Source organism: Tamandua tetradactyla, assembly GCF_023851605.1.
Source record: "Tamandua tetradactyla isolate mTamTet1 chromosome 1 unlocalized genomic scaffold, mTamTet1.pri SUPER_1_unloc_1, whole genome shotgun sequence".
In the NCBI taxonomy this organism is placed as follows: domain Eukaryota; kingdom Metazoa; phylum Chordata; class Mammalia; order Pilosa; family Myrmecophagidae; genus Tamandua; species Tamandua tetradactyla.
The window spans coordinates 716,734-860,912 of NW_027518237.1; the positions used below are offsets into that span (position 1 = coordinate 716,734).

General features: G+C 36.6%; 1 long non-coding RNA gene and 1 pseudogene across 1 annotated transcript; both read right to left on the reverse strand.

Moving 5' to 3' along the window:
* Positions 1–58,970: 58,970 nt before the first annotated feature.
* LOC143672688 (uncharacterized) lies at positions 58,971–106,039 on the reverse strand. The gene is made up of 3 exons (XR_013169945.1): positions 105,952–106,039; positions 68,940–69,034; positions 58,971–59,072 (listed from the first exon to the last, which is right to left on the reverse strand). It is a non-coding gene; the product is annotated as an uncharacterized LOC143672688 (long non-coding RNA).
* Positions 106,040–140,764: 34,725 nt separating this feature from the next.
* Positions 140,765–141,461, reverse strand: LOC143672677 (diphosphoinositol polyphosphate phosphohydrolase 2 pseudogene; annotated as a pseudogene).
* Between the last annotated feature and the right edge of the window lie 2,718 nt (positions 141,462–144,179).

A 144,179-nucleotide genomic window follows, 5' to 3' on the forward strand; every position in this document is an offset into this window, starting at 1 on the left:
CCAGGACTAGAAAATTGGTCTCCCACATGGCAGGTGAAAATTCTACCACTGAACTACCCTTGCACCCCACTAATGACCATTTATTCTTCTTTCAATGCTCAGATCAAGTATTCCCCACCACTCCACTCTCAGCAAAATCATACTCTATGCTTTTAAAATCTTTCTAATGGTGAACAGAGCATATTTCATTGTAATTATTATTTCATATCTGTTTCCAAGGCCTACTTTGTTCATCTCTTTATGAACAAAACACAGAGTAAGTGCTCAATGGAGGTAACTGAATTGAATTTATAAATGAAGGCATGAAAAACCTCCTACAAATGAAATACACAACTCATCATACTTTATTTCTACTTTTACTGCTCAATATAGTTTGATGCTTTCTGGTTTTTGTCAAGAAATGAAACTATTTGTTACTCCTTAAACATCCACAGCACCTAATTGTTAACTTCCAAATTGTTCCTCAGTATGTTTATAGACTCTTGGTAGATTATAAATTTATTAACCAATAGACTGATAAGAAAGAACCAGATCCTTTAAAATTACCTGCCTACAATTTCTTTTCAATCTCTATTGACTTCATATAACTTAGAACCTCACTCAATATGTAAAGTTCTGAGCAACCTAGAACACTTATATTTCAGAAATGGACATTTTACTGCACTGAGTCAAATCCATATATGCAATTACAATTATTTTGCAATTGAGATATTTTTTCTACTTCATGGATTATTTTATAAGAGCTTGAGGAGGTACTTCCTCAAAACAATTACATTCTATGACAGACATTTTTTCTTCTCTGAATCGTCCTGTGTTAGTTGGAAATGAAATGTCCAATTCTTATTTAATGAAAAATTCATTACACACAAACACACATGCATAGATTATATCTGAGACATTACACTGAGAATGTTAGCATAGAGTTCCACATGATATCTATTTTAATAAAACAAACTAAAAATCCATTAGGAAAATGTAATTATACCACATGTTTTCTTGGGATCATAGTAAAGGGAAGGAGGGAATAAATTGTTGGGCAAGTGATTTACCTTTAATGGAATAAATATTACATGTGCACAAAGCTTAGAAATGGCTGAGGATAACAAAAAAAAGGTCACCTGGTTAGGCTCACTTTTAGTCACTCAAAGACAGGTTTAGAATTGACAGAGGGGTGAGAATTTATAGTCAGACCCAACTCTTAATTCTCCTATGAGCATATATGTTCTGGGGATCAGATTTTAAGTTTTTTGAATGAGATACAATTCATATTTGACATGGTTGTTGCAGAAATTAGATGTGAGGTAAAACACATAAAGCACTTAATGGGACTACCTCAAGAATAAGAAGTTTTCAATAAATGGCAGCAATTATTAGTCTGGACTTCCAAAAACTTTATTTTGGTACATTTCTGTCTGCTTTTCTTCACCCTTGCTTAGAATAGAGATGTAACTAATAAAGTACTTCCTCTTCCTTACAGGACCTCCCCAAATGAAATTTTACCAAATGATCATGGATTAAAGGTAACATAGGGTGAAAAAGTTAAGGTATGGAAAGACAATATCTATTCTAACTAGATACAAATTTATACTCTAACATAATTGGATAATTCTGACAAGCACAAAATAACAACATGGTAAAGAGCTGAATAGACCTATTAGTAAGAGTTCAAATCAAATTACAAGGGTCTCACACCTGCTGTGAGGTCCCAATGTCTCACTTGGCACCCCAGAGTGTGAGTGCTGGAAGATGCTTTAGGACACGACCTGGATAGTTCTCTCATTTTACATAGGCAGAAAATTCAGGTTTGGGGAAGGGAGTGACTTACCCTAGATCAATTGACAATTTGGAGCCTCTTGCTTACACTTAGTTAACCTGGAAAATCTTACCAACTATGAGATTACTTACCTTTAGATCTGTTGCTTGTTGGGGCACTATTCAGCAAGGAGCTGAACTTTAAGGCTCTTTTTCCTATATTCACAAAAGTGCTCTCCTCTTATAAGAGCTCAACATTCAGGGACTGTAGAGACTGAAGAAGGATGGCCTGGAGCATTGGAGCAAGTCGTCAGAAAAAAATACACCCAGGTCCTTCATCAGTATTAAAGGACTTCAGTGGGATAAGCCACTTCATCTCAGTAAGCCACAGGTTTAATCGAGGAAACTTTACAGTTGCAAGGAAAATTGGAAATTTTTAATCTAAACTTATAGTTTACAAATGAACCAACAAAAGGCCACAGTGTTTATGTGACTTCTCAAGCCAAACAGCCAGTTTTTGACTCATGCACAAATGTACTGAAACACAAACAGGAGTTCTTTTAATGATACTGGAATTCTGTTCTAGAACTCTGATTTACTGATTGTTATTGCCAATTAGCCACATAAGCCTTGTTGTGCACTACAAAATCCCATGGGTTCCTATGACCTTTAGAAAAACGAACAGCTTTGGTGCTATGGATAAATTGTAAAGGGAAAGTTTCCAAAAATCAGTTTTATGACTAATCTTTCAATATACTATTTAGAAACAGAATAAAACTAAAAGAAGCAGCAGATGAGAGAATTTTAGGTCTTGTTTTAGTTTAGAAATCCTACTCACTCACCTACTATACAATCAAGATTGTTTTGTCACTATTTAGATGTCTAAATACTTTAAAGCAAATTGAACCAAATGCTCTGAGCCAAGGAACCACATTCCCCATGGAATTTTTCATCTCTAGAGTAATTCTTTTCCAAGAAGCCATGAATTAGGAAAAGTGTTAAATGTTTTAATTGATTCAGTTTGAGAATTTGGAGAAGTTACAAATATACAGTAGTTGTGCCCTGAGAGAGCAAAGTTAAATATATGATACTAGGAGAGCTTTTTGCCCCACTTTTCTGAGTTATGATGAGAGTATAAAACTGTAAGTGTAAGAAAAAATAGGACTGGCATCTTGGTTGAGAACTGGGTGACTTTAATAAAATATCCTTTCCTTTAGTTTGTAGTTCCCAATCATAAGACAACATGATTGAACTAGATTTGCTTTCAAGAACTTTCTCATGCTAGCATTCTATATAACATGAAGACATATAACTAAAACTGTCAACACCCCCTATGATATTATGATTATAGTTATGATGATTATAATAAATTAACTACCATCTGTCAGATGCCTACTATGTGCTGGCACTGCACTACATCAGTATCTTGCATTCATTGTCTCTAAAATTCATATCAATCCTGCAAGGCAAGTTTTCTTAATGGCCATGGTTCTGTTATTTCTTCTCAGCATCCATTTTCCTCTTCTTCTGTCAAAAATTACCAAATTTCACTTGGGCAATTTGGACCATCCCATTTTTAGTTATCAGATTTTGCTCATGTTGGTCACCTAGAGACAAATTATTTGATAAGTGAAAAAGATCTGGGTGAGGATTTGTGCTGTTCCTGTAGTACAACTACTTTTGCCATCCATGTTGCATCACCAAGGAGGACTTTCTCTTGTGTCCTGCCATGACCCCAATATTATCTTGAGCACTTAATGAAGGTCCTCATAAGGAATAATCCACAGTAATCATGAGCTCCCCATGTCTCTGTTGTTGTCATGATAGCCCACATTTGGCCTTTAAGCAATTTATTTTTACAAATTTAGCTTTACTTTTCTAATGCATTTACATGACTAAGATTATTGATAATATCATAACTCTTACAGGGAGTCAGTGATTCTGTTCTATCTCACCCAAGTGGAAGAGTTTTACATTTTATTCCAGTCTATTTGGTGACTCAACAACCCCAGATCTCTGGTATGTTCAAGAAAAGTTATGAATTTGTAATTTACTTACTTTTTTTCTTTCTAAGTCCTAGACAAAACCAAAAAGAAATTTAGGAATAAACCTTCAACTTCCAGTGAGATGGCAGAGTAGAGAAAGCCAGTGCTACTCCATTTATGTGTAATGACTACAGACATGGTAGAAATATGAGTGGGATAGTGCATCTAGGGTGCAAGTGATTATGGGGGATCTTCTGCCCTGCATAGGGAGATCCTGGATGAAGTACCAAGAAATTGGGATGGAGAGAAGAGGGTGAATGTTCTCAGTCACAAGTCAACCTACCCAGGCAGCTGGCTTGGGATGATTTTCCCTTCAGCTTTGTAAATCGAAGTGCCCATGGTGAACTTGGAAGATAGAAGACAAGATTTACCTGTACATGGACTCCACTTGGTCAATGTAAAGTGCTTACTTCCCTCCCTAATGACACACTGCTGTGAGTGCTTGGTATTTGTGTGTTTTTTGGCAAGGGGTGTAGGGACCCTTTCCCAAGGAGGAAGGGGTGAGATAGAGTGTGACTGTCTGACATCCAACTGGCAAAAGAGACCTGTTTGGATCTTAGTGCTATTCACTTCCCCAATGGAGGCCTGAAGACCACAGGTGTGAGACACTGAAATGCCTGGTCCTGTGGCCTGCTGTGATCTGATGGGTCAGAATCTGGGGGTCACTGGATCCATCACTTGCACTGGATTCTCTGTTGGGATGAGTGTTGTTCATCTCCTAGTCCCATGTTGGTGGATTTTGGTGCATGCTATGGTCAGAGACTCAACTGGAGTCCTGATTTCAGGTCTTGGATGTGGGAGGGAAATACTTTTGTGAATTAGCCTTATTAAGACATTAAAATGTCCTGTCCACAAGACAGGGTTATAAAGCAAGTGAAGGTCCAGGCAGAAAAGGCTTAGCCATGTGAAAAATTAGATCACCTGAGGGGATACAGAAATTGGAACAGCTGTTTAGGATTGCTCAGAAAGAAATGAAGGACATCCTAAAGATACTGGGGAAGCATAAGGAAGAAAAACATATGGCTCAACCATATAACAAAGTTTAATGACCCAAAAGGAATCAGAATTCAGAACAACTAATTAAGGTTTTTCATACTGAGATTAATGCTATCAAGAGGTTACTAGAATAGCATAAAGAAGAATTTGAAAGAATAAATAGAAAAATATCAAAAATCATAGAAATGAAAGATACTGTATGTCAAATTAAAAACATATCAGAGAATCACAATAGTACATTTCAAGAGGCAGAAGAAAGAATCAGCTAATTAGAAAGCAGGACAAATGAACTTGAATGTTCAAAAAAGCAAATGGCAAGAAAGATGGAAAAATGCAACTTGATTTCACAGAAATGATAGACAATATGAAGTGTACAAATATAAGAATTGTTGGAGTCCCAGAGGAAGAGGAAAGGAGTAAAGGGATAGGAAAGCTAGTTGAATATATAATGGGGAAAATTTCCCAACCCTTATAAAAGACCTAAACATCCAAACCAAACAGGCCCAATGAATTCCAAATAGAATAAATCAAAATAGGCTTATTATAAGACATATACTTATCAGAATGCCAAATCTGGAAGAGAAGCAAAAAGTCATGAGAGCAGCAAGAGAAGACGTTTATTATATACAAGGGAAACTAGCAAGACTGAGCTCAGATTACTCAATAGGCACTATGGAGGCAATAAAGCAGTGGTCTGGAATATTTAAGATTATGAATGAGAAAGGCATCCAGCTGAGAATTCTTTATCCTGCCAAGTTGTCCTGCAGGATGGAGGGAGAGATTAAAATCTTCACTGATAAACAATGACTTCAAGAATTTGCCAAGAAGAAACCTGCCCTACAAGAAATGTTAAAAGAAGCTCTGTTAACTCAAAACAGAAGAGAGGGAGGTCTGGAGGAGGGTTAGAATTGAAGATTAATAGTAAGAGTAACTTGAAGAATAAAAAGCAAGAGAGGGAAAAGAATATATAGATTTGATTAATAAAAACTAAAGGATAAGATGCTAGACCCAAGAATCGCTTTTAAAGTAGTAAATTTGAATGTTAATGGACTAAACTGTAATTAAAAGTCACAGATTGACAGAATGGATTAAATAACATGATTTATCTACTTGCTACTAATAAGAGATTTATCTTTGATGCAAGGGTACAAACAGATTGAAAGTGTAAGGATGAAAATAGATGTTCTTTGCAAGTTGTAACCAAAAGAAAGCACAAGTAGCTATACTAATATCAGATAATGTAGATTTTAAATGTTATATCACAAGAGATGAGATTTTCATGGTAATTGTAGAAAATATTGTGTCTTTATATTTTGCCAAAATCAAGCACTTGAAAATATTCAGTACCATAGGTCACTACTATAGAATAGTTGATGTTTCTAATAACTTTCCACTTGATGTTTTGAGAATGTCTGCAATTTTGAGCTTATTCAAATGGTACTTAATGTTTAGTATTTAGAATTTAAGAGATGCTGACATGTGTATCTATAGATTTTTCCTTGTTTGCCTTAATTTTAGACTGGTTTATGCAAATTATGGTACAAACACAGACTTTATAATGATTATATTTTGTTTGAAATGCCAAAAATAAAGTGTACAATAAAAAGCCAAAAAAAACTTCAAAAAGTTGTGGACAGCGTGCAAGGGTAGTTCAGTAGAAGAATTCTCACCTGCCATGTGAGAGATCCAGATTTGATTTCTGGCCCATGCACTTCTCAAAAAATGAACAACAAACAAACAAACAAAAATTCAACAAAAGATCCTGCAATAATGGAATACTCACATGGAAAAAGAATGAAACGTGACTCCCACCATACAGCATACAAAAAAATAGTTGTGGAAGACCCCCAACACTGAAAATTAGAAGGTAACATTTAGATAAATTAAATAAGACTTAAAAATACTTCAAGACATTATTTTAAAATCCAACATTTTAAGAGAGATGCCACAAAAAGTAGAGTGAGATGCTCCAGGACTTCGTCCTACACAGTAGCTTTAAGCACCAAGAAAAGAACTGGTAGAAACATCTTTCTCAGAGCTCCAGAACACAGTTAAAGTTCACAAAAACAAAAAGTTCCAAAATAATATAAAGATAATTTATAAATGGTAGGAAAACTCACATTGCCCTTAATCCCCCTACCTTATCCCTCATTGGCTTGAAACAATCACCACATGCACCCAGTGTGTGTCTCTGGTCATGGTTCTGAAAGGAACAGAGAAAGTTTTCTGAACATACTAGGGTGCCTGTATGTTTATACCAATCTGTTGAATAGAACCCAGAAAGACTGAATACACACACTCATTCCAGGCTTGCTGTTACAAAACATGCCTTGCACTTGGAGGTTGCTCCCAAAATTTACTTACAGAATGCTGTAGAAGAACAATCAAATCACAGTTGTTTGGAGCAAAGGATTACTGCACACAATATGAACATACATGGTGGTACACAGGACCATGAGTAAACACTATTTCTGAGGGTAAAGGTAACATTTATATCCATGTAAAAGGATAAATATGTTGAATCAAGCATGCATGTCCAAGAACATATTCAGGCTCAGAAAAAGCTGAAAAGACCCTTTCATCACATGAGCTCTCTAAATCCTTTCTTAAAATTGTTTAGTTCTGGAAGTGAATATATTCACTGACCAATATACAAAGTCTTAAAAAAGATGTTTTCTTTTTTCAAGTTCTGAGCATTGAAGGGAAATTCTATAATAACCAAAGTTAGAAACAAACTTAAGGAACAGATGTCTCAGTGTCTAAATTCCAGAGATAACAAGTAAAAATGAAAAATGTCTAGATGCCACAAAAAATTGCAAAATGTACAAAGAAGCAAGAAAAAATGGCACATACAAAGGAGCAGTAACAAATATTACAAACCATCAACAAGGAATGCCAGAGGTTGGATATACAACAAAATGCCTTTTTCCTTTGTTTTGTTGTAACTTCAGTTTTCTGTTTTTAAAATTTTTCTGTTGTTAAATATAACATATATACAAAAAAGCAATACATTTTGAAGAACATTGTAACAAGTAGTTATAGAACAGGTTTCAAATTTTGGTATGAGATACAGTTTCACAGTCTCAGGTTTTTCATTCTATCTGCTCCAAGACACTGGAGACTAAATGAAATATCAATATAATGAATTATTCAGCAGTTCTATTCATTTGTTATATCCTACCTTCTCTGTTATAACTCCTCCTTTTCCTCTCATCCTTCTTCAGATCTTTAGGGATATTTTGGCTATGCTCACTCTAAATTTTTCATATTTGAAAGGATGTTGACAATATGAGATAAGGGGATGGAAATAGTTGATGTTCTTGAAGAGGCTGGCTCCTCTGGGTTTCAGGAATTATCTGGCCTAAGAACCATCTGAAGGTGGTTGGTTTATGGAATGTAATCTTAGTGCATGAAATTTTTGTAGAATCTCAGATAGCACTCTATATGTTCTTTTGGGTTAACTGGAATGTTAACCAGTTAACATTGGTAGATTTTGGCAAACCATAGCAATTAGCAATATCTCTAGCTGAAGCTAGCATAAGAGTAGTCTCCAGAATAGCTTCTTGATCTATTTGAACTCTCTCAGGAACTATTACCTTATTTTGCTGTATTTCCTTTTTCTCTTTTTGTCAGGAAGGCATTGTCAATTCATGGTGGCAGGGTCAGTCTCCTCACTGAGAGTCATGCCCCATACTGTCAGGAAGATTACCACCTCTGGGTATCATGTCCCACATAGGGGTGAGGGCAGTGAATTTTCTTGTGGATATGAGTTTAGAGAGAGAGAGGCTACAAGTGACCAACAGAGGTTTTCTGGAAGTAACTCTGAGGCATAACTATAGGTATGCTTAGCTTCTCCACTACAGAAATGTTTCATAAGAGCAAACCTCAGGTCTTGTATATCAAGATCATTCCATGGAAATTCCAGTATCAGTGTGACACCTGAGACATAAAAGATAGAGTTTTATGAAGCCATGAAAGTCAGCATTACCCCATGCAGAAACTGTTAAACACACTGAAAAATGGACCAAACTTCAATTAAGGTATGAATGAAACTGATCTTGGAAAGGACTAAGGTAAATCAGATTGCAAGGTAACAGATGTTATTGACTGTATTTTAAAGCTTCAACCACTGTGTGAGACCAAAGCAAGTGGTATTTATTTGGTGCAAAATTTATGCTTTGGATAGTGTAAAACTTAATATAATTTGTATAGTCAGTTTATTCAAATACCATAATTATACTGAACCATAAATAAGGAGTAAGCTCTTGTTGGTTTGGACAGGTTGTTGTGATGCCCCAAAACATCCCAGACTAAGCAGGGCAGAAGATTAAAAAAGTACTTGCAAAGTTCCCTTGAGGAACTAAGGAAAAAGGTGGAAATATTAAATATTCCCACTTTGGGAAGACCTGATATTTTCATAAGCATTTGGGACTGCCAATTTGATGGGATAGGCCCTCGGTCTTGGGGATTGATTTTATAAAACTTATTCCTTCAAAGAAGAAATCAAGCCTATTTATCATTATGCCTAAGGGTCACTCCCAGAAAACTTCTTTTGTTGCTCAGATGTGGCCTCTGCAGGTAAATCATTGCCCTACTCCCTGTATGGGACCTGACTCCTAGAGGTTTAAATCTCCCTGGCAATGTGGGACATGACTCTAGGGGACAAGCTGGCTCTGGTGTTATGGGAATGAAAAAGTTTTATTGAACAAGAGGGAAAGAGAAAAGAAACAAAATAAAATTCAGTGGCTGAGAGATCTGAAATAGAATTGAGATGTCTTTCTGGAGATTATTCTTATGCAGTATATAGATATTCCTTTTTAGTTTTTAGTGTATTAGAGTAGTTAGAGGGAAATACCTGAAGCTGTTGAATTGTGATCCTGTTAGCTGTTGTAGTTGTAAGCCTTTACTCTTGGAAATGTTTGAATAATTATAGAGTTTTTCTTTTTTATTATATTATATGTTTTTTTCCTGCATGGGCAGGCACCAGGAAACAAACCCGGGTCTCTGGCATGGCAGGTAAGAATTATGCCTGCTGAGACACTGTGGTCTGCCCAATTATAGAGCTTTTAAGTTTGTTCATATGATAGTGAAAATCATGTGACGACATTCCCATTATCCACTGTATGGACAGATGAGTAAGAAAAAAAGACAAATAAGTAAACAATAAGGAGTATGGGAGTTATGGGATGTTTTGCATGTTCTTTTTACTTTAAGTTTAATTTTTATTTTTATAGTTTTCAGAGCAATGAAAATAGTCACAAATCTATTTAATGATGAATGCACAGTTTTATGATCATAGTGTAAGCCACTAATGGTATATTTGAGATGATTATATCGCAATAAAAAATAATTGAAGAAAAAAAGAAGTCTCAAGATTAATAATGGTGGTCTTTAATGTTTGAGAAAGTGTCAGGGGCTTCCCCAGTGGGAAAGTTTAATTGTTCCATATTTTTTCTCCAGTCCCTCAAGAAACTTTGTCAATACTTTTAATAATCTGTTCAATTATACTCTGGGATGTAACCAGGTATAGTATTAAGCTATACAGAAGTAGAAGTTTTCATTCCCATTCTGGGTCCATGTATTTGGGTTGTTTAATGAGCTATTCAGACAGGTTAAGTTAGATGATGTGCTACAGAAAATATAGGTTTTTGGATAAAGTAAACCTCTCTTCCTTTGGTCTTATACAGTAGGTGAAGTTATAAAATAGGTAATATTATCTTTTACCCTGTATTTTGATTTATCTTAGTCCTAACCATATCAGCATCATTGATATTTCTAATGAAGTCTTATCTCTTATTCAATTTCTTTAACAGCAGTTATATGCAACAATGCTGACTTCCAGGACTGCAGAACTCCAACTCTGAGTCTTAGGTGTCGCAAAGGTACCCAGGGTTCCAGAAATACCAGATTATATGTATATACCACAGCATTTCAAGATCTAGAATGACATTTACAAATGCAGACTAAATGTGACTGCTATAAGAACTTACAATTTAGGGTCCAACTATCTTATAAGTATTTTCTAAAAGAGACCATACAATATTTGCAATTTTGTTTCTGGTTTATTTTGCACCATGTAATGTTCCCAAGTTTCATTAATCTCATTGCATGCCTCATGACTTTGTTCCTTTCCATTGCTACATGACATGTATTACACCAAAGTTCACCTTTCTGATTCTCAGTCAATGTATCTTTCACCACCTCCATCTATTGGGCATCATGGATAATACCCAAAGTAAACAATCTGTGATTTTATTATCCTTATCTTGTTGTACAATCAATAATCTTAATTTTAGACAGTTTTCATTGTTCCAAAGAGAAAAAAGCAGATAAACACACCCTTACCAAGTAGAAAATCCAAACCTCCTTTTAAATTTCATCCTTCACCACCCTAATTATTTACCCTTGGTAAATAATTGGTAAATAATTTTGTACTATTTGTACAAAATTCATAGTTCATGCAGGAAATTATGTGTATTTTTAGTGTTAATTGGTGGGATACATGTCTGTATACAACATCTTTCAGTACTATTTAGCTTCAATATTGTGATATCACTCATAAACCCACTAATGAAGTGCCTTAACTTCTATGTGTTCCCTTACATTTGAGTTCAATCTCATTAGTCAACCATTCATCCATCTTTACTTCTGTGTATCTCTGGTTCCCTTATAATCTACACTATAAACTTCTGAGTTTACCTTTAAGAGGGTCATAATAGTGAAATCATAGAGTATGTATCTCTGCTTCTGGCTTATTTCACTCAGCATTTCTCCTCACAGTTTATCCATGTTGTCTTATGCTTCAGTACCTCATTTCATCCTACTGTTGCACAATATTCCATCGTATGTATAGAAAACATTTTGGCTATCCACTTATCTTTTGATAGACATACAGATTGTTTCCATCTTTTGGCAATTTTTGGCAAGATTTTTGGCGTAGTGACATTGTGAATAATGTCACTATGAACATCAGGGTGCAAAAGTCTGTTTGTGTCACTGCTCTCAGCTCCTCTGGGTATATACCAAGTATTGGTATTGTTGGATAATAGGACAATTTGGTATTTAGTTTTCTAAGGAACTAACAAACTGTCTTTCACAGAAGCTGTACAATACACATCCCTACCCGATGTGAATAAGTGTCCAATTTCTCCTCATCCTCTAAAATATTTGTAGTTCCCTCTTTGCTTAATAGCACCCACAGACAAAGACTTTTTTAAAAAATAGTTCTAAATAAGCTCACAGAGCTAAAAGAAAGCACAAATAACTGAAGGAAATCAGGAAAATGATATCTGAATGCAAAGATAGTAACATTATAGTGATAGAATTCTTCAAAATGTACTAAACGGAGCTGAAGATCACAGTAACAGAAGTTAAAAATTCCCTGAAGAGGCTCAACAGAAAATAAGAGTCAGCAGAATAATCAATTCACTTGAGAATAAAGCAATTAAAATCATTCAGACTGAGAACAGATAGAAAGAATGCAGAAAAGTGAATATAGCCAGAGAGATCCATGGGACAGTGTCAATTGTATGATTATATACCTAGTGGAAGTGCTGGAAGAAGAAGAGAGAGATAAAGGAGCAGAAAGAACATTCAAAGAAATAATGGCAGAAAACTTCCAAAGTTTAATAAAAGACATAATTACACAATCCAAAAATCTCCACAAACTTCCTACATGTTATTCCATATAGAACCAAAGGGAGACATATTATCACACTGCTAAGCGCCAAAGATAAAAAGAGAATTTTGGGGTGGGCAATGGTGGCTCAGTGGCAGAGTTCTTGCCTGCTGAGCCAGAGAACTGGGTTCAATTTCCAGTGCCTGCCCATGCAAAAAAATTAAAACTAAAATTAAATTAAAAAGTGAAAAAGAGAATTGTGAAAGCAGCAAGAGAGACAAATGAGATTTAATGTTGACTTTTCATTAGAAATTATAAAGAAAAGAAGTCAGTGGGATAACATATTTAAAGGGATGAAATGAAAACAAATTTCCAATTAAAAATTCTGTATCTGGAAAAACTTCATTTCACAAATGAGGAGAGATAAAACATTCCCAGATAATCAAAAGCTGAGGGAGTTTGTCACCATAGCCCTAAAAGAGATGGTAAAGAGAGTTCTGCAGAGGGAAAGGAAAGGACACTAGATAATAGATAAAACCTATAAGCAAAAATAAAGATCTTTGGTTAGTGTAATGACATAAGTAAATATAAATTCCTGTACTCTTGGATTTTTGGTTTGTAGCTTCATTTTTACTTCCTACAGAATCTAAAAAGCAAATACATAAAATGTATTAATAAATGAGTGCTTTTAGACTTACAATGTATTAACATTTAATTTGTAATGAATAGTATATGAAGGTCAGGACAAGGAGGAGTATGGGAACATAATTTGTATATATAATTTAGGTTAATTTGGTTTCAAAGAAACAAGATTGCTCTAGGATTAGAATGTTAAAGTTAAACCCCATAGTAACTGCAAAATCTATCAGACAATTTGTAAGCTCTTAGAGACAGAAATCAGAGTACAATTTCTTCTTAAAATCATGGATGTGATAAAATGTTTGCTGTTTCTCACCATGAATTTTCTTGCTGACTTTTAATCAGGTGAGATTCTCCCATCTGAATTAATTTACAATTCTTTATACCTCTTGGGAATTGCAGTAGTAAAGCTTTGACAATACAAAAAGCAGAAAACTAAAAAACTTATGGGCCTCAATATAATTATAAGTGGTTATTCTACATTAAAAACAAGCAAGTAAATTCCAGATTCAATACTGGATTTTGGAACAGTAACATACTTGAAGATGCAAACCAGCCAACACAATATTCAGGAAATATTTTTCAATAAATAGAATAGGAGTTCAAATTTATAAGGAGGTGTTTTATTTTGAATACAGGTTGTAAGTTTTCTCTATGCATGCAAGGAAATAAAATATTCAGGGTTTCAGATTCTGAAAAATGCAAATTTAAGCCATTCTAGTTTCTGGCAGAAGAGATCGACAATCAATATGAAGGAGGGAGCTGATTTTTTTCTGAATTTCCCACTGGGATTTCATACCTTCAGTTAGGTATATCCAAAAATTACTGTCCTTGGCTTCAGATCATTCCAACTCTAGATTCAAAGTTTGAAAGAAAAAAACACAATAGGTGAAAGCAGAGGTACAGTACCTTCATGACAATAAGACTTGACTTTCCCAAGTTGCTTACAGTGTCTGATTCCTTCAATGACTACACATTTTCTTGACTTTCATTACCAGGCTTTTCTTTCTTACTCTTATATTTCTCAGTAAATGTCACATATCTATTTCTCAATTTAAAAGTATTTTAAGGCTTTGGAAAGTTGGAGGAGTGGTATTCCCGCAGGATAAAATAAAGTCATTTCATTCTGCTTTTCATCATTCAAGTATTTTTACACACTGAAGTATGAGAATCTCAGCTACAGGTCTAAGTTACCCCAAAATTGCAGTTTCTGCAACAGTACAGAGGAATCTGGTTAGTTGCAGATTTGATTTTGAATCATGAATGTTGTCTACTTTTCCAAATTTCAGAAGTGCTATATGGCTAATTTTGTACCTTAACACCACACAATAAAATTCAATTTATGTTTCATACCAACGTAACTTTTCAGATACTCATTTCCTTGGATACCATCACATTTTTCTATTATCATTTTTCCTCTAATTCCCCTAACTTAAATTATATTAACTTATAATGTTTAATTTAGAATGCTCTTTCACTACTTTCTGCCAGTGTTACCTTTCCCCTAAAGCAAAATATTTTATGGAGATGAACTAATCCATTAACTTAATGCTCAATTAAGTTATTCTTTCAAATATGAAGCTGCATATGGCATACACAATTGTAAGAATTTTTAATAACACATTTTATGTTCTTGAAAACATCACAATTTAGTGGGAATAACTTCAGTCTATACTGTGTTTTGTTACATGAGAGCAACACAGGAGATTAAAAAAATGAGAATTACTGAAGTTCTAGTTCTAGTTCTGGGGAGGGCTTATATGGAGATATCTGCTTTAAATTCTCCAGAAATGGTGACCAGAAATAATGCAGAGAATGTTTTGAAAACCTGAGAGAAATCAGTGCAGAGATAAGGATTTATGATGGATTACCATCATTCTTGAGAAACTGAAGTTTATTTACTTTAATAACAGAAGAATGTCTAAGCAGAGAATTAATGAATGATGATCAGGACAAAATATCTGATTCCACATCACAAAGCAACTAGATATTCTTTGTCAAGGAATTTGGTGTTTATCCTGAAGGAAACTAGATGCCATAAAAAATGTTAAATCATGAATACTATGTTCACACTTGTTTTTGGTTGTTGTTGTTTATTTTGGGGGGTGCATGGTCTGGAAATCAAACCTAGGTCTCCTGTATGGAAGGTGAGCATTCTACCACTGAACCACCTGTGCACCTCACCTTGTTTTTCAAATAAATGTCAGTATGTAAGGATTTTGGATGGTCATTGGTTGAAAATTTCAACAAGTAAAAATTAATTGAAATATTTCTGTGGAAAATTGTGTAGAATACAAGAAAATAATAGCCAACAGCTAGAAGCAATCTATTTGTCACCAACAGGAAAAGGGTTATACAAATTGTGGTATGCTCATACTCTGGATGGTTACCTACCAATCTTCAATTTTTAAATGAACTAATGATATATTACATCAAACAAATGGATCTCAAATGTTTCCTCTAAAATACATTGTTAAGTTAATCAAGCCAGACATAAACTATTACATGCAATATGTTTCATATTTTAGAATAGGTTCAATTCAACCTATGAATTTCAAAATCAAAGCAGTGGCTGCCACTTAAGAGTGTTCATTGAAAAACTGCAAGAGTGTTGCAATTGTCAAATGTGTAAAAATATAGAGGGTTTTCCACTTATTGAAAAAATCATATAAAAAGCCTCACAGAAGCAGAGATGGATTTGGAAATTTTCAGGAAATTTTGCCGAATTTTAGATATATGTAGGCCATCTTTTTTCAAATTTGTATTGTGTTATGTTGGCTAAATAGTTTAGGAGCAAAATTGAGCTTGAAAAAGATATTTGAAATTCATCAGTATATTTGTAACTTTTGAAGTCATGAGAGGAAATGTAATCAGTCAGGGAGTATAAGAGGAGTAAGAAGGGAAGCAAACCTAAGACAGATCTCTGGTTAAAACCAAATACAAACAACCAATGAAAGAGAGGGCCAGAAAATGCAAAAGTATGTTCATTGTTCTTGGAAATGTTTGCCCTATTTACAATGCATCTGTATACAGATATTTACCTTGAGATAATAATTTCAGAATTGTTTTTCTGTTTCTTAACATAATGTACATTTTCACAGGATGATGATCTCTTTGGAAAAATATAAATAATTTTAAGAAATAAAGTATTAATAATTGTAATGAATACATTTAATGTCTCCTTAGAATACATTCAATGTTTCATCAAGGATGACTTTACAGTTTTTGATTTGTAATGAAAGGCAAATTATTTGTCATAATATTGGTGCAAACACCATGTCAAAGGAGCATGGATGAATTATAATCAAATTTTACCTGAGGGAAAACTGCAGCATGTCTGGAGGGACATGACTCTTGAGTTAGACCATAATTTACTACTTTGATAGAAGGCAACATAATGGACCATGTAAGGGTAAGGGGGGTAAGGGACATATTCCAGACAAAGAAAACATTTGGACAAATTCATGAATTTTGATAGACACATCTATGGGGTGGATCAAGAGTAAGAGTTGCTGAGATTTTACATTCAGAACAGGGAAAACAGACAGGTGAAACCATGATTTTATGAAATTAAGGAGAAAAAGCAGAACCTGGAAAATATAGTGGAGGATTGCAAGAGTTCAAGTAAATAGGCCTGGATAGGAGAGAGCAGTGAAGGGAAGAATGTGATCAAGGTTGTCTGCAAGGAGCTGGGTAGCCAAATATGCCTGCTGGGGTATGAGGTATAATTCTATGAGGAGAAAGATGTATCCAAAATATTTGAATAATTGAATAGATTTTATTTTCAAGGTAGGGACCAAACATAAGAAATGGACTCATTCAGTCATTCAACAAATATTTACTCATATACGTCTTCCCAGGGATTGTAAGGCAGTTGAATTTTTTGTTTATATTTTCACATTGGGATTTGGGATATATGGAGATATTATGGATTTAAATATGTATGTGTATGTGCATATAAGTATAAATGACGTGGGATCTTATAGGTCTGATCTCAAATTATATATAAAGTCTTCTTAATAACATGTTATTAGCTTTTTTATTTATTTCCTGCATAACATTGCTTCCTGCTATAATTCCTATAACCTTTCCTCTACTTTGAGTGCTTTAAATGATAGCTATTTTCATCCAGTTTCATAATATATTGAACATAATATATTAAACTATTTCATTTCACTGTAATTCCATTGAATGATTTTCTATTTGTAAAATTCTTAATTATCCTAAAGTTGGTCATACATTTTCTAGGTATTTCCATATTTTCATGAAGTTTTTTTCTTGTTGTTTATAATTTTTGCTCTTTCCTCTGTCTGCATTTACTTCATGTACACTAAGAGATGAAGAAATAACCTCTTGAAGAGTTCTTGCCTACTTCACTGGTTGGTGATTGCATTTATTTCACATTTTTTGTCTATTAAAAATGATACTTATTGATAGTGTTATACATATATACCATCCTTGAACCAAAATCCGTGTTATTTTTATTATAACAAAATATTTAACATTTGGTAAAGATATACTCCTTTTTTTGGATATACTCCATTTTAAAAACTTTTTTTAATTTCAAATTTTTCTTATAAACTTTGGAGAATTGTAGTCATGTTCCAATTGTCCTTTTTGAATAATAATGATAATTTCATTACTATTATAAAATGATTTGTGAAAGTTTTTTGTTTATATCATATTGTTTGTCTTAAAATATTTTCTTCATTCATTCACCTCTTTTATATCCGCTCTTCATTATAATATTTATATGTTGCATATATAATATACTCAAGACAGAAATTGGGTAATTGTACAGTGTTGATTCTACATGAACTTGTAACTACAGCTCATAGAATATGCCAAAGTATTTATGAGAAAGAATCAGCAGGTCTAGCTAAGGATAAGCATGAGAGAGAGGATGGAGTGGCAGTGCTTGCTGCTAGGAAGTGAGAAGAGATGCAAGATGCAGTCAAGTTTCACAAAAGACATTGGGTCCTCATGTCACTACTTAGGTTCTATAACCATGCTACAATGTAGAGAATAAAATTCAGCAAATGTGTGATATATAAAAGCCTACAGAACAGTAAATGCTCTCCCCAAGGAAGACTGAAGCTCTGTTTACCACCTTAAATAAATTCACTGAAACACCTTTGGTGGGACAGACATCCACATGCAGAAAGGAAGCCCTTCTGTGTCCCATAGAGATGACATTTGTCCACAAAGAGGGTAATGATGGGCAGGACCCCAAATCATATATTGTCTTTGTGTAATTTTGTCTGAGACAGACTCTGTCCCTGATCCTATAAAAGGTTCCTATACCAATGATTTTAAGTCTAACACTGTTTTGTTTGCAGTTAATTAATTTTAGGAAAGCTAAAAAAGAGAGAAATATTTTTATGTATTGCCACAGTAAAGTTATAAATAGGGAGTTATAAGTAAATTATAAAGATGTTCATAGATAGCCAGGATTAAAAATTAAATTACCAAAATTTATAAAAAGTCCTTTTCCTCTTTCCCAACCTCACTTGACATCCAGGCAACTGGACATGAAGTCTCAGAATTGAAAATCTACTGATAAAATCAGTTTTAGATCTGGGATAATTCCTTGGAGATAAAATAGCTTCATTGAGAATACTAAACAATGCAACCATAGCCATGCCTATGTGATGGAAGATTTCTCAGGAAATATGTCATTAAATAATTCCACTCCAGATTATTTTATCTGTTGACCATGTATGGAGGAGCACCAGAAGGGAACTTTCTCCATCATTACCTATGTGAACTTGCTGGGGTTTCGGAAAATCAAAGAAGTTGGGATTGTCCTATTCATTTTATTCCTCAGTCTTTATGTAGTCACACTGGCACCTTGCTGCTCATACTTGCTGTGCAGACAAGTCCATGCCTTCATATGCCATTGTATTTTTTCCTGTGCCACTTAACCTGCATTGATGTTGAATACATGAGTGGAATTGTTCTCTAGTTTCTGTAGGAGGTCTTGGCTGGTAGTGACATTATCTCCTTTATTGCCTGTGTGGTGCAGTTTATGTCATTGGTTCCCTGCTCACTGTAGAGTGTTTCCTCCTGGCTGCATTGTCCAATGACTGCTATTTAAAGATCTGTTGGCCTCTGAAATGTGCATTCTTTATGGACAACAGGACCTCTATGTATTTAGCAGTTCGGTCTTGGATTGGAAGTTTTCTCTTTCTGAAAGCTGCAATGATTTTGCTTGCCATGCTGTCCTTCTGTGGTCCTGACATCATTGATCATTTCTGCTTTGATCTTTCCCACTGGTGAGGTTCTCCTGCACTGACCACAACGGTATAGAAGGTAGACTTTGCTTCACCATTTCTGTCATTTTCTCCCTACCTTTGGACTATCTAATCTGACTGCTTCATTATGTTCTATAAAGGATTTCTTCCTTTACAGGGAGGTACAGAGATTTTTCAACCTGCTTATCCCACTGATTCCCTGCTTTTGGTGTCCATGGCACCAGCATCAGAAACTACACTCATTCTGAACAAGATTATCTCACTTCTGTACACTGTGCCTCATGCCCCTTCTCAATCCCTTAGTTTATAGTCTGAGAAATAACGATGTACAAAATGCTCTGAATAGAGGAATAAAATACTTTTCAGGGGTTAATCAGGACTAGGAAAAAGTATTATGTGCAGAGTTTAGGAACTGTGAAAAAATACTTAAATAATCAAAAGTTCAAGGGCAGTCAAAATATCAGTAATAATAATTTGGAAAGTAATAGCTATAAGTAAAGCATTAAAACAATATTTAAGAATTTTAAATATAAGTGGAAGTTAACTACATCAGGTGGTATAAAATAATATAATTACAGTATAATTTTTTAACTATCAACCCATTTGCCATTTTGTTCTTACAAATATCAAAGAAGACAACAAGTATTCTATATTAGGTATAAATGGATGAATATTGTTAATATTTCAAGTGGCCCTTATTTTCATGGAAAAATTTGAACCCAAATTGTATTTTAATTCACTTGATATTCATTTTTTCTGTTTTCCTCATTAATTTATATTTTGAATAGCATAATTAGAAGTTACCCATGATGCATGATTATGGGTAATAGTGTACCCATATGATACTGGTTTACACAGTGTAATAATGCTTACTGTTTTAAGAATCCAGCTTGCATTTTATGCAAATGAGGGTGAGCAACTTATTTTCAAATTACTTTTACACTTGCTTTATTAATGTAAAATTATTTGGCAGTTAATTTTATTACCCTGATAAAGAAAAAGATCCCTCATATAGGTTAGAGAACACAATGAAGTTTGAGAGTTTACACTCAGGTTATCAAGCCAAATTAAAAAGCTAAAGTAATAATGAAAGTGTGCAGTTTAAATAAAGAAAACCATGATAATGAAATGACTGAGCATCCTGAAATTGATGTATATGTATGAGAAACTTAATAATGAGAGAGGTATAGCAAATCTGTGAGGAGACAATAAGCTTTTTAAGGAATGGCATTAAGACAATTTTATATCCATATTTTAAGGAAAAATTAAAATTAATCTGATATCCCTACATAACTCATATCATACAAGTAAATTCCAAGTGGATTGTTGTTATAAATGGGAAAGCTTCAAGATAACTTTGGAAATTTTCTGAATGATATTAGGATAGGTAATATTTACTTAAAAATAACATTATTTAAAGGGGAATATGAGAGGATTTGATTATATTAAAATGCAGAATTCCTGTTCCACACTCATTGATAAACAGTCTTGGTGAGAACGCAAACCAGAGAGAGAGAAAGAGAGACAGGAAGAGAGACAGAGGAAGGCCATATATGACATAAGGTTCATATCTAGTAAATAAAGAACTCCTGCAAATCATTAACAAGTTTACAGATGACTAAGAAAAGTATAGGCCACAATTAACAACATGCACTTCACAAGAGGAAAAAAAGTGATTAAAAACATATGAGGGTAATGTGATGGTGGCTCAGTGCCAGTGTTCTTGCCTTCCCTACTGGAGACCTGGGTTTGATTCCCAGTGCCTGTCTATGCAAAAAAGAAAATAATTTATGAAAAGAAATAAGCCAGAACAAAAGAATAGATAGTGTATGATTTCATTATGACCTTGGTAAAGGTAAGTTCAAAGATTATAATGTAGAGTAAAGGAGAACTTAAGACTCACAGAAGCTAGAGATGGGTGAATTTTAGCTAATGAGGTTGAACTTAAATGTAAGGGAACTGATAGAAGAGAAGGTCATTTATTAGTGGGTTTATAAGAAATATTGCCATATTGATGGTGAACATGGCTTAGAAGGGTGGTATAGAGCTATGTATTCTACTAATTAAAACTATAAATATAAATAAATTCTTACAGGATGTGCTGGTTTTAAAGGATGTATGTTCCCTAGAAAAGCCATGTTTTAATCAAAATCCCATTTTGTAAAGGCAGAATAATCCCTATTCAACACTGTATGTTTGAAACTGTAATCAGATCATCTCCCTGGAGAAGTAATCTAATCAAGAATGATTGTTAAGCTGGATTAGGTAATGACATGTCTCCACCCATTTGGGTGGGTCTTAATAAGTTTCTGAAGTCCTATAAAAGAGGGAACATTTTGGAGAATGAAGGAGATTTGGAGAGAACAGAGAATGCTGCAGTACCACAAAGCAGAGAGTCCATAAGCCAGTGACCTTTGGAGATGAAGAAGGAAAACACCTCCCAGGGATCTTCATGAAACAGGAAGCCAAGAGAGAAAGCTAGCAGATGATGCCATGTTCACCATGTGCCTTTCCAGATGAGAGAGGAACCTTGACTGTGTTTGCCATGTGCCTTCTGACTTGAGAGAGAAACCCTGAGCTTCATTAGCCTTCTTGAACCAAAGTATCTTTCCCTGGATGGATGTCTTTGATTGGACATTTATATACTTGTTGTAATGGGGACATTTTCTTGGCCTTAGAACTGTAAACTAGAAATTTATTAAATTCCCCTTTTAAAAAGCCATTCTGTTTCTGGTATACTGCATTCCGGCAGCTAGCAAACTAGAATGCATGAACTACTTCAAAGGTCTGAATCTTGTACAAAGAGTCAATAATGGATAGCTATAGGGGGAACTACTATTGCTTTTTATGGCCTACGTTTAACAGGAAGACATCAACAGTACCAAGAAATACCAGTGGTAAATAATTTGGGGGGAAGGACAAAAATTAATGGGGTTTGGGTTTTCTATTTGGTGAAAGTATGCTTATCTGTTAACTTTCTCTTTGGAACAATGAATAATGTCTAAAATTGAGAGTGTTGATTGTGCAACGAAGTGAGGATAATGGGAGTCACAGATTCTTTACTTTGGACATTATGCATGATGCCCAATCACTAGAGGTGTATGAAAGATACATTAACTGAATAGCAGAAGGTCAACATGTGGTAATATATATATATATATATATATATATATGATGGACTATTGTGCAGATATAGAAAGGAACAAAGTCAGGAGTCAGGCAACGAGGTGAATTAAACTTGGGTACATTATGTGGTGCAAGATAAGCCAGAAACAAAACAACAAATACTGTGTTGTTTCTTTTAGAAAACACTTACCAGAAAATTAGGGCCTAGATTTTAAAGTCTTATAGCAGTCATATTTTGTTTGGAACTGTAATTATTATTTCTAGATTTTATATACTGGTATTTCCCTTGAACTTTGGGTACCTGTGTGAAACTGAATTCTCATAGCTGCAGTTCTGCAGCTCTCTGTTTTTTGTGATTTTAATATTTTTATTGTGAAAATGTAACATACAAACATTCCATACATGGTGTAAAATCAATGGCTTACCCTTATCCATCTCTCTCATTGACCGCTAGTATTTCAATCTACTCAATTTATTTTAACCTTTTTCTTTCATATTCTTTTTTTATTTTTATCCATATTTTCTTCTCAACTCTCCATATCCTAGAATAAAAGGGGCATCAGACACAAGGTTTTCAGTAACACGGTCATATTATAAAAGCTATAGCATTATATAATCATTTTCAAGAATCAAGACTACTGGAACACAGCTCTACAGTTTGAGTTCATCCCCCTAACCACTCCAAAAATGGGAATATCTATATATGCATAAGAATAACCTCCAGGATAACCTCTCAACTCTGTTTGAAATTTCTCAGTCTCATTTCTCTCCTCCCTCTTTTGGTCAGGGTAGTTTTCTCAATCCCTTGATGCTGGGTCCTGGTTCATCCCTGGATTTCTGTCCCATGTTGCCAAGGAGATTTATACCTCTGGGAGTCTGCCCCATGTAGGGTGGGAGGGCAGTGTGTTCACTTGCCATGTCACCTTAGAGAAAGGGGCCACATCTGAACAACATAGGAAGTTCTCTGTGAATGATTGTTAGGCCTAACTTAAAGTAGGCTGAACCTATCTTTTCCAGGAATAAATTTCATGGGGATAAACCCCAAGATTGAGGGTCCAGCCTGTTGATTTAGTTGTCCCCACTGCTTGTGAAAATATCAGAAATTCTCCAAATGGGGAAGTTGAATGTTTCTCCTTTTCTCCCCATTCCCCCAAGGGGACTGTACCAGTTTGAAAAGATTTATGTACCCTAGAAAATCCATGAATCCTAACCCATTTTATGGGAGCAACCATTTCTCTTAATCCCTATTCAATAATGTAGGTTGAAAACTTCATTAGTTATCTCCACAGAGATATGACTCACCCTATTCTGAGTATTAACTTTGGATTAGAGGGAAATGTGACTGCACCCATTTCAGGTGAGTCTTGATTAGTTTACTGGAATCCTTTAAAAGAGAAAAAAAATTTTGGACAGAGTGAGAGAGTTACAAGAGAGAACAATGAGATAACTATGAGAAACACAGAGCCTACACAGCCAGAGACCTTTGGAGATGAAGAAGGAATACTTCCCCAGGGAGCTTCATGAAACGATAAGCCTTGAAAGAAAGATAGTGGAAATATCACCATGTTCACCATGTGCCTTTCCAGTTGATAGAGAAAACCTGAATGTTATCAGCCTTCTGGAACCAAGGTATCTTTCCCTGGATGCCTTAGATTGGACATTTCGAGTTTTGTTTTAATTTGGACATTTTCACAATCTTAGAACTGTAAACCAGATACTTACTAAATTCTCCTTTTTAAAAGCCAGTCCATTTCTGGTATATTGCATTCTGGCAGCAATCAAACTAGAACAGAGACTTTGCAAATACTTCTTTATTCGTTGCCCAAATCACTCTGGGATTTATCAGGGCATCACATTAACCTGGATAAACCAACAAAATATCATGCTCTATCCAAGGTTCCTGTACTTATGATGTTCATTTAAACTGACCATACAAATTAAATTAGGAAATGTACTACCCCAAATATAAATTTTGCACCAAATATACATCTCTCCCTTTAGGTTCACACAGAAGTTGAAGTTTCAAAATATGAAGGCTATCATCATGTACCAAGTCTTCTGATATATTGTAGTCCTATCCAGATCATCTTTATTCAAATCTCTATTTAATGTCTGACCACTTCTTCAACTTTTTGAACATTTCCTGTATGGTTACTGTTGGCTTTCGTAGTTTCAGAGCTCTATTTCTGAGTCTCAGGTGTCACATAAATACCCGGAATTTCTGGGAAAGACCATGTTATATACAAACAGCTCAATATCTAAGAATTTAGAATTGACTGTAACACCTCCTGTACACACACACACACACACACACACACACACACACAGCCCCTGTATATATATTTTATATATATATACAAAAGTGCTGTAAGAGCTTACAATCTAGGATCCTTTACATATGCCCCAACTTGATATATCAAGCTCTCAACTTTAGTTCACAGAATTTTTATACTATAGTTAGTCCATGTAACTGAGGCATGATAATATTTGTCTTTTTGTTCCAATATTTCATCCAACATACAACTCTTAAGACTCATTCATCTAGCTGCATGCCTCACAACTTCATTCCTTCTTTTGGCCACTCAGTAGTCCATTGTATGTATTCATCATAGTTTTCCCTTCCATTCCTCAGTCATTGTACACTCAAGCCCCCTCCATTTATTGTGGATCACAAACACTGCCACCAGGGACAGCACTGTGCCAATGTCTACTCCATGTCTCCACATTCAGCACCTCCAGGCATATATTGAGCAAAGGGGTTTCAGGATCATGTGGCAAACTTACCCCTAGCCTCCAGTGGACCACTATACTTCCCTCCAAGGGGCATGATCTCTCATTTCCCTATCAACAGTGAATAGATACATTTCTTTCTCCACATTTTCCCTAGTCCTTGTTTCTCTCTGTTCATTTTTAAATAGTTTTTTTCACACATACACTGTCCAGTCTAAGTGTATAGACATACCTTCACCACCACACTCAATCTGAAGACATTTCCTTTCCTCCCAAAAAGAAAAAAAAAAAAAGAGAAAAAGAAACCAGCTTTCAATTAGAGATCAGAACAAAGCCAATCTATTCTGGTCTATGGTGAATCATAATACAGGATAACAGAAGGCAGTGCATGTATTCCAGAACTTCATGTACTGCATGAGACCAAAGGAAGAGAAGTGTTTTGATTGAAAATCTAAATTATATGTAGCACATAATCTAACTAGACCTTTTTGGATAGCTAACTTAAACAAACCAAGCACATGGAGCCCAGAATGGGATTGAGGATGTACAATTCTGGATAGCTTAATGCAATACTCTGTTATATCCCAGGGTATGTTGAGCAAATAATTTTAAAGTATTGATAAAGTCCCTTGACTGATTGGAGAAAAAATATGGAAATATTTAACATTCCCATCAGGAAACCTCTGATACTGCTTCAAACATTAGGCACTATCAAGTCAATAGGCCAAGTACTTGATCTTGAGGCTTGAACTCATGAAGAATATTTCTGTAGTGGAGAAGCTAAGCCTACCTATAGTTATTCCTAAGAGTTACTTCTCAGAGGGCCTTTTCATTGCTCAGGTGTGGCTACCCTCTCTCTAAGCCCAATTCTGCAAGGAAAAGAACTTCCTTTCATCCTCTGTGAGACATGATATCCAGAAGTAAAAATTTCCCTTGCAGTGTGGGACATGACTCCCGGGGATGAGCCTGGATCTGCCACCATTGGATCAACAATGCATACCTGACAAAATGGGAGAAAAGAGTTGTAAAAAAAGATTATGGTTATCAGTTGCTGAAACAGTACAAATAGATTTGAGAGGCTATTCTGGAGGCTACTCTTACACAACCTGCAGTTAAATATTGTTAATTACCATGGTTTGTCAATGCCCAGACCACACCATTCCTATTAATCCTAAAGAATGCTTAGGGCTCTATATGAGGCTTTACAAATCTTTCACATGCTAATATTTCTTTCCAGAAACCTACAACCTCCAGGTGGTTCCTAGGTCAAATAAGTCTGGAAACCCAGAGGGGCCAGCCTCTCCAAGAATATCAACTATTTCCAACCCCCATTCCATAGTCTTAATGCCCATTTCCAAAATGAAAATGTTAGAAAATGGGTATAGTCCAAATGCCCCTAAAGATTAGGAGAAGAATCAAAAGAGAAGGAAGAGTCATAACAGTAAAGATAGGATTTAACAAGTGAATGTGTTCACTGAATCATTTTACTGATATTTCTTTTAGCCTCCAGTGTCTTGGAGCAGCTAAAAGGAAAAACCTGAAATTGTGGAACTTTAACCTATACCCAACTCTAAGATCTGTTTTATAACTACTTGTTAAAAGGTATTTTGAAAATTATTGCTTTTTTGTATATACATTATATTTCTCAATAAAAGTGTTTTAAAAATATGAAGTTAGGTTACTTATTTTTGGTTTCTGCAGAGGGAGACCCTAAGCTTAGGAAGTGGGTACATATGGTTTATGTGGAAGCTGATGTAAGGAAGCAGAGGTTGAAATTTGGAAATAAGATTATTGTTTGATAGAAGCCAAATTTGGGCATATTAATGAGAAAGATACCAACGGGTGCAACTGTAATTCAATCTTAATGGAGATTTCTGGGAAAGATTTAGAACAGATCTTGGAATTACCTTGTTCAGTTATCAAGAAATTGGGTATTTACTAACAATCATGTTTTTCATTGGTGGAAGTTTTCCTGGAGGAATTAAATCCTATGCTTCCCATTCTGAGCAGTTGATGGGTCAAGAATACCTGGGGCTGGATAAAGTTACAAGGAGTATGTAATTGACTTATAGCAAAATGGTTTGTGAATAAAGACGAACATGCACCAACAGCATCTATTATATTATTAAAATTAATTATCCATCAAATAATTGATGATTAAAACCACAATGCCAAACCGCTGCAATTATATCCTGAAAAGAATGGCTGAAATTCAATACTAGCTATGATCAAGATTTGAAGCAAGCTGAACTCTCATATAACAGAGGTAAAGAGAATGCTTGTCAGAGTATAGTGAGTTTGAACATACACATACTCCTAAACAAACAATTCAATTGTCCTCCCAGTTATTCATGCAAGAGAAATGCATGTGAATGCATAAATTCTAAAATCTTTAGAAAGAATACTATTAAAAGGGGCAAATTTTGGAAATAACTAAAATGCTCATTAACATTAGTGAGGATAAATATATTATGAATTATTCATGCAGTGCATGCCTTAAAACAATTAATATGGTAAACTTAGGGCTATACAAAATGATACAGTAAATATTAGAAATTCAGGTTCCTTTATTTCTGGAACTATATGATTACTAATTTATACATAAGTGCCTATTTATATTTAAGCAATTTTAATAGAAATCTCTTTTTAAGTCTTTTTATTTGTCATTTGGTACTTCCTTCCAGAGGAACATATCATACATCTGACAGACAGACCTAAATAGAGAGCTTATAGCCTCAAATAAAAAATTTTCAGCCATGAGTCAGATATACAAACCCAGAAACAGAGAAATACAAAACACACTATTTTCTACAGAAGGGCTGTTTCTCTCTCCTTGCTTCACTCTTTTATTTTTTCAGAATTTCTGTCCTTGGAAGTTGGGACAAATTAAGGTTATATATTTTATACAAGAGTTAACCCTTTCCCACCATAACTTGTGAAGACTCAAGATTTTCTTTGTCATGATGTGTAATCTTACATGAAATTTGCCCCATATCTCAGATCCATTTACTCTTTCATTGTGGGAAGAGTAATCTTTTATGTCACTTTCCAGGTTAGCTCAACCAGGATTTGCCATGCAGCATTTAGCATCTGAGGTTTTGACCAAAATGTGTACAAACTATAAGCCTGGTTGCCCTGGATTATATAAATTGTGCTACTTTGAAAGTATTATGTACCCCAGAAAAACCATGATTTAATCCTGATCCAATCTTGTGGGAACAGCCATTTCGCTCAATCCTGATTCAATATTGTAAGATGGAAACTTTGATTAGATAATTTCTACAGAGACATGACACACCCAGTTGTGGATCCGCCCCCATTCAAGGTTGGTGTTGATTAGTTTACTGTAGTCCTATAAAAGGGAAAACATTTTGGGGAACCTCAGATGCTGTTGAGTGAAGCACAGTTTCCTCAGAGCTGACAGAGACACAGATGTTTTGAGATGTATGGATGCTGATAGAGAGAGGAGATGTCTTGACACAAGGCAGAGCCCAGAAGATATTGCCATGTACCTTCCTACGAGATGTTAAGCAAGACAGAACCCAGAATTGTGTACCAGGGGAAGTAAGTAAAGGCACATAGATGCTTAGAGAGAAAAGCATTGGTATCAACAGCTGGAAGAAACAGAACCAGGAAGAAAGAGCAGCAGATCCCAGACACAAGCTTTCCCAGATGACAGAGGTGTTTTGGATGGTATCAGCCTTTCTTGAGTGTAGGTAACCTCTTAGTGCCATTATTTGGACATGTTCACAGCCTCTTAACAACAAATTTGTAGCTTGTTAAATTCTGTTTTGAAAACATTTGCTCTTTTTCTGATATATTGCTTTCTTGCAGCCTCGGCAAACTAGTATAGATTTTGGTACTGTAGAGGTAGGATTTTGCTGTGGTTTGCACATACCAAACATGTTGAAATAGCTTTTTAAATGGATAAGGGGAAAATTTTAGAAGAGTTGTGAGGAGGGAGGAGCTTGATAGAGAAAGCCTAGAATGCTTTGAAGAAACTGTTGGTAGAAATGTTGACTCTAAGTTTACTTCTGTTAAGGCTTTAGGCAGAAATGATGAATATGTTTTGCAAACTGGAAGGAAGGAATTCTTTTTGGATGGAAGGAAGAATTTGAAAGTGAAGAGCTTAGATATTTAGCACAAGAAATTTCCACACTAAATGTGGAAAAATGCAGTCTGACTGCTCCTTGCTGCATATACTAAAATGTGAGAGGAATGAGATAAGTTGAGAATTGAACTGTTGTGTACAGAAGAAAGAGATTTGATGGCCTGGATAATTCTGTGCTTTCAGAAAGTGAGATCCCAGTGAATAGGGCCCTATGTGAGAACATAACAAATCATGGAACCAGTCAACCACTTCAGGAAAATCCAGGATTGGCAATGGAGTTATCCAGAAAGTGTTTGTGGAAATTTCTATTGTCTGATGTTGATGAATGCTGCATTGTACACAGAAAACAAAAAAGAGTATTTTGGGATCTATATAAACAGAACCACTGCAAATCTGGACTAAATGGACAGAAAAGGAACAAATTGAAGGGGAAAAAATCACTTCACAGACAGAACCATGGCAACTAAGGTCTGAAGCCAAGAAACTTTGGGCCAGGAGAGCATACTCACCCATGCACTTGGAGAGGGTAAATTTGCCCCAAAGGCAGAAGGTGGGCCTTCTGCCTTGATACACTGGAAGATTTTTTCTGTCCCCAGCCTCAGAAAGAGTGGATCACATAAATGAGATTGATGGGAGCCTGGCTGCCTTACCATTGTCCTGGAGTGGTTAAGCATGTATCCCAGAGATAGTAGAGATCCCAGGTGCTGTCTTGAAATATGGAATGGGTGGAGTCAAGAGAAAGGTGTTACCCGAAATGAACCCTAGTGTTGCAACTCACTCCAGAATTTGGAAAGAGCAAAAATAGGGTGGTACTGCTGCATTCTAAAGCCCAAAGGATTCATGCCTATCACACTTTGAAATCTAATGGAATTTGCTGTGCAGGTTTTCAGAACTCTTTGTGCCCAGTGACCAGTCTTTACCTTTAAATTTTTGTCTATGGCAAAGGAAGTATGTATTCTATGGCTGTTCCTCCAATGCATATTTGCACCAGATAACATGTCCAAAACTGGGCTTAGTAACATTAAACTCAAAAACATTAAACCCCTATAGAAACAATTGGGGTTGGGTGTGATAGGGAGAAATTTCTTTCTTTTTAAAATGACAAAACCAGAAGAATATACACCCAGAGCTACTGTTAATATTTTTGCAACCACTAGAACAGAATTAAGAATTTGGGAGCCATGCTCTAAAACATTGCAAAATTCTATGGCATAGACCCTGGTTTGATTCCTGTGCCTGCCCATGCCAAAAAAAAATCCTATAGTATAGCCATTGTCTAGCTCTTTTTTAACTATTAGCAAACTGGGACTCTGAGAAAGAAGCATCTAACAATGAAATAGATTGAGTCCTAACCTAGCCAAGCTTTTGAATGTAGTATGAAGACACAAAACTCTAAAAGTGAAGATCCATTACAATTTTAGATAGTGTCCATCTGACAATGTTATCAATGTTTAACCCTGATGTCAGGATTAAAAGTGATATTTCTTCTTCTTCTACACTACCATTTTTTTCTATTTTCTAAATTGCATATATATTACATTAATTTCAATAGAAATTAAGTTTTGGTTCAATGAATTATTCCTCAAATAATTCAGGTATCTTTATCCTTAAAATAAGAGAAAATCTACCTGATGAAGGATAGAAAAATACTTGAATACTCTTCTATAAAGAAGAAAAAAATGGGGAAGATGGCGGCTTAGTAAGACACGCGGATCTTAGTTTCTTCTCCAGGACACCTACTAGGGGAGTAGAAACGATACAGAAAGCGCCCAAAGCCACAACAGAGATAAAAAAGACAGCGTACCCCGTCCTGGAACGGCTGGCTGGCTGAGAGAAGCAGCTTGGGTGAGATCGCCGAGGCGCGCGGGCCTTACCGGGCGGGGTGGCAAGCGGCCGGAGTTACTCCCTTCCCCCTTCCCGGGCCGGCTGGGAGAATTGGAGAGGCGGTCCCCTGAAACAAAGACGGCTGGCGCCCACACCACGCGCAGCCCCCGGACCAACTGAGAGAATTGGATCGGAAACCCCCAGGCCGCGGAGAACGGTGACGGGTGGGGGAGGCCCCTTCCAAACCCGTGACTCCCGGGGAACGTGCACTCTCTCGGGCGGGCCTCTGCCGCTGGCCCCCTCCCGCCACGCGTGTTGCCCAGGGCCGACTAGGAAATTCGGACGGGCTCTTTCCCTGGCTGAGGCGACCAGCAACCCTCCCTGCGTTCGGACCCCGGGACAGCTCAAGCCGTTTCAGCTAGCGAACACCCAGGACGGCGAGAGTTTTCCAAAGTTTAAGGTCCCACAGCACCTTTTACTGGTGGGACCCGCAGACAAACGGGTGCCACGAGCGCCACCTACTGGGCAGGATAAGAAAAACAGAACCCAGAGATTTCACAGAAAAATATTACAACCTTGCTGGGTCCAACACCAAGAGAAATCTGAATAAATGCCCAGACGCCAGCAGCAGAAGATAACTGTCCACGCTCAAAAGATTGAGAATATGGCTCAGTCAAAGGAACAAACCAATAGCTCAAATGAGTCACAAGAGCTGAGACAACTAATGCTGAATATACGAACAGAAATGGAAAACCTCTTCAAAAATGAAATCGATAAATTGAGGGAGGACATGAAGAGGACATGGGCTGAACATAAAGAAGAAATATAAAAACTGAAAAAACAAATCGCAGAACTTATGGAAGTGAAGGATAAAGTAGCAAACATAGAAAAAATAATGGATAGCTACAATGATAGATTTAAAGAGACAGAAGATAGAATTAGTGATTTGGAGGATGGAACATCTGAATTCCAAAAAGAAACAGAAACTATAGGGAAAAGAATGGAAAAATTTGAACAGGGTATCAGGGAACTCAAGGACAATATGAATCGCACAAATATACGTGTTGTGGGTGTCCCAGAAGGAGAAGAGAAGGGAAAAGGAGGAGAAAAACTAATGGAAGAAATTATCACTGAAAATTTCCCAACTCTTATGAAAGACCTAAAATTACAGATCCAAGAAGTGCAGCGCACCCCAAAGAGATTAGACCCAAATAGGCGTTCTCCAAGACACTTACTAGTTAGAATGTCAGAGGTCAAAGAGAAAGAGAAGATCTTGAAAGCAGCAAGAGAAAAACAATCCATTACATACAAGGGAAACCCAATAAGACTTTGTGTAGATTTCTCAGCAGAAACCATGGAAGCTAGAAGACAGTGGGATGATATATTTAAAATGCTAAAAGAGAAAAACTGCCAACCAAGACTCCTATATCCAGCAAAATTATCCTTCAAAAATGAGGGAGAAATTAAAACATTCTCAGACAAAAAGTCACTGAAAGAATTTGTGACCAAGAGACCAGCTCTGCAAGAAATACTAAAGGGAGCACTAGAGTCAGATACAAAAAGACAGATGAGAGAGATATGGAAAAGAGTGTAGAAAGAAGGAAAATCAGATATGATATATATAATACAAAAGGCAAAATGTTAGAGGAAAATATTATCCAAACAGTAATAACACTAAATGTCAATGGACTGAATTCCCCAATCAAAAGACATAGATTGGCAGAATGGATTAAAAAACAGGATCCTTCTATATGCTGTCTACAGGAAACACATCTTAGACCCAAAGATAAACATAGGTTGAAAGTGAAAGGTTGGGAAAAGATATTTCATGCAAATAACAACCAGAAAAGAGCAGGAGTGGCTATACTAATATCCAACAAGTTAGACTTCAAATGTAAAACAGTTAAAAGAGACAAAGAGGACACTATATACTAATAAAAGGAACAGTTAAACAAGAAGACATAACAATCATAAATATTTACGCACCGAATCAGAATGCCCCAAAATACGTGAGGAATATACTGCAAACATTGAAAAGGGAAATAGACTCATATACCATAATAGTTGGAGACTTCAACTCACCACTCTCATCAAGGGACAGAACATCTAGACAGAGGATCAACAAAGAAATAGAGAATCTGAATATAACTATAAATGAACTAGACTTAATAGACATTTATAGGACATTACATCCCACAACAGCAGGATACACCTTTTTCTCAAGTGCTCATGGATCATTCTCAAAGATAGACCATATGCTGGGTCACAAAGCAAGTCTTAACAAATTTAAAAAGATTGAAATCTTACACAACACTTTCTCGGACCATAAAGGAATGATGTTGGAAATCAATAATAGGCAGAGTGCCAGAAAATTCACAAATACGTGGAGGCTCAACAACACACTCCTAAACAACGACTGGGTCAAAGAAGAAATTGCAGGGAAATTAGCAAATACCTCGAGGCGAATGAAAATGAAAACACAACATATCAAAACTTATGGGACGCAGCAAAGGCAGTGCTAAGAGGGAAATTTATTGCCCTAAATGCCTATATCAGAAAAGAAGAAAAGGCAAAAATTCAGGAATTAACTATCCATTTGGAAGAACTGGAGAAAGAACAGCAAGCTAACCCCAAAGCAAGCAAAAGGAAAGAAATAACAAAGATTAGAGCACAAATAAATGAAATGGAAAACATGAAAACAATAGAGAATATCAATAAGGCCAGAAGTTGGTTCTATGAGAAAATCAATAAGATTGATGGGCCCTTAGCAAGATTGACAAAAAGAGAGAGAGAGGATGCAAATAAATAAGATCAGAAATGGAAGAGGAGACATAACTACTGACCTCACAGAAATAAAGGAGGTAATAACAGGATACTATGAACAACTTTACGCTAATAAATACAACAATTTAGAGGAAATGGACGGGTTCCTGGAAAGACATGAACAACCAACTTTGACTCAAGAAGACATAGATGACCTCAACAAACCAATCACAAGTAAAGAAATTGAATTAGTCATTCAAAAGCTTCCTAAAAAGAAAAGTCCAGGACCAGATGGCTTCACATGTGAATTCTACCAAACGTTCCAGAAAGAATTAGTACCAATTCTCTCAAACTCTTCAAAAAAATCGAAGTGGAGGGAAAACTACCCATTCATTTATGAAGCCAACATCACCCTCATGCCAAAACCAGGCAAAGATATTACAAAAAAAGAAAACTACAGACCAATCTCTCTAATGAATACAGATGCAAAAATCCTCAATAAAATTCTAGCAAATCGTATCCAACAGCACATTAAAAGAATTATACATCATGACCAAGTAGGATTCATCCCAGGTATGCAAGGATGGTTCAACATAAGAAATCAATTAATGTAATACACCATATCAACAAATCAAAGCAGAAAAATCACATGATCATCTCAATTGATGCAGAGAAGGCATTCGACAAGATTCAACATCCTTTCCTGTTGAAAACACTTCAAAAGATAGGAATACAAGGGAACTTCCTTAAAATGATAGAGGGAATATATGAAAAACCCACAGCTAATATCATCCTCAATGGGGAAAAATTGAAAACTTTCCCCCTAAGATCAGGAACAAGACAAGGATGTCCACTATCACCACTATTATTCAACATTGTGTTGGAGGTTCTAGCCAGAGCAATTAGACAAGAAAAAGAAATACAAGGCATCAAAATTGGAAAGGAAGAAGTAAAACTATCACTGTTTGCAGACGATATGATACTATACGTCGAAAACCCGGAAAAATCCACAACAAAACTACTAGAGCTAATAAATGAGTACAGCAAAGTAGCAGGTTACAAGATCAACATTCAAAAATCTGTAGCATTTCTATACACTAGTAATGAACAAGCTGAGGGGGAAATCAAGAAACGAATCCCATTTACAATTGCAACTAAAAGAATAAAATACCTAGGAATAAATTTAACTAAAGAGACAAAAAACCTATATAAAGAAAACTACAAAAAACTGCTAAAAGAAATCACAGAAGACCTAAATAGATGGAAGGGCATACCGTGTTCATGGATTGGAAGACTAAATATAGTTAAGATGTCAATCCTACCTAAATTGATTTACAGATTCAATGCAATACCAATCAAAATCCCAACAACTTATTTTTCAGAAATAGAAAAACCAATAAGCAAATTTATCTGGAAGGGCAGGGTGCCCCGAATTGCTAAAAACATCTTGAGGAAAAAAAACGAAGCTGGAGGTCTCGCGCTGCCTGACTTTAAGGCATATTATGAAGCCACAGTGGTCAAAACAGCATGGTATTGGCATAAAGATAGATATATCGACCAATGGAATCGAATAGAGTGCTCAGATATAGACCCTCTCATCTATGGACATTTGATCTTTGATAAGGCAGTCAAGCCAACTCACCTGGGACAGAGCAGTCTCTTCAATAAATGGTGCCTAGAGAACTGGATATCCATATGCAAAAGAATGAAAGAAGACCCATCTCTCACACCCTATACAAAAGTTAACTCAAAATGGATCAAAGATCTAAACATTAGGTCTAAGACCATAAAACAGTTAGGAAAATGTTGGGAGATATCTTATGGATCTTACAGCTGGAGGCGGTTTTATGGACCTTAAACCTAAAGCAAGAGCACAGAAGAAGGAAATAAATAAATGGGAACTCCTCAAAATTAAACACTTTTGTGCATCAAAGAACTTCATCAAGAAAGTAGAAAGACAGCCTTCACAATGGGAGACAATATTTGGAAATGATATATCAGATAAAGGTCTAGTATCCAGAATTTATAAAGAGATTGTTCATCTCAACAACAAAAAGACAGCCAACCCAATTACAAAATGGGAAAAAGACTTGAACAGACACCTCTCAGAAGAGGAAATACGGATGGCCAAGAAGCACATGAAGAGATGCTCAATGTCCCTGGCCATTAGAGAAATGCAAATCAAAACCACAATGAGATATCATCTCACACCCACCAGAATGGCCATTATCAACAAAACAGAAAATGACAAGTGCTGGAGAGGATGCGGAGAAAGAGGCACACTTATCCACTGTTGGTGGGAATGTCAAAGGGTGCAACCACTGTGGAAGGCAGTTTGGCGGTTCCTCAAAAAGCTGAATATAGAACTGCCATACGACCCAGCAATACCATTGCTAGGTATCTACTCAAAGGACTTAAGGGCAAGACACAAACGGACATTTGCACACCAATGTTTATAGCAGCATTATTTACAATTGCAAAGAGATGGAAACAGCCAAAATCTCCATCAACAGAAGAGTGGCTAAACAAACTGTGGTATATACATACGATGGAATATTATGCAGCTTTAAGACAAGTAAACTTATGAACCATGTAATAACATGGATGGACCTAGAGAATATTATGCTGAGTGAATCCAGCCAAAAACTAAAGGACAAATACTGTATGGTCCCACTGATGTGAACGGACATTCGAGAATAAACTTGAAATATGTCATTGGTAACAGAGTTCAGCAGGAGTTAGAAACAGGGTAAGACAATGGGTAATTGAAGCTGAAGGGATACAGACTGTGCAACAGGACTAGATACAAAAACTCAAAAATGGACAGCACAATAATACCTAATTGTAAAGTAATCATGTTAAAACACTGAATGAAGCTGCATCTGAGCTATAGGTTTTTGTTTTGTTTTGTGTTGTTTTGTTTTGATTTTACTATTATTACTTTTATTTTTTTCTCTATATTAACATTCTATATCTTTTTCGGTTATGTTGCTAGTTCTTCTAAACCAATGCAAATGTACTAAGAAATGATGATCATGCATCTATGTGATGATGTTAAGAATTAATGATTGCATGTGTAGAATGGTATGATCTCTAAATGTTGGGTTAATTTCTTTTTTCCGTTAATTAAAAAAAAAAAAAAAAAAGAGAAGGGATAATTGGAGATGAAGGGATACAGACTGTACAACGGGACTGGATATAAAAACTCAGAAATGGACAGCACAATACTACCCAATTGTAATGCAATTATGTTAAAACACTGAATGAAGCTGCATGTGAGGTATAGGTTTTTTGTTTTTGTTTTTTTTGTTTTTTTCTTTCTATTATTGTTTTAATTCTTATTCTGTTGTCTTTTTATTTCTTTTTCTAAATCGATGCAAATGTACTAAGAAATGATGAATATGCAACTATGTGATGTTATTAAGAATTACTGATTGTACATGTAGATTGGAATGATTTCTAATTGTTTTGTTAATTCTTTTTTTAATTAATTAAAAAAAAGAAAAAAAAAAAGAAGAAAAAAATGAGTTGTCAATGAATTGCGGGGATGATAATATCATAAACCAAAATATATCAGCAGTTCTCAATATGGAAAGACAAGGATCAAAGAACAACACTGTGTTTTAATCTAAAAATCATAATTTCCTTTTTGCCAAGTCACATCAATTAAAGGCTTCCCACAACCACATTGGATAGGTATAATTACTTGACAAAAAACAAAAACAATAATTTCAAGAATTCTCTGAACAATATATTCTTTTGGCATTAATTTTTTTTTATTTTTGATAATACCCAGATGAGCAGATATTAGTTCTTGAGGGAAGTTTGAAAAATGAAATAGAGTGAGTTTTGTAGCAATAATTAAAGATTAATCTTTATAAGAACTGCAAAAAAAAGGGCTATTTTATTTTACTACGTTCTCATCCCACATATCTCATCCAGGCCAAGTGACTTGAAATTCCACGTGATGATTCTCAGATTTACATATCTAGAACCTCCTTCTCCCTGGGCCTCCTAACTCTTTTATTGACTGCATATATGCTCTCTGGAGTTGGTGTCTTATAAACACCTAACCAATAACGCACTTAAAACAGAACTCCTCATTTTCTCCCCAAAATTCACCCCTGTATTCTCCCCTGTATTCTCCACCTCTGTAAATAACTTCACAAACACATGTATGTCCCACCAAAAATTTAGAAATCATCCTAAATTCCTCCCATACCTCATTCCCTATCAGTATATTATATGAGTTTGCCCTCAAAAACCTATTTTTACAAAACCCACTGAGATCTGTCATCTTGGTATTATATTCATTGCTCAGATGCTAAAAAAATGCCTTAAACAATGGGAATTTATTGGTTCATGGTTTTGAGGCTAAGAGCAGTCCAAAATTGAGACATCAACATGATGATGCTTTCTCCATGAGGTATTTAGGGCTGGTCCTTGACTTTTATGTCACATAACAATGTCCATGCTGTTACTTTATACTTTCTCTTCCAGATTCCTTTGACATCAGCTTCTGGCTGCTCCCTGTGGCTTTCCTTTCTGTATCTTATTTCCTTTGTTTATAAGGACCTCAGACATATTGGAAAGGCTTAGCCCACATTCAGTATGGGCATGCCTTAATGAATAACATTTTCAGAGATCACATTCAACTTTATCAAAGGTTCCAGCTTGTGGCCTACTCTACAGAATTCAGTCATGCCAGCCCAACTGTCATGTGAAACAATTCTTATTACCTATCTGTCTAGCTAGCTATTGATCTATCTAACCACTGTCAGATCTCCTTCTCTAGAGAACATTGATGAATACAGATTTTGGTACAGAGTATGAAGTCTTCAGAAACAAAACTTTAGGGATCAGATTCCTGAATTTGTTTTAGAGTTTTTGGAATAACTCCTCTAATCTATTTAGATTTAAAGTCATTAATATCTCTATTTCCAATGATCAAGGGACACTAATAGTCCAAACCATGTATATTTGATGAAAAGCAGAAACATGCAAAATATCACCATTGGATACTCCTCTTCAAATGCTTATAAGAGGAAAGAATGAGGGTGATCATCTAGTTGAGATCTTAGAATATTTTTGAAGCTAAATACTATAATGAATTTAGCTGTTTTTTCCTACATGTGCTGTAGAAATTGGTTAAAAAATATCCCAGAACTTCAAATTCCCTGCTTGTTTACCACATGAATGACAGTATGTTTATATTTGTGCCCTGAAAGAAGCTCTTATTTCTCATACCTGCAGAGTTAGCATTTCTGACAGCCAAATTCAGGATCACATTTGAATGTCAGCATACAATCTGATCATGATAACAGTGGGCACATTCCACCCATAGAGTCGGCTAAGGCTTCTTTGCCAGAAGAATCTGTAACAGCCTTACTTGAAAGGCAAGATAGAAAATGTAGCATCTGCAGAGGTGTGCCACACTATAAACTAATGGCATGATTTTCCCAATTTATACAGACATTAATCTGGAGAATATATGTGGAAATGGATATTAAGGGTATGAGATGATGGTAGAAGGAACATAAAATGAATCAAGTTGAATTTACTGATATGGGCCTACTAAGTGGAGAATCTGTGTTCAGTGTTGTAGCTGAAGCAGTTGGAAAGGGCTCTAACAGATTATTCATTTGGTTGGTTGAAAAATAGCCCAGAAGTTGGTCTACATAAATGAAACTGAAATGTCAACACTGCCCTGGTCTAATGTGGATAAATGTATCCAAAGTCTTAAAGAGATTGTAATGTTTGAGTGGATTTATCATGTAATACCTGTTAACCCACCCTGGATTGTCTGGAGAATCACCTTTGATTACAATTATGAAGAAGAAATTTGTGAGAGAAACCAGTCATCACCAAAGAGTTTTTTGACCTCTCTTCTCTGTAAGTAATATATTACCATAGGAACTTCTGACATTGAATTGGAATTCTTAAGTGCAATGGGGATGTTTATATCCCAGGATGACAGGAGCTATGTAGAAGTATTTAATTGCCAAAGTGGTTTCCAAAATGGACAGCAGAGTCAAGGGAGTAATCAGAATAGTCAGACTAACAAAGACCTACAGTGTTGATTGGTGGATCATGGGGTACCTAGAAGTGAAATAATTGAGTAGCCTACTAAATTACTGCTTAAACTGTATAAGCAGAAGCGTTCCACCTCAGGAGAATAATGTCTTACTTGCATCAAAACAACTTGAGTCATAATTTGAGTCATGACCCATCAATCAATTCCAAGACTTGAGACAGTTTTCAGACCCAGAAAGCATAGAATGAAAGGAAAGACATGTCTGTTCGGGGAAGGACACTGCTACATTGCCAAAAATTTATACTGTTACTCTTCCTCCCATCCTTCCTCAAAAAGATCTAAAGCATTGGGAAAAGAAAATGATCAGACATGTTAAGGATTATTGGACACTGATTTTAAATGATATTTTTTCCCAGGAAACACAAAATGTCCCTGTGATACAAAATTCAGAGTAGGAATTTATTGATGTCAAGAATCAGTGGAAATTTACTCCCAGTTCCCTGGATGCAATGCATAATTAGAATTGACAATCAGCAACTGGCACAATCCCCACATTATTTCCCCGATATGTGAAATTAGGACTCTTTCAGTAAAAAAATAACAATTGCAAGCCTGTTTAACTGCTCCTGCATAGGAAACTAGTAAACTAAAAGCAATACCACATTCCTGAATGTGGAGTGTAGAAATTAACACCATAATCAAGGTCTTGAAGCATGCAGGGATGGTGATTACTTTCACATCTCCACTCAACAATTCTATTCAATTTGTTCAGGAAAAAGAGGTGTCTTAGAAGAAGACAGTGGATTATTGCATGTTTAACTAGATGATGACTCCAATTGCAGCTGGTGTTCTAGATATGGTAACATTATTTAAGCAAGTGGGCAGCTAATGCTTGATGGGCAGCTATTGACCTTACACATTTTTTCTCCTCAATCGTGGTTAGTAAAACCATGTGAAACAGATTGCATTCAGTTGGTAATGCTAACAATACAAATTTACTGTCCTCTTTCAGGAGCATATGAAATTTCCAAACCTTTGCATTAATAGTTTACATGATTTTGATCTTCTTTCATTCTGAAATAAATCACCTTGGTCCATTACACTGAGGACATTATGCTGACTGACCCCAGTGAACATGAAATAACAACTGCTCTAGGCTTATTGGCAAAATATTTACATGTCAGAGGGTAGGGAAAACCCAACCAAAATTAAGGCTCTGAAAGTGGGCATATCAGTACTGACCTTAAGGAAATAAAAGTGTGACAAGAGAATGTTATGAATAATTGCATGCCAACAAATTAGATAATCTGGGTAAATGGAAAAATTCCTGGGAATACAAACTACATATATCAACTCAAGAATACATAGAAAATTTCAACAAACTATAATAAATACAGAGATTGAAAGAATAATTGAAATGTTTTGCTAAAGAGAAATACTAGACCAGATTTCTTCATTGGTGAATTCTACTACATATGTGAAAAGGAAATGACAACAATTTCTGTCATACTCTTTCAAAGAAGTCAAGTGGTATCAATTTTTAATTCACTGTTTGAACTTAGGATTACACAGATACCAAACCTGACCAAGACAGCAAAGAAATGAATTTATAGAGAAATGCCTTGTGTGACAATAGAAGCAAAAGTATTAAGAAAATATCAATCCTTTATTCAACTGCATTATCAAAAATTACTCTCTATGACCAAATGTGTTTAATGCCAAGGATCCAAAGGTAGTTCAACATAAGAAAACCAATCAAGGTTAATAAAGCATATAATTATAACAAAGGAAAGAAAAACTTAATTACCTCAATATATGTGGTAAAAGTATTTGACCAATTATACTATTGCTGATGAAAACACTTAGAAAATAAAGAATACAAAGAAACTTTATCAACACAACAAAAGACATTTAAAAAAACCCAATGAGTAATATACTCTTTGGTGATTAACTTTATGGTGATAGACTTAGTGTCATTGATTTAATATCAGTAACAAAACAGGGATGTCAGCCTTCATCATTGTTATTGACTACTATACAGAAAGCAAATAGGCAAGAACAAATAGGCCAGAAAAATTAATGAAAGATATAGAAGTTGGAAAGAGAGAAATAAAGTGATCTGATTTTTCAGACATGGTTGTATATATACATAAATGCTTAAATTATTTGAGCCTCCATTTAGGGCTCTTAGGAGAAGAGTCACTTACTCTGGATATGGATTTACCCTCTTGGGAATATATTCCAAAATAATCCACAAGAAAATTACAGAGCTAATAAAACATTTCAGCAAATGGTGGAGTGCAAATTCAACATAAAAAGGAATTGTGTTTCTGTACACAAGCAATGAATGATCTATAGAAGATATTCAGCAAACAATTCCACTTGGAATAGCATCTAGAAGAATAAAAAATCTAGGAAATATCTAGGACCTCATTAAACAAGTATATAGAAGACTTGCACAATAAAAATTATAAACAATCACTCCTGATAAAAGTTAAAGAAGAGAAATAAATGGAAGACATCCATATTCATGGACTGGAAACTTAATAACTATATGTAAATATTACTCAGGGTAATCTAATTATTCAATGCTCTCCCTATAATAATTGCAGTAAGTGTTTTGCAGAAGTGGAAAATTTGATCTTCAGATCCATACTAAATTGTAATATGCTCTGAATAGTCAAAAACTTTTGAAAAGAACAAACCCAGAGGACCCACACTTCCTGATTTCAAGTTATACCACAAAACTACGGTAATCAGAACAGTGTGGTCCTGATATAAAAATAGATAAATACAAAAATAGAACATATTTGAAAGTCTAGAAATAGACCCACACATTTATGGCCAATTTATTTTTAATGAGGGTTATAAGTACATGCAATGGGAAAAGAATAGTCTTTTCCACAAAGGATGCAATAGAAATTGGATATATACATGCCTAAGAATGAAGTTAGAAACTATTTCAGGATGCATGGATAGTTCAGTAGTAGAATGCTCTCCCTTCATGCGGGAGACCCGGGTTCAATTCCCGGACTATTACCCCTCCCCAAAAAAACAAAAACAAAAAACAGAAATCTACTTGACGCTGAATACAAAAATTTACCAAAATTATGAGTGACATGGGATTCAGTTATTGATTCTTTGGCATGATGCTAACAGCATGAGGAATGAATAAAAATAACAAACTTTGTCATCATGAAAGTGGAGAAGATTTGTGCATCAAAGGATATTTTCAATAAAGTGATAAAGGCAACACACAGAATGGGATAAAACAGTTGCAAACCTTTTATCACATATAGTTTAATATCTAGAATACATAAAATCCTTTTATGATGAAACAACTAAAAGTCAACCCAATACAAAATTAGGCAGAGTTCAAGTACATAATTTTATGAAGAAGAAATGCTAATGGTCAATAAGCATATGAGAAGATGTTTAATAATTTTAACCATTAGGAAAATACAAATCTATACCCCATTGAGATGCCTCCTCACATCCACAAGAATGACTATTACTTTTTAAAAAATGAAAATGTCAATTGTTGGCTAGGATGTAGATAAATGGGGAAATTTATTGTGCTATTGGTGGTAATGTAAAATGGTGTAGCCACTGTGCAAGGGAACATGGAAGTTGCACAAAAAGTTACATATATAGTTGCCACATGATCTGGCAATTCCACTTCTATGTATCCTAAAAAAGTAAGAACAGGATCTCAAAAATATACTCTACATCATTCTTATAGAAACAAATAGGCAAAAAGGTGGAACAACAGATGTGTCTATTAGAAAACCGAATGAATATGCATATGGTATATGCACCATGGACTATCATTTCGGCGATGAAATTTTGAGACATGTTGCAACGTGGAAGGAACTTGAAAACATGCTCTGTGAAATAAGCAAGTTATATAAGGTCAAACATTGCATTATCAGATGATAATGATGAGATGATGAGGAGTAGCAAATTCATAGTGACAAAAAATAGATTAGAGTTTACCAGGGGATGAAAGGAGTTGGGAGAGAGAGCATATGAAAATTGCTAAAAAAAAATTCAGGGGCCTTCCACCAAGTAAAATTTCTAGGTGTCCAGGAGTGTGGGCCATGTTAAGTTATCCCTTCTAAGATAAAGGATAAGCTGTTGAATCAGGCCCCTCCTGCCACCAAAAAAGAGAAATAGTGCCTAGTGGGCCTCTAAATTTGAGGCAACTAATGTGTCATTTGGGTGTGCCACAACAGCTCATTTAAATTAGTGACTCCCACATCTGCTGGTTTTGAGTGGGGATTGGAAAATAGGAAGTTCTGCATTAGGTCCAGTCTGCTATGAAAATTGCTCTACAATATAATCCAGCAGATCCAGTGGTTTTGAAGGGCCAGCATCAAATAGACATGTTGTTTGGAGCCTTTTGCAAGTGCCTAGAGGAAAATCAAGGCAGCCCTACTATCCCTGGAAGATAAATACTGCCCATCATGAACTGAGTGTTGTCTCACATATGAAGCCATTAAATTGTGAGTGAAATACAGCACTCCATCACCCAAAGGAGGTGTTATCTTCTAATCTGTGAGACATGAGATCAAGCCCAAGCAGGCCCATAAATTATATAAGAAAGTAGTCAAAATGCCCATGGCCCCCATCATGCCACATTACCAATTCTCTGCCAGTCTGCAGCTATGGCCTCTCAGAGTTCCCTATGATCAACCGAGTAAGGAAGAGAAAGCAGGAGAATGATTTACTGGCACTTTTGCACCATATGCAATCAGCTCCTGAAAATGAATAGCTGCATATGATTTCCCCTAACTGGGATTTGCTGAATGACAATTCTTGAGGAAAATCTACCCAATGGACAGAATTTCAAGCAGTTCATGTGAATGTTCACTTAGTTTGGAGGAAGACATGATGAGAGATGTGATTGTAAACCATCTCTTGGGTTATAACCAAAGGTTTGGCTGAGTGGTCAGGGATCTGGAAGGAAAGTGATTAGAAAATTGGTGGCACTGAAGTCAAGGGAGAGGCATATGGCTTGAACATTCTGCTTTAGCAAAATGTGTGAAGATATCTGGGACCCATGTGAATGCTCAACAATGCATTACCTCAGCAGAAAAGGAATTGAATTATCAAGTGTCCCATTCTTTGGATATCAGTGAACCTCTTTCCCTAGATTTTTCTCACTGTTCAGTGGGCTCATAAATAAATGGCTGGCTGTAGTGGCAGGGATGGAGCTTATGCCTGGGTCTTAACCACATAGTCATCCATCCACCAAAGCCAGCTTGACAAAAATTGCTACTGAGTGCCCCTTCCTCCAGCAACAAGCATGTGCACTGTGTCCCGGATATGGCCCTATTTCCCAAGGTTATCAGGCCACCTGGTGGCAACTGGCTTACATTGAATCATTTACATCAGAATGTGGTTTTTTTTCATGTTAAGGGAATAGACACTTACTCTGGATATGGATTTTTGTTCTCTGTGTGCAATGTTTCTGCAAAGACTACCACTTCTGGATTTATTGAATATACCTTAAGGTATTCTATACAGCATTGCTTGTGGTCAAGGAACTCAGCTGTGAATTGTGGCAATAGGCCCAGCTCATAAATTACACTGGTCTATTAAGTTTCACTTCATTCTGAAGCAGCTGGTTTGAAATAATGGCAGACTGACTTCAACATGTATGATTCATGTGCTCATAGGCTTATATTTTCACCAAGTAATCTCACAATACAGGTGATGACACTGTATTACATAAGGATATTTCTGATGTATGGCATATAAGCTATCAATCCACTGGGTTAATAAAGAATGTTATAGACCTTTTCCTGCTCAATGTATTATTTAAGAAAATATCATTCTTATTTTTCTGACATGGAAAAATATTGGAATGTATTATGTTTGCTTCAAAAGAGGGGTTGTGTTAATATGCATTTATTTCCTCTCCACATGAACAAATTCTGAATTTTATATGCCAAAAACAAAGGTTTTACTTAAGAAATTTAAGCACCCTTGGCAAAATTTAGAAGAAATGTATTATCATTTCTTCATCATACACATTAGTCATTTAGCCTGATATAGAATTCATAATGTAATATATGACTATGATATAGGTAAATATATGACATAGGTAAATAAATGACTTATTCACCATGATTATTGTTCTTAGTACAGAATTTTCTTTTAAAAATTTCATTATTTAGAAAGTATCACTGATAAGAGATTATTTTCTCTCTAGGAGGGCACAGAGCTGGTGCTTAAGGAAAAGGTTGAAAAGAAATAGGCATTTTGTTTTAAAGGAAAGAATAATAACATCTTTCAATTAATCTAAAAAATTCTTAGGTAAATTGTTCCAGGTAAAATAAATTGGAAGAGAACAATAGTTCCATTTGTTTAAAGAAACCATTATATGTATACTTTGCATTATTTATGCTAAACATTTTATCTGAGCCAAGAAATCATTAACAATTTCTCAGAGATAAAGGAGATAAGGGTGAGGGTGGGGAGTCATGTGATTTTTGCATTGTATTTTCTGAACATATTTTCTGTTTAAGTTCTCTTTCATACACATTTTATGTTTATAGAAAAAGAAGAAATTAGAATTTAAAGTGATAGAAAACAACTACATATCGAGTTGCAGAACTTCAATAAATTAGGGTATTTTTTTAAATAATCATAAACTTTGTGATGATTTGGGCAATTATGCTACACTAAAATGTAATTTGAAAATTATAAAAGGGCAAGTAAAAGTCATATATTTAAATTTTAAGTGGAAAGGGAATTGATAATACATGCAAATATATGTTTCTTGTTGAGGTAAAATGCAGACACTAACAACCAGTTTCATTATATTGTAAAGGATAAACTTAATTTATATTAAGTTATATTTTTAGGGAGATAAAATATTGATGTTTATATTTAAATGATTATGGTTTTGAATTTAGAGAAACATTGTTATATTCTTTTCCTCAAGAAACACTGTCAAGTCAAGTTATGCTCCATTCATTCTTTCCCTAAAAATTATTTATCAGTCTTTCTTTATGTGCCTGCCAGTTGCCAACATCATTAAAACGAACATGTTAAGGAATAATCACAGCTTCCATCTTCAAAGTACTTCATATTGAGACTGTACGTTAAACCATAAACCCTGAATAATAAAATGCAAAAACTGTCAAGTGCCAAAGGACACGTAGACATTACACAATTAGCTTTCACTGAATTCTGAAATCCCCAAAACTCCGCAAGGATCAACAGTGGTCTCACATTTTAAACTTCACCTTCTAGTTAAAAATTGAGCATGAATATTCCAAGAAATACCATAACTGCATGATATGTTTTTATTAGAAACTTTTTAAAATTCAATTTTACTGAGATACATTCACACATCATACACTGCATCCAAAGTATACAATCAATGGCTCACAGTATCATCATATATTTGTACATTTATCACCACAATCAATTTTAGAACATTTTCACTACTCCGCAAAAAGAGATAAAAATTAAAGCAAATGCCCCAAATATCCTGCACTCCTTATCTCCCCCCACATTATTTTGGTTTTTATTTTAATACCCATCTATCCATACACAGATAAAGAGAGTGTGAATCACAAGGTTTTTACAATCACAGAGTCACACAATAAGGGCATATAAATCATTATCAGTGATCAAGGCTACTGATTTACAGTTCAACAATTTCAACTTTTTTCTTCTCACTATTCAATTATTAGAAATTTTAATAATTGGAATTTATAATTGCATATTGCTAACAATTAATTAATTGCACTAGAACTATTTTCCTCTCATCACTAGGCTCCTGGTAATTGGACACTAACAGTTGTATGTTCACTTAATTTTCTGCAAAAAGATCCTTGTAGAGAGAGAAAATGATCTCTATAATCTCACCAATGTGAATGAGTTTGCTCTCATTAAGCTCTCTGATCTCCCCTAGGTGAATTATCCTCTCTGTGGCTTTTGCTGTCACTTATCAGGTCACCTTGGTGGAAAATGGTGTCATTGTCCTTGACATCAGGACTCCCAAAAAGCTGCACTACTTCTTGACAAATTTGTCCCTCTTAGACCTATTCTGCCCATCAGCTACCATTCCCAAGATGCTTAAGAACCTCCTGAATGAGAAGCAAAGCATTCTCATTCTTTTTTGGATGGGCTTTGCAACTTTATTTTTTGGTGGCCCTGACAGGGACTGAGTTCTTCCTTCTCATCGTCATGACTCATAACCACTATGTAGCCATCTGCTTTCCTCTTCATTACCCTCTCATTGTGACCAAGGCATGCTATACCATGCTAATGGCTGGGTCCTGGGCAGAGGGCTTCTCAATTCCCTTTTGCATCTGGTGCTCATTTTCTGCTTGCCATTCTTTAAGTCCAGTTGGGTTAACTGGTACTGTTGTGACATCCTGCCACTGGTGGCCCTCTCTTGTTCTTCTACATATGTGGCAGATATGCTCATTAAACGGTAAAAGATATCTTATGGATCAGTGCCTTTCTGACCAACTTTGTCTCATATCTATATCATATCCACCATCATAAAGATCTCATTAGCTGAAGGGAAGTGCAAAGCCTTCTCACATGTGCTTTCCACCTCCTGTAGTCTATTTGTTTTATGGAACAGTAATATATAGCCATATGTACCCCTCCTCTAATAAACACTTCCCAGTCAGAGACAATCTCATCTCAATGTTGTGTGGTGTTTTCACCCCAATGTTAAACTCCATCATCTACAGCCTGAGAAACATAGAGGCTAAAAGAGCACTAAGAAAGGTTTTATGTTCTAAACAATTTTTACAGATCACATAATAGTGACAAAATTTACTTAGGTGGCATTCCACTGTGATTAAATTCAAAGAAAACTTTGGAAAATTAACAGAAAAAATGTATATCTAGATATCTATCTTTATAGAATACACATACTATGAATATATAGAAATATACACATGTGCACACACATATGTGTAGAGCTATGTCTATGCATACATTTATATCCCTTTCTATCCATAGGGAACATAAAAATTATCTTACAAAATAGGTATTTTTAAGAGAAAAACATAATGGAACTTGTTGATATGTGTGTCATAATGCTACATTAGCGGTAGTAATATTATCACAAGCATAGCACTTCTCATTAGATAGGCCCACCTGACCTGGCACTACAAAGGAGAAACATGTCTCTCTGTGTGAAGGTGATTTATTCCAATTGCACTTTGCAAGGAACTGGAGGAATGTTTCCAAAACCAGTTCAAATTAAGGATGTGGGTTAGAGTTTTTACAGGTAAATGAAAAGGGGTAGAAGTCAAAACTTAAACAATGTCCACTTGATTCATTATTACCAAGTCAGTGATGACATTGGATCTTCATGGAGAAGTCATGAGCAAATGTTTAATCTGTGTTGTCTCAAGCATGTTTCATTGTTCCAGTGTCAGTGGTTAAATGCAGAGTCATCATGATGCATTTCTTAGCTGATCCTCAAGAATGTCAAATTTTTGTCTTTTGAGGAAGAAATCACTGATTCACCTGGGCCAAGGGGTGTTCCTGATGCTATTGTTATCTTATTTTATCTTATTCCTGTAAGCAGATCTGAGAATGCCTAGTTAATGTTCTGGGAAGCAAGTACAAAGAGTACATTGCCAAGCTCAGCTAAGTCAGGTATATTTTGCAGCTATCAATAAATGAACTGCTATGAACTACATAATCTGTTTTAAGCAAATTTCATTCTATAGTCACTGTACTTATATGTCCATATGCACATACATAGCCATACTTATATCTATCTATACCTTTAACCATCTATAGCTATAGCTATATATAGTATATATGATATATAGCTATATCATCTGTATTACCTATAACCTTCTTATTTCTACCCAATGTTATTTGCATTTCTATATCAATTAAACTACATATGGATGTTACTCTTCCTTTATATAAATTGCCTATCAGCTGATCTTCATATGACTCTTTAACTTTATCATTTCAATCTTCCTCTTCTTCCTCTTTCATATGCACTTACTCTGTTTCTCCACTTTTCTACTTTCCCTGTGATCACATCCACATTCATTTCCATTTTTTCCTTTCAAGTAGGGCACTTAAATTTTCTGTATCTTTGATTTTAGATATTGCATTCAAATGACTATATTACTAATATTTTGATATCATCATCATCATGTTCAAAAGTGAAAGTTTCTTCTGCCATACACTCCACACCCCACACCATACACATGTTCTTATTGGATATTCTCTATTTTTTTGTTTCAATTTTTTAAGCTATGCAGATCATTGATGGGCATTTTTTTTTCTTGAAGCTCAGCACTTGCATTCAGCATGAATAGACAGTTATTTCTTCCTGTGGAAAACTAGTGCTCTTATTTGATTTCCTAGTCTTGTCATCTCTAGAAAGTCACTGGTTATATAATTGACAACTTTAAGTCAGTGAAAATGTATAATTTTTCCCAAATATCCCCCAATTTTTTGCATTTCTATTGCTTCCTAAAACTAGTTTGCAATCTGATGATCACATTTATTTGTGTTCTAACAGATGTATTAGTTTTCTAAATGCTGCCAGAATGCAATATATGAGAAATGAAATGGTTTTTATAAAGGGAAAGTAATAATTACAAGTTTACATTTCTAAGCCTATGGAAATTTCCTAAGGCATCCAGGGAAATTTGCCTTAATTCAAGAATGACTGATGCAACTGGAATGCTACTTTTAGCTGGCTAGGCACACTGATCCCTTGCTGGTTGCTTGCTCCTGGGATCCATTGCTTTCAACCTCTCATCCTGTGGGAGTTCTTCATTTTGCTTCTTTGGGCTGACTTTCATCTCTTCACTTCCCTTGGCTCTCTCTGGCTTGGTTAACATCTCATGTCATGTCTGTTGGGCTCTAAGCATCTACAAATATCTGTGCCTCTATTCTCCATGTGTTGATATCTGTGTCAGCTCTCTCTCTCTGTGGGCTGTCATTTCTGATTCTCTCCAAAATGTTTCCTTTTGTATAACTCCAGTGAACTAATCAAAACCCACCTGGAATGGGTGGAGTCACATCTCCATCTAATCAAAGGTCACTTCCACAACTGGGTGTGTCACATCTCCATGGAAATAATCTAATCAAGTTTCCAATTTACAGTGCTGAATCAGGATTAAAAGAAAATCTGTTCCGACAAGATTGAGTCCAGAGTAAAACATGGCTTTTGAGGGGTACAGAATAGATTCAAACTGTCACCACAAGCAATATCCATTATACATTTCCCTAATTTCTATTGATACTTTAGTACCCATTATCTTCTTTCTTCCTTTTAACCACATTCTGTCCTTTCTTTACAACTAACTGCAGTAAACCCAACATTAGTGGAGTGTTCTAAAGTTATTAAAAGATGTACTGTGCTCTCCTCCTCTGATTTTTAGTCATTTTGAAAGTTTTGTGACATAATGGCCTCATCATATGTAGGTCTGCTTCAAAAGCCAGAGGCTCTATGGACTTTCAGATGCCATGCTATGCGATCAAGTATATTTACCAAATCTTAGAAATGTCCCAAGATGTACCTTTAAAAACTTTCCAGAGCTACTCATAGCAGTTGTTTATCAAATATCTGTTATTTAGATTTAAATAGAATGGTAAAATCTGTGTAGACTTGAAGAACTAAATAAAGTAACAATTGTACTTGTTTAATATTTGCTTTAAGCCTTCATTTTATTCCCTATAGGAGAGTTTCTGTATGATATGAAAGAATTAAGTAAAATTCTCACTGTATAAAAAAATCATGGACTTTCTTAAATGAAGTAGAAAATATTTCAAGTATTTGTTTAATAATTCATCAGCAGTTTAAATGATTTTACTACACAAAATAACTGTGATATTGGAGTTATATTTGTATTACATTTACCACTATGAAATCTAAATTCTTTCTTGCCAGAACTGTATGTTTTTCATTAAATCTGATGTAAATTGGGTCTTAATTTGATAAAGATTGGAAGAGATAGTTTCAAAATATTTCTTTAAAAAGGTGTATACTTTGACATGCATATTAAACTAGTTTCCTGTAGAATAATAAAATTGATGAAATTATGGTAATTTCAGTTTCTTTTATTAACAAGAAAAATGTCCTTGAAATAAATAAAAGGGAGGGTATTCTCTCTGGTTCTATGCTGAAATGTTTGGGAAGAACGGTTCAAATTTAATGTCTTAAAATCATCACATATTAATCTGAATGAGATTGGTGGACAGGCTTTCACTGGTCTTGGGTAAAGGGACAATCTAAATCTAGTGATAATAAAACTTTGATGATGGTATTATTTTTCTTAAGGACACCCTGGTTTGCTGTCTTTGAAAAATGTAAGTGATAAATATATCTCTACCTCTCATTTTCCTAAAAGAAGCATTTATTTGAGAGAAACTGTTTAATTGCTTAACAGTTGTGTTCTGAGAAATTTCTGATGAGGTGTGGCTGAGACTTCAGCATCAATGTAAGTGTATGGATTTTCTATCTTAAAATAGGTACCCCATAAAGTTGAAGACATGCCAGTGAGGGTGGATGATTTTGTTGGGTTTGGATAACTAGTACTTGTGTAAATAATTTGGCAACTTACACTAACTACTTTAAAACCAGACTGATAGCAGTCATGGATGAACTAGAAATGACTGGAAACACTGAAGAATTTCTTTTTGTTGGAAGGAAACACAAGGTATTTCCTATTTTAAGAAAAAAATTAAAACTTCTAAGAGGATAGTACTCAGTTATATATTTGAATGTGATTAAAAGAGGACATTTTAGCTTGTATATGTGTTACTAGAATAAACTTTGAAATAATCCATGGAATTGCACAACACAGACAGTGAATCTTATGTTAAACCCATGGACTATAGTCAATAGTACAATTGTAAAAATGTGCTTACATCAACTGTAACAAATGTACCACACTGATGCAAAGTGTTAATAGTAAGTTGGTATATGAGAACTCTGTATTTTATACATAATTTTTATGTAAACTGACAACTCCTTTAATAATTGAAAATATTTGCTGGCAGGGAGATAGGGAATATCAATGACAAAGTGGTATAATTCATTTTTATGCAAAGTTCATATATAAATTCAGTGGCTGCCATGGCTGTTTGGTACATCCTCCCACCCGAATTCCAAGTAAGTATTTAGTATAGGTAAGGGATACTAAAATAAAGACATACATAATTTGGTCAGATGAATTCTTCTGGCCTATCCTATTAAATATATGCATCCCAGGGTCTTGTAATAAATTAGCAATGAAAAAGAGTATAACCAGTATGTTATAGTGTCAATGCTGCTTCTTCATGTTTAATTGGTGTCATTGGGATTTATATGCCAAAAACATAGTAAATTGGCCATAAAAATCTGCCTATATATTTCACAAGTCCAAGTGAGTGATCCAATAGGGAATTATTTAAAACAAAAGGACAGTGGCTTTTTTACTAAGCATATACCTATTGATACATGGGGATACTTTTTTCTATTCCTCTCCACAGGTATTTGTCCCAATGATGAATCAATTGGAGGCCAACCAAGCAATAGACCCTCCAAAAGCTGATGACATATGTCAATAAGTGTAGAGATTTTACTTATCCTATATTTTTATTGGAGTCTGAATTGCTCACACTCTAGGTGGCAAGTAATTTTGGGTTTCTGGCTGACTGCACAGATCTCCCACCAGAGGACATGTATTCAGAGTTATGGTATCTGTTTTTTATTATATCCATGAGTAAACCAGGACACAGATTGAACTAAATGTGAAAAACCTTAAAATAAGGTTGTGCAAGAGACAAGAACTTAGGCAAAAACCTGGATCATGTGAAATGGTTCCCTTGTTACAAATGTCTCATGCATATGTAATGCACTCAGGTAAACTATGATTTGGCCTTGCCTTGGGAGTCTCTGAGTTGAATCTGAAGTTTTATTTATTAATGAAAATGATTTTTACATTCAGAAATATTTGTGATTACTTCTTAGAAGACTTCAGAAAGAGAGTGTCCTTGACAATTGACTAATGGGCATTGTGAATGCTGCTGAGTCTCCCCTATTTAGCTATTTACCATCTTTTCATAAACCAAAAAGATGACAACCCACAAGTGCTAGCCAGTAGTCTGCTTTGACAAATGAGGTAGGAGCAATAAGGTTGTCATGTCTCTGCTCTCATTGCAATTCACTAATCTTGCTTTTCTCAAAAATAATATTCTCTGTACACAAAAGGTCCACATTGTAATATAGGGTGTCGTGTTTCAAATTTACAGATCAAAACCACAGAATCATGTTTACTTCTTTGTTTCACAACCCTCATCTGTGCAATGGTTCCCCAATTGTCCCTATGACCACTCTGGCTCAAGACACCATCATCATATTTGCATTATTGGAATAGCCTCCTTACTCTGTTCCTACCTGGTCATTAACTATTCATTCTTTTTTTATGTGTCAATAGAGTAGCTGACATACCACTACTCCTTTCAGGACAGAACTTCCAATCACAGTCAGAGAAATGACTTATATATTTATCATGAATTACAAGACTTCCATGACCTGGCTTATTTAAAGTCATTCTCTATACCGCATCAACTTTCCCAAACTACTATACTGCCACTGGTCATCTTGCTGTTTTTATTAGTTTCCTAATGCTTCTACTCAAATTATAATTGAGCACTTTGAAATAGCAGGGACTTATTATCCCACAGTTTTGAAGATTATATGTCTGAACTCAAGGTCCCAACAAGGATGTGCTTACTCTGAACGCTTTAAGAGAGGCTCCTTTCCTGTCTCTTCCTAGATTCTGGTGGTTACTGGCAGTCCTGAGTGTTCACTGGCTTGTGGTAGCATAAATTCAGTCTCTGTCTGTGTCTTCATAAAATCTTTTCCACATTTCCCTCTTAAGAAGACACCAGTCATTTTGAATCAAGTTCCTCTGTTATCCAGGTTTGCTTTACCTTGATTAATTCCATCTTCCATGACCTTATTTCCAAATAAGGTCATGTTCATGGGACTCTCTATGTTGGGATTTAAATATATATTTTTTGGGGACACAATTCAACCCATATCACTAATTTTCAAGCATGCTAAGTGACCTTCTCCCTGAGCTCTTTGACAATGAACAGTTCTTCATCCTGGGATACTTTTTCCCACAATCTCCCATAGATCACTTCCTTCCTCCAGATCTCATTTCCAATATCATCTTCTCAGTGATCCAATCTTGGTCAATATTTTAATTCCATACTTTCTGTCCCTTTTCCTAATCTTATTTATTTTTTTATCCTTGGCATTTACCTTTATCCAAAACACTTTCTACTTCCCTTAACTACTGTGTTGGTTTGAGAGTTGTATGTGCCCCAGAAAAGTCATGCTTTAATCCTGATTCAATCTTGTAAGAGCAGTATTTCTAGTAATTCTGAATCAATACTGTTGGTTGGAAAACTTTGATTATATTATCTCCATAGAGATGCAGTATGTCCAATTGTGGGTGTAACATTTTATTAGATGGAGATGTGACTCCACACATTCCAGGAAGGTATTGATTGGTTTACTGGAATACATTAAAAGGGAAACATTTTGGAGACAATCAGAAATGACAGAAATGCAGAAACTTCAGAAATGACAGAAGCCTCAGGACTGACAGAAACTTTACAGCAGAACAGACACAGTTGCGAACACATGGAGAACAAAGACATGGATATTTGGAGATGCTTGGAGGGAGCCCAGCATATATTGTCATGGGATTTTAAACAAACCAGAACATGGAAAAATCCAAGGAAAGACAAGAGAGTAAAACCAGCCCTGGAAAAGCAAAGTGAGAAACCCCAAAGTAATAGAGATTGAAAGCAATAGAACCCAGGAGCAAGGGCTCAGCAGATACCAGCCACAGGACTACCCAGATGATAGTGGAGTTCTTGGATCATTGGCCTTTCATGAGTGAAGGTAACCTCTTGTTTGGACACTTTTACTTCCTTAGAACTGTAAACCTGTAATGTATTAAATTCCCCTTTTCAAAAAACCATTTCAATTCTGGAATACTACATTCTGACAGTTTGCAAACTAATAAAGTTACTATATATATCATCTATTCCACTAGACTATAAATTCGTAGAACAGGAATTTTGTTTTTATCCTGCAGTCATATCTGTAAAAATTAACACATTTCCCCACACACATTTGACCCTCAGTAAATATCTGTAAACTCAATAAAATAATGGATGAAGTCATAATTTGAGGGTATGAGTCTTTTGGGCAGATCATAAAACTTCCACTGTGACCACTTCAACAGCAACAAGTACACATGTAGCCAGGGTCTAGGCAGTGGAGGCAGCAATGGCTGCAACAGCAAATGTGTCAGCCATCAAGACAAAGAACAGGTTAGAAAGGTTGCGGGGCCAAGTGAAAAGGTTTGCACTGAGTAGGCAGGAATGGCGCTTTCAAGGGAAAGACTGACTATCAAGGATTTGGGAATGCTGAGTGACAAGAGATATGATGCTCTCTCCTGGGCATTAGCTATCATAGTAGAGGTCATTAAGTGAAGGAGTTGACACTTGGCATGTGACAAAAGGGAAGAGGAAGTGATTTCCAACATCTCTGGCTCCATAGCACAAAAAATGAGGTTTTTTGGTAGCAGGAAGCCAGAAGAATGGAACTATCTTCCATTCTCTGTAAAGGGAGAAAGGGGCAAGATAACTTTATCTGACTATTACAATCAACCTCAAACAGGACCTCTTTCTTTATTAGTAAGCCTTCTGTCTTTTCCTCACCACCTGGACCTGAGAACACTAGGAATCAGCTCCACAGTCCCAAGAACATTCCATCTTAGTAGTCATTAAATTCATTGACTGTTTATTGGCTTAGTGGGTAATTCTAATGAGTGAACTTTGAGTTGTTCAGTACCCCCTTAGGTGTCCTGTTTGTGAGGGAACTTTGTTCAGTGTACTTAGCTAAATTGGGTTTCATCTACCTACACAATGTCTGTACCACCATTTCTGATACAATCAAAATTCCTCTCGATTAAGGAAATCTTTCCTCATGAAGTTTTTTTGAAATGACTTCACAGAATATTAATTTGATAGATATGGCACTCCAGAGTACTGCTATCCCACAGAATATTTGATAAAACAGTATACAAATGCAAAACCATCTCCTCCCAAATTAAAAAAACTGTTGAATGGTTGCAGTAACTGAGAAAAATCTGAACAAAATTAGGGTAGGAAAATCTCATGACGTCCTTGCCTGCCTTTCCCTCTCACCAACACCAAATCAACCTGCACTACACTGTGGGTCCCTGCTCCAGCTATGCAGGGAGCACAGGAATGCCTATGTGCATAATGGGATGCCTGTTTATCCCTGCCAATATATTTATCTAGTAGCAATATGAAAGATTATACCAGGAAAGTCCTCTCAGGCTAACCTTCCTAGAATTCACCATAATCAGAAACAGCTTGCTCAGAGTTTAAGCAGTATAAGTAATGGCTAAGTCAAGATAGCCTGGAGCAAAATGCTACCTCTTTAGTTCAAACAACAGAGCACAGAGGAGGAGATTTAATTTGTATCATAGGGAGAAGAGGGGGCACTCAAATTCTTATAAATGCAGGAATTCATAAAAGCATAGTAAAGTACAAGCTTAGGAAAGGATGTAAGCTCAATAAAGACAGAGAAGACCCTGCCCTTCTCATTCATCTCAAGTTTATCTTGATAGGAGTGCTAAACTTTGAAAGAGGGAAAAAGCAAGGCAAAACAAGTTTGCAAAGACTGTGAAATGTATTTTTGGCTTTTGTTCATTTGTTTTTCATAGCTCCTAGCACTTAAGGAAATCTCTGTCATATCACTTGTTGGATGCAAACCTAAGAAACAGACAACTCATGTACTAAATCTGAATTAATACAATAAAATATTCACATGTACAGTAGGAAGCAAAATATTGCAAACCAAAAAATGAAAGAGAAAGTGATAGCCCATCTAAAAGAAAAAGGCAAAAATCCAGAAACTATCAATAAAGAATATAAGCTTTATGACATTGCAGACAAAGACTTGAAAAAAGTAATCCTCAATGTGCTCAAGTAGATAAAAGATAGCAGAGAGAAATCACTAAAGAATATCAAGAAAGTGATGAATGAAAAGTATGAGAATCTCAGAAAAGAGAAGGTAATTTTAACAAGCAGACAAAGAGAAATTTAGGGTCACAATAACTGAAATGAAAAATTCCTTAGAGGTTACTTAATTTTTCTACTCTAATGACAATTGTAATTTACAAACAATTTAATTATTCATAACAAAACATTTTATGTTTCTGCATAAAGGGTACAATTTTAGGAATGAGCTTCCTGTGAGTAACAATTAATTAACATTATAAACATTGTCAAAATACAAAAAAGTATTAAAATAGAAAAAAATATGTTACTAAAGACCGTAACTAAAATATGCTTCTATAACTCTCTGGAGAATATTACAATTTTAGAAATTGGGTTTTAATTGCCTAACAAAGAGATATAGAATCTTTATTTTTGGGAAAAATCAGTTTTGTAAAGCTACCAATTCTGTGCAAAATTGTCAATAAATTCAATGCAATTCAGTTTATTAAAATTTTAACAGTTGCTGAGATTTTGGTTTCTAACTCCTTCAATACAAGAAACCAGTTATCTTTATAGAATTGGTTGATTCCAGGGATGTGTGGGAAATAAAAGATAATCCTGAAGCATCTTTTGCTACTAGAATGTAAGATTGTGAAAAAATGAAGAAAAGTTAAAATTGAGATATTTGTGCATGTCCAAATGGTAAAAGAGACAATATAACAGAGTTCTCTATGGTAATTATGAGCAACAAAATAAATAATAATAGTATTTGATTATTACACAAAGAATAAAATAAATATATGAGTTGATACTGAAATGTATAAAGAAGGAAAAAAGCAAATAAATATCACAACTTTTTCTCAAAGAATTTCAATAGTGAAATGAAGGATTGCAGAAACAGAAATAATTTCCACAACAAGGTACACCAATGGATGGAAAAAAATGGCAAACATTGAGACAGAAACAGATATTTGCATAGTTCCAAAGTAAACGTGGCACAAAATATTTAGTAATTACAAAGAGTTAAAACATATCTTTCCAGTGGAGAATATGGTAGACACTATTTCAGACAAATGATCAAGGTTATAATCACCAGTCAGAAGTCATATTAATAACACATACCCTGTAATAAATTCAAAGAGAACAGCACATCACCTTTCAGATGGCCTCCCCAATAATATATTACCTCAATCTAATCATGAGAAAAATGCCAGAAAGACATATATCAAGGACATTCTACAGAATTACTTATGAGCACTCTTGCAAATGTATCTAGGTTATACAAGACTAGGAAAGATCAAAATTGTCAAGCTGGAGGAGACCCAAGAGACATAATCATATGCAGTGTGGTATCCTGAATGGGAAGGAGCAGAAAAAGCACAGCTGGAGAAAAAACTAGTAAAGTTTTGAGAAAATGTGCAGTTCAGATAACTGTATGGTAACAGTGTTACTTTCTTAGTATGGATCATTTTTTCCCACGGTTATGTAAGAAATTAACATAAAGGGAAGCTTGTGAAAGGTACATGGAGACAGAAATTTAATTTGAATCTTTTCTGCCAGTTAAAAATTACCTTAAAATTATTGGAGAAGCTTGCAAGCTAATCATAAAATTATTAAGTCAAACCTAAAGACCATAACTAAAGAAGGTAAGTTTGAATGGTATTAAGGACTAGTGGAGTGGATAACCCTACCTGATTTGAAGACTTCCTGTTGCATTTATATTAAACATAGTAATTTATAGAATTGTTCCAATAGGCATTATAAATAAGTAGTAGGAGGGCAACTCATATCCTAGCTAGTACTAGAACACTATGAGATCAAAATGGAGAGAACTTTAACTCTGTACATCAAAGAATGTGCATAAAATTCCAGCATATGTAATTTTAAATGGAAAAAGAAAATATAAACATGAGAAAACATTTATGAACATGTTGGAGTGAAAAGTTTATTAGAATTGATTTACTTACAAGATTTTTTAAATAAAAGTAAAATATAATCAATATTTATATTTAGCAAAATACAGATAACTTTAATTGGTAATATTGTTGCCCAACTGAATTCAAACAAGATGACAACCATGACACCTTATTATATGGCAAATGAAGAGGATATCACAGATTGTTAGAAATCCACAGAGTAAGCCAGAAGAAGTCAGATAAACCAGGACACCATGCATAACTGGACACCCATGCATAACTGGAACTGATGTGGGTGTCCAGTTCTGCTGTGCCTATCCTCCAGAAGTTGGTAGCTAGGTGCATAAAATATGAGAATCAGTGAGTTGTGAGAATGGTGATTTTTATTGTGAATACACAGCAAATTGACTCCTAGAAATAACAAAATTCTAGAGAAATGTTCCCATAAGTAGGCAAAGTCAAACACACAAATGTGCTCAAAGTTATAGTGCTTTGCAATATTCCTGTCTTGGAATTTCCTCATCAAATTTTGAAATCATATTTATACTGCATGCATAAAAATGTGCTTGATTGTTTCCTTATTTTACTATTGAAAGACAAAAATGTGCCACAGTACAAGTGCAAGAACAATGTCATAGAAGGAGTATGACTAATAAAAAAATCCCACCTTGTGGAAGGAAGGAACAAATCTGGGAGGACTTGACAATTGAGGTGAACTGTGAATTATTGCATCATTGGGTGCTGGAGTGAATAAATGAATCTTGTCTAATATTTTGAACTTCAGAACATGTGTTGTTGTCAGGCAAGACCATGCTTTTTTGAAATGCAGGGGTAAGAACAGAAACCAGGGAAATAAGGTGGGTGTTTTACAAGAGTTCAGATAAAAGAGTTTGGATTAAAGAGAGATGAAATAAAAGAAGGAACTCATTTTTGAGTCACTGCCAAGGTTCTGTATCTGACTAGGTTTAGGGGAGGAGGTACAATGGGAAGGTAAGTATGTGTCCAAACTATTTGAGGAACAGAATTGATTTTATTTTCAAAACAAGAACTGAAAATAAGAAATAGACTCATTCAATCATTCCACAAATATTAGCTCATATCCATTTTGTAATAGGAATTGTGAAGAAGTTAATATATGATTTGTATATTTTATCATATCTATTTAGGATATATGGAATTCATATCTGTGTGTGTTCTAGCTTGCTAGCTGCCAGAATGCAATATACCAGAAATGGAATAACTTTTAAAATGAGGAATTTAATAAGTTGCTAGTTTACAGTTCTAAGGCTGAGAAAATCTCCCAGTTAAAGCAAGCCTATAAAAATGTCCAGTCTAAGGTATCCAGGGAAATGTACCTTGATTCAGGAAGGCAAATGAAGTTCAGGGCTTCTCTCTCAAGTGGAAAGGCACATGGTGGACACACTCAGAGTTTCTCTCTCATCTGAAAGGACACATGGTGAACACGGCATCACCTGCTAGCTTCTTCTCCTGGCTTCCTGTTTCATGAAGCTCCCTGGGAAGCATTTTCCTTCTTCATCTCCAAATGTCGCTGGCTGGTGGATTCTACTTCTCTTGGCTGTGTTGTTTTGCTCTGCTTTCTCTAAATCTCTCATTCTCCAAAATATTTCCTCTTTTATAGGACTTCAGAAACTAGTTAAGACCCACCCAAATGGGTGGAGACACCCCTCTAACTATTCCATCTTAACAACCACTCATGATTAAATCTCATCTCCAGGGAGATTATCTAATTACAGTTTCAAACATATAGTATTGAATGATTAGAATAAATGGCTGCCTTTACAAAATGAGATTGGGATTTAAACATGGCTTTTCTAGAGTACATACATAATTTCAAACCAGAACAGTGCCTTAGAAAGATGTTCAGTATATTTGTTTCAATGAAAAATATTTCATATCTTACAATTTAAAAATTGTTCATCAGAAAAATGTTAATTGATTTAAACCCATCCAAAACTCTACTTCTAAAATATCAGCAGGGTTGATGTTTAATTCATATGAAATTTCTAATTAAGTTCATTATAAAGGTCTGGATATGGATTGTGGTGTGGTAGCACATTATTGTGAGTATAATTAATATCATCAAATTATATAGGTGATTGTGGTTAAAAGGATAAACCTTAGGGCTTATATGTTGTCAGAATAAAAAATTCAAAGAGAAAACATAGGACTGTGTAACACATGAACCCATTGTAAACCACAGGCTATAGTTAGTGGTACAAGTACAAGAAGCACTTTTGTGAATTGTAACAAATGTACAACACCAAACAAGGTGTTAATAAGAGGGCGTTATATGGGAAAAATATACCTAACAAGTATGGATGATAGTTAACATTGCTATTTAAACAATCTTTCAAAAATTGTAACAAAGATAAATTCTGTTTAAAAATAATCTAATTCAAAATGGTGCTTTTCAATTGTAATAAATGTTTCACACCAATGCAAGATGGCAGTGGGGTGTTGCATGGGAATCCTGTATTTTGTGTATGATTTTTTTATAAACCCACATTTTTCCTAATATGGTTTTAAAATTTGATATCTACTTCCTTTTTAAAAACACAGATATGTTCACACACCAATTTTGATGTTACTTATGAATATGCATATGCTTGTATATTTAAATAAAATACTTGGGATCCTATAGATCTTAACCTAAATTATTAATGATAAATTACTCTCACCATAACATTTTATTAAATATATTATGTCTTTCCTTCATATTTTTATGTCCTCTCACAATTTTTATCAACTTAACTTGCCCTGGTAGTGATTTAAATGATTTCCATTTTCATTCAGATATAGTACCTGAAGGAAATCTGTTACTAAAATATATGTCAATCATACCATTTTGGTTTTTGTATGTACCTTCAGTGATGTTCTACATGGAAAATCATTATCCTTAATTTGGATTTATTTTTGTATTTTAACATAGTCTCATATTTTTGTTATTTATGAATTTAGTGCCTTCATACATCTGTGTTTATCTTCAATAGTCCAAGATGTGAGAAAAAATCTTTAAATATCTTTCCCTGCTTCACTGATTTATGATTATATCTTTACCTGAAATATATCTTATATGTTAACCCTGTTACTGTTGAATAGTATTAGACTTGAACTACCCTACCAGAGCCATGTTGTTATCATTATATTATAGGATCTTTATTACCTTGTGAATACATGCTATACATACTCCTATTTAGAAATTGTTTTTCTAAACATTGTAATTTTCTTTATTGATTTTTTGTATGCATTTTTCACAATGTTGGCCACATTCCAAAATATCCCATTTGTATAAAAATAACAATTTCATCACCATTGTAACATGATTTATGGAAGATCTTCTATCATAGGATTTGTCCTACATTTGTATCTGTCTCATGATATAATTTTTAAATGTTATTTATTTAAGATTGAGATTACACAATTTTTTAGTGTTGAGTCTATACAAATTTGAATGCTAAACACCTGGAATATGCCCACTTATTTATGACAGAGAATCAGAAGAGACCATTGAGGATTGGCATCATAGATGGGATGGAGAGGTGATTTCAGATATTGGGCAGTGACCAGAGATATTAAACAGAGCCAGAACTCTCAAATAACATTGAGTCCTCAAGTCTCTGCTAATGCTGTATAATAAAGTGCAAAATCTCAAATACAGAAATTCATTCCTTTAGCTTAAATAAAACCTGTGTAATTTTGAAAGTCTTCTGTAAAGTAAATGTCTTCCACAGAAAGTCTAAGGCTGTGTGAAACATCTTCAATATTGCTATACCTTTGTGGGGTCTAAGTTCACCTTGTAAAAATGAGGGCCTTAGGGTTGGTGTGTGTGGGTCATGAAAAGAATTTGAAGCATCTTCCAAGCCAACTGCTTCAGGGCATTCATTTGCAGCTTCCTCTGTTGAAACAGGATTAATCACTCTAAAATTAATTCCCTCAGGTGGAGGTTGGGTGGACAACTGCTCAGGGCATGCAGAAGGTGGGGTGGTTATGTCCTCGGGGTAAAGACTATTACAGGTTTATTTAGAAAAGACTTAACATGACCTAGGGTTTCAACCTCTCCATGGCCATGATTATCAATCCTTATGTCACTATCCCCTTTTTCAGGGTCCCACTCCTTCCCAATCAATGCCTTCACTTTAATGGCAGACACCATGCAAGATTGAGATTTCAGTTTAAGTTGTAAAGTAACTACTCTAACAGTGAGATTGAGTCTGATTTTCAGAGATCTGAAGCCTGCTGGCAACTCTGATGATCATCAATGAACTCTCAGGAGAGTCTTATTGGACAACCATGGGAATGGAAGAGTCCAAAATTCATAAGGCAGGCTGTGAAGCTGACAGCTCTAATGAAGTGACTGGATGAACTCCATAGGAGAGACTCACTGTCATTCATTGCTGCAGAAGATACTCCTCTTCACTGATTACAAATGTAGTCAGCTGTGGATGCAGCCAAAGTGATCATGATTTAAGTCCATTAAATGTCCTCTAGCAAAAGCCAGTGCTTGCCTGACCAGACAACTGGACACCACCACCTGGCCAAAGTTGACACATGAACCTGACCATGATAGGAGTCATCCTGCATACTGTAGAATGTGTAGCAATATCCCTGGTTTCTACCCAGGGGATGTACAAGCAAGACCACCATATTAGGATGACGATGACAAGAAATATGAGAACAAAAAATGTGCAAAGTATCACTAGTAACAATGAGGGTTCAGGATGGATGGACCACATATGGGTTCAGACATGTTAGGAGCTCATCAATGACATAAAACAGTATTTAGCAGGCATATTAGTCAGGGTTCTGTAGAGAAACAAAGTCAGCAGGAGATATCTGTAAATATAACATTTATAAAAGTGTCTCGCACAACTGTGGGGATTTAAGAGTTCAAAATCTGTAAGGGCAAGCTGTGAGCTGGCAGCTCCAATGAAGTTTCTCAGTGAACTCTCAGGAGAGGCTGCTGGGCAACTATTGGGATGTAACAGTACAAGATCCATAGGGCAGGCCACAAGCTGCCACCTCCAATGAAAGTCCTCAACAAACTCTGAGAAGAGGCTGGCTGGCTGAAGCAGAAAAAGTGATGATCTCTTCTGAATCTTCCTTAAAAGCCTTCTGTTGATTAGATTAAGCATCACTCATTGCAGAAGACACTCCCCTTATCTGATTTCAAATGCACATGCAATCAGCTGGGATACAGCCAACAAGGTCATGCTTTAAGACCATGAAATGTCCTTGCAACAGATAGGATAGCACTTGTGCAACCAGACAACTGGGCAGCACTACTTGGTCAAGTTGACACATGAATCTGACCGTGACAGCAGTTTACCAATATGCACTGAGGAAAGGCTCTTCTGGAATGAAGGAAGCTCTTGAGCAAAAGCCCTACTTGGATGAAACATTAAGTAATTGCATAAGGACAGAGTGTGGTGGGAATAGTTGTGGTTATTATGACATGGTGTGGTGCCAAGAAGAGGCTTCAGTGCCAGATAGCAGGAAAGCACTGTAGGTTTCTGAGCTGGAACAGCCCTGAGTGGTCCTTCTAGAGAACATTCTCACTTCCAAGAAAGGAGAGATTAAGAAACCTCTTTGGGTTATGACAAAGATGGGAAGGAGGAGATGGAAAGAGACAAGAGAAAACAACAATGTCAAGGATCATCTCCTCTGACCCCCAGAGTGAATGCATTTCTGTAAATGCTATGGGGACAGATAACACAGACATTGCAAAACAATAACTGTAAAATCCAGATAATGTGAATAAAAGTATTAATTGTACATTTTTAAAAATTGTTCATGCATCTTTGAAATCTTTCAAAATAAAATGGTGGAAAGAGTCCACTTAAAAATGAGTATGGGACTTCCGGAGAAGATGGCGGCTTAGTAAGACGTGCGGGTCTTAGTTCCTCCTCCAGAAAAGCAACTAAAGAAACAGAAACAATACGAAAGAGCTCCCAGAGTCACGACAGAGACCAAAAAGACAGCGTACCCCATTCTGGAACAGCTGAACGGGCAGGGAAAATCTGCTGCGGTGAGATACCCGAGGGGCGCGCGTTTTCCCGGCCGGGGCGGCTGGCGACTGGGGTCCCCTCCACGCACGTGGCTCCCCGGTCTGACTGGGAATGTTGGATAGCGGGGCCTTCCCGTCACGCTTGGCGTTTCAGGCCAGCTGGGCAATTAGGACCGGCACTCTCCCAAGCCGCGGCCAGCAACCCCCGCCTCCACGCACGGTTTCCTGGGCCGACTGCCGTGCAGACAGATGAGCGCCACGAGCGCCACCTACTGGGCAGGAAAAGAAAAACAGAGCCCAGAGATTTCACAGAAAAACCTTTCAACCAGCTGGGTCCCACACCCAGGGAAATCTGATCAAATGCCCAGACACCAGCAGAAAATAATGGATGACGCTCGGAAAATTGAAGATATGGCCCAGTCAAAGGAACAAACCAATACTTCAAATGAGATACAGGAGCTGAGACAACTAATGCTGAATATACGAACAGAAATGGAAAAACTCTTCAAAAACCAAATCAATAAATTGAGGGAGGACATGAAGAAGACATGGGCTGAACAAAAAGAAGAAATAGAAAATCTGAAAAAACAAATCACAGAACTTATGGGAGTGAAGGGCAAAGAAGAAAAAATGGAAAAAACAATGGATACCTACAATGGTAGATCTAAAGAGACAGAAGCTACAATTAGTGAACTGGAGGATGGAACATCTGAATTCCAAAAAGAAACAGAAACTATAGGGAAAAGAATGGAAAAACTTGAGCAGGGGATCAGGGAACTGAAAGACAATATGAAGCGCACAAATATACGTGTTGTGGGTGTCCCAGAAGGAGAAGAAGGGAAAAGGAGGAGAAAAACTAATGGAAGAAATTATCACTGAAAATTTCCCAACTCTTATGAAAGACCTAAATTTGCAGATCCAAGAAGTGCAGCGCACCCCAAAGAGAATAGACCCAAATAGGCGTTCTCCAAGACACTTACTAGTTAGAATGTCAGAGGTCAAAGAGAAAGAGAGGATCTTGAAAGCAGCAAGAGAAAAACAATCTGTCACATACAAGGGAAACCCAATAAGACTATGTGTAGATTTCTCAGCAGAAACCATGGAAGCTAGAAGACAGTGGGATGATATATTTAAATTACTAAAAGAGAAAAACTGCCAACCAAGACTCCTATATCCAGCAAAATTATCCTTCAAAAATGAAGGAGAAATTAAAACATTTATAGACAAAAAGTCACTGAGAGAATTTGTGACCAAGAGACCAGCTCTGCAAGAAATACTAAAGGGAGCACTAGAGTCAGATACAAAAAGACAGAAGAGAGAGGTATGGAGTAAAGTGTAGAAAGAAGGAAAATCAGATATGATATATATAATACAAAAGCCAAAATGGTAGAGGAAAATATCCAAACAGTAATAATACTAAAAGTTAATGGACTGAATTTCCCAATCAAAAGACACAGACTGGCAGAATGGATTATGACCCAGCAATACCACTGCTAGGTATCTACTCAAAGGACTTAAGGGCAAAGACAAAAGGGCAAAAACACACCAGTGTTTATAGCAGCATTATCTACAATTGCAAAGAGATGGAAACAGCCAAAATGTTCATCAACAGACGAGTGGCTAAACAAACTGTGGCGTATACCTACGATGGAATATTATGCAGCTTTAAGACAGACTAAACTTATGAAGCATGTAGTAACATGGATGGACCTAGAGAACATTATGCTGAGTGAGTCTAGCCCAAAACTAAAGGACAAATACTGTATGGTCCCACTGATGTGAACCGACATTCGAGAATCAGCTTGGAATATATCATTGGTAACAGAGACCAGCAGGAGTTAGAAACAGGGTAAGATAATGGGTAATTGGAGCTGAAGGGATACAGACTGTGCAACAGGACTAGATACAAAAACTCAAAAATGGACAGCACAATAATACCTAAGTGTAATGTAACTAGGTTGGAACACTGAATGAAGCTGCACCTGAAATATGTTTTTTTGTTTGTTTGTTTGTGTGTTTGTATCTTTTGTTTTTGTTTTTTTCTTTTTCCTTTATATATATATATATTTTATTAGTATTATTATTTTAATTCTCTTCTCTATATTAACATTCTATATCTTTTTCTGCTGTTTTGCTAGTTCTTTTCCTAAATCGATGCAAATGTACTAAGAAATGATGATCATACATCTATGTGATGATACTAAGAATTACTGAGTGCATTTGTAGAATGGAATGATTTCTAAATGTTGTGTTAATTTCTTTTCTTTTTTTTGATTAATAAAAAAATTTAAAAAAAATGAGTATGGGAAAGGATTCAGCTTATTGATTCTGAGAAACATGTCCAGATTGATAACAGGGATGGCAATTTTCACTCTAAAAGGAAGGAATAAAGCATTCCTTCCTGGAGACAAGACCACAAAGGGGAAGGAACATCTGTTTTCCAACCAGTACAACCTCCCATGCCAAAGCCAGCTTTTACATGCAGACACACACACACCAAAGAGAAAACAGACATAAATCCTATGTGCCTCTGAGTAAACTGAAAGTACACCTTTTTCTCTCACACATTCTCTGCTACCCCATCCATCTCCCATCTCCATGCCCACCCCCATTATTTGTAGAGCATTTTCTTTACACATTGCTCTCTCCCAGCTGAAAGATGAAAATGATTGCACCATAGCATGGTTTGTAGGAGAAATACATCAGATCATGAAGCAGAGAATTAAGACTACCACTTTGGGCAACTTCAAGGCAGATTGCTCAAGAGAATTATGTGAAGCACAGGGGTGAATCCATCCACCAAGAAGAAACAGCAGCTGAGCTAGTTGCCCAACATAATGTTTATTCCCTTCACTATAAATTATATTCATTTCATTAGTAGTTTAAAATCTGAATATAGATAGAGTATTAAAATAGTTATATCAGAAAGATCTTGAAGTAAAAAAGGGTTATCTCATCTTTTACCATTGTTCAACTAAACTCCATGTAACTGGAAGATTGACATTTCTTAGTTACCATTAGTGACTTTGAATTGTGATTGCATATTCACCTTTATTTCATCTCTCACATTTGGAGCCCAGCATAGTAAAACCTGGGAGCATCTTACTCAATGCAGACTCAAGTTCACTGGGTAGGTTCCTTCCCCTAAAGAGAAGATGAATTCAGGTCACAAAGTACAAAGGTAGCACATTCAGCATTTTCCTTACCTCCTAGTGGACGTGTGTGTGAGAGGATTCTATAATGAATTTATAATTGGGAACTACCATTCTCCAATCTGAGCCACATTTTATTCCATTTTATAATTACTCCAAAGGCAATATAATGAAATATCCTAAATACCTATTACAGTAGCAATACTTTTAACACTTTCAAAGTAACTACACATCTAAGAAGAAGTCCTATCCTAATGTGATAATAACAAAACATGGGAGCCTTTGACTTCTGGATGTTCCTTATTTGCTTTGTTTAATTAAATCACTCATGAGCAAATTCATATGATTTCAGTAAGTGTTCTTCAATTTCTGAGTTGGAAACCTCTATCTCAATGCTCTTTCTAAGCCATGTATTGATCAACTTGTTCATTCATTCTCTCTTGTGGAAAATATTTATGATTCTTTCCATTTAATGATTAAAGAAATAAATGAGAATTTGTATTGTGTATAGAATGAAGAACACTAAATAAATTGGCCTATCAAGAGCTGACATCACCAGGCATTTCAGATCCACCCTTGTCTGGGAGACTAAGTGGAAAATTTAAATGCCAACCACAATTTTATTTGCATGTGTGTATTTCAAATCCAGGTGAGTTTTGTTTCTATGCAGAGAGTAAGCATTTGAAATATTTCCCTAGGAGATTGTAAAGTATTCAAATATTTATTAGAGACATAAAAATTATCACTACCAGGTTTGATGGACTCAGTATTAAATCTGCAATATTTTGATATAATTACCAAAGGGAGTTTTTTCTTCTAAAACTCTCATTTCGGTGAACTCTTAACCTCTTTCAAGCTTCAAGAATGAAGTAAAATTTTAGCACTGATTTTTTGATGAACAAGTCTTGTTGAGCTTGTACTGTAAATCAATTTTAAGCTATTGATTCATAAATTTGAGCCTTAAAAGCTTCTCCACAGCTTTAAAAGAATGTGACTCCTTATTGTAATTTCATCACTAAGGATCTCTAATGAGCATCTCTGCCACTTGCCATGACTGCTTCAAGGCTATTGTTTATTTTGGAGTTCACTTAGCACGTATCTGTTAAAGGGTGATGTACAACAACTGGGAATCTCATAAGCTTTCTTATGCTGCAACTTTACTAACAGCCATTTTAACAAGTTTTTTTTTAAAATAATTGAATATACATATGGAGACTAAAAAGGAAAGACAAATATGCAGGCCCAGGTACAACAAAACCCCAGGAAATTAGGCCCACTTCCCAACTTTGGGCTGGGTCACATTGAACACATGAGAAAGCAGGCTTTGGTCCCCACTCTTCTTTAATATCTCATCTGTAAAGGGTACATTGACTGATTATCCATTCCCTACAGAGTTACACAAATAATTCCTAAAGCTGAGATTTCTACTATAGTGCTAAAGAAAAATGGCTAACTCATATGGCCTAGCATGGATAAGACACAACAGGCCATGTAGGTTACTAGTTAGTCTATAATTAATGCCAAAGGGGGACTCTTTCATACTGCTCCCTACATTTTAGGATTAGCCTGTGAAGAGCAAATTACACACACAGGAAACAAAACAACTTTAGATAGGCTATTCATGGCCCTTTCTGTTTCAAAGGAGCATGGTGGTTAGGTTTCTCACTGTCAGAGAAAAATAGAAAGGAAAAAGAGAAAATTAAACAGAAAAGTTGACACAGAGGTAAACTTCTAAAGTAATTCATAAGCCTGAACAATATGAAGCTGAAAGAAGACAAGACCCAGTCCACAGATAACATAATACCCACAGCCAGCTACAGGTGACACTTCTAAAGCATCTGAGAACTTACACCATTTAAAATTAACCAACCAGACACAAGCTCCTTCCAACAATCAGTCTGTCTATAGCTATCAGATGGAACTGGAAAAAGGAAACACCTATGTGTGAATATATGGTCAGAGTGGAGTGAGCTGGGGTTTCCATATGGGAGAGTGGCCTGGCTTGAGTGTGAGGAAGATGTCTGTGCAGAGGGACAATGGTGGCTCCCTGGCACAGGCACTGGAGCATGACAGGGGTGAGCAGAGGCTTCATACAAGGCCAGAGCCCAATAAGGTGGGAAGGTAAAATATGGATGGGGAAGTAATGAGAGATTGATCAAACAAGCATATTAAGGAGAATGGTGGTTATATATCTCACTGTCCAGAAAGGAAAAGGAGAAAACTGAAATATACTCCTGCTGTTGGATGGGAATTGGAGGTTTCAATGTGAAAGCACTGTTAAAATACAATGGTGGAGGGTGGACCATGGTGGCTCAGTAGGCAGAGTTTTGCCTGCCATGCCTGGCATGCCTGCCATGCCAGAGACCTGGATTCAATTCCCAGTGCCTGCTTATGCAAAACATAAAAAATAAATAAATAAATAATAGTAATAACACAATGGTGCTACCTGCTGTTATCTCCCTTCTCTTCTGAGTTTCATTGTTTTTAGCTTCTTCATTCCGTGGATTTCTCTCTCAGCTTCTATGGGTTTCTCTCTGTTTTTCTTAATTTCATTATCTTATAAATGACTCCAGTAAGAGGAATAAGACCCTCTCTGAATGAGGTGAGTCACATCTTAAGTCAGGATCTTACTCAACAAAAGATCCTACTTACAATGTGTTCAAACCCACAGGAAAGTATTAGCTTTAAGAACATGAGTTTCTTGGGTGCTGTATGCATCAAACCACCACAGTATGCAAGGGTGCACATCTCTCCTAGCTCTACCATGTGTGCTTGGTGTGTGCCATGTGTGTGCAAGTTGATATATCTCTCCTATTCTAACATGAGTGTGTATATGTGCATTGTTTGTGAGTGTGCACAACTCCTTTCTCTACCATGTGTGTAGTGTGTATGTGGTGTGTGTGAGCATGCACATCCCTCAAAGTTTAGTGACAGAGTTAGTGTGTGGGGTATATGTGTGCAATTTTCCACATCAACTCAGCTCTACCGTGTATGTGTGTGCATGTGTGGCTTGTGGGTGTGTGGTTCCTGTGTGTGAGTGTACAAATCTCTCCTGGTTTAATGCAAGTATTTGCATGTGTCTAAGTAGGCATGTCCTCCTAGTTCTACCATGGATATATGGTGTACACATTCACAAATGTACATTCCTCCTAGATCTAAGATATGCCTGTCTAACATACATGAGCCTGACTGTCTTTCCTACATCTGCCCACACAGAGGGCCTGAGGGCAGAGCCACATCTTCACCCAGATCTTTGCTTTTCCAGGGCTCCTGGGAGCAATGACAGATCCCAAAGCTGGAGCACATAGTAAGCACTGCTTACCAGGTCTAAAATGCAAGACACAAGGATAATGTAGGGAGAGAAAAAAAGATATGAAATTCATCTTAAAATAGACATTGTATTTAACACAATACATCCAAAATATTATCATTTCCTCATTCTTCATTTACAATTCAATGTGCATTTTGAAGGCGTAGTATGAATAAAATTATGCAAAGTTCCTATTAATAATATTGCTATATTGACTACATGTTGAAATGAGAGTAGTGTGGATATATTGGGTAAAATTTAAGTCTGTCAAAATAAATTTCAACCGTGCATTTTACTTTTTTTTGAATATGGTTTCTAGAAGGTATAAAATGTCATCTGTGACTCACATTATATTGGGATTGGACAACACTCCTCTTGAACAACTTCTTATAGTAGAAAGAAGGAGATACTCACACAATGTCAATGCCTCACCCTGGTGAGAGAGAAGCCAGCTGGATGGACTACACTGGCCAAACTTAGGGCAACACTATAAGTAATAAGTTTCAATCCCTGGAACTGAATTCCAGTCCACAAGTCTGTGTTGCTGCACATGGAAACCCCAATAGACAGGAATCTGAAGAAGTGTGGGTTAGGGACACTCATTATGAGGCCCAAGGACAGACCACTCAATATTGAAGCCTGCAGGGAAGACACACTGGATCACTGATTCAAGCCAGTATTGTCTTCCATGAGACAATGAAGACAGTAGCTCTGGCCTCATGCAGGCTGCAGTGAGGAAGATCAACTCCACACTGTGATTATCCTACCAATGGGAATTACACTGACTCCCCAGGAAACAGGGTGAGTTGAGAGCACCTGGCATGTGTCAGACCATAATTAGGGCCAAATAAGCCAGATAAAATGATGGTCCTGGGGAAGATAAAAAGCAACGTGTGGTTCTGAACTTGGTTGTCCAGTGAATGACATCCTGTAGCAAATGGCAAGACTGCAGTGCAGTGTGAAGACTAGATGGTAGTAAGGCATGAATATTAACCTCTTCATTTGGATGGATGTCCTGAGGTTATACCATCAAATGCTCTGATGTTTAGAAAACACACACAAAAATATTTGAATCTGTCCCCAACTTATTCTCAGATGTTCTGTACTGGCAACATTTCTAAGGCTTAAGGTTGTTTGAAAAATTCCTAAATAAACATCCCACTGACAAGAAAAAGTGTATCATTTGATAAACAGTCCACCTCACTTTGGGAGAAATGGCACCCTCCTTGTGGGAGGTAAAGACATACTATAAAATCATAGTGATTAAAACAATGTGGTAATGGTGAAGCAATAGGCAGGCAAATAATTGGAACAGAGTAGAGAGAAGCTAGGTACACAACCCCAAAAGCATACTTTGTGAAAGAAAAAGTAGAGTCCATGTGCTGGTTTAAAAGGATGTATGCCCCCTAGAAAAGCCATGTTTTAATGAAAATCCCATTTCATAAAGGGAAAATAATCCCTATTCAATACTGTATGTTTGAAACTGTAATCAGATCATCTCCCTGGATGATGTGATTTAGTCAAGAGTGGTTGTTAAGCTGAATTAGGTGATGACATGTCTCCACCCATTTGGGTGGGTCTTTATTGGTTTATTGGAGTCCTATAAAAGAGGAAACATTTTGGAAAATAAGAGATTCAGAGAGAGAGCAGAGAATGCTGCAGCACCACGAAGCAGAGAGTCCATGAGCCAGTGACCTTTGGAGATGATGAAGAAAAATGCCTCCCAGGGAGCTTCATGAAATCAGAATCCAGGGGAGAAGAAGCTAGCAGATGACACCGTGTTCACCATGTGTCCTTCCAGATGAGAGAGAAACTCTAACTGTGCTCACCATGTGGCCTTCTCACTTAAGAGAGAAACCCTGAACTTCATCGGCTTTCTTAAACTAAGGTATCTTTCCATGAATGCCTTTCATTGGACATTACTATAAATTCTTGGCCTTAGAACTGTAAACTAGCAACTCATTACATTTCCCTTTTTAAAAGCCATTCCATTTCTGGTATATTACATTTTGGCAACTAGCAAACTAGAACAGTTCATTAAAATAAAACTAGAACACTCTTCTACAAAGGACACAGTTAAGAAAATGAGATGATAAACTTCAGACTGTACAAAACACATATCTGATAAAGGATTTGCATCCAAATTATACAAAGAACACTTAAAACTGAACAATAAGGAAACAAACAACCTAACTTAAAAATTTTCAAAATATCTCATCACTCCACCCAAGATGATACACAGATGACAAATAAGCATATGAAAAATTTCTCATCACATGTTATTAGGGAAATGCAGTTCTTAGAAATATGAGATATTACTATGGTGCTGGTTTGAAAGGATGTATGTCCCCTAGAAAAGCCATGTTTTATCAAAATTCCATTTCATAAAGGGAGAATAATCCTTATTCAATACTGTATGTTTGAAACTGTTTTCAGAATATCTCCCTGGGTATGTGATTTAATCAAGAGTGGTTGTTAAGCTGGATTAGGTGACATGTCTCATGGGTCTTGATAAGTTTCTGGAGTCCTATAAAAGAGGAAACATTTTGGAGAATAGAAAATTCAGAGAGAGCAGAGAATGCTGCAGCACCATGAAGCAGAGAGTCCATCAGCCAGTGCCTTGGAGATGAAGAAGGAAGACACCTCCCTGGGAGTTTTATGAAACAGGAAGCCAGGAGAGAAAGCTAGCAGATGATGCTGTGTTCCCCACGTGCCCTTCCAGCTGAGGGAGAAACCATGACTGTGTTCACCATGTGCCTTCTCAGATGAGAGATTCTGAACTTCATCAGCCTTCTTGAACCAAGGTATCTTTTCCTGGATACCTTTGATTGGACATTTCTATAGACTTGCTTTAATTGAGACATTTTTTCCACCTTAGAACTGTAAACTAGCAACTTATTAAATTTCCCTTTTTTAGAAGCCGTTCTGTTTCTGCTATATTGAATTCCAGAAGCTGGCACACTAGAACAACTACCCATTTCTTTGGAGTGGAAAACCAAATGTTGACAGAATATGGAACAACAGGAATGCTCTTTCATTGGAGGAAAAACAAAATGGTACAGCCACCTCAAAAGATTGTCTTGCTAAACATAGGCTAACTATACTATCCAGCACTTGTGCCCCTAAGATTTCATGAAAATAAATTGAAAATGTGTGCACACAAACTTTAATAAAAATGCTTGTAAAAGCTTTACTGATAATTGCCAAAAAAATGCAGGTAACCAATATGCCTATCATGGTCAGTTTCATGTGTCAACTTGACCAAGTGGTGTTACCTGTTTCTCTGACTGAGCAAATCCTGGCCTGTCTGTTGTTATGATGACATTTCATAGAATTAAATCATGATGATGTCAGCTGCATCCACAGCTGATTGTATTTGTAATCAGCCAAGGGGGGTGTCTTCTGCAATGAGTAATGCTTAATCTAATTACTGGAAGTCTTTTAAGGAGGATTCAGAAGAGATGGTCTCTCTTCCTGCTTTGGCTAGCAAGCCTCTCCTGTGGAGTTTGTCCAGACCCTTCATTGGAGTCATCAGCTTCACAGGCTGCCTTATGGATTTTGGACTCTATGTTCCCATGGTTACATGAAACAATTTAATTAATTTCATATCTACAGATATTACCTGCTGATTCTGTTTCTCTAAAGAACCCTAGCTAATACAGCTTGGTACTGGGAGTGGTTCTTGAGAAACAGAATCATAAACTTGGATTTTTATGATTGGTTTTCTACTCTAGCTGAACTCAGAGGCACCAAGGACTCTGATTCCCATAATCAGAATGATATTCCCAATTCATGGGGTGAGTTGGCAAAAGAGATAGTCAAAATGCCACCATTGGATTCTTCAAATGCCTTGCTTCTACAATGCTAGGTTCTGGGGGATAATGTGCTTGACACCTTTATGGAGTTTTGTGGAAATAGAAGGTACAGACATGTTGGCTGATTATTGTTAGATACACTGTATACGTCAATGAGTGAAAGGGATGGGCTTAAGGTTTCAAATGAGAAGCTTATGTACTGTCTGACAGATGTAAACATTTCTATGAGTGTTCTGAAGGAAAATCTTATTTAATGTAGCCATAGACTTGAGATCTGTGAAAATCAGACACGGAATCTTATTGTTGGAGTAGCAACTTTACCACATAAACTGAAATCTCATTCTTGCATAGTCTTTGCCATTAAAGTGAGGGCATTGATTGGAAAAGGGTGGGACCCTGAAAAATGGGATAGCAACATATGGATTGACAATGATGACCATGGAGAGGTTGAAACCCTAGGTCATGCTGGGTCTTCTTTAGATTACCCTGTAATCATCTGCCCTGAGGACATAGCTGCCCCACAAGCCTGCCCTGAGGAGTTGGCCACCCAACCTCCACCTGAAGGGGTTTGTCCTAGAGTGATTAATCCTGTTCACCAGATGAAACTGCAAATGAATGCCCTGAAGCAAATGGGTTGCAAGATACTTCTTATTATTTCATGACCCACCCCTACCACCCCTCATCTCTTCCAGATCTATAACTAGACTAACGTTCCAACAGGCTCCAAAAGGTGAGGTACAAAGTATCATCCATGAGGAGGTAGATTATACTCTAAAAGAACTGTGTGATTTATCCAAGTTATATAGACAGAAATCTGGGGAATATGTGGCAGAGGATTTTAAGGGTATGGGATAAGGGTGGGAGGACTATAAAGCTGGATCAAACTGAATTTATTGATATGGGCCCATTAAACAGAGATTCTGCAGTCAATGTTATGGCTTAAAGGGTTAGAGAAGGCATTAACAGTTCGTTTGGATGGTTGGATGAAACATGATTCAAAAGATGGCCAACATTACCTGAAGTTGAAATGCCAGAACTGCCCTGGTATGATCCAGAGACTTAGAAAGATTGAAATGTTAGAGAAGATTTATCATAGAAAGCCTGCTCTTACACCCCAGAGGATTAATATTTTACCAGAACTATGAAAAATAAATTGTTGAGACTAACACCATCATCTATGAAGAGCTCCATAGTTGCACTTCTCTGTAGGTCATATATTACTGTGGGAACTGCTGTCACTGAGCTGGAATCCTTAAACACAATGGGGATGATTGGATCCCAAGTTGGTAGAAGCCAGGTGGCAGCACTGAATTGCTAAAGACAAAGTGTACATGGGTATCATAATAGGCAGCAGACTCAAAGCAAGAGTCAAAATAATCTGACTCACAGAAACTTGTGGCTTTAGCTAGTATATCATGGGGTACCTAGACCATGGGAAGTCTACTAAATTCTTGTTTGAGCTGTATAAACAAAAAAGTTCTAGGTCAAGTGAGCAGAAGTCTAACTTGGATTTCTAAAACAGAGAGTCACAGCCCCTTAATAAATTTCCAGACAAGAAACAGTTTACAGACCCAGAACTCCTTGAAGGAGGGGGAGGCCAAGTTCCTTTGGGGGAGAACCCTGTTACAGTGTCACAAATTTATACTGCCACTCTTCCTCCAAGCCTTCCCCAAGGAGATCAATGACCTTTTACCAGTGTAACTGTGCATTGGGAAAAAGGAAATGATCAGATATTTGGAGGATTACTAGACACTGGTTCAGAAGTGACATTAATTCCAGGGGAACCAAAACATCACTTTGGTCCACCAGTCAGAGAGGGGGCTTATGGAGGACAGGTGATCAATGGAGTTTCAGCTCAGGTCTGTCTCCCAGTGGGTCCAGTGGGCACCTGGACCAATTCTGTAGTTATCTCCCCAGTTCCAGAATGTATAATTGGAATAGACATACTGAGCAACTGGCAGAATCCCCAAATTGGCTCTATAACTCATGCACTGAGGCCTTTTATGGTGGGAAAAGCCAAGTGGAAGCCAATAGAACTGCCCCTACCTAGCAAAATAGTAAATCAGAAGCAATACCGGATTCCTGGAGGGATTGCAGAGAGTATCGCCACTCTTAAGAACTTGAAGGATGCAGGGGTGGTGATTCCCAGCACATCCCCTTTCAATTCTCCTATTTGTTCTGTGCAGAAAACAGATGGATCTTGGAGGATGTGCTGGTTTGAAAGGCTGCATGACCCCTAGAAGAGACATGTTTCAATCTAAATCCTATTTCATAAAGGCAGAATAATCGTTATTCAATACTGTATGTTTGAAACTGTAATCAGATCATCTCCCTGGAGATGTGATTTAATCAAAAGTGGTTGTAAAGCTGGATTAGGTGATGACAGGTCTCCACCCATTTGGGTGGATCTTGATAAGTTTCTGGAGTCCTATAAAAGAGGAAACATTTTGGAGAATAAGAGATTCAGAGAGAGCAGAGAAGAATGACACAGCCACAAGAAGCAGAGATCCCATGAGCCAGTGACCTTTGAAGATGAAGAAGGAAAGTTCCTCCCAGGGAGCTACATGAAACAGGAAGGCAGGAGAGAATGCTAGAAGATGATGCCTTGCTCATCATGTGCCCTTCAAGCTAAGAGAGAACCTGTGACTGTGTTCACTGTGTGCTTCTCACTTGAGAGAAATCCTGAACTTCATCGACCTTCTTAAACCAAGGTATATATCCCTGGACACCTTAGATTGGACATTTCTTTAGATTTGTTTTAACTGGGTCATTTTCTTGGCCTTAGAACTGTAAACTAGCAACTTACAAAATTCACCTTTTGAAAAACCATTATGTTTCTGATATATTGCATTCCAACAGCTACCAAACTAGAACAGGATGACAGTGGATTATCATAAACTCAACCATGTGACAACTTCAATTGCAGCTGCCGTTCCAGATGTGGTATCATTGCTTGAGCAAATCAATACATCCCCTGGTATCTGGTATGCAGCTATTGATCTGGCAAGTGCTTTTTTCTCAGTAGCTGTCAGTAATACCACCAGAAACAGTTTGCTTTCAGCAATGTAATTTCACTGCCCTACCTCAGGGGTATATCAACTATCCATTCCTGTCTCATAATCTTGACTGCAGGGACCTTCATCATTTCTCCTTCCCAAAAGACATCATGCTGGTCCATTATATTGATGATATCATGTTGATTGGACCTAGTGAGCAAGAATTAGCAACTACTCTAGACTTACGGGTAAGGCATTTGCATGTCAGATGATAGGAGATGAATCCAAAAAAAATACAGGGGCTTTCCACCTCAGAGAAATTTCTAGGTGTCCAGTGGTGTGGGGCATGTCAAGGTATCCCTTGTAGGGTGAAGACTAAGTTGCTGCATCTGGCCCCTCCTATGACCAAAATAGAAACACTATGCCTAGTTGGTCTCTTTGGATTATGGTGACAACATATTCCTCATTTGGGTGTGTTGCTCTGGCCCATTTATTGAGTGACCAGAAAGGCTGCTAATTTTGTGTGGGGACATGAGCAAGAGGAGGCGCTGTGACAGGTCCAGGCTACTGTACAAGGTGCTCTGCCACTTGTATCATGTGATCCAGCAGATCCAATGGTGCTGGAAGTGTCAGTAGCAGGTAGAGATGCTGTTTGGAGCCTTTTGCAGGCCCCTATAGGAGAATCACAAAGCAGACCCTTAGGATTTTGGAGCAAGCCTTTCCATCTGCTGCAAATAACTACTCTCCTTTTGAGGAATAGCTTTTGGCCTGCTACTGGGCCTTAGTAGAGGTTGAATGCTTAATCTTGAGCCACCAAGTTACCATGAGACCCGAGTTGCCAATCATTAGCTGGCTGTGGTTTGACCCACCAAGCCATAAAGTTGGGCATGTGCAGCAGCACTCTATCATAAAATGGGAATGGTATATATGAGATAGGGCCAGAGCAAGTTCTGAAGGCAGAACTAATTTACATGAGGAAGTGGCCCAAATACCCATGGTCTACATGCCTGCCACATTGCCTTCTCTTTCTCAGACCAGAGCTATGTCCTTTTGGGGAGTTCCTTACAGTGAATTGACTCAGGAAGAGAAAGCTTGGGCTTGGTGTACAGATGGTTCAGCACAATATGCAGGTACTACCTAAAAGTGGACAGTTGCAGCACTACAACCCTTTTCTGGGACATCCTTGAAGGACAGTGGTGAGGGAAAATCCTCCTAGTGGACAGAACTTTGAGCAGTGCAGGTGGTTGCTCATTTTCTTGGAAGGAAAACTGGCCAGAGATGCACTTGTGTACAGACTCATGGGCTGTTGCTAATGGTTTGGTTGGATGATAGGGACTTGGAAAGACCATAATTGGAAAATTGGTGACAAAGAGGTCTGGGGAAGAAGTATGTGGATAGACCTTTCTGAGTGGGCTAAAAACACGAACATATTTGTGTTCCACATGAATGTGCACCAGAGAGTGAGTTCAGCAGAGGAAAATTTTAATAATCAAGTGAATAAGATGATCTGTTCTGTGGATACCAGTCAGCCACTTTCCCCAGCAACTCCTGTCATTGCCCCATGGGATCATGAACAAAGTGGTCATGGTGGCAGGGATGGAGGTTATGCATGGGCTTAGCAACATGGGCTTCCACTCACCAAGGCTGACCTGGCTACAGCCACTGCTAAGTGCCCAATCTGCCAGCAGCAGAGACCCACGCTCAGCCCCCAATATGGCACCATTCCCTGAGGGGACCAGCCACCTACATGGTGGCAGGTTGATTACATTGGACCACTCCCTTCATGGAAAGGGCAGTGATTTGTTTTAACTGGAATAGGCACATACTCTGGATATGCATTTGCTTTCCCTGCACTCAATGCTTCTGCCAAAACTACCATCCATGGGTTACAGAATGCTTTATCTATCATTAAGTTATTCCACACAGCATTGTTTCTGATCAAGGAACACACTTCACAGCAAATGAAGTGCAGGAGTGGGCACATGCTCATGTAATTCTCTGGTCTTAACATGTTGTCCATCATCCAGAAGCATCTGGATTGATAGAACAGTGGAATGGCCTTTTGAAAACTCAATTATGATGCCAACTAGGTGTCAATACCTTGGAAGCCTAGGGTAATGTTCTACAAGAAGCTGTGTATGCTCTGAATCAGCATCTGCTGTATGGTGTGGTTTCTCCCATAGCCAGTATCCATGGGCCCAGGAACCAAGGGGTGGAAATGGGAGTGGCACCACTTGCTATTACCCTTAGTGATCCACTAAGAAAATTTTTGCTTCCTTTCCCTGTGACCCTGAGCTCTGCTGGTCTACAGGCTTTAGTTTCAAAAGGGGGGGTGATTCCACCAGGAGAAACAGCAATGATTTCATTGAACTGGAATCTAATACTGTCACCTGGTCACTTTGGGCTACTCATGTCCCTGTATCAACAAGCCAGGAAAGGGATTACATTATTGGCTGGGGTGATTGACCCTGACTATCAGGGGGAAATCAGACTGCAAGTACACAATGTAGGTAAAGAAGAGTTCTCCTGGAATATAGGAGATCCCCTAGAGTGTCTTTTATTACTCTCATGCTCTGTGATTAAAATCAATGGAAAATGGCAACAACCCAACCCTGGCAGAACTGCCAATGGCTATGAAACTTCAGGAATGAAAGTTTGGGTCATGGCACCAAACAAAGAACCACAGACACCTGAAGTGTTTGCTGAAGAAAAACGGAACATGGAATAGGTAGTGAAAGAAGGTAGTGAAAAATATGAACTACAACCATGTGATCAGTTACAGAAATGAGAACTGTGATCTGTTTTGTTCATGCTATACTATTTAAGTTGTAAGATATCAAGTTTAAGAATGAATATTACCCGAGGACTTGCACCCTATTCTGGAGAGATTTAATGTATTTCCAGTTATATGCAGGACAGCTAAGTATTGTTAGGTGAAAAAATATGTGTTTTATTGTACTTTATTTAGAAATTAAGTATGGTTTAAGGCAATGTGTATAGCTGCCAAACTGACAAGGGTGAACTGTCATAGTCAGATTCATGTATCAACTTGGCCAAGTGATGGTGTCTGTTTGTCTGGTTGAGCAAGTGCTGCCCTGTCTATTGCTATGAGGACATATAGAATTAAATCATGATCATGTTAACTGTATCCACAGCTGATTTCATTTGTAATTAGCCAAGGGGAGTGTCTCCAGCAATGAGTGGTGCTTAATCTAATTCTGGAAGGCTTTTAAGGGGGATTCAAAAAGACAAGCTTTCTTCTTGTTTTGGTTGGTGGGCATCTCCTGTGGATTTCATCCAGACCCTCCATTGGAATTGTCAGCTTCACAATCTGCCCTACTGATTTTGGACTCTACATTCCCATGGTTGCATGAGACAATTTTATATTTTTAAGTATATGTCGTGTTCATTTTATTTCTCTAGGTAACCATAGCTAATACAGTGTCTTAAGTTTTCTTTTAAACCTTTTGAACCCCTGCAATCTTAGTTGCTTTCTGGCCATTCATACAGATTAAAGTCTGGTTTGAAGATAGTCAGGACAGAGTGGGGGAAATAAGGTAATGGCACAAAAGAGCAAGGCTGGCAGCTTGTTCAAGAGAAAGAACAGACTCTGAAAAATAATCATTTTGGGTAAACAATGCACACCCAGTGTAACAGAATATCTGGCCTTTGGTAGACACAGAACAATTTAAGTTGAATGAAGAATAAATAAATGAAAGCAATAAATTAAGGAATTTTTTGAGAAACAAACTAGAATATATAATGGGAATATTTTTAAACTACATTGAAAGAATATAAGGGGATGAGTCACTAGAAATGATTTTGAACCATAAGTGTACCAGAGAGATCCTAGGAAAGTGAGATGTGTTACAGTGAAATAAAAGGTTGAAAACTGAGCAGAAAACTTGAGCACTCCTGCTGTATAGGTGATTTCTTCAGACCACCTTGGGATCCCTGTGTTAAGGATGGCAAGCCACCAAGGGAAGGTGCCAGAATCACAAAGTCACCAGGGTGGATAGAATCCCCCATGCAGGGAGACTTGGAGGGGAAATGAATGAGTCCACAGGAACTCCATGAAATTTTAAGATGTTGCCAATTCCAGCAAATTTCTCCTGATATCTTATGCTTGACATCCAGGTCTGTTATTGTATGGTTTTGCTGAGACTCCACAGTTCTCTTTCCCTGCCTGTCTTGAACAAAGAAGAAGAAAAAGAGAACCTTTGGGAGAGGAAGATCCCTGTGAAGTTTTTAGATAGGATTATGGTTATCAAGGGTGGAAGAAACCTCAAGTCAGAAAAATAAGATTACCCAGGGACAAAGACATAGGTATACTGTACTTTTGTGTGTCCCACCATAATGCACTAACATGGTCTTGGGCAGGGAAAGGATGAGGGCACAGTACTGTCTAATCCTCTGGGTTTAGTGTAGGTGTGGGTGGAGCACAGAGAGGTCAGAGTTTCTAGACTGGTCTCCTCTGGCTGTCATCAGCCATTTCACCTTTCCTTAATGTACAGTATGATTAACACCACTTTATATTTATACAGAGGCAGAAGCAAAGTTATTGAACCCTGTTTTATAGAACCTTGATGTTCTTCCCACCCCCCTTTCCAACAGGCTGTGTCTTCACTGTCTGTCATTTTTTTCCATTGGAAGTTGCACCATCCTCAGTATTCTGCACAATCTAGTTGTGTATAGTTGGATACTGACACTGAGAAGCAGTGTTGTGGTGAGCTCTGTGGTCATGGAGACCCTGTTGATGCCCACCAAACGTTCTCTTCAGGTGCTACTGGAGCAGCTTTGTAGTGATTTGTTGTTGATGTTTAAAGGCCTGAGACAACTTTTAGATTTCTTTGGGTTTACCCGGAAATCCTGATATGGTTTTTCATACAGTAAATTGTTGACATATTGTTAGGAGAAAAAAAGCTAGCTGAAATTATTTCTGCCTTTGTTGAGGAACATGAAAATGACTGTGAGGAGACTTATCTGATGACACCAGCCTACCATGTGGTGGAAGCCAGTCCTCTGAAATCATAGACTCTATGTTTGGCAGCACTCGATTCAAATCTGAATAGCTTTTCACTCAAAGACACAACAGACCTTTTGAAAAAATAATAGAAAACTGTGTCCCCTTAACTGTCATTTCATAGAATGATTATGACTTATCTTAAACTTCAAGGCAGCATATTCCCTCCAATAACACATGGTTATTGCAAGAAAGCTCTTAGTAACATCTCAACTGGATGGAGAAAAACTTCAAAAGGAAATAATGAAAGCACTCACCTTCAGTGAAATCACCAACTGATTGCCCAAAAACTGTTGGATCACAGCAGAAGGTGTGAGAATCAAAGGAATGAATAAAACTGATTGAATACTTAAATGCAAGATTGTAAACAAATTGTACAGATAAAAGAAGTCAAATACAATCTGTATGAAATCACAGTGGTGAGAATAAATTCGTGTGATCAATTTAGAGACCTTACACGGATGAAGTTTAGGGTTTCTCTCTCAACTGGAAAGGCACATGGCAAGCATGGTGATGTCTGCTAGCTTTCTCTCCAGGCTTCTTGCTTCATGAAAATGAAATGTCCCAGGGCCATTTTCCTTCTTCATCTCCAAAGATTCTCTGGCTATGTGAGTGTCATGATTCTCATTTCTCTATTGCTCTAAAGGTTTTCCAAAATGGTTCCCTCTTAAAGGACTCCAATAAGCAACCCCAACTTCTAAGGGTGGAGACACATCTCCAAGATAATCATCTAATCAAAAGTTACCACCTACCATTGCATGGACCACATCTCCGTGGAGATAATTTATCAAGTTTCCAACCTGAAGTTCTGAATAGAAATTCAAAGAAACAGCTGCCTCCACAACAGGAACAGGATTAAAACATGGCTTTACTTGGGTGGACAATCCTTTCAACCCAGCATACTCCACTGTCTGTAACCTAAAAAGAGACATGGTTTTTTCCCATATAGAAAATAAATTAATTCCATCACAAAATCTAAAAGCCAGAACTTATTTCATCAGCAATACAAAGACAGGAACAATACAAAATCTCATCAAAGTCAGCTATGGGCATGGTCTGTTCTAAGGCAAAATTCTCTTCTGGCTCTGGATCTGTAAAACTCAGAACAAGTTATTTGCTGCCAACATACGAATGAGGGGCAGTTATAGGATAATATCCTCACTTCCATACCCGAACACAGGAGTCACCGGACCCAAGCAGTTCAAAAAACCTGCAAGGCAAACTCCGTTAGATTTCAAAGTCTGAGAGTCATTTAGCTTAGGGGCTCTAGAAAGTGGCAGTCACGCCCTTTCAAGGGTGTTTGCAGTGGCCCTTCTGAATCATCCATAGATGACATTGGGTGACATTAGTGACATTGGGGAGACATTCTTTTTCTCAGCTTCACCCTTTCCAAGCATTGGGACCACACCTGGGCTCTCTGCCATCTCTGGGGCACACTTGCAATCCCACCATGTGGTGGCAGCAAGGAATGTGCACCACTCTCTCCAAGGCCTGAAGTGGCACAACTCTTCCACTGAAAAGAGATGGAAGGCCCACCCTCTGCCTTCTGGACAAATGCACCTTCTCCAAGTACTTATGTGGGTCCCTTCCCTTGGAATAAGATCTCCTGACCTCAGATCTCAACCTCCATGGTTCTGCCTCTGAAGACATTCTAACTTCACTTTGTCCCTCTCCTGAGACTTTCAGTCCAGACTGGCAGCAGAGACATTTATCATTTATACAGATCCAACAATACCTTTGTTGGTTTTCTATGCAGTTGGCTTGGATCATGCCCATCAGACAGAAGGAGTTTCCACAAATCCTTCCTGAATAATAATGTCATCTTCAATCCTGGCTTTTTATGAAATGGCTGGCTGGTACCACATTTGGTCAAATCCACCATTCTCTGTAGTCTCCCTTCCTGGAAGCCCAGAATTTTCCAGAACATCCCTTTCTGATTTCTTTGTACTAAAGATTTCAATTCTCAGTTTATCTCTTTCCTGTCACATTTCACTATAAGTTGTGAGGAGAAATCAGTCTGCACTTCCATATTTAATTTAGAAATTTCTTCTACTAACTATCCAAGTTCATGGCTTTAATATCTGCCTTCAAGAAAAAGCCACTAGTCAATTTTGTCATATTATCTGCCATTTCAAAACAAGGATCACCTTCCTTCCAGTTTGTAATAACACACCTCATTTCTGTCTACAGCCTCATCAGAGGTATCTTTTGAGTCCACATTTCTATCAAAAGTCTCTCCAAGACATTCTAGGTCTTCTCTATCAAGCTCCTTGCAACTTTTTCAGAATCATCCCCTTATCCATTTAAAAAGCCATTCCAGTATGTTTGGTATTTGCAAACTGTAGCACCCACCCAACTTCTCTGGTACCAGAATATGTTCTAGTTTGTTAGCTGATAGAATGCTATATACCTGACATAGAATGGCGTTTTTCAAAAGGGAATTTAATCAGTTGCAAGTTTACAGTTCTAAATCTGTGAAAACGTTCCAATTTTAAGCAAGTCTATAAAAATATCCAAATTAAGCCATCAGCAAAAGATTATCTTCACACAAGAAAGGTTGATGAAGTTCAGGTTTCTCTCTTAACTGGAAAGACACAAGGCAAACATGGTAGTGTCTATTATCTTCCTCTCCAGACTTCTTGTTTCATGAACCTCCCCCAGGGGCATTTTCCCTCTTCATCTCCAAAGGTCACTGGCTGCATTGGCTCTAGTGTTTTTCATGGCTCTGTTTCTCTAAAGGTTTTTCCAAAATGGTTCCCTCTTAAAGTGCTCCAGTAAGCAACCTCACTTTCAATGAGTGGAGACACACCTCCAAGAAAAATCATCTAATCAAAAATTGCTACACACAATTGGGTGGTCACATCCCTGTGGAAATAATCTAATCAAGTTTTCAACCTACAGTGCTGAATAGGGATTCAAAGAAGCAGTTACCTCCACAAGATGTATCAGGATTAAAACATGGCTTTTCTAGGGTTCATAATCCTTTATACCAACACAGATGGCAACTTGGAATTAGACAATAAAAGGAAATAAGAAGATGGAGATGCCCTTGTCTAACATTTGGGCATTTTATCTGAACAGTCTCATGGATATTGTGAGCTTAAATATTTCCACTAAAAAGCTGGAAAGAGGAAAGCAAGAAATATTCAAGAAAGTAAGTGAAGAAAAGCACAAGAGTGAAGAGACTACAGTGTAAATAAATGGTCTCCAAAATGAGCAGCTTATAGCAGCCTACAAATTCAAATCAACAAACTGTGATGGAGAGGATCCAGATGAAATTTCAAATATTTCCTGAGGTCCTTCAAAAATGTGATTCCAGTTTGCCAAATCCAACCAAAACAATTCCTGTTAGCCCTTAAGAAACCTGGGGTTCTATCTAATATTCTACAAAAGTTGCACACACTAAGATTTCTTTCCAGAAACCTGTAACTTCTAAATGGATTCCTAGGCCAGATATGTCCTGAAACCCAGAAAGGCCAGCCTTTTAAAGAACATAAACCAATTCCATTCCCTCTCCCATATTATCAACACCCCTTTCCAGCATTCAAAAGTTAAAAAGGGTAGAGTCCAAACACCCTTAAGAGTTGGGGGAAGTATCAAAGGAGAAAGGAGTTATAAGGGAGAAGATAGGATTTAACAAATGAGTATGACTGCTAAATCATTATTGATATTTATTTTAGTCTCCAGTGTCTTGGACAACCTAGAATGAAAAACCAAAAATTGTGGAATAGTAACCCATACCAAACTCTGAGATCTGTTCTACTGCTACCTGTTGCAATGTGCTTTGATATTTATTGCTTTTTGCATATACGTTATATTTCATAATAAAGTTTTCTTTTAAAAAAAGCAAACAGAAAAGGCTTAATCCCTGCTCTTTCTCCTGAATATGTGCTTCCTACCATTTGAGACATGTACTCACTAAAGACTGGCCAAAAATTTGTCAGTAAAGACCTGCTGGCTTTCATTGCTGAGTTATTGCTATTAATATTATTAAAGAACTAATAAATAGGAACAACTACCTCACAAGTGTTCCTGGACAAGAATATTGACTCTAGAATAAGAGGGGTAAAATAAAATTAGTATAAAACTCAGTGAATGAGCAAAATCTTTAACATATTGCTTGCAATGGTGAAATTTCTCTGACCCATGTTTATTATAAACTACATTTGCTGTAAAAAATCAACCTCAGCCACTGTCATTAAGTTCTAATTGAGTTTTCAGCCAATAGTTATCAAACTTGCCATACAATTGGATATTTTTCATACCTAAGTGCAAATAAATTTCTAAACATAAAAAAAATGTGATGCAACTTGAGAAAAATTGATTTGAGGAAGATGCCTACAACTCAGAAATAGAGAAGAAACTTCATTAACTATATAGAAACATGAATTTCACATATCAGAAGCACAACCTCTATGATAAGATGACTTCAAAATGTGGATAAAAAATTGGAAAGAAGCACTTCCTTCTATTACAAATGAATTAAATTATATGAGATAAAATCTCAAAAAAAGTGTCAAGAAACTCTGGCCACTGAGAGAAAGCTCATCTATCAACAAATGAATATGAGTGCAACAGGATAGTACTGGCAAAGGTAGACTTGAAATTTCATTATTTAACCAGTGGTCCTTCTGCGTTCATGTTCCAAATGAATACCTTAGGGAACTAAAGGTCTAATATCTCTCATAGCTGCTGACACTTGACCATACAAAACTACAGAAACACACTGGCCTGGAATTTTAATATTTGAAAGAAATTTTTGCTGTTCTCATTTTAATTGTTATCATTTAATTGATACTAAAATTTTGTGCCCTTGATTCAATTTCTTTAATCAGTACTTCAATATTTGTGCCACTACCATGCTGATCTGACCATTCTGAGTTTACAATAAATTTTAAAATTTGGGAATGTTAATGCTCCCACTTAGTTCTTCACTTTTAGGATGCTTTTACTATTCAGGATCTCTTTCTCTTCCAGATGAATTTGTTAATTAGCCTTTTCAGGTCTTCAAAGTAGGTTGTTGGAATTTTGATTTGTACTGCCTTGAACCTGAGATTTGGGTTGAGAAGACTTCTGGGAAGATGGCCAAATAGAGTAACTTGAGATCAGTGCCAATCCATGGAAAAATTAGGGAAGGGACAGGAGGGTGACTGATGTGGTGATTCAGGAGTGTGGCTGACCTGGGACAGACTTCTGTATCACATAGGGCAGCCCTAGTTGCAGAGGATGAGAAACTGAGAGGCAGAAAGCTGGAGCCTGGCACAGAGGTGTGGAGACCACGGGTGCATACGAACAGGAGCCAGGGACTAGTAAGTAAGTCAGGTCACATTCCTTGGGTGTGCTACCCTCTAATGTGCAATCCTGTAACCGGCAACTCACCCCACAACCCATACACCCAAACCTCATCACCCACTCCCATTCCCTGTGCTCCAGGTGCCCCACCCCACCAACCCCCAGTACACACACCTGCTCTACAACCCCACAAAAAATGCAGTCCAACCCACCTCTCCTGCACCTTTTTCCAGCAATACTTTCCCCTCTGTGTTTCGTGCAGTACATAAAGCCTACCCTCAACCCTCTGCCCATAGTGTCATTCGGTCTTACCTCTCTCAAACTCTGTGCATCAGGTTATGGCACTCCTAGACCCACGCATGTGCATATGCACCCAATTACATCATTCAGCCCTGGGAACATCAGTTTACAGCAGTCCTAGAACTGTGCATGTGCACAGCCCTCAACCACACTTCCCAGCTCTGAGATAGTGCTGACCTATGCAGCCAGGTTATATCTGCCCACAATCCATGAAGGCATAAGGCTGACCTGCTGTCATAGCTCTATACATGCACACAAATGGCCCCACTCCCTAAAACAGCAGACACCTGGGTTATGCTCCCAGACTGGTGCATCTGCATATCTACATCCTCCCTGGCCACTGGGCACCCATGTTCACAAGCTTCAGCTTAACATCCACAACCTGTGCCTATATCTGTTCTGAAATAAATCACCACACTGAATGCCCCACCCTGTACCCTGCTCCCTGCTGTACATCCATTCTGCAAACACAAAGTCTTAGACTACTGAAAGAAATCAGCTCCCAAAATAAATCAATCAAGATATTTTCATGGCACAAAGACAGCAGAAGATGACTAAGCATATCACAATGCAGACAAATTTAACCCTGCTTGATGACCAAAGTAAAACACCAGATGAAGCACAGACATTGGAACAACTAATGAAAGATGTCATACGACCCTACTTAACTAAATAAGAGGGATGGCAAATGACATAAAGGAGATCAAGAAGACAGTAGAAGAGCATAAAGAGGAATTTAAAAGAATAAATAGAAAAAGAGTGGATATCACTGACATTAAAGACTCTGTTGACCAAATAAATACATACTAGAGGCACACAACCCCAGATTTCAAGAGACAGAAGAAAAATAAGTGATATAGAGGACAGGATAACTGACTTTGTGAACTCAAATCAGCAAATGGTAAAAAAGATGGAAAATTTTTAATTCAATCTCAGGGAAATGAGAGATGATAGAAGCAAGAAAGCACACAAATATAAGAATCAGAAGGAAAAGAGAGAAGTAAAGGACTAGGAAGAATAATTTAGGATATAAGGGGAAAACTTTCTAACTCTTATAAAGGAAATACATATGTAAGTCAGAGAAACCCAATGAACTCCAAACAGAATAAATCCAAATAGGCCTTCCCCAAGACATATACTAATCAGTCAGTCAAATGTTGAAGAAAAGCAGAAAATCTCAAAAGCAGCAAGAGAAAAACAATCTACTACATACAAGGGAAACCAAATAAGACTGAGTTCAGACTTCTCAACTAGTACCACGCAGACAAGAAGGCAGTTCTATGATAAATCCTGAAAGAGAAAGATTTCCAGCCAAGGATTCTGTACCCAGCCAAATTGTCCTTCAAAACAGTGGGGGGAGATAAAAATTTTCAGACAAATAAGTACTGAAAGAATTTGTCAACAAGAGATGGGTCCTACAAGAAACACTAAAAAGATTTCTGATGGCTGAAAAAAATAATAAAAGACAGGAGATGGAGGGCTGTAGTAGGGCACAGAATTGAAGAGTACCACAACTAAGGGTAATTTAAAGGATACAAAGAGAAAGAGGGAAAAGAATATATAGATCTGACAAATAAAATAAAAAATGATAAGATGGTGGAACCAAGAAACACATTTGCAGTAATAACTTTGAATATTAATGGATTAAAACTTACCAATAAAAAGAAACAGATTGACAGAATGGATTAAGAAATATAATCCAGTTATATGCTGCTTACAAGAGACTCTCATAGAGGCGGGTGGTGTATTGATACAAATGATTGAAAGTGAAAGGATGGAAAAAGATTTTCCACACAAGTTGTAACCAAAAGGAGGCAGAAGTAGCTATATTAATATTGGACAAAGATAAGATTTAAATGTAAAGATATCATAGGAGACAACGGACACCAAATACTAATTAAAGGGTCCATTCGACAAGAAGATATAGCAATCATCAATATTTATGCTTCCAATCAAGGAGCTCTAATGTACTTGAGAAAGACATTGGCAAAACTGAAGGGAAAGATAGATATTTCAACAATAATAGTGGGAGACTTCAATACACCACTCACCTCTATAGATAGAACAACCAGACAGAAGACCAACAAGGTAAAAGAGAAGTTAAATAACTTGATAAATGAATTAGATCTTACAAACTTATACAGGTCATTGCACCCCAAAACACAAGGATATCCATTCTTCTCTAGTGCTCATGGAACATTCTCCAGGATAAATCACATGCTGGGGCACAAAACAGGTCTTTATAAATTTAAACACACTGAAATTATTCAAAGCACTTTCTCTGATCACAATGGGATGAAGCTGTATCTTAATAACCACCAAAGAATGAGAAAATTCACAAATATATGGAGATTAAAAACCGCACCCAAACAACCACTGGGTCAAAGAAGAAATTGCTACAGAAATCAATAGCTATCTGGAGATGAATGAAAATGAGAATACAACTTATCAGAACTTATGGGATGATGCAAAGGCTGTGCTGAGAGGGAAATGTATTGCCCTAAATGTCTATATGAAAAAAACAAGAAAGAGCCAAATTTGAGAACTTAGCAGCACATCTGGGAGAACTTAAGAAAGAACAGAAAGCCAGCTGCAAAGAAAATAGAAGAAGAAAATAACAAAGATTAAAGCAGAGATAAATGAATGGGAAAACAAAAGAATAATAGAAAGAATCAATAAAACCAAAAGTTGGTTATCTGAGAAATTAATAAAATTGATGGGCCACTACAAGGCTGACAAAGAAAAAAAGAGAGAAGATGCAAATAAACAAAATCAGAAATGAGAAGGGGTGTGTTACCACAGACCCTGAAGAAGTGAAAGAAATCATAAGAGGATACTAAGGACAATTGTATGCCAACAAACTAGACAACTTAGATGACATGGACAAATTCCTGGAGACACATAAAAAACTTACATTGACTCAGGAAGAAATAGAAGATCTCAACAAATCAATCAAAAGCAAAGAGATTCAATCAGTCATCAAAACTCTTCTATAAAGAAAAGCTCAGGGCCAGATGGCTTCACAGGAGAATTTTAGCAAACATTCCAAAAAGAACTAACACCAGTCCTTCTCAAACTTTTCCAAAAAAGTTGAGGAAAAAGGAACTCTACCTAACTCATCTTATGAAGCTACTATCATTTTAATACCAAAACCAGGGAAAGATGCTATAAGAAAGGAAAATTACAGACTAATCTCCCTAATGAACAAAGAAGCAAAATTTTTCAATAAAATATTAGCAAATCAAATCCAACTACATATTAAAAGAATTATACACCATGACAGAGTAGGGTGTTGCCAGGAATGCAGGAATGGTTCAACACAAGAAAATCAACTAATAAAATATTGCACATATACAAAAGGGAAAAATCACCTGATCATTTCAGTTGATGCTGAAAAAACATCTGACAAAGTTCAGCATCCTTTTCTGATAAAAACACTCCAAAAGATAGAAATAAAAGGTAATTAACTCAATATGATAAAGGAAATATATGAAAAAAAACGATATCCAAGCATCATACTCAATGGAGAAAGACAAAATTTTCCCATTAAGATCAGGAAAAAGACAAGGGTGCCCAATGTCATCACCATTATTCAACATTGTGCTAGAAATTCTAGCTAGAGGAATCAGGCAGGACAAAGAAATAAAAGGCATACAAATTGGGAAGGAAGAAGTAAAACTTTCATTATTTGCAGATATGATACTATACTTGGAAGATCCTGAGAATTCTACAGCAAATTTACTTGCGCTAATAAATTCAGTAAGGTGGTGGGATGTAAACTTAATGTGCAAAAATTGGTAACATTTCTATACACAAGCAATGACCTAGATGAGGAGTCAGTTAAGGGAAAAATTCCATTTAAAGTAGCAACTAAAAGAATCAAGTACCTAGGAGTGAACTTAACTGGGGACATAAAGGACTTGTACACAGAAAACTACATAACATTGCTAAAAGAAATCAAAGGAGACTTAAATAGGTGGAAAAATATTCCCTGCTCATGGATAGAAGGGCTAAATATAGTTAAGATGTCAATTCTCCCCAAATTGATCTACTGTTTCAACACAGTACCAATCAAAATTCCAACAATCTACTTTGAAGATTTGGAATAGCTAACTACTAAATTCATCTGTAAGGGGAAGAGAGTCAAAATAGCTAAGAGTAACCTATAAAGAAGAACAAAGTAGGAGGATTAACACTTCCTGATGTTAAAACCTATTATAAAGCCACAGTGGGTGAAAACAGCATGGTACTGGCACAAAAACAGAAACATTGATCAATGGAATTGAATGGAGAGTACAGAACTAGACCACCAAACCTATGGCTAACTGATTTTTTACAAATTCCCCAAATCCTCTGAATTGGGACAAAATATTCTTTTCAATAATTGGGCAGGGAAGAACTGGAATGCAATAGCCAAATGAATGATAGAGGACCCCTATCTTACACCCCACGCAAAAATTACTTGATCACAGATGTAATTAGCCAAAGATGCAATCAACAGACAGATGACTTAATACACCAGCCCACCTGTCTACCAACCAGCCACAAAATATCTTCATAGCCACGGTCAGGCCAGTGCTTGCCTGACCAGACCATTGGGCATAATCATTTAGTCAAGTTGACACCAGAACCTAAACATCACAGTGCACACCTTGTCAACTTGGCAGCTATATACATCACCTGAGACATGCCTAATTTCCAAATAGAACACAATAAAAGACATATGCTTCACCTAACAATATTCAACTGTACTGTATACAACTGGAAATGGACTGCATCGCTACAGAATAGGGTACAAGTCCTTAGGTAACAGAACACACACATACATACACATGCACAGGCACTATTATTAGTCTCTTGAAATCAATCAAATCATAAACCTTTCAGAGTTACAGCTTTAAATCACAAATATTCTACAGAGGTGAATAACATATATTCTAGTATACAGATGAACTGCCAACTACCAATGTGATAAGTCCTACTGTCTGAGAACCTAAGAAATTTCCTCTGCCTTATTAAACCATTTGCCTGAGATCTACTTGTGTTAAAATTATGAGGCCAGGTATCAAATTGAATTTATCCCTAATCTATGTTGCAATCTGACTTTTATTTGAATGACTTAGTAGGAAATTATTTTCTTTCCTGCTCTCCTTTCATCTCTCAGTTTTCCATGAAAATATCTTGTAATTCAAATGACAAAAAATGACTCTAAATTCTTAGTTTGAAAATGGAGTTCAAAAGAGTTATAGAAATAGGTTTCTGGATTCTGTTTAGGAAGTACACAGTCTGAAAGGTTATCATTCTCATCCTAACTACATGAAAACACTATTATAGGCTGAATAATATCACGTTTAAGTTAAGAACCTTGAGATGGGGAGATTTTCCCAAATTTTCTGGGTGGATGTCATGTAATCACATAGGTTTTAAAAAGTCAGAAAAGATATGCTGATGGAAGAAGTATGAGAGAGTTAAAGATGTTATGCTGCTAACTTTGAGGATGGAGAAAGAGTCTAGGAACCAAGGAGTACAGGTGTCTTCTGGAAGCTAGAAAAGTCAAGGGAACAGATTTTCCCTTAGAACCCCCAGAAAAGATGTTATCCAGTTACCTTGACTTTCACTGCAGTTAAAAACTACTTCAGACTGCTGACCTCTAGAACTATATAGGAATAAATTTATGTTGTTTTTTTAATATTTATGTTGTTTTAAGCCACTAAATTGAGGTAATTTTTATAACAGTAACATGAAATTAATACAAACTGAATAATCTACAAAACTATAAAATATCTATTAATTATAGAGCACAGAAAACAAGTGGTCTGAAATCTAATAAAAGACAGGAGACTTTAAGGGCAGCTGAGGATAGTGCTGCCAGCTTACCTGGTCCAGAGCATGGGAGAATTATGGGACTGCCATAAAAACAAGCAATATAATTTTTAAGTAAAGATTTAAAGAAATCACTAAAAGTCAAGTGAGAACTAGCATAAGTATATAGAATCCCTATGTACTGCAGAGACCAGGTGGATTTCCACCCATTTTACATGCTCTTCTCTACTAGAAACTCAGAAACAAGATTTGAGGAAGGCAGGAAATGAGAGAAAGATCTGAGTAGCCACCACTGTAGAAAAGGCATGAAATCCTACCCTGTTATTTCTCTAACTCCAGTGTAGAACAAAATCCTTAAACAGCTAAGAGAAGGGAAGCAGCTCCTACACTTCCAGGACATAGGTGAAAACCCATTATGGTTGGAAGAAAAGTACAAACCAGTCTACAAAATATTTCTTTATTTCTGGGGATAGAGCAGGAAACTATCCTGGGCTCAGATCATTAGAGATCCTCCACAGCTGGGGAAGGGGCACAAAAATATTTTGCTCACAATCCCATAATAAGTAACAACATCTACAACTGAAGGAAGAGTAAATCCATGGAGAGAAATCCTCTCTGAGATGTAGGTTCATAGGTAAAAGTTAAAGGTAAGTGTGAAATGGGCACATTCACGCTTTTAATTTGAAAAATTTGAAAAATTTGAAAAATTATACCACATTTGACCAAAGGAATCCTCTAAAACTGAGGACTTTTTTGAATGAATTCAGTGAGATATTTTTCCTTCAGAATATGTGCTGGAACTATGTACAAATGAGGAAAAATCATGCATAGGCAAATAATCTGAATGCTTTATTTCCTTTTCTCATATGGTGTTTTAGTTCTATGGGCAATAAAGTATTTATATATTTTTTAACATTGGTCAAAAAATGGCTAATGCCCTTTATATGCTGAGTTGGTATGTTTAAATGGTGGGGCATATTCACGTAAGGTAATTCAAGAAAATTCCATTGCAAGAAGTAATCTTTCCTTTTTCTCTTAAAGAACAATGTTATTACATGGAAATTTAACATATTTTTTGCTTTGACATTTAGATTTAATGTAAAATACTGAAGTTTTGGAATAGATCTTACACTTCTTGGTCTTTACCAATGTGGATGAACAACCACTTCCCTCTTTCTTACAATATAGCTATCCTATTTTCATTGGCACTGATGGGAATATCATACTGATTCATCTGATGCAAATGGGCACTGGACTCCATGTACCAATGAACTTTCTGCTCAGTCAGCTCTGCTTCATTGACATTATGTACATCTCTACCTCTGTGCCTGAGATGACAACTAACTAAAGTTGTCATATAAAATAAGACCATTACTTTTTGGGAGTTGTGTTTGGATTAAAAATGTGTGTACCCCAGAAAATCATGTTCTTAAATCTGAGTCATTCCTGAATGTAAACCTATTGTACATATGACATTTTGATTGGGTGGCTTCAGTTAAGATATGACTCAGGTAATGGCCCAGTTAAGGTATGACCCAGAGTGGGTCTTATTCCTCTCATTGGAGTCCTTTATAAATGGGATGAATATGAAGAGAGAGAGAGGGAAAACACCATGGAAGCAAGGAGTTGAAATCAATGAAACATGGAAGAAATCAATGAAAGAGGGAGAGACTAGCACACACCATCATTTGCCTATTCATGTAATGCATAAGAGGAGTCCAGAATTGCTGGCAACCAGTCTTTGTGGATAAATCATTACCTGATGATGCCTTTATTTGGAAATTTTTCTCAGCCTCAAAACTGCAAGTTTGCAAGCTAATAAATTCCCACTATTAAAGTTCAACCCATTTTATGGTGTCTGCTTTCATCAGCCTAGAAAGCTAAAGTAGGCTGTGAGATTCAATATTTATGTTTTTGACTCTTGGTGGAACAATATCCTTTCTCAATTTCATCTCTTATGATCAATATTAAGCCAACTCTCAAACTGTGTTATCGTATACTCAAGAGTAAAATGCATTGTTTGACTATGGGCACATTGGCATGTACCAGTAATTCCCTCTATTCTCTAGTAGAGACTTTGTATTTCTGTTTACTTCCATTCTATAGATTTGGCTCATATAACCATTTTTTTTCTGTGCAATACCATCTTTATTGCTATTGGTGTGTCGAGACACTTCTGGTAAGGGTGTATTGTACACATGAATGGCCTCATTGTTTTGCTGCTACCATTCCTAGTCACTGTAGCTTCCTATGCCCATATGATTATTGTGGTGTTCCAGATGAACTTCAGTAAGGAAAAGACAAAATCTGTCTCCACTTGTCCCTCACATGTGGTTATAACAAGCCTATTCTATGGTGCATCTCCCTTCATTTATATGAGGCCACATCCCTCATGTTCCACTGAACAAGACAAGGTGGTGGTATGACTCTATTAAATATATGTATCTACCATTTGAGGCATAAGGAGGTCAAGTGGTCCATGAAAGTATTTTATTTTTATTTTATTTATTTATTTGTTTGTTTGTTTATCGTGCATCAGCAGGCTCCAGGAATCGAACTAATTGTCATATAAAATAAGACAATTACAGTTTTTGGGCTGTGTGTTGGATTAAAAATGTATGTACCTGTGGCATGGCAGGTGAAAATTCTGCCACTGAACCACCATCGCACCACCGGAGAATACTTTTAATGTATTGTCTACAAATGTGACCTGAAGAAACCCTTATTAATTTACATTGAGCAACATAAAATGCCTTGACTAGTATACTGCCTGAAATGATCTGTATTCCAAGAAATGATTACTAAATAAATGCTTTGTTAAATATCTTCTTTCCCTTTATTTTCAGAAATTAAAAATATATATACTGTTATTTGAACTAGATGGACTTCCAATCTAGAATGTAGAGAAATGTTGTGATTATCAGCTTTGTTTATCTACTGTACCTATGTTCTCAGCTCATAACAAGTATTTCATAATGCCTTTTTATCATGAGGAAATACAGAGCATAAGGAATACAGTCCAGCAAAGAATAAATAAAATAATGTCATGTCATCTATACAATGACCAAACTGCTATGTATTTCAAGGTACATACATTATGTATTCATTTTCTTTCTCTTCTTCCTTCCTTCCTTCCTTCCTCTCTCTTTTTATCTCTCTTTCTTTGTCTTTTCTTCATAATAAGAATATAGGTTTATTATTTACAAAAATACCAAAACCTCCTTTTTCCAAATTATTATATGGACATAATTTGTATCAATTACTTAACTAAACTTAAGTTAGGCAAATATGTAGCTTTAAGAAATCTCCAAACATACCCAAATTGTTTTTAAAATTTTACATCCCAATCAGCAATTAATGAGAATTCATTAGTGCCTAAATGTTGACAATAATTAATACAGTGGAATTTAAAAAAATATGGTGCTAAATTTTCAATTCAATATAAGATATGGCAATAAACATAGCATTATTTGTACAAGTCTCTTGTTTCCCAAGTATAAGAGTTTATATTGAATATATTCCTGTGACTGGAATAATGGATTCAAAGTCTAAGAAAAATTTCTTGGTTTCAGAAAAGGCTTTCTTTTATAATTTCAATAGTTAAATTTCCCAAGAGGATTAAATGATATATCATCTATTGATTCTTCACTATCCTTCATATGTCTTATCATGTCATACAATTTTTTAAAATTTCATGGTTCTACAATAATATTTCATATTAGTAGCACTGCTTCCCTTCTATGAAATTTTATGTGTGAACCTGTTGTTCAATATAAAATGGTCATTACTCAGTGTCAAACAGAAAAAAATTAATTTATATTGTAAGGAATATGCAGGACATAAAAAATGTAAATACTTATTAATTAAAAATTTCCTACCCTGATTACTCACAAATTGTATCTCTAGACCACATTACTCTCCAAAGGTACACATTTTATATCCATCTGCTAGCTTCAAGCTTCAGCTTAGTTTTCAAATAAATTTTATACTAATTTTTAATGTATTTTGAATTTTTATTGATGCATTTAATATATGTCATATTTTCTAGCATTTCCCCTGTATTTTCTGAGGTTAGAAATGGATTTATCACTAAAATGTGTTCACAGTTGGTTTGTGTTCTTTTAAATTAAACAATTTTTGAAGGCTGTTTTAAATGTATTTATATAGAAAATAGCAAATAAAAGTTCATGAATCATAATATGAACTCTCACAGAAGGAACAATACTCTGTGCAAGTAATAGCATACTGAAGGAACATGGGAAATCTCATTTTTTGTCCTTTCCATTCACTAACTATTCTTTGTGCCAGCAGGAATACTATATTTACTTGTAAATAGGTAATTGCATGTGAATATTTTGGAAATCATATAGAAGTATTCCTATTGGATGCACCTTTTGTACTTGGTAGATTTCACTTTAGTTGTGTGTGAAATTCATCCATGTAGCTATTGTAAAAATAATTCATTCATTTCCATTGTTGTGTGATATTCCATTATATGACTACAATAGATTTATTTAAGCATATTACTTGTGATGGTTTTTGGGTTATTTCCATTCTGTTAAGTGTGATATTTTTATCATGAACATACTAGTGATAAAAACATATATGATCTCAAAATTATTTCCCTAACATCCATCACAGCTGGAATACTTTTATGTGGACCATTAGTTTGGTACAGTTTGGTATATATTTTCAAAATATATTTCATTTATTTTATAAATGCAGTTACATGTCAACATGTTGAAATTGTTCCACAGTTCAAAGATGCTTTTTCATTTTTTAAATTATTTTTTACATTTCAACTTGGGAAGTTTTAGTCCTAATATTCTTCATCCAACTACAGTCTATTGATGTGAAAACCATTTTCTTTCCAGTGCAGTGTTTTGTTTGTAGCATTGCCTTTGATTATTCCTTAATTTGCATTCTGTGAATATGAACCCATATATAAGAAGTGCTCTTATTATGAAAACTATCATGATGTTGACTGACTTGTGAATAGGGCCTTGAAGATTTTATTCAAATGTGGCACCCTGAATAATGGTGGACTTTATCCATGTTGCTGGACATCTAGAAGCATAATTCAGCAGAAACTAGAAGAGGAGACACAAGAAGAATGGTCACCATGCAACAAAAGGCAGAGAGAAAACCAGGGAAGCCCAAGGATAGTGAGAATCCAGCACCAGGATGCTAGACTCCAAAAGAAATGACTTAGTCAATGTTTTGATTAGGAATTTCTGGCCTTTTAATCCATGTATGAATACATATTTGGTACAAGAAGTAGAATACTTCTGCTAAACACCTAATGTGTGGAAGTGGCTTTAGAATTGAACAGAGAATGGAAGAATTTTGAGGTACTTGATTAAAAAAAAAGCCTAGATTTCTTTGAAGTAAATGTCAGGGTGATATAAACATTAAAGGTATTTCCTGCAAGGAAACAGAAATGTGTTATAGCCATAGAGAAATGTTCTCCCTTCTTAGAAAATACATACATCATGTTGAAAAACTTTGGTAGAAATACAGGAATTCAAGGAGCTTCCAGTAAGGACATACAAGGAAAGTCTGAATGGGCTATTTAGAAACTAGATGAAAGGTAATCCTAGTTATAAAATGGCAAAACATTTTGGCAAAATGCATTTCTGATGTCATGTGGTTAGCAAAACAAAGAAGTGATGTCTCTGCATATTTAGTAGAGAATTCCAAGGTAAGTGTGGAAGGCGAGTTCTGGTTTTTCCTTTCTATTTATAGTAAATTGAGACATGGGAGGGATAAATTGAGGATTGAATTGATAAAGCATAAAACTAGTAATTCATGATTTAGAGAATTTTCACATTATTCAGATATCATGCTGTATCCTTATTGCCACAAGTATCACTATTGGGGCCTTTCCTGAACTCCCACACAGGAGGGCAAACAGAGAATGGGATATTATACAAAGCTTTGGCTGAACAGCTCTTTGCTAAGATTTACTGCATCAGTCATGAATCCTGGCAACCATCTCAGAGAAGTGACAATTGGAAATATACTTATCCAGGAAGTATCTGTGGAAAATCTTTTGCCTGATGATTTAAACCTATTTAAAATGTCCTCCAAATGAACAAGGATTTTGAGAATTACTATGAGAAGAAGTTATGCCAGCCGGCAGTAAGAGGGAAATAGATGGAACAATGCAAAGACAGTGACATCAAGGGTAGAACCATGGAAGCAGATTTTGGTCAGAAGGGGTTTCTTAAGTTCAAAAGGGAGGACCTTCCACTTGTGTTCAGAAATGGTTGGGCCTATGACTAATTGTGTGGAGACCTTGGCTATCACCACAGTTCTTGGAGAAAGCACAGCCTTTCTAATCCTTTTATTGGAACTTCTGGTCTCTAAAACTATAAGCCAATAAATTTTTGTTTTTTTAAGCCAACCTATTGTGTAGTATTGTCACAGCAGCTCTGGAAAACTAAGACAAAACCCAACTGTTATTTCTTGGATATTAGGTGCTAGCTTAAATAGACATTTATCTTAAGTTTTATGTTAGTTTGGCTTGGAAGTTGACTGCATTTAGCATCTGTGGTAGCTGTTTATACAAGAGGCTTCAAATTACTATAATTTTCTTGCTTTTGTCTCCCACATTGCTTTTAGCCTTCCTAAGAACTCCTGAGATAAAAATCTGTGGCTTGTAACATTCCATTAGCAGTCTACAAACCACACTCATGAAGCCCTGTTGATTAGTTGTTTATGAGTGTAAGAGAAGAACCATTCTGTAATTACATCATCCAATCTCAGTCTTAAAAAGTTTTTAGATTTTTTTCAATCTTTAAGTAAAATAGGAAGGCTAGTGGTTGTGGAATTGATAAAGACTTTTGCACTAGGTGGAATAATTCTTGAATAAACATCTTGTATGGTTATTTTCTTTTTCTGTGGAATAGACCTTGTTTATAGAGAAAGCTCTGTGTATAGTATACAATGGTTCTAAAATCTCCACTGTGAGAACATGATGGGTACCTGGGTGTAGTGCCCAAGGTGGAACTGAGACCATAAAGATGTCATACCATCTGTCTGCCAGTCACAAACTATCCCACACTCAGTTCCAGCAATTTTTAAAAACTTAACAAGTAAATATTTTTGGATGCTTATGTCTCCTTAGCTTCTGTTCTATGTAATCAAAAATCAGCAATTATTCTCTGCATTTTCCTTTTTCTTCATATATTGGGTTGGAAATTTTTCTCAAAACCAGAATTCTCTGATGAATCCTAGAGAATCATTCATTTTTATTTTTCAAGTTTTCTTGACAAAACTAATGACTTTCAAGAATTTAGCATGTCAGAAATTAATTCCAAATTGCTTTTATCTTTCAAAGATAGTTTTCTGTTTATGACATCCTTACCTACTTTAAAAACTTAGTTCTTTGAAAATGGAATTCCACTTTCTCATGGCCTCCACTGTTCCTATGAAAAGTCTGCTATAATGATAGCTGGGTACCTTGTGCTTCATAGAATAGTTTTCTCTTGTTCTTTTCACAATTCTCTCTTTGGATTGCTTTTGCAATTCTATGTTATACCTAAGTGTGGATCCCATAGTATTCATACTATTTGGAGTTCCCTGAGATTTAAGAGTGCTCAGAATTAAATTAGGAAGTTAGTCACTATTTATTTTAATTTTTTTTTCTGCTCACTTATCCCATCTACTTCTGGAACTTTTGTTTATTATGTCTTGGTCCATTTTAACATTCTCCATATTTACATGGTACTCTTATCCTTTATGTTCACTGTTCTTCCTCTGTTCTTAAAATTGCTTAATAACAATCAATATATCTTCAAAGTCTCTGATTATTATTTATGCCAGCTCAAATAAACTGTTGAGTACTTCTACAGAATTTTTAATTTCAGTTATCATAATTTTTCAACTTCATAATTTACATTAGCACTTTAAATTTTTACTTTTTAATTTCAAATAATTACAAGTTATGTTTTTTGACATTTTGTATATAAAAATTTGATCATTTCCACAATATCCTCCTTTAAAACTTTAACTATGGCTTTTACAATGCTTCAAACCTATTTATAATGGCTACATTAATGTCTTCATACATGCAAAATCTGGGACCCTTAAAGGGCAAGGGATTGAGAAAAACCCTAGAATGAGCTGAGACTTAGCATCAAGGGATTGAGAAAACCTTCTCAACCAAAAAGGGGAAGAGGGAAATGAGACAAAGTGTCAATGGCTGAGAGATTCTAAACAGAGTCAAGAGGTTATCCTGGGGGTTATTCTTATACATCAAGTAGATATCATCTTGTTATTCAAGATGTTATGGAGAGGCTGGAGGGAACTGCCTGAAAATGTAGAGCTGTGTTCCAGTAGCCATGTTTCTTGAGGATGATTGAATAATGATACAGCTATCACAATGTGACTATGTAATTGTGAAAACCTTGTGTCTGATGCTCCTTTTATCTACCTTGTCAACAAAGGAGTAGAACATATGGAATAAAAATAAATAATAGGGGTAGCAAATGATAAAATAAATTTAGTTTAAATGCTAGCAATCAATGACAGTGAGGGGTAAGGGGTATCATTTTATTTCTTTTTCTGTTATCTTTTTATTTCTTTTTCTAAATCAATGCAAATGTTCTAAGAAATGATGAATATGCAACTAAGTGATGATATTGTGAATTACTGATTATGTATGTTGTTTTATTTTGTTTCTTTATTTTTTTAATTAATAAATAAATTTTAAAAAATAAGTCCTGTGGGTTATGAAATGTGAGGGTTTATCTTTATGTGTCAAGCTGGGAGGGGAACACATGTAATCAGGGCACTGATTCTTATTGAAAATAATTACAAACGTATATGAAATTTATTAGTCTGAGATGATATGCTGAACCATGAGAAATCAGTTAATAAATCTGAACAAAATTCCAAATAATATAAAAAAGTAGATGGTTCTTAGTCTTATACCCCCTACACCATATATCATTAAAGTGAAATTCAACTAGACATGAATAGATATTCAAATTTCAAAGTAGAGAAGGAGAAAAGAAATTGAAGTGTCATAACCTTTTTTTTGCATGGGAGGCTCTGGGAATCAAACCCTGGTCTCCAGCACAGCAGGCAAGAACCCTGCCAGTGGGCCACTGTTGCCCACCCAGTTAATAACCTTTTGAAATATTGATTCTCAGAGAAAATAGGCACATACAAAATGATGAGATTGTAGACTTACTTATTTCACTTTTCTAAGGAAATATACAAAAGTAAACTAAGTGCAGACTCAGAGTTTGAATTTTCAACAAGAGAAATTTACTTTCAATGAACACATCTGAATTACAAAAAAAATGAGCTTCTGACATGGGTCTTCAATAAACTTATAATTTATAAGTACCACACAAATTTCATCTTAAATAGTTTAAACAGTATGCAATACTAGCTACTTAAAATCACAATACTGTCTTAAATATCAAAAACTAGTTTCTGTTCATGCATGAACTTTACTCAATGCAAGCATATCCTCACTTGAAGTTTGAATATTTGTTAAATTCACATAGCAAATAACCAACTTAAAGTATACAATTAGTTCAAGGGCATTTCAGTCATTCTCATGTCATGCAAGTATCACCTCTATTGATCTATCTATATAAATAATATAGTATCAGTAACACTAAAACGAAAGTATTTCAGTGAGCTATACTTAAAAGTAACTGAAGATCATGACTTGGTCATGAGGAAATTGTAAAATGCAGCATTTGAAAATAAGAAAAATTTAAAATGTATATTTCAAAACTTTTACTCAGAAGTTTGCTTTCATTAAAGCCATCAATGTAAAATTATTATGAAGAATGGAATTTGGGGTAACTAACATTTAACATTAATATTGGGAGTTGTTTACCTATATTTGCAAAGTCTTCAATATGTTGTTCAATTATGTAATTTTAGCAGGAAAAATTAAACAAAAAGATAAATAATAGAGGCATATACTTGTGAGCCCCGTTTTCTCGGTGAGCACATTTACCTCGGACTCTGATAAGGCTCAGCCAGAGCTGTTCTGTCTCTCTACTGCTCCACTGGAAGACTGAAATATTTTGCATATCAATTTCAGTATTTTAGAATAATATTCCCCTGTCTTTGAATCTCTATTAGGATTGTCGCTAGGATGAGTCCTGACTCCATGAAAAAATCCCAGTTTCTGACCTGGCAAAGCCTCCCGATAAGCAGACACTTTGCTAAGATACCTCTTGCTAAGAAAGTAAAGAATGAACTACATGTAAGGAGTGCATAAAATGAAGGTTCTGTGCTTGCTATTTAGAAATAAATCTCAGAAAACAGCAACCAAGTTCCCTCCTCAATCTAGGAATGAACAGGAAGCTATTTACTCACGTGGATGTACTCCAAGTACTCCCAGAGCTCCGAGCGCCTCCTCTGTGTCTCCCATGGGAAGAAATTGTTTCTCCTTCCTGTGGTTGTGATGGCAGTGTGTGTGTGTGGGGGGGTGAACCAGCAGTTGTTTCCACCGCGGTTTGGCCAGAAAGGGCATTTTCGTGCCCCCTCTGCTGGTCGGTGGTCCACAGTGCAGGAAGCTTTGGGCTCTGCTTCATTGTGAAAATGTGTCTGCTCCCTAGATGGCTGAATAACTGAGTCTGTGTTCATATGTTTCAATACCCAGAGACTGAGGCTGTGTGAAGTGAACTCCTCAGCACAGTTAATATTTAAAGGACCTGCAGAAGCTATGAGAGTTCTGTAACTCCTTCTCTATGACCTGATTCTTCTGTCCACATCATGCTTTTGTCCCACCCCCACCTGTCTGGACAATTCTAGGATAAAACTCCTGGTGCATCACAAAGGGTATTTGGGACCTCCCATGTGACTCCCTACATTGGCCCCATTTAGCCAGAGTGCTTTCTGCCTCCATGGCACCAACTTTCTGCCTTATCCAGTTTAGAGATACCCACAGCTTTGTTGATGAATTTGTTGGACATCAATGTAGGTGATTTGCCCAGGATCTCACTGTCACCTGGAAGCATGGGAGGCCTGATCGTATGTTCCCAGCTTAGGGTACACAGAGTTCCAGGGATCAAAACAGCTTAGGAGGGGCTGTTTAAGTCTTAAGGAGTGGTGATTGAAATCCCTCCTCCACAGCTTTTTCCTTGGAACCTGACTCATGGAATCCCTGCCAGGTGCTTACTAGAATGGGGGTTGGAGGGGCTTCATGATGTAAGTAAAGAACCTCTTCTTTTTTCATTCTTGTGGATTTATTATATATGCTGCTATTATGGTATGTAAATATTATCCCAAGGAAGTGAACTATGAACAATTAAAATTGCAAAGCTTGTTTTATGCTGAGAAAAAAAATGATGCTCCTGAAAGACTTTATATCATAGTATCCGATCCACCTCAAGCTCCTTGTAGTCCTGCAAGGTGTAATCAAGTGCCTGAATATTGGTCTCTATCTGACACTGTGTCTCTACTGTGTCTTCACCTCTCTCTGCATCTCTGCCACCATCCATATATAAAGAGAAGGATAACAGAACCTGACTCAGAGGGCTGCCAGGAGGTTTGTGGGAACCAATTAAAGAGCTGAGAATAATACCTGTGCTCTCTTTGAACTCTTTTATGATCTATTCTGAATTTTTAAAAGTCTGTGAGCAAGTCTCAGGGTAACAATTTTCCGTATAAGCCTCCCCTTGATACATTGTGCTACAGTTCTTGCATCAGACTTATGATGTGCGTGGTTCATCCATATTTTTCCATCTACCTCTTTGTAGTATTGACAAGGCAAATGAAATCACTTCTCTATGTATCTGTTGTTGGTGTGTGAAATTAGAATATTTCCAATGGGAGGCACCTGGGATAGTAAGAATGAATTATTTAATCTGAGGATTAATCATCAAAATCTGTTGGTATAGCAGTGTTGCAGCAGGAGTTTGCGAACTCCATAACACATGGCTGACATGCAAAATCCATATTCCCCTGTGCTTTGGTCCCCATCTCGCCATCCTACCTTTTAACCATGAACTACAGGTTACCAAGATAATGTGATAGCATCCCTTTTTCTTGACCACTTTCATGGAAAACACAAGTAAAATGTCTTCCTATGCATAGTGGTTTGGTAGAGATTTATGGGTAGGAGAAATGAGAGACTGAATTTCCGAACTTCTGAGTGCTTTCATACCCCCTAATGTTGTTAACTCACACATTCTGGAAAAGCTCGCCTATATACTTCTACTTACAAATCTTTACACTCTGAGTTGGAGAAAAGCCCTGGGGATGCTGAAGTGGGAGGTAGGGAGTTGAAGGTGGGGAAAATGTGGAGTCCCCATGATCTGGAACCTGGAAACATGAAAGGCCATAGAAAAATCCAAAGTGGTTGCCACAAAACTATGCTTTCTCAGGTCACTGAATAAGAGATCAGGGAGATAGGATGCTAGCTATGATTTCACATACACAATGCCATATTTTTAGATCAGAAAATAAAAGAAAGAAAGAAGGGCATATTATTCCAAAGATATTTCCATTTTCCAAAACAGGAGCAACTGCACACACTATAATTCACAGAATGTGTTGAATGTACAATATGAATGTATTTTCAAGATGTCACTACTTCTCTCAGAGCTGAGTCTCCTTTGAGTTGGCTATCCTTGAAGTGAGGTATTCACAGTCCAACTCAGGGACCAAGATTGTTCTTGACATTTGAAATTTATAGTTCATTTAACAGAGTACTGTGTAGAGCTGGCACTGAACAATTATGTTGAAAATTGAAAATTTAAGATATATATATGTATGTATTTGTATATATGTGTATGCATTGCATGTATAAATCAATAAAAATAAATAAATGTATAAACATGTGAATTTATTTGTATGTGCATAAATAAACATCTATATATGTATTTTGGAACCAAAGGGTATGAAGAATTTGTATAACAGAAGTATTTGCCTCTCTAAGATGAAAAAATATAAAAGATCACTTTTATTGATGTAACAGAGGGATTTGAAATATTTAGCTTCCATGTGAAACTGAAGATAGCTGGACCACCCCGATCATGTTTGGAACTTTCTTTCAGGGGCCCTCCTGGGAATAGCTGGGAAGGCTTTTCCTGTCATTATGATTCACAACTCAGTGATATCAGCTGCATTGCCTTGATTTCAGTGCCAGGTCTATCCCTACTTAGAAGGTCCATTTTGGGAAACTTGCTTATCCTATCGGTCCTTCCATTTACTCTTTAGAAAGTCAATTGATTGCAACAGTGTCCAACTCAGAAGCTTAATAAGAAAAGTAATATTGCAGTGTCATGTGTAGAAAACTTCAGAGGAATGCGTCATGTGGAGAGTTCCAAGCCCTAGCCCATGCACCCCCAAAAAAAGATAAAAATAAATAAATAAATAAATAAAAAGATGAATATTGTAAATACTTAGAACAGTTCATGACATATTTCATTTAAATGTTAGCTTGTTACTATGATCATTATCAAAGCAATCTTGGCAGAAGATCATAGTTCACAACTTCACAAATAAATGAATTACCCATCTCCTGTGAACCCCTCTTCCATTCCCACTGGGAACATTCCATAATGCAAAGTGGTCAGTTATTGCTTTTACCAATGCTGGTCTCACTCACTATTCTTTACATTTATATTCTCTTGGCTGCCAGAGATTTCCATGATTCCATGGTAAAAGGACTGGTCACATCATACTATCCTGTCACAATGGGAGAATATATATGTATATGTATATATATATATTTATTTTTTTTATTTTTTTACAGGGGCAGGCACTAAGAAATGAGCTTGGGTCTCCAGCATGGCAGGTGAGAATTCTGCCACTGAGCCACCATTGCACCACCCTGGGAGGATATTTTTATGAGACTACTTCAGTTAAGTTGTAGCCCACATCCATCATGGGGCTTTGTAGAATCTTGTATGTTGCCCAAGGTACTCTTTAGGATTGACAGCAATGGTTTTACTTGGGGGTTGGAAAGTTATGATAGGTAGCAATGTTTAACTGAAGCTTGCATAAGAGTGACCTCCAGAGTAGTCTCTTGACTTTACTTGAACTCTCTGAGCCACTGATACTTCATTAGTTACTCTTCTTTTCCACATTATGGTCAGGATGGTATTGTTGATCCTACAGTGCCAAGGCCATACTCATCCTTGAGAGTCAACTCCCATGCTTCCAGGGAGATTTTTGCCCTGGATGTCATGTCCCACATAGGTGGGAGGGCAAAGATTTCCCTTGCAGAGTTGAGCTTAGAAAGAGTGTGGCCACATATGAACAAAAGAGCTCTTCCTGAAGTGACTCAGCATGCCTATAGGTGGGCTAAGTTTCTCTACTACCTATGTAAGCTTTGTAAGAGTAAGCCTCAAGATCAAAGGCTTGGCCTACTGATTTGGGTGTCCCTAAGGCTTCAGGGGATTCCCTAATGATAAAGTTTAACAGCTCCATATTTTTTTCTCCCATCCCTAAAGGAAATTTGCCATAACTTTTTGATTATCTGCTTAATATATCATAGGATGTATCTAGGCATTACATTAAGCCAATCAGGATTAAAGACCCTCATTCTCATTCTGGGGTCCCTGTGTTTCAGTTGTTCAAATGAGCTATCCAAATAGATTATTTATTTGATTTGATTATTTGCTACAGAAAATTTAGGCTCCAGACCAAAAGAAATCTTTCTTCATTTGGTTGCAAAGAGTAGATGTGGTTATAAATTATAGACAATGTCTTCCTTAACCCTGTGTTCTGAATTACCTTAATCCTGACCAGATCAGCCTCATTATTATCTCTGAATAACAGATTTTAGATATATAAAACATCCTCTCAAAATCCAGAAACAGTAATTACCACTCCAGACCAAACGTGTTGGCTAGAAGAGCTTGCAATCAAGGCCCCCATTTTCCTATAAGCATTTTCTAAAGGAAACTACACAATAATTTTTCTTTTATTTCTGGCTTATTTTGTGTCACCAAATGTATCACAGGTTCATTCATATCATTGCATACCCCACAACTTCATTCCCTTTTGTAGCAGCACAATATCCCATCATATGTATACTCCATCATTCCCCAATCTACTCTCAATCAGTGTATCCTTCAGATACTTGCATTCATTAGGCATCACGTATAATGTCCAAAGTTCACAATCCATCAAAACTCTCAATTTTTTACAATTTCATTGTTCCCAAGAGAAAGAAAACCAATAAACACACCCTTGCCAAATAAGAAACCTAAACTTCCCCTTAACTCTTGTCCCTCCCTCCATTACTTACCCATGTTGTTGCTGTGCTACTGTGCATGTTTTACTTTTAAACATACCCCATAGCATGTAATAGCAGTTTCCCCCCATATCCTGGACTTAAACACTCTTCGTACAGTCATACCTTTGCAGTAGTTCTTGCAAGAACTTATTTGTATTTCTAGAATTAATCGGTGAGACACATTGGTCTAAACAATCATTTTCAATCATGTTCACCTTCTTATAGACCCAGTATAGAACTGCCTTCACTTACATCTATTCCTTTACATCTGAATTTAACCTCATTAGGTAACCAATCACCCATCTCTAGCTTCTATGTATCTCCAATTACCATATATTCTGCATTATATGCCTCTGAGTTTACCTTTATCATAGTCATAAAAGTGGAGTCATACTGTATCTATATATTTGTGTCTGGCTTTTTTCACACAGTATTTTGTCCTCAATGCTCATCCATCTTGCCATGTGCTTCAGAATGGCATTTTGTCTTATTGCTGCATAATATTCCATTGTATATATACCATGTTTTATTAATCAAGCCATCTGTTGATGACATTTGGATTGTATCTATTTTTTGGTGATTGTGAATAATGCTGCTATGAACATTGGTGTGCAAATGCCTCTTTGTGTCACTGCTTTAGCTCTTCTGGCTATGTACCAAGTAGTGATATTGCTGGGTCATTGTGCAACTTGAGATTTAGTTTCCTAAAGAACTACAACAAACTCTTCCACAGTGACTGTACCATTATACATTCCCACCAGCAGTGCATAGGTGTCCAATTTCTTCACATTCTCTCAAACATTTGTGGTGTCCTCTTTGTTTAATAGCAGCCATTCTTATAGGTGTGAGATGGTATCTCATTATATTCTTGATCTGCATTTCCCTTATAGCTAATGAAAATGAACATCTTTTCATGTGCTTTTGAGCCATCTATGTTTGCTCTTCAGAAAAATGCTATTCATATCTTTAGTCTATTTTGTAGTTGGGTTGTTTGTTCTTTTGTTGTTGAGTTGTGATTTCTTTAACTATACAGGATACCAAACCTTTGTGCAATGTGTGATATAAAATCTCTCTTTATATGCTGTGTCATTACATTTTGACAAAGTCTTTTGAGGTGCAGAAGCATTTTTGATTTTGAGGAGTTTCCATATATCTATTTTTAATTTTGTGCTTGTACTTTGGATTTCATGTTTACCAAGCTACCTACTATTGCTAGGTCTTGAAAATATTTCTGTACATTTTCTTCTAGAAGCTTTGTGGTGCTAGTTCTTATTTTTAAGTATTGGATCCACTTTGGGTTAATTTTTGTGTAGAGTATAAGGTAAGAGTACTCTTTCATTCTTTTGGCTATTTATATCCAATTATCCCATACTCATTTATTGAAAATACTATTTTTTCCTAGTTCAGTAGCTTTTGGGACCTTGTCAAAAATCAGTTGACCATAGACTTGATGGTCTATTTCTGGACGTTCAATTCAATTCCATTGGTCAATACTTCCATCTTTGTGCCAGTACCATGCTGATTTGACCACTGTCGCTTTATAATAAGTCTTCAAGTCAGGAAGTGTTCATCCTCTACTTTCTTTTTCACTTTTAGGATGCCTTCAGCTCTTTGGGGTCTCTTTCCCTTCCAGATGAATTTGGTAACTAGCTTTTCCAAGTCTTCAAAGTAGGTTGTTGCAATTTTGATTTGTACTTCATTGAACCTGCAAATCAATTTTAGCAGAATTGACATCTTAATTATATTCAACCTTCCTATCCATGAGAAGGGAAGATCTTTTCCCTTCTTAGATATTCTTTGATTTCTTTTACAATGTATGTAGTTTTCTATGTACAAGTCTGTCACATCCTTAGTTAATATCATTCCTAGTTACTTGATTTTTTAATTGCTATTTTGAATGGAACTTTTCCTTAACTGACTCTTCAGTTAGGTCATGCTTATGGATTGAAATGTTACTGAATTTTGCTCATTAATTTTATATCCCATCATTTTGCTGAATTTGCTTTATTAGTTCACATAACTTTGTTACAATTTTCTCAGGCTTTTCCAAGTGTAGTATCATGTCACTTGCAAATAATGAAAGTTTTAATTCTTCCTTTCCAATTTAGAAGTCTTATTTTTTTTCCCTGCCTGATTGCTACAGTACAATGTTGAATAATAGTGATTACAGAGGGCATCCTTGTCTTGTTCCTGATCTTAGGGGGGATTGCTTTCAGTCTTTCTCTATTGAGTATGATGCAGGCTATGAGTTTTTCATATTTGCCCTTCATCATATTGAGGAAGTTACATTTGATTCTGCTCCTTTGAAGTGTTTTTATCAGAAAAGAATGTTGAAAAAAATACTTTTCAGCATTGTATTAGCTAGGATTCTCTAGAAAAACAGAATTAGAAGGAAATAGCCATAGATATAAAATTTATAAAATTGTCTCATATAAGCAGGGGAATGTAGAGTCCAAAATCTGTAGGGCAGGCTGTGAAGCTGAAGACTCCAATGAAGGATCTGGGTGAACTTCACAGGAGAGGCTCATCAGCCAATGCAAGAAGAGACATTGTCTCTTCTGAATCTTCCTTAAAAGCCTTCCAGTAATTAGAATAAGCATCACTCATTGCAGAAGACAAGTGCAATCAGCTGTGGATGCAGCCACCATGATCATGATTTAGTTCTATGAGATGTCTTTATAGCAACAGACAGACCAAATCTTGCCCAATTAAGACAAACAGACACCATCACCTGGACAAGTTGACACATGAACCTGATCATGACAAACAACAATCAAGTTGATCATGTAATTTATGTTTTTCAATTTCTTAATGTGGTGTTTTAAATTAATTGATTTTCTTTTCTTGAGCCATTCTGGCATTCCTGATATAAACACCATTCAGTAGTGGTGTAAAATTCTTTTAATGTGTTACTGGATTCACTGCTAATATTCTGTTGAGAATTTTTTCCTCTATGTTCATTAGTGAGATTGGCCTGTAGTTTGATCCTTTCTTACAGGATCAAAATGATATTCTGGTTTGCTAGCTGCCAGATGCAATATACTAGAAATAGAGCAGCTTTTAAAAGGGGTGATTTTTTAAGTTGCAAGTTTGCAGTTATATTCTGTGAAAATGTCCCAATTAAAGCAATATCTACAAAAATATCCAATATAAGGAATCAGGGAATGGTACCTTGGTTCAAGAATGCTGGTGAAGATAAGGGCTCCTCTCTCAACTGGAAAGGTACATGGTGAACATGGTGATGGCCAATAGCTTTATCTCCAGGCCTCTTGTTTCATGAAGCTATCCTGGGAGAATATTCCTTCCTCATTCTTCAAAGGTTTGTGGTTGCATAGGCTCTTGTGCTCATCATTCTCTCATCATTCTGAAACTTTCTCCAAAATGCTTCCTCTTTTAAAATATTCTAGTAAATTAGTCAGGACCCACATGAAATGGGTGTAGTCACATCTCCCTCTATTCCAAGGTAAATACCCACAATTTTTTGTGTTACATCTTCCTGGAGATAATCTAATCAAGTTTTCACCCAGCAATGATGAAAAGGAAAGGACATGGCTTTTCTGGGGTCCACTATAGATTGAAACCTGAACAACTGATACTAGTTTCATAAAATTAGTTAGGTACAGATGTGAAAATAAATTGGGTAGAGGGAAATACTTGTAGTCAATGACAGGGAGGAGTAAATAGGTGCAGTATGTATGAGTTTTTTTTCTTTCTTCTTTTATTTCTTTTATGAGTGATGCAAATGTGTGAGAAATGATCATGGTGATGAATACACAACTATGTGATGATATTATGAGCCACTGATTGCATACCAAGTATGGAATGTTCATATGTTGAGAATGATCATATTGTATGTTGAATTGATTTTATATAATATCAATTTTTAAAAAATAGGTAGTGTTCTACTTCCCTCAATTTTTTGGGAAAGTTTGAACAGGATTGGTGTTAGTTCTTTTGGGAATGTTTAACAAAATTCCCCCTTTGGAGCCAACTAGCCTTGTGTTTTGCTTTGTAGTAAGATTTTTGATGACTGATTGAATCTCTTTACTTGTGATTGGTTTGTTGAGATCTTCTACACTGACTCTGAGTCAGTGTACCTTGTTTGTATGCTTCCAGGAATTTGGCCATTTCATCTAAGCTGTCTAGTTTGTTGACATATAGTCAACAAACTATAGTTCATAGTTTCCTCGTGATTTCTTTCATTTCTTCAGGGTTTGTCATAACACACCCCTTCTCATTTCCGATTTTGTTTATTTGTATCCTGAAGGAGCCAGGGTTAATAGAAAACCTGCATAATTTATTGGGAGCAACTGGCTTCAGAGTGGCATCAGCAGTAAACTGTGGAGACTGTTATCTGCTTAGTTGAAGGACAGTCTGAGAGGGAGATAATGTTTTTTCTTAAACCCCAAGGTCTTGTTAGCTATCTCTTGTATGTAGGGAGTAACATACTGAAAAGTAGACACTCTGTCTTATTATGAAATGTATGCATGTTTTTAGTCACGTAAACCCTGCAGTATATAAGCAGGAACTCGTTAAGAATAAAGTTGTCTGTTGCATTTATTGCTAAGCTTCAGACCCCCTGATCCTGTCTTCTTTCTTTCTTTCTTCTTTCTTTCTTCTTTCTTCTTTTTTTCTTTCTTTCTTTCTTTCTTTCTTTCTTCTTTCTTTTTTCTTTCTTTCTTTCTTCTTTCTTTCTTTCTTCTTCTTTCTTCTTTCTTTTTTTTTCTTTCTCTCTTTCTTTCTCTTTCTTTCTTTTCTTTCTTTTTTTTCCTTTTTCCTTCTTTCCTTTCTTTTCTCCTTCTCTCTTCTCTTCTCTCCTCCTCCTTCCTTCCTTCCTTCTCTTTCTTTCTTCTTTCTTTCTTCTTCTTCTTCCTTCTTCCTTTCTTTCTTTCTTTTCTTTCTTTCTTTCTTCTTTCTTTCTTCTTTCTTCTTTCTTCTTTCTTTCTTTCTTTCTTTCTTTCTTTCTTTCTTTCTTTCTTTCTTTCTTTCTTCTTTCTTTCTTTCTTTCTTTCTTTCTTTCTTTCTTTCTTTCTTTCTTCTTTCTTTCTTTCTTTCATCATTCCTTAATATCGTTCAAGCTCCATTTCATAGGAAGCAACATCCTCTCTCTTTTTCTTTGTCAGTCTTGCTAGTGGCCCATAATTTTATTAATTTTCTCAAAGAAATAACTTTTGTGTTGATTCTTTCTATGTTTTATTGTTCCCCAGTTTTTTATTTCTGTTTAGTCTTTATATTTCTCTCTTTTATTTGCATTGGGGTTAGTTTGCTGTTCTCTCTCTAAATTCCCAGTGACCAGTTAAATCCTCAAGTTCTGTTCTTTTTTATTTTTTGATCTAGACATTAAGGCAATAAATTTTCATCTCAGCACTGTCATTCCCTCCTATGAGTTTTAATATGTTGTATTTTCATCATTTGTTTCCAGATATTTACTGATTTATCTGCCAATTTCTTCCTTGATGCACTGATTATTTAAGAATGTGTTGGTTAATCTCCATATAATTGTGAAAGCTCTGGTTCTTTGGTACTATTTATTTCTAACTGTATTCCATTGTGATCAGAGAATGTTCTTTGGATAATTTCAATCTTATTAAATTTATAGAGACTCAGTTTGTGTCCCAGCATATGATCTATCCTTTAGAATGTCCTTAGAGAAGAATGTGTATCCTGGTGTTTTGGCATATTATTATCTACATATGTCTATTAGATCTAATTCATTTATCTTATTGTTTAGATTCTCTATTTCCTTGTTGATCCTCTGTGTTGTTCTTTCTATAGTGGACAGTGGTGTATTGAAGTCTCCCACTATAACTGTTGATATGTCTATAGCTCCCTTCAGTTTTTCCAATATGTGCCTCACATACTTTGGAACTCCTTGACTGGGAGCATATACATTTATGTTTGTCATTTCTTCTTAGTGAATTGTCCCTTTATTAATATGTAGTGTCCTTGTTTGTCTCTTATGATGTTTTTACATTTAAAGTCTATTTTGTCTGATGTTAGTATAGCTACTCTTTCTTTTGGTTGCAGCTAACATAGAAGATCTGTTTCCATCCTTTCACTTTCAATCTAATTGTGTCCTTGAGTCTAAGATGTGTTTCTTGAAAACAACATATAGATGGATTATGTTTTTTGAAACATTTTGTCAGTCTGTATCTTTTAATTGGTGAGTTTAGTACATTAACATTCAAAGTAATTACTGTAAAAGCAGTTCTGGATTCTACCATCTTGTCCTTTAGTTTTCATTCATCAGATCTATATATTATTTTCCATCTCTCTCTCTCTCTTTTCCTTTAAATTACCTTTACTCAAATTCTTCAATTCTGTGCCCTGCTCCAGACATCCCTCTCCTGTCTTTGTTTATCACCTGGCAGGACTCCCTTTTGTATTTCTTGTAGGGCTTGTTTCTTGTTCACTAGTTTTCTCAATCTTTCTTCATCTTTGAAGATTTTAATCTCTCCCTCAATTGTCAGGGATAACTTGGCTGGATGAAGAATTCTTAGTTGAAAACCTTTCTCATTCAGGATCTTAAAAATATCATACCACTGCCTTCTTGCTTCCATGAGGCCTGTTGAGTAGTCTGTATGTGTTTTCCCTTGTATGTAATAGATTGCTCTTCTTATGCTGCTTTCAGAACTTTCTGTTTCTCTTCAACACTGACAGTCTGATTAGCATGTGCCTTAGAGGCGGCTTGTTCAAATTTGTTCTATTTGGAGTTCGCTGTGCCTATTTGATGTGCATATTCATGTGTTTTATAAGGTTTGGGAAGTTTTCACCAATTATATCTTCAACTAACTTTCATTTTTGTGCCTCTTGTTGTTCATCATTCCCTATGAACTTGCTGCATTTTTTCCATCTTTCTGGCCATTTGTTTTTTGTGTGCTCTAATTCTATTGTTCTATCTTCTAACTCACTTATTCTTCCTCCTGTTTCTTCGAATCTGCTATCATATGTCTCCAATATATTTTTTATTTGGTCTACTGTATCTTCTTTCATTTCCATGAGATCTGCTATTTTTCTATTTGTCTCCCAAATTCTTCTTTATGCTCTTCTAGTGTCTTCCTGATATCCTTTATTTCCTTATAAATACCCTTGAATATTTTTCCATATTCTCTGTCCCTATGAATTTTGATTTGGTCATTTGGTTGGGCCATTTCTGCTTAGATCTTCATGTTTTTGTGATTTCTCTGTGTCAGGGCATTTGATTATCTTGATGTGGTTGTAATGGAAGTTGGTTTCCTTCACTCTTCTAAAGTTTTGTACTTACTTAGTTTTTGCTAAATGACTCCTTTTGTATTTTATTGGTTACTGTCTGCCAAATCAAGGTCCAAATCTCATGCAGAGGATACAGTTAACTTAAGGGTCTAGGTAGACTGGAGTGCACAGGTACTGCAGTGGCAGAATAGCTGCCGACCACACAGGAGACCCAAGCTGAACTCTTAGCCTATGCACACACACTCAAAAGATCAAGAAAAGAAAAAAAGAGTAATAATAATAAAACAAAATAACAATATAATAAAAATATGAAACACAGAAAGAAGGACCACAGCAAAATACATCTCATCAATAGTAGGCACCAGAATCAAAAGGATACACCTCAGGACATACTGGGAGTGAAGTCAGGTTGGTGTCACCAGAGGAAGAGAAAATTTAAGAGATCAGTTATAATGGTAATAATAAAAATGAATGAAATGTAATAATAAAGATAATGCGTGGAGTAAAAAATAGAAAATAGGTAAAAATGCAATATAAAATATCTATTAAAATTTTAAAAAATAATGAAGATTATATTACTAATAAAATGTATAGAAAGAACATGTTTTAAAAGGGAGAGACAAAAAGAATATTAAGAAAAAATAAAATAAATAAATAAAAATAAAAATAAAGGTCTAGGAAGATAGTATTTAGCTTGCTTGCATTTACCTCTTCTTCTCATCAGGTGGTGACCATGAGGCTCTTCCTCCTTCAAGCTCTTTCTTACCTATCTGGTGCAGCCAGCTTGCACTTACTGCATTTGGCCAGCAGATAACATGGCTGAGTCTCCTCCTCCCTCAGCCCTGCTCAGAAGGGGGTCTGCTTCAACAGGGGGGCTGCTCCACTAGGGGCACCTGTCAGTGGCTCTCTGCCAGACGATCTTGGGAGCCAACCAGTATGTGACAGATCAGCTGATCAGCTGATCCACAGTATTGATGGACCTCCCAGACACCACAACTGTGGGTGTCATTTACTGAACCCCACTGGGTGATCACCCCCCCCGCCAAGGCCTGCCCTGTGGTGGATCTCTACCTCACTTTTGAAGAACAATTTGCCTGGGTACAGAATTCTTGGCTGGAAGTCTTTCTCTTTCAGGATCTTAAATATATTGTACCCCTACCTTCTTGCCTGTATAGTACCAGTTGAGTATTCTGAACTCAGTCTTATGTGGTCACCCTTGTAGGTAATAGATTGTTTTTCTCTTGCCACTTTCAGGATTTTCTGCTTCTCTTCAACATTTGACAGATTGATTAGCATGTGTCTTGGGAAGGGCCTATTTGGAGTTATTCTGTTTGGAGTTTGTTGAGCTTCTTTAACTTTCATATTTATGTCCTTTTTAATGGTTTGGGAGTCCCTCCCCCCCGTTATATCCTCATTTGATCTTCCTAACCCTTTACTCTTCTCTTATTCTGGAAAACTAATGATTCTTATATCTGTGCACTTTGTTTTGTCCATAATTTTCCTGAGATCTAATTAAAAATTTTCCCTCTTTTTTGCCATTTATTGTTTTGAGTGTTTAAAGTCAGTTGCCCTGTCCTCTAGTTTGCTTTTTCTTTCTTCTACCTCTTCAAATTTGTTATGTGTGTCTCTATTATGTTTTTTATTTGGTCCATAGCATCTTTAATCTCTGTGATATCTGCCATTTTTTCTCTTTATTCATTCAAATTCTTCTTTATGCTATTCTAGTGTCTTCTTGATCTCCTTCATGTCATTAATCATCCCATTTATTCTATTTAGTAGAGTTATATGAAAATCTTTGATTAGTTGTTCCAATGTCTGTGTCTTCTCCAGTATTTTAATTTGGTCACTAAGCTGGACTATATCTATCTGCATCATGATATGCTCAGTGATCTGCTGTCTTCACAGACTGTAAATATCTAGATTGTTTTACTTTGGAAGATGTCTTCCTTCAGTAGTCTAAAGCCTTGTATTTGTTGGATGGCTGTGGAGCAGGATGCAGGGTGTGAGGTGAGCAGAACAGTGTGGTGATGAATAGTAGCACAGGTAAATGTGCAAGTTGGGGATACTATGCTGGTGCCTGTAAGCATAGACACCAAGCAGTGGGGAGAATGTGGTTGTGTAGGTGCACAGATCTGTGGGGCAGGGCCCTGGTGTGTGTTGATCTAGGGTATGTGGCCCATTTTGTGCATTTTCAGATCTCAGCACAGCCAGTTTATATTGTTATTGCATGAGCTGAGGTAGATGAGGCCTAGTTATGCAACTCAGTGCTTTCCCATAGCTAGGGGGCACATCTGGGGGCTGTGCACATGCACACAACTGAAGGGCCATAAACTGATGTGTATGTGCACAGAGCTCATTTGGGGTGGAGTGTGGTTACATGGCAGTATGGGCTGTGGATGGGTGTAGACTGGGTATAGGGGTAAGTGTCCACAGACTTTATGCACTGGCAATCACCCACAGGGGGCAGGGAGAGGGAGGTAGGGCTTAGGATGGAAGGGAAAGCTGCACTTTTGCAGAATATGTGGGCTGGGACAGGTGTGAATGTGCTTAGGGTGCTGGTGTGGGATGGGTATGAATGCAGGGGTGTGGGTGGGATAGAGGCACTTTGAGCATGAGGAAGGGGTTGGCTGCTGGGGTTCAGGTGCCTGTTGTGTGGGGTGGGTCACAGGTCACAGGACTGCACTGGTGAGAGTAGCATGCTCAAGGAATGAGGCTTGGCTTACTTCCTAATTCCTCTCTCCCCATCTGTGCACTCTTGAGGGCTCCAGGCTTCCAGGTAGGCTGTATGTACCAGCCAGATGGACTCCAGTTCTCTGCTTAATTGTCTCTGGTTCTCTGCTTCCTCTATATGCCCTTGAAGTAGCCTTTATTCTTCTTGTTGAGTGTAAGGAAAGGACCACCTTCTCCTTCTCATCTCTTTGAATATTTACTTAGAAAGCCAAAGCTGCAAATAATATAACTTTCATTGCCCTTTTGAAATGCATGCATATTTGAAATGTGTGTAAAAGTTTAAATATGTCTCATCATTTTTTCCATGCAAAGTCTACACAAGAACAGAAGCCATTACTTCAAAATATAATCTAAGAAAATTTCTACCAGTTTCCTGATAAGAGATAAACATAACATCTGGTAGTCAGTATTGAGGGGTGGGTTATTTTTTATTCCAAATTGTAAACCTACTTGTGGTCTTGAAGATATGAGAAATAAATTGTGAATGAGTATGAAATATGTTGTAACTCCTTAGCCCCATACAAATGGCAAGATTTCTATCTGTCTTTGAATGTCTTTGTGGATTACTTGTAATTCATCACATTCTACTTTAATGATTATTCAATGATAACATTGTCTTTCTTTCTCTTTTAATTTTGAAGATAATTTTTTGGGGGGTTGGACATGATAATTTACACTTTTCCAACAGTTACTGGGCCTAAATAAAAATATATCTTGAATTAAAGACATTGCAATACTGGTTCGAAGCCCAGAGATGAAATTCAGAGATACTCACAGAGAAGCAGAGAGAACTCAGAGGAAACAGCTCTAGAGAAATTCAGAGGATCTGTGAGACTCAGAGAGAAATCCACTGAAGTCAGAAGCTGAAAACAATGAAACCTGGGAGAGAGAGACCAGCAGACACCAGTCATGTGCTTTCCTACATGACTGAAGTATCCTGGATTCCACAAGCCTTTCTTTGGAGAAGGTGTCATTCTGTTGATTCCTTAACTTTGATGTTTTTATGGCCTTAGAACCATAAATTTGTGAGTTATTAAATCCCTGTCATAAAAAAATTTTTTTTGGTACATTGCATTCTGGCAGCTTTAGCATACTGAAGCAATTACTTCCCTCTAAGCAAGTGAAAGTTATATCTCCTCCCATTCCCAACCGTAATTAATGGCTCCTTTAGGCAGCCAGGAATTAATTCTTGAAACCCCTTTTTGGTACCACAGAAACCCACTGGAAATCTGTTATTCATTCTGCACTGAACATTGTTGTCTTCCTTCATCTCCTCCCCAATCCAAGTCACAAATAAGTCCAGTTCATATTCATTTTCCTTCATCATCTGTTTAAATATTAGCCCCTCTTAATTCCTCCCTTTTATGAACACTCACCTACTTTAGCTTTTTCCTTTTCTGCTAAAGTTCTCTTGAACAGAACACTATTTTATCTTCAAGCAAGACCTGTATTTTGTCATTATATGTTTATTTATTTGACTTCCATCCCCTCTGTGGGACTAATTGCAGAAAAATAGACCCCAACATCTTAAAATATGGAAGGTTCCTCTCTGAAAATTATTTATGAATTAAATCCTGGTGGAATTCCTTCTCAACAATAATGGAACTTACCCTCAGATAGCCTGTAACTGATTATCTGCAGTGAGACACAATTGATTTCAGATTAAGATTAATTTAAAAAATAAAGGAGGTCCATCTCTCCTGAGAAAAATTCCTTCCAGTACTCACCTGAACTCATGGAGATGGAAATCCAGGGCACACTGAGTTTGAGTATGCTATTACCACATTCTAAAGCTCAAAGATTATTTCTTGCTCTAGAAAAATGAGTTTTGTTAGTGTCTTTTTATGTGGTTCATAACTTCATCAGCCATGTATGAAACATTACACCCTCTTTAACTTGAAATCCAAGGAAGAAAGATCTAATCTACAAATAACTACTGTACATCTTTCCCTTTAATTGTGTAAATAATATATAAATATGCAGATGATGAAAATAGATTATAAATTTCTTTCTTTGCCCAGAGATCTCAATGTTTTGTGGGTTCTGACTTTTGATTAATATTGTTCAGAACCTTCAGAAAAAGAATCATCCCTGCTGAACACTTATAAAACTACCATCATTCTCTCATATTTGAGTCCTCAATGCTACTCTTTATAAGTATAAATAGTTAGGCTTCCAATATGTATTTAATGGAAAGCTATTTTTTCATACATCAAGTATAAACATACCTTACCACCAAGGAATAAATATACCATAGAACACAGTTCTCTTCTATTTAGACTTATTTGATGTCTTAAAACTATAAAATCGAAAGGTGTATGGAACTTCCGGAGAAGATGGCGGCTTAGTAAGATGCGCGGATCTTAGTTCTTCCTCCAGAACAGCTACTACGGGAGTAGAAATGATACAGAACAGCTCCTGGAGCCACAACAGAGATCAAAAAGACAGCATACCGCATTCTGGAATGGCTGACTGGCTGAGAGAACCCGCTCCGGTGAGATCGCCGAGGGGTGCGGGCTTCCACGGGCCAGGGCGGAAAGCGGCTGGAATCCCTCCCTTCCTCCTTCCCGGGACAGCTGGGACAATTGGACAGGCAGTCCTCTCACGCCGCAGCGGCTGACGCCCCCCCCACGCATGGCCCCCCAGACCAACTGGAAGAAATGGATCGGAGATCCCCAGGCTGCGGAGAATGGTGACCGGGGTCCCTTCCAAACACGTGACTTCCCAGCCCAGCAGGGAATGGTGCACTCTCCTGGGCCATGGTGGTTGGCGCCCTCCCACCACGCTTGGCACCACGGGCCATCTGGGAGATTTGGACGGGCACTCTTCCGGGCTGCGGCGGCCAGCGACCCTCCCTGCGTTCGGAACCCCGGGCCAGCTGGCACTCTTCCAAGCCACTTCGGCTGGTGAACCTCCCCCAGGGCGAGAGTTTTCCAAAGTTAAAGGACCCACAGCACCTTTTACTGGTGGGACCCATAGACAAACGTGTGCCACGAGCGCCACCTACTGGGCAGGATAAGAAAAACAGAACACAGAGATTTCACAGAAAAATCTTTCAACCTGTTGGGTCCAACACCCAGGGAATTCTGACTAAATGCCCAGACGCCAGTAGAATATACTGGATCACACTCAGAAAATTGAAAATACAGCCCAGTCAAAAGAACAAACAAATAGTTCAAATGAGATACAGGAGCTGAGACAACTAATTCTGAATATACGAACAGAAATGGAGAACCTCTTCAAAAGCCAAATCAAAAAATTGAGGGAGGACATGAAGAAGGAAAGGGATGAGCAAAATGAAGAAATGGAAAGTCTGAAAAAACAAATCACAGAACTTATGGAAGTGAAGGATAAAGTAGAAAAGATGGAAAAAAACAATGGATACCTACAATGATAGATTTAAAGACACAGAAGATAGAATTAGTGATTTGGAGGATGGAACGTCTGAATTCCAAAAAGAAACAGACTATAGGGAAAAGAATGGAAAAATTTGAACAAGGGATCAGGGAACTGAAAGACAACTTGAACCGCACAAATATGCGTGTTGTGGGTGTCCCAGAAGGAGAAGAGAAAGGAAAAGGAGGAGAAAAACTAATGGAAGAAATTATCACTGAAAATTTCCCAACTCTTATGAAAGACCTAAAATTACAGATCCAAGAAGTGCAGTGCACCCCAAAGAGAATAGACCCAAATAGGCGTTCTCCAAGACACTTACTAGTTAGAATGTCAGAGGTCAAAGAGAAAAAGAGGATCTTGAAAGCAGCAAGAGAAAAACAATCCATCACATACAAGGGAAACCCAATAAGACTATGTGTAGATTTCTCAGCAGAAACCATGGAAGCTAGAAGACAGTGGGATGATATATTTAAAATACTAAAAGAGAAAAACTGCCAACCAAGACACCTGTATCCAGCAAAATTGTCCTTCAAAAATGAGGGAGAAATTAAAACATTCTCAGACAAAAAGTCACTGAGAGAATTTGTGACCAAGAGACCAGCTCTGCAAGAAATACTAAAGGGAGCACTAGAGTCAGATATGAAAAGACAGAAGAGAGAGATATGGAGAAGAGTGTAGAAAGAAGGAAAGTCAGATATGATATATATAATACAAAAGGCAAAATGGTAGAGGAAACTATTATCCAAACAGTAATAACACTAAATGTTAATGGACTGAATTCCCCAAACAAAAGACATAGACTGGCAGAATGGATTAAAAAACAGGATCCTTCTATATACTGTCTACAGGAAACATATCTTAGACCCAAAGATAAACATAGGTTGAAAGTGAAAGGTTGGGAAAAGACATTTCATGCAAGTAACAACCAGAAAAGAGCAGGAGTAGCTATACTAATATCCAACAAATTAGACTTCAAATGTAAAACAGTTAAAGAGACAAAGAAGGACACCCTCTACTAATAAAAGGAACAATTAAACAAGAAGATATAACAATCATAAATATTTATGCACCGAACCAGAATGCCCCAAAATACGTGAGGAATACACTGCAAACACTGAAAAGGGAAATAGACACATATACCATAATAGTTGGAGACTTCAATTCACCACTCTCATCAATGGACAGAACATCTAGACAGAGGATCAATAAAGAAATAGAGAATCTGAATATTACTATAAATGAGCTAGACTTAACAGACATTTATAGGACATTACATCCCACAACAGCAGGATACACGCTTTTCTCAAGTGCTCATGGATGATTCTCAAAGATAGACCATATACTGGGTCACAAAGCAAGTCTCAACAAATTTAAAAAGATTGAAATCATACACAACACTTTCTCGGATCATAAAGGAATGAAGTTGGAAATCAATAATAGGTGGATTGCCAGAAAATTCAGAAAAACGTGGAGGCTCAACAACACACTCCTAAACAACGAGTGGGTCAAAGAATAAATTGCAAGAGAAATTAGCAAATACCTCGAGGTGAATGAAAATGAAAACACAACATATCAAAACTTATGGGACACAGCAAATGCAGTGCTAAGAGGGAAATTTATTGCCCTAAATGCCTTTATCAGAAAAGAAGAAAAGGCAAAAATTCAGGAATTAACTGTCCATTTGGAAGAACTGGAGAAAGAACAGCAAACTAATCCCAAAGCAAGCAAAAGGAAAGAAATAACAAAGATTAGAGCAGAAATAAATGAAATTGAAAAGATGAAAACAATAGAGAAAATCAATAAGACCAGAAGTTGGTTCTATGAGAAAATCAATAAGATTGATGGGCCCTTAGCAAGATTGACAAAAAGAAGAAGAGAGGATACAAACAAATAAGATCAGAAATGGAAGAGGAGACATAACTACTGACCTCACAGAAATAAAGGAGGTAATAACAGGATACTATGAACAACTTTACGCTAATAAATACAACAATTTAGATGAAATGGACGGGTTCCTGGAAAGACATGAACAACCAACTTTGACTCAAGAAGAAATAGATGACCTCAACAAACCAATCACAAGTAAAGAAATTGAATCAGTCATTCAAAAGCTTCCTAAAAAGAAAAGTCCAGGACCAGACGGCTTCACATCTGAATTCTATCAAACATTCCAGAAAGAATTAGTACAAACACTCCTCAAACTCTTCAAAAAAATCGAAGTAGAGGGAAAACTACCTAATTCATTCTATGAATCCAACATCACCCTCATACCAAAACCAGGCAAAGATATTACAAAAAAAGAAAACTACAGACCAATCTCTCTAATGAACATACATGCAAAAATCCTCAATACAATTCTAGCAAATCATATCCAACAACACATAAAAAGAATTATACATCATGACCAAGTAGGAGTCATCCCAGGTATGCAAGGAGGGTTCAACATAAGAAAATCAATTAATGTAATGCACCATATCAACAAATCAAAGCAGAAAAATCACATGATCATCTCAATTGATGCAGAGAAGGCATTTGACAAGATTCAGCATCCTTTCCTGTTGAAAACACTTCAAAAGATAGGAATACAAGGGAACTTCCTTAAAATGATAGAGGGAATAAATGAAAAACCCACAGCTAATATCATCCTCAATGGGGAAAAATTGAAAACTTTCCCCTAAGATCAGGAACAAGACAAGGATGTCCATTATCACCACTATTATTCAACATTGTGTTGGAGATTCTAGCCAGAGCAGTTAGACAAGAAAAAGAAATACAAGGCATCAAAATTGGAAAGGAAGAAGTAAAACTATCACTGTTTGCAGACGATATGATACTATATGTCGAAAACCCGTAAAAATCCACAACAAAACTACTAGAGCTAATAAATGAGTACAGCAAAGTAGCAGGTTACAAGATCAACATTCAAAAATCTGTATCATTCCTATACACTAGTATTGAACAAGCTGAGGGGGAAATCAATAAATGAATCCCATTTACAATTGCAACTAAAAAATAAAATACCTAGGAATAAATTTAACTAAAGAGACAAAAAACCTATATAAAGAAAACTACAAAAAACTGCTAGATGAAATCACAGAAGACCTAAATAGATGGAAGGGCATACCGTGTTCATGGATTGGAAGACTAAATATAGTTAAGATGTCAATCCTACCTAAATTGATTTACAGATTCAATGCAATACCAATCAAAATCCCAACAACTTGTTTTTCAGAAATAGAAAAACCAATAAGCAAATTTATCTGGAAGGGCAGGGTACCCCGAATTGCTAAAAACATCTTGAGGAAAAAAACGAAACTGGAGGTCTCACGCTGCCTGACTTTAAGGCATATTATGAAACCACAGTGGTCAAAACAGCATGGTATTGGCATAAAGATAGATATAATGACCAATGGAATCGAATAGAGTGCTCAGATGTAGACCCTCTCATCTATGGACATTTGATCTTTGATAAGGCGGTCAAGCCAACTCACCTGGGACAGAACAGTCTCTTCAATAAATGGTGCCTAGAGAACCGGATATCCATATGCAAAAGAATGAAAGAAGACCCGTATCTCACACCCTATACAAAAGTTAACTCAAAATGGATCAAAGATCTAAACATTAGGTCTAAGACCATAAAACAGTTAGAGGAAAATGTAGGGAGATATCTTATGAAACTTACAATTGGATGTGGTTTTATGGACCTTACACCTAAAGCAAGAGCACTGAAGAAGGAAATAAATAAATGGGAGTTCCTCAAAATTAAACACTTCTGTGCATCAAAGAACTTCATCAAGAAAGTAGAAAGACAGCCTACACAATGGGAGACAATATTTGGAAATGACATATCAGATAAAGGTCTTGTATCCAGAATTTATAAAGAGATTGTCCAACTCAACAACAAAAAGACAGCCAACCCAGTTACAAAATGGGGAAAAGACTTGAACAGAAACCTCTCAGAAGAGAAAATACAAATGGCTAAAAGGCACATGAAGAGATGCTCAATGTCCCTGGCCATTAGAGAAATGCAAATCAAAACCACAATGAGATATCATCTCACACCCACCAGAATGGCCATTATCACAAAACAGAAAATGACAAGTGCTGGAGAGGATGCAGAGAAAGAGGCACACTTATCCACTGTTGGTGGGAATGTCAAATGGTGCAACCACTGTGGAAGGCAGTTTGGCGGTTCCTCAAAAAGCTGAATACAGAATTGCCATATGACCCAGCAATACCATTGCTGGGTATCTACTCAAAGGACTTAAGGGCAAAGACACAAACGGACATTTGCACACCAATGTTTATAGCAGCGTTATTTACAATTGCAGAGATGGAAACAGCCAAAATGTCCATCAACAGACGAGTGGCTAAACAAACTGTGGTATATACATACGATGGAATATTATGCAGCTTTATGACAGGATAAACTTATGAAGCATGTAATAACATGGATGGACGTAGAGAACATTATGCTGAGTGAGTCTAGCCAAAAACTAAAGGACAAATACTGTATGGTCTCACTGATGTGAACCAACATTCGAGAATAAACTTGGAATATGTCATTGGTAACAGAGTCCAGCAGAATTTAGAAACAGGGTAAGATAATGGGTGATTGGAGCTGAAGGGATACAGACTGTGCAACAGGACTAGATACAAAAACTCAAAAATGGACAGCACAATGATACCTAATTGTAAAGTAATCACGTTAAAACACTGAATGAAGCTGCATCTGAGCTATACGTTTTTTTTGTCTGTCTTTTTTTGTACTGTTATTATTATTTTTATTTTTTTCTCTATATTAACATTCTATATCTTTTTCTGTTGTTTTGCTAGTTCTTCTAAATCGATGCAAATGTACTAAGAAATGATGATCATGCATCTATGTGATGATATTAAGAATTACTGATTGCATATGTAGAATGGAATGATTTCTAAATGTTGGGTTAATTTCTTTTTTTCTTTAATAAAAAAAGCTATAAAATCTTATAAGCCTCAAATATTAGGCATTCATTACTGCTGTGACTAATTATGATGACTTCAACTTTTTTGATGGGGGCATGAGTAGGATCCAGGAATAGAGCCTGGATCCCCAGCATGGCAGGTGAGAATTTTGCCACTAAGCCACCATAGCCCACCCATTTCAACTATTTTTTAAAATAAAATTAAAGGTTTAAAAGTCCTAGGAGCTCTCATGAAGAAAACAGAGATAAATTTGCAAAAAAAAAAAAAAACCAAGCAGTAAAATTTAAATTTAGTGTAGAGGCATTCATTTCCAAAGTAAATATTGTCTTTTACTCTTTAAATAGCTTTCTGAAATTTTTTTTAAAATGTTTTTATTAATTTAGTAATGAGAATTTTGAGTAATGAACCTTGATTTTAGGATTCCTTATATGTTCCACTGTCTTACATTTAAAAGTAAATATGTCTTCATATTCAATTGTAAGGCTGCTTAAAATTTGTTTCTCAGAAGCCATCCAGCATTGAAGCTGTGGCAGGCACTTTACTAGTGGCTTGGGATGCCATTGTGAGAAAAATATGTGTCTTTCCATTCTTGACTTTAATATCAAAATGCCCAAACACTTGTTTTATTGCACATTCATTTTAGTTTGTGAGCTCCTGGATTGCAATATACCAGAAATGGAACAGTTTTTATGAATGAGATTTAATAAGTTAAAGTTTACAGTTCTAAGCCTGTAAAAATGTCCAAAGTAAGGCATTCAAGGAAAGATACCTTAATTAAAGAAAGGCCAATGGATCAGGAACACCTATGTCAGCTGTGTAGTTACATGGTGGGCATCTGCTTGTCCCTTGCTCCTGGGCTCTGTGGTTTTCAGACTGTGTTCTGTTTCAGGCTTCCTTAACATATCATGTTGATGTCTGCTGGGCTTCAAGAATCTCCAAATGTCAACATCTCTGTTCTCTGAGAATTGGGTGTTACATCTTCATGGAGATAATCTAATACAAAGTTTCCAATCTATAGTATTGAATCAGTATGGAAATAAAGGGCTGTCTGCACAAATTTGGTTCAGGATTAAAACATGACTTTTCTGGGGTACATAATATTCTCAAGCCAGCACAGCATTGTATTAGCATTTAGACATAAACTACAGAGAGTTAGCAGAGAGCTAAACTTTGACAAAGAACTATGATTTTCTCTGAAGGCTTGTTTTAGAGAGGATTTACTTCCCAGCTCATTCAACTGGCATTTCGCTGCATTTACTTCCTCTTAAACTAAACGATGGATTGAAGACCTTTGTCTATGATTGTTGGCTGGAACCTAGGCTCTCCCACATGGAGGTTTGCTTCTTCCAAGCTTGCAATTTGAGAAGAAAGTAGAGTCTTCTAGCAAGTTGGTAGCCACAGTCTTTTATGACATTTTATAATTTTATGAAATTATTAACTATTCCTTTGGGATATTCTCTTCTATTCACCAAGGTCCAGTCTTCAACCTAAGGGAAGGGTTTACACTAGGGTATGTATTCCAGGTGTCAGTGGCCATTAAGGGAGCCCTTCTATAAGTCTGCCTGACATCTTCCCTTTCAACAAATTCTGGTTTGCATGCAGTCAGCCAGCAACCAGATTTCCTGCAGACTGCTTGCTGGATAAAATATCAGTTTTTGGCTCTTGTCTCTCTTGTCTTTAGTTTCATAGTCCTTTAGTTTATCCAAAATTTCATTCATTCCATAAGAATTTTTTGAAACCATATGAAGTGACTTGTACTAACCTAAGGGCAAAATAGTTAAAAATAATCAATATGTGATCCTGTGACCTTTGGTCTTCTGAGAAGCAGTGCAGATCTACTACCTGCAATAAGTGACACTCTGGAGTCTTGGAAGATTTTGAGTTCTCATAAAATTCCCATCTGAATAGGTCAGAAAAATTACATTATTGGCTCCATGCATTTCGGACAAATTTTTAACTATTTTTTTGTAGTCAAAATTTAACATATTATTCCTTCAGTTTAGTTTCTTTCTACAGTGATGTAGAAACTCTTACACTGGAATAATTGGGAGGATGAGAATATTGGATGATATCTCCTCTGAGAACAGTATTTTGATGTTTTAGTTTTGTTCACTGCAGGATGGAAAGGGTGAAAATGGAGAGAATTTCCTCAGCCAAATGCTTCTGTAACCTTGACTCCTTTTCAAAACTCCAAGTCATCATGACAGTCTGTTCTCCTCACTTTGTGAGCATAAATATATAATATATAATTATGTTTCCCTCTAGAGGTGTTGCTTAGTTAAAAATTATTGCATATATATGAGGTCATAAAAATTAGAAATTGACAGAATAAGGAACACACAGATAAATTTAAAGCAAAACCAAGGTCACCAGTTCAATATGGTGAAAAGAGCACAGCACCCCTTCCTTTAGCACTTTATCTATTATTCAAAGTGCTCTTCTTCTGTGTCCAGTCCCTATGCAATTCCTTTGGTCAAAATTATGGGTTTGGTAAGGACAAGCCAATGTCTTGTCAACTGATATGTTCATACTGAGATACAAGTATAAAAATTCGTGTAAGAAGAAAAAAGAGTGTCCGTTGAATATTTCATATACCAGACATCTTAATATGCACAAAGAAGAATATCTCATTTTTCAGTCTATTCCTCAAATGGAGGTACCTGACCTCCCAACCACCCATCAATCCTGCTAGGTGCCTAGATGGGTAAAATCAAGGCCTGCTTTCTTGTAGCTTTGGACAGCATCCATTAAGATCCTCAAGGTTTTGGGGGTCTGATTAACATTCAAGCAATCCCCCACTACCTCCCTATCAGATGCTCCAATATTTCTGAGATGAAGCATACTTTCCTTCACTAAAGATGCAGCCAAAAAGGCAGTTTCAAAGTCAAATATTCACAACTAAGGGGAAACTTGAAGAAGGTTTTCATGCCTTTCATTATGCCCAAGGCACACATAAACACACAATCTGAGCAGAAGCAGTTTGTCTCTTACTTAAACACAGCTTCATGTCAGACATATCACTGTCCCTTCTAAGAAATACTGCCACCTTGCAGCCCCTTCCCCTTCACACACCCCACATTCATGATTCACTCATGAGCAACCACTGAGGTAAAGGGGGCACTGAGGGTCGGAGGAAGCCCATATTCCCTTTAGGGAAGGATATAACATTCAGTCCCTTTTTTTCCTACCCTATTCTTCAGATTTCATAGGACTGGGGCCTCAAAATAAGTCCAGTCTCAGGGTGTGAAAAGTGACAGAGATGACCTTGTAAAACAAAAATGGAGGACCAATTCCCACTTTATGTATCATTACCAAAGCTGTTATGTATAATGAACCACAATCAGTCCTTTACATGAAGTAACTCCATTTATCTTCTTAGACCTTGTCTTTGTTTCATGGGTAGCTGGGAAAAAGCAGGACCCCTTGATAAAACACTTAACTCCTTTCCCCCTTTCCTTCTTTCCAGAGGCTCCTCTTGGTGGGTCATAGTGCCTGAGGGTGGAGTCTCAATAAATGTGTAATGAGCTTTGGTGTTAAATGAGTTACTGGCATTCCATACAGAGAGACAGCAACACATGCATGGGTATTCTGTATTACAGGAGATGTTTAATCAATATAACTTGTGCAAGCTCTTCTGGTGAGTGAGGTACAGCTATAAAATGTGGATCCAGGATCTGACTACAAGGTCTGAACTCTTAACTCCTTAACTGCTCTGGAGTCTATGTGCCTCAGAAAATACTAGAGGTTTCTGACTTAGAGGATACTGTCTGGAGATTAAAATGTGATGTTAACTCCATGATAAAATTGTGGGATGAAATGTAAATTAAGCAGTAACAACACAATGGAGAGAAAGACCCATCAGTAGCACCCAACTTCTGGGGATCCTAACACTAACCACAAATCTCACAAGTAAACAACTAGAGAATGTGGAATGAGGGTGCTCACTGAGTGATTCCTTCTCCCTGCTTAGGGGGGACACCAGAAGTCCAGCATGTCAGAATTTAGTAACAAGAGTTAAAACTCAGAAATAAATGTGACAACTCTAAGACAGTGCAACCTAAGAACCTTTTCAATAAACCTTATTGAATATTCCAAACTCATTAATCATCAATTCCCCAATTTATGCCCATTTTTAACCTCCTGATAATCTATACTCTCAAATTTAGTTCTCAGAGCTTGCTCATTATAGTAAATTTATATTAGTGAGATCATATAACATTTGACTCTTTTCTTGAATATTTTGCTCAACATAATATCTTCAAGTTTCACTGAGGCATAACTTCATCCCTTTCTGCAGCTGCACAATATTCATCATATCTCTATCTCTATCTCTATCTGTACCTATATCTATGTCTATGTCATGTCCATATATCTATATATCACAATTCATCAGTTGATGTATACTTGGGCTACCTCCATCTATTGGCAATTGTGAATAATGTCACAATAAACATTAGTGTGCAAATGTCTATTCATTTCCCTGATTTCAGTTCTTTGGAGTACAAACATTGTACCTGGATTGAAGGATACTATGACAACACTGAGCCGACACTAGCTACTGGGAGGGGGTCAATCTGTAGTTTTCAGTGCAGAATTGAGATAATCAAAGGGCCTAAATGTCACTCAGTCCATTTTCTGACTCCAGAGGAAGGTAAGTATTTGTAGGTCTTTGATTTCATGCATACTCAGCTGTTTCAGGTAGAGCCCTGTGCCTTGATGCATCACTTTTTAGGATCAGGTTGCCATGAGCTGAGTGTGGGAAGCTGCTTGATCCATGGCATGAACAGTTTGGGATGCACTCCAGATTTAATTGAGAGTCAGTAAGAGGTGTCTCAACCCAGCTATGGATATATACATTGCATTCCTGAGGAAACCCAGTAGCCAAACTTCCACAATCACTGACAAAATGGCATTATTGATTCCATGATGCTGGAGATAGGCTCATCCCTGTGAGTCATCTCCCATGCCAACTAGGGAGACTTTCATCCATGGATGTCATGTCTCACATAGAGTGAGGGCAGTGATTTCACTTGCAGAGTTGGGCTTAGAGAGAGACCACATCTAAGCAACAAAAGAGGTCCTCTGGAAGTAACTCTTAGACATACCTATAAGTAGGCTAAACTTCTCCTCTACATACATAGACTTCAAAAGAGCAAGCCTCAAGATCAAGGACATGACCTATTGATTTGGATGTTCCTAATATTAGATATAGTATCAGAATTTTCCCCCATGGTAAAGTTTAATAGTTCCATATTTTTTCTTCCATCCCTCAAGGGACTTTGCTAATACTTTTCGACTATCTGCTTAATGTTTTCTGAGATTTATCTAGGCATTATATTAATATCTACAAGATTAAAGGCCCACATCTTATTCTGGGCTTCCTCTATTTTGATTGAATGATCTATCCAGAGAAGTGGAGTTAGATTATGTCCTACACAAAGTTTAGGTTATGTACAAAATAAATCTGTTGCTTTGACCTCAAAGAGTAGATGAAGTGCTATAATACAATGCCTTCCTTACCCCTGTATTCTGAGTTAACTTAGTGCCAACCTGATTGGCTTTGTTCCTATATCTAACTACCAGGTGACACATCCATAAAGCATAATCTCAAACTCCAGAAATAACAATTACTAGCCCAGAATAAATGTGACTGCTGTAAGAGCTCACAATCTAAGCCCCTGTTTCCTTATAAGTATTTTCTGCATGAGACCATACAATATTTGGTCTTTTGTTTCTGGCTTATTTTGCCTCACCAAATGTCCCACAGGTTCAATCACAATGCTGCATGCCTCACAAATTCGTTCCTTTTTGTACCAGCACAATATTTGATCATATCTATACATCATCATTCACCAGTATACTTATCAATCACTGCATCCTTCAGTCCTCTTCATTCATTGGGCATCATGTGCAATGTGCAAAGTCAACAGTCCCTCAAAACCCCTCAATTTTAAACAATTTCATTGTTCCCAGGAGAAAGATAACCAATAAACACACCCTCACCAATTATAAAATCCAAATGGTCCCTTAATTATTGTCCCTCACCCCATTATTTACCCCAGATATTGCTGTGGTACTTTTGATGTTTTCCTGTTAAACATAGCCCATAGCATGCAAAAGCCGTTTTCCTTCTATACCCCAAACTTACACACTCTTCGTGCAAGATTCATACCTTTGCAGTAGTTCATGCAAGAACTTGTTTATATTTGTAATGTTAATCAGTGGGACAAATGAGTCTGTACAATCCCTTTCAATCATGTTAACCATCAGTAAGGTAATATTACTTATAGACCCACTAGTGAATTGCCTTCACTTCTATATATTCCCTTACATTTAATTTCAACTGCATTAGCTAACCTCCACCCATCTCTTGCTTCCATATATCTCTGGATCCCCTAAATTCTGTATTATAAGTCTCTGATTTTAACTTTACCCTGGTTATAAAAGTGGAATCATACAATATAAATCATTTTGTGTCTGGCTTATTTTCCTCAGCATTATGTCCTCAGAACTAATTCATTTTGTCATTTGCTTCAGAATGTCATTTCATGATACTGCAGCATAATATTCCATCATAAGTATATAGCACATTTTGTTAATTCACTCATGTGTTGATGGACACTTGGATGGTTTCCATCTTTTGATGACTGTGAATAAATGCTGCTATGAACACTTGTGGGCAAATGTCTGTTTGTGTTCCTGCTTTCAGGTCTTCCAGGTATATATCAAGAAGTGGTATTGCCAAGTAATAGGACAACTCAATATTTAATATCTCTTTTTATTCTTTTTTTAATACATGGGCAGGCATCAGGAATTGAACCCAGGTCCTCTGGCATGGCAGGCAAGCTTTCTTGCCTGCTGAGCCACCATGGCCAGCCTGATATTTAATATCTTAAGGAAACATCAAACTGTCTTTTATAGTGTCTGTACCATTATACATTCATACAAGCAGTGCATAAGTGTCCCAATTTCTCCACATACTCTCTATTTATACTTTCCTGTTTGTTTAATAGCAGCCATTCTAATAAGTGTGAAGTGGTATCTCACTGTAGTCTTGGTCTGGAATTCCTTTATAGCTAATGAAAAATGAGCACTGCTTCTTATGCTTTTTACCCATCTGTATTTGCTCTTCAGAAAGAAATGCTTATTCATATCTTTAGCTCATTTTATAATTGGGTTGTTGGTTCTTTTGTTGTTGAGTTACTATCTTTTCTTTTGTTGCTTGTGCTTTCGGTGTAAAGTTTAGGATGCTAGTTTCTATTAATAGTTCTTGAAGATATTTCCCTATATTTTCATGGTACTGGTTCTTACATTTAAGTGTTTGATATACTTTGATTTAATTTTTGCATAGCATGAAAGTTAAAGATCTTTTTTCTTTCTTTGATTATTGACATCCAGTTCTCCCATGTCATTTATTGACAAGAGTTCAGTGGATTTGGGGGCCTTGCTTCAGATCAGATGACCATGGGTTTGCTGGTCTATTTCTGAGCTCTCAATTCAATTCCATTGATCAATACTTCTATCTTTGTGCTAGCACCATGCTGTTTTTACCACTGTGGCTTCATAATAAGTTTTGAAATCATAAAGTGTTATCCTCCCACTTTATTCTTTTTTAAGAATACTTCTATCTTTTCAGGGTCTCTTTCCCTTTCAGATGAATTTGGTAATTAAGTTTTCAAAGTCATCAAAAATCAGGTTGTTGGAATTTTGGTTTCTACTGCATTGAATCTGTTGATCAATTTGGGTAGAATTGTCATATTACCAACTTTTAACCTTCTTATCCATGAGCAAAGAATGTTTTTCCAGCTGTTTATATCTTCTTTGATTTCTTTTAACAGTATTGTGCAGTTTTCTGTGTCCAACTCCTTTACATCCCTAGTTAAGTTCATTCTTAGATAATTGATTCTATTAATTGTTATTTTGAGTGAAATATTTTCCTTAATTGATTCCTCAATTAGGTCATTGCTTCTATAGGAACATTACTTATTTTTTGCACATTATCTTTATATATCACCACCTTGCTGAATTTAAATATTATCTCAAGTAATTTTGATGTAGAATTCTCAGGATTTTCCAAATATAGCAACAAGTCATCTGCAAATAATGAAAGTTTTACTCCTTCCTTTCCAATTTGGATGCCTTTTGCTTCTTTTTCCTGCCAAATTGCTCTAGCTACAACTTCTAGCACAATGTTGAATAATAGTGGTGACAGAAAGTATCCTTGTTTCATTCAAAATCTTAGGGAAAAGGTTTCAGATTCTTTCCAAATGAGTACAATGTTGGCTATGTGCTTGACATATATACCTTTTACCATATTAAAGAAGTTACCTTTGATTCTTTTTTTTTTCATTTTTAGTCAATGTTTCCAAATGTAAAAAAAAGGTCAAAGATTCTTGCACCAATTATCTCAAATGATACCATGCAAAGTAATTCAAATTGTGTACAACAATCATTTGCCCAACCTCAGTGTTGCTGTTTTATATAGTGTGTAATCAACAGAAAACTGAATGGCATGTGCTTGGTGGAAAATGTCACCTGTTTACAAAACATGCAGGACAGTTTCTACACCTCATGTCTGCAAGTCTTAATTTACAAAAACTTTTTTATTTGGGGGAGACACAAGCGACCGAACAGTTTAGCTGCCCAATTTTATCCGACTGCCACACAAAAAGCACAAATGACAGTCCCAACACTGCAAACTCTGGAGGGCTGAGATAGCAAACATTATTATTTGTGGTAGGTTCAACTGTTAAGCTTGAAAATGTTGGCTTTTTCTCTTAGGAGAAATAAATTTCCTTAGGGCCTTTCCTCTAAATTTGCTAGATTCCAGAAGAATCTTCCACAATTTATAGTGTGACAGGAAATGTATTATGTTGCATTTACATATGCTTGTGTCTCCCCACAAATAAAAATGTTTTTGTAAATTAAGACTTGCAGGCATGAGGTGTAGAAACTGTCCTGCATGTTTTGTAAACAGGTGACATTTTCCACCAAGCACATTCCATTCAGTTTTCTGTTGATTACAGAAATGTATTATGTTGCATTATACAAATAGAAGACCTTGGAACATTGCTAGTTGCATAGACTAAAAAAGATGATTGTTTGCTAAATGGCACTGAAGAAAATCCTGACCCAAGTGGCACTACTTAGTCTAAATGTTTCTGACCAAAGAAAATTATACAACAATATTTATTTGCTAAATTTTTAAGAGATGGTTGATATCAATACTGTACATATTTCACATGTCAAATACATAGTTCAAGAGTTTATAAAATAAAATCATGCATTATTACCTCTAAGAATATCATATACAAAAGAAATCTTCCCAAAATACTTGTAACAGCATTTCAAGTGAAAGCAGTCTTATATACAAAAACAATCCAGTTTCTCTGCTGTGTTAAGAATATAATTTAAAGAATTTTCAGAGATTACTAAAAATAGAAAAAACAAAAAACAAAAAACCTAGCCCATTGACGATTGATACAAAGTGTCAACTGTGGAATTTTAAATGTTTCCTTTTGAAAAAACATCCAGAATACACAGCCTCTGTAAAAAGAAAAATACAAAATTCTGGATGATCATATTTGATCACACTACATAATTTAGAATGAAATTATGTCATTGGCTATTTTCTACTTTACCCATTCCCTTGACAGCATTAATTTGTGAACTAAGGTTTATATTTCAGTTCAGCTGCATTTATGGTACAAGGTCTTATCTCAAAACGTGGCACCAACTTTCCTTAAGTGTAACAGCACTCTATTTTTTTAGTAGCAATTTTTTAAAGGTTAATAATTTTTGGAACAAAATATTTTAACTCTAATTTATACTCTCTAGTAAAATTTTTACAAAAAGCTTGTCTGCACAGAATGATCTTTCCTTTTCCCCCATCCTACATCTTAAAGGTTTTTTTCTCCCATTTGATTGTGACCTGGTGGGGAAAGTACAGGAATTTCAGGAAAGATACCTAGTGTGTTAGAGATGGGATTCTAGATTTTGAGTGATTACAAAGGGAAGTATAAGACAAAATAATTCTTAGTTCAGGATGTTACAGTGCCCCAAAATTAGTTGTATGATAAAAAGTACCTACTGATAATCTATAAAAGATGAGGCATTCTAAGGTATCCTAACAATGTAAGTCTGAACAGTGAACAAGAAAGCCATTTTACTCAATTGTGGCATACCATCACTGCCTGGGCATTTAAGGTTAGACTCCAATCCTGTGGCCATCAGCAAACAGGGAAATTTAACTGAAGAGACGTCACTACATTCAAAAATAAAATGGGTTTTAGAAGCCATTTATTGTGACAGAAATATGGTTCCTAGGTTTACTGTATAGAGAGATCGATAAAGGGAGCTGGTCACTGAGCATGTTAAATCAAATTCCATGAATATAGTTTTCATGAAATTTATTTACTGCATGCAATTTATTAACAATATCTCCCTGAAAATCACTAACTCTGTAGTTATACTTTGTGTTGAACTATTGTTGAGTTATAGGGGAAATAGTTGTATCAGGTAGCTATTGATACCATACCAGTTATGAAAATTAAGACAAACCAGCTGACATTCCTGAAAAGAACAGATTAAATCCTTTGTCAAAACAGTTACTGCACAACACAGAAGTAGCTCAAATCTGGAATTTATCAATTAAAATTGTGATCCTATGAAACAAATTTTGGAATGGATGTATAATTTCTTCAATACTGTTCTAATTTGCTAGCTGCCAGAATGCAATATACCAGAAACAGAATGGCTTTTAACAAGGAGAATTTAATGAGTTGCTAGTTTACAGTTCTAAGGCTGAGAAAATGTCCCAATTAAAACAAGTCTATAGAAATGTCCAATCAAAGGCACCCAGGAAATGATACCTTGGTTCAAGAAGGCCGATGAAGTTCAGGGTTTCTCTCTCAAGTGAGATGGCACATGGTGAACACAGTCAGGGCTTCTCTCTTGACTGGAAGGGCACATGGTGAATACGGCATCACCTTCTAGCTTTCTCTCCTGGCTTCCAGTTTCACGAAGCTCCCCGGGAGGCGTTTTCCTTTTTCATCTCCAAAGGTCACTGGCTGGTGGACTCTCTGTTTCATGATGCTGCAGCATTCTCTGCTCTCTCCGAACCTCTTTCTCCAAAATGTTTCCTCTTTTATAGGATGCCAGTAAACCAATCAAGACCCACTCAAATGGGTGGAGACATGTCATCCCCTAATCCAGTTTAACAACCATTTTGACTAAATCACATCAACCAGGGAGATGATCTCATTACAGTTTCAAATATACAGTATTGAATAGGGATTATTCTACCTTTAAGAAGTGGGATTTATATCAAAACATGGCTTTTTTTTAGGGGGCATACTTCCTTTTCAAACCAGCACAAACACCAATAAGCCTCTTGCCACAGAAGGAGTTGAGTGCATTAATGCTGTGGGAATGAGAAGATAATTTAGGTGGAAAATATACCCACAAGTAAGTTAATCTGACAAAATAAACCAGATTGAATCAAATGGACAAAAAAAGTTATAAAAACCTGTGAAAAAATATGACAACCCAAAATAACATGGGATGGGGGTGGAGGGACCATAGTTAAGGCATCTAAAAAATTCCTCGTGGCTTTGGCTTATTAAAATATTTTTACACTTAAAAAAAATGAAAGCATCTGAAAAACATGCAAATTGTTTGAAAATCCTGTATGGCAAATTCAGACAGTTTGCAAGTGTCATTCAGATATTTGCCAAGGAAAATAAAGAAACCTCTCTCTCCATAAGCTGGCATATGGTGGTCAAGTTCTTCCCAATTCCATCTATTACTGAATGGCAATCCAGAGGTCTGTGCAGCAGTTACAAACAAGGTATTACTATCTGGAAGGGAAGGGACAGTGGAATTTCCATTGGTTGGGGGAAAACCCAGCTTCAGTTTTTCCAGATACTCTGCAGTGCAGGTTTATGAGACTGGAGAACTTTGATTGCATCTTCTACTTTGAACCACTCTCTCTTCCTTCCTATATTAACAGAATCTTCCCAATCTTCTAATATTTCAGTGACTGTAAGAACATAAACATGTGTTCTGTGTTTTCGGTCTTGGTTCTCAAATATGCCCAAGAGTCTGCCTAATTTTCCTTTGACTCCACCCTCTTCATACACCTCCCTCACGGCAGCACCGCCAGGCTCCTCCTCTGGCTCAATCCCTCCTCCCGGGACAGTCCAATGGTCTGGATACCGACTGCTGCTCACAAGCAGCACCTTGTCCTCCTGCTCACTCCGGAAGCACAGACACGCGCCCGCTTCTTGAAGCCCTCGCAGTCATAGTTTCGCCTCTGGTTCGACTTGAACTTCATCCTCGAGGCGGCCTCTCGCTGCTGCTGCTCCCGCCGCCGCTGCGTGGGCCCGGCCGCCGCCACGCCGCCGGGAAGTGGGGGCTAGGATGAGTCGGGGTGCAGGGGCGCGCGAGGGGAGGGGCGGCGGGGCCGGGCTGCCCCCGAGGCAGCGGCCGCTTCGACACCGGGCAGGACACGAACGCCCATCACTGGAGCCCGGGGGCCGAGGTGGGGGCGCCACCTCTGGCCAGGTTTTCGCCGCTCTCAAAGGAGCCCGCCACCCGCTCGCAGCTGCCAGCCGCCGCCGCCGCCGCCGCCACGGTCCGGGAAAGCGAGGAGCGAGGCTCGCACCCGGCGGGGACAGTTGCCGGAACTCGATCCGAGTAGTAGCCGCGCCGCGCCCTACCTTTGATTCTTATCTTTTTTTTTTTTTTTTTTTTTTTTAAAGGAAAGACAGAGAGAAGGAAGGAAGGATAGAAGGAAGGAAGGGAGGAAGAAAGGGAAACATCTTTTAAACATTTTCTTGTTTTATTGTATTTTGTTTCTCCGTTTTTGTTACATGGGCTGGGGCCGGGAATCGAACCGAGGTCCTCCGGCATAGCAGGCAAGCACTTTGCCCGCTGAGCCACCGCGGCCCGCCCCTGATTCTTATCTTTTGAAATGTTTTCATCAGAAGAGAATGTTGAATATTGTCAAATGTTTTTTCAGTTTCAGTTGAGATGATCATGTGACTTTTCCCTTTTGATTTGTTAATGTGCATTCATGTTATACATCCCACTTGATCATGGTGTATAATTATTTTAACGTATTTTTGGATTGGATTTGCTGAAAATTTTTGCATATATGTTCATTAGGGAGATTGGATTGAAGTTTTCCTTTCTTATGGAAACTTCACCCAGTTTTGGTATTAAAGTGATATTAACATCATAAAATGAGTTAGGTAATATTCCTGATGTCTGATTTCAATCTCGCTTTTGTGATTGGTTTATTGAGATCATCTATTTATTCTTAAGTCAGTGTAGCTTGTTAGTGTGTGTGTGTATTAGTTATCTACAGAACCAGCAGGGGTTATCTATAGATATGAGATTTATAAAAGTATCTCATGCAACTGTTGGGATTTAAGTGTCCAAAATCTGTAGGGCAGGACATGAGCAAGCAGCTCCAATGATGGAGCTCAATGAACTCTCAAGAGAGGCTGGCTGGCTGAAGCAAATATGGGATCATCTCTTCTGAATCCTCCTTAAAAGCCTACCAGTGATTAAATTAAGTGTGATTCCTTGCAGAAAATACTCCCCTTAGCTGACTGCAGATATAATCAGCTATGGATGCAAACAACATGCTCATTCGTGGTATTGTCCATGAAATGTCCTCATAGCAACAGATTGGCCAATGCTTGCTTGAATAGACAACTTGACATTATCATCTGTCCAACTTGACACATGAACCTAACCATCACAGTTGACCCCTTGTCAAATTGGCATTATACACATCACCTTAAACCATATGTAATCTCTAAATAGAAAATAATAACAGACACATTTTTCCCAGGCCAAACAATTCTCAACTGTCCTGTATACAACTGGAAACACATTAAATCTCTCCAGAATAGTGTGTAAGTCTTGGGTAAATTTTACTTATTAAAATAAGTATTCTTATTTTTATTACTTAATATTAATTATATTAATATTATTTATTTATTAAGTAATATAATTATCTTAATTATATTACTTCATATTCACTCTTAATCTTTAGATCTTACAATTTAAATACAATAATGAACAAAACAACTTATGTTATATGATAAGGAGATAAAATAGAGAGAAAAACAAAGATACTTGCTTTATGTATTCATACATAGATACTAACTACAAAGCAAGGAAGAATAGTCATACCATTATAGGCCTCACTTCTGTAACTGATCACATGGTTGTAGTTCACGTTTATCACTATCTTCTTCCACTACCCATATCATACTCCCTTTATCCTCAGCAAGCACTTCAGCTGGACATGGCTCTTTGCCTGGTGGAGTAACCCAAATCTTCATTCTTGAAGTTACTGAGCCATTGGTAATCATTGCTGTCTATCCTGGAAGAAGAACTACTTCTTCAGAAACTAAAACCTGTAGACCAGCAGAGCTCAAGTTTGCAGGGATAAGATGCAAAAATTTTCCTGGTGGATCACTGGGGTAATAGTAAGAAGTACAACTCTCTTATCCACCCCCTGATTCCTGAACCCATGAATCCTGACCATGGGAAAAACAGCACCATATATTGGGTGCTGGTACAGAGCATACACAGCCTCCTGTAGAACACTGCTACAAACCTGCAAGGTATTGCTTCCTAGGTTTAACCGTACTTGAGTTTTCAAAAGGCAATTCCATGGTTCTATCAACCTAACTGCCTCAGCACAACACATGGTTTCAATATCTACACTGCCATCATTATGAATCTATAGGTTGCCATTTCATTTTTAAGGATCCCATTCCTTCACAATCAATGCCCTCACTTTAACAGCAGATACCTTGAAATGTTGAGATTTCAGTTTACATTGTAAAGCTCCTACTGTAACAATCTGATTTTCAGAGATCTCAAGTCTGTAGCTACAAATAACATTTTCCTTCAGGGCACTCATAGAAACATTTACATTTTCATTTGGCACTTAAGCTGCAAACTTGAAGCCTTCAGCTCATCCATTTCCCTCACTACTGTATCCAACATACCTAACAATAACCAGGCAAAA